The 144,179-nt window shown below is 42.5% G+C and overlaps 1 protein-coding gene across 2 annotated transcripts; it reads left to right on the top strand.

Moving 5' to 3' along the window:
- Positions 1 to 57,954: 57,954 nt before the first annotated feature.
- On the top strand, positions 57,955 to 134,818 carry LOC124034000 (far upstream element-binding protein 3-like). 2 transcript variants are annotated; one of them, XM_046346599.1, is made up of 18 exons: positions 57,975 to 58,123; positions 64,156 to 64,267; positions 73,404 to 73,437; positions 74,880 to 74,929; positions 75,111 to 75,182; positions 81,500 to 81,557; positions 81,913 to 82,075; positions 105,320 to 105,418; positions 105,674 to 105,778; positions 105,895 to 105,997; positions 106,208 to 106,308; positions 107,128 to 107,269; positions 126,531 to 126,691; positions 127,934 to 128,004; positions 128,100 to 128,185; positions 131,752 to 131,820; positions 132,207 to 132,328; positions 133,233 to 134,818. In XM_046346599.1, exons 1-18 carry the CDS (start codon positions 58,031 to 58,033, stop codon positions 133,239 to 133,241), a joined length of 1,650 nt encoding a protein of 549 aa, XP_046202555.1. In that variant the 5' UTR covers positions 57,975 to 58,030; the 3' UTR covers positions 133,242 to 134,818. The 2 variants fall into 2 exon arrangements, 1 of the variants encoding a protein (XP_046202555.1); XR_006838493.1 differs by lacking the exons at positions 132,207 to 132,328; positions 133,233 to 134,818 and having other exon boundaries at positions 57,955 to 58,123; positions 107,125 to 107,269; positions 127,934 to 128,185; positions 131,752 to 131,815.
- The last annotated feature ends 9,361 nt before the right edge of the window (positions 134,819 to 144,179 follow it).

Raw genomic sequence — 144,179 nt, 5'->3', positions numbered from 1 at the left:
CTCCCCCAATCCTGGAAAATAAAATAAAACTGGTAATATGGACTGTGTACTTCCGGCGCCGACTGAGATGGCCGCCTCGCTTCGCGTTCCTAGGAAACTATGCAGTTTTTGTTTTTTTACGTGTTATTTCTTACATTAGTACCCCAGGTCATCTTAGGTTTCATTACATACAGTCGAGAAGAACTACTGAATATAAGATCAGCGTCAACTCACCATCAGTACGACCAAGAATATGTTTTCCGCGACGCGGATCCTGTGTTCTGCCTTACAAACAGGACAACGGAATGGATCGCATGCAGCGACCCAAGGAAACGACTCCGAAAAAGAGGGAAACGCGGCGGTGTTCTGGTCAGACTCCGAAAAAGGGCACATCACGCACCACTTCCCAGTATTCTTCTTGCCAATGTCCAGTCTCTCGACAACAAGGTTGATGAAATCCGAGCAAGGGTGGCATTCCAGAGGGATATCAGAGACTGCAACGTTCTCTGCTTTACGGAGACATGGCTTACTAGGAAAACGCTATCCAGGGCGGTACAGCCAACGGGTTTCTCCACGCATCGCGCCGACAGAAACAAACATCTCTCTGGTAAGAAGAGTGGAGGGGGCGTATGCCTCATGACTAACGGGACATGGTGTGATGAAGGAAACATACAGGAACTCAAATCCTTCTGTTCACCTGATTTAGAATTCCTCACAATCAAATGTAGACCGCATTATCTTCCAAGAGAATTCTCTTCGATTATAATCACAGCCGTATATATCCCCCCCAAGCAGACACATCGATGGCTCTGAACGAACTTTATTTAACTCTTTGCAAACTGGAAAACATTTATCCGGAGGCTGCATTCATTGTAGCTGGGGATTTTAACAAAGCCAATCTGAAAACAAGACTCCCTAAATTTTATCAGCATATCGATTGCGCAACCAGGGGTGGTAAAACCTTGGATCACTGTTACTCTAACTTCCGCGACGCATATAAGGCCCTGCCCCGCCCCCTTTCGGAAAAGCTGACCACGACTCCATTTTGCTGATCCCTGCCTACAGGCAGAAATTAAAACAAGAGGCTCCCACGCTGAGGTCTGTCCAACGCTGGTCAGACCAAGCTGACTCTACACTCCAAGACTGCTTCCATCACGTGGACTGGGACATGTTTCGTATTGCGTCAGATGGGAATATTGACGAATACGCTGATTCGGTGTGCGAGTTCATTAGAACGTGCGTCGAAGATGTCGTTCCCATAGCAACGATAAAAACATTCCCTAACCAGAAACCGTGGATTGATGGCAGCATTCGCGTGAAACTGAAAGCGCGAACCACTGCTTTTAATCAGGGCAAGGTGTCTGGCAACATGACTGAATACAAACAGTGCAGCTATTCCCTCCGTAAGGCTATCAAACAAGCTAAGCGTCAGTACAGAGACAAAGTGGAATCTCAATTCAATGGCTCAGACACAAGAGGCATGTGGCAGGGTCTACAGTCAATCACGGACTACAAGATGAAATCCAGCCCAGTCACGGACCAGGATGTCTTGCTCCCAGGCAGACTAAATAACTTTTTGCCCGCTTTGAGGACAATACAGTGCCACTGACACGGCCTGCAACGGAAACATGCAGTCTCTCCTTCACTGCAGCCGAGGTGATTAAGACATTTAAACGTGTTAACCCTCGCAAGGCTGCAGGCCCAGACGGCATCCCCAGCCGCGCCCTCCGAGCATGCGCAGACCAGCTGGCCGGTGTGTTTACGGACATATTCAATCAATCCCTATACCAGTCTGCTGTTCCCACATGCTTCAAGAGGGCCACCATTGTTCCTGTTCCCAAGAAAGCTAAGGTAACTGAGCTAAACGACTACCGCCCCGTAGCACTCACTTCCGTCATCATGAAGTGCTTTGAGAGACTAGTCAAGGACCATATCACCTCCACCCTACCTGACACCCTAGACCCACTCCAATTTGCTTACCGCCCAAATAGGTCCACAGACGATGCAATCTCAACCACACTGCACACTGCCCTAACCCACCTGGACAAGAGGAATACCTATGTGAGAATGCTGTTCATCGACTACAGCTCGGCATTCAACACCATAGTACCCTCCAAGCTCGTCATCAAGCTCGAGACCCTGGGTCTCGACCCCGCCCTGTGCAACTGGGTACTGGACTTCCTGACGGGCCGCCCCCAGGTGGTGAGGGTAGGCAACAACATCTCCTCCCCGCTGATCCTCAACACGGGGGCCCCACAAGGGTGCGTTCTGAGCCCTCTCCTGTACTCCCTGTTCACCCACGACTGCGTGGCCACGCACGCCTCCAACTCAATCATCAAGTTTGCGGACGACACAACAGTGGTAGGCTTGATTACCAACAACGACGAGACGGCCTACAGGGAGGAGGTGAGGGCCCTTGGAGTGTGGTGTCAGGAAAATAACCTCACACTCAACGTCAACAAAACTAAGGAGATGATTGTGGACTTCAGGAAACAGCAGAGGGAACACCCCCTATCCACATCGATGGAACAGTAGTGGAGAGGGTAGCTAGTTTTAAGTTCCTCGGCATACACATCACAGACAAACTGAATTGGTCCACTCACACTGACAGCGTCGTGAAGAAGGCGCAGCAGCGCCTATTCAACCTCAGGAGGCTGAAGAAATTCGGCTTGTCACCAAAAGCACTCACAAACTTCTACAGATGCACAATCGAGAGCATCCTGGCGGGCTGTATCACCGCCTGGTACGGCAACTGCTCCGCCCTCAACCGTAAGGCTCTCCAGAGGGTAGTGAGGACTGCACAACGCATCACCGGGGGCAAACTACCTGCCCTCCAGGACACCTACACCACCCGTTGTTACAGGAAGGCCATAAAGATCATCAAGGACATCAACCACCCGAACCACTGCCTGTTCACCCCGCTATCATCCAGAAGGCGAGGTCAGTACAGGTGCATCAAAGCTGGGACCGAGAGACTGAAAAACAGCTTCTATCTCAAGGCCATCAGACTGTTAAATAGCCACCACTAACATTGAGTGGCTGCTGCCAACACACTGTCATTGACACTGACCCAACTCCAGCCATTTTAATAATGGGAATTGATGGGAAATGATGTAAATATATCACTAGCCACTTTAAACAATGCTACCTTATATAATGTTACTTACCCTACATTATTCATCTCATATACATATGTATATACTGTACTCTACAACATCGACTGCATCCTTATGTAACACATGTATCACTAGCCACTTTAACTATGCCACTTTGTTTACTTTGTCTACATACTCATCTCATATGTATATACTGTACTCGATACCATCTACTGTATGCTGCTCTGTACCATCACTCATTCATATATCCTTATGTACATGTTCCTTATCCCCTTACACTGTGTATAAGACAGTAGTTTTGGAATTGTTAGTTAGATTACTTGTTGGTTATCACTGCATTGTCGGAACTAGAAGCACAAGCATTTCGCTACACTCGCATTAACATCTGCTAACCATGTGTATGTGACAAATAAAATTTGATTTGATGATTTGATTTGATTTGCTGTTCGAAAATCTCAAAATGATAAATAAATAATAAATGCAGTGAAGGGACTACAGATGTAAATTTGCTAAATCTGGTGCAACACATCATTTCTCAGTGCTCTGAGACTTATGGTTTTGTACATTGTCCCAGTTCAAATAAACTCCAATAAATACATGCATGCAATGCCTGAATACTAAATTGGAATGTAAAAATGATAAATGCATTTGTCATGTTCACATTACAATTTACAAAGATTGGATCTCTAGACCATTAGCATTAATAACCCTCCATAATGCTATGGCATTATGGAGGGTTATTAATGCTAATGGTCTAGAGATCCAATGTGCTGTGATGCATGCACGAATGCACACAAAAAAGCACACAAATTATCCTGACCGTGCGCAAATTAATTGTCTAATAACTGTAATATTTTATCAGCCCTTTATATGATTCATAACTTGCTATGTAGGATTTGTCCAATAACCACCGTAACATCACAACTGATAACCTTGCTCGTTCAATTACGTTTATTTTCCTAGTGTCGAGTAGTTCTATCTCACCTCTCATGTCATCATGCAGAAAATACAACCCAACTCCCTTTTTCTGGACAGTTGTGTATTAGAGTTGGTACAGCTAACATTACGTAAACATGTATAAAAATGGGGTGGAGGGGGATTGGGGGGGTCGTCAGTAGGGTCACTGCTGGTCGATAGGCAATTTCTCAGCAGTGGCGGAAGTGATGAGACTATTTCAGATGAAATGGCTCTTCTCTAGTGGAAGGAAAAGGCTAATGCGGTGCCAAAAGGCCAGTGCCAGCAGGTGTGCTCTGGTCAGACGACCTGTGCGAAAAGCGCCAGGGATAGGCTCAGAGGGGACTGGCTCATACATAGAACCTTTATGGACTCTTCTCCTTCACTGGGAGATCAAACACCATCTCTGTTCTCTGTCCTAATCTTCATTACTGTGGGACTCCCTTCCATATGCAGCACCCAAATAAAAGGTGAGCATGGTGGTGGTGGATTATCTAGCCCAAAATGACCACCACCATGCTCACCTTTTATTTGGGTGCTGCATATGGAAGTGACAGTTGAAGTCGGAAGTTTACACACACTTAGGTTGGAGTCATTAAAACTCGTTTTTCAACCACTCCACAAATTTCTTGTTAACGAACTATAGTAGATGTCTTAACCGACTTGCCAAAACTATCTAATTTCTCCAACAATTGTTTACAGACAGATTATTTCACTTATAATTCATTGTATCACAATTCTAGTGGGTCAGAAGTTCAAAAGAAATCAGCTGACCTCAGAAACAAAATTGTAGACCTCCACAAGTCTGGTTCATCCTTGGGAGCAATTTCAAAACCCCCTGAAGGTACCACATTCATCTGTACAAACAATAGTACGCAAGTATAAACACCATGGGACCACGCTGCCGTCATACCGCTCAGGAAGGAGACGCGTTCTGTCTCCTAGAGTTGAACATACTTTGGTGCGAAAAGTGCAATTCAATCTCAGAACAACAGCAAAGGACCCTGTGAAGATGCTGGAGGAAACGGGTAGTAAAAAGAGTCCTATATCGACATAACCTGAAAGGCCGCTCAGCAAGGAAGAAGCCACTGCTCCAAAACCGCCATAAAAAAAGCCAGACCACGGTTTGCAACTGCACATGGGGACAAAGATCGTACTATTTTGGAGAAATGTCGAAACAGTGCCAAAATCACTTTTGATAGTCGCCGGGTCCACATTGTAACAATTGTATTTTGCATGAAACGTGCAAATAGAACTGTTAGGCCATAATGACCATCGTTATGTTTGGAGGAAAAAGGGGGATGCTTGTAAGCCGATGAACACCATCCCAACCGTGAAGCACGGGGTTGGGGTTCTTTGCTGCAGGAGGGACTGGTGCACTTCACAAAATAGATGGCATAATGAGGTAGGAAAATTAGGTGGATATATTGAAGCAAAATCTCAAGACATCAGTCATTTTCAACATCAGGTTGAAAAGTGTGAGACTTGCAAGCCGAAGAACACCATCCCAACCGTGAAGCACGGTGTGGCAGCATCATGTTGTGAGGGTGCTTTGCTGCAGGAGGGACTGGTGGACATCACAAAATAGATGGCATCATGAGGTAGGACATTTAGGTGGATATATTGAAGCAACATCTCAAGACATCAGTCAGGAAGTTAAAGCTTGGTCACAAATGGGTCTTCTAAATGGACAATGACCCCAACCATACTTCCAAAGTTGTGGAAAAATGGATTAAGGACAACAAAGTCAAGGTATTGGAGGGGCCATCACAAACCCCTGACCTCAATCCTATAGAAAATGTGTGGGCAGAACTGAAAAAGCATGTGCGAGCAAGGAGGCCTACAAACCTGACTCAGTTACACCAGCTCTGTCACAAGGAATGGGACAAAATTCACCCAACTTATTGTGGGAAGCTTGTGGAAGGCTACCCGAAACGCTTGACCCAAGTTAAACAATAATAGGGACAATGCTACAAATTCTAATTGAATGTATGTAAACTGTTATGCAGGTGAATGAGGACCCAAAAGCGACTTAACGAAAATAGAGTCTTTATTCCAGTATTTGACAAAAGTGATAATCCTGGATATATCAAGGTGAAAACAAAACAGGAAAACTGAAATCCACTCGTCAGTAGAGAGGACTGACTGGAGACTCGACCATAGACTGCAGGTTGCTTCGGGAAGGCACCGACCGTAGCAGACCTAGACACCTGCTCACACGCAGCATCTGAAGAAGGTAAAACACGACAGGGCGAGACAAGGACACAGAACAGCGAACATCATACAAGGATCCGACAAGGACAGAAGCGGAAAACAGAGGGAGAAATAGGGGCTCTAATCAGAGGGCAAAATAGGGGACAGGTGTGAAAAGAGTAAATGAGGTAGTTAGGAGAATGAGGAACAGCTGGGAGCAGGAACGGAACGATAGAGAGAGAGAGCGAGAGAGGGAGAGAGGGAGGGGAAGAGAGGGATAGAAAGAGGGAAAGAACCTAATAAGACCAGCAGAGGGAAACGAATAGAAGGGAAGCACAGAGACAAGACATGATAACCAATGACAAAACATGACATAAACTTCTGACCCACTGGGAATGTGATGAAAGAAATAAAAGCTGAAATAAATAATTCTCTATTATAATATAATTCTCCACTATTATTCTGACATTTCACATTCTTAAAATAAAGTGGTGATCCTAACTGACCTAAGACAGGGAATTTTTACTAGGATTAAATGTCAGGAATTGTGCAAAACTGAGTTTAAATGTATTTGGCTAAGGTAAACTTCCGACTTCAACTGTACGTTTTCAAAGACGAGATCATCAGATTGTGGTACATGTTGTCATAATTTGGTTCTAAATCGATAGAGATGGACGGGATTGGGGAGGATGGGTCATGGGGGAACCTCAGAATCCCTGCTGATCGCACTGACAGGGAGAACCGGTCTGCTGCTGCTCTAATATTTCACAGGCATCCTAACCTGTTCAATTATACTGCAATCATGATTCAACCTCTTTGGTAACCCCACAAGCCTCTCCATCTCCATGCTCCATCACGCCAGGCCCACATACATCATCAGATCAAACCTGGGTTCAAATAGTATTTAAATACTTTTCGAGCCAGCCTGTAGGACCAGATGGGCAGGGTTTGAACTTTTGGGCCTATTCCATTGGTTCCCTTGGCAAGACCAATAAAATGCTGTAGCACAACAAAGCAACAAAGTGTTTAGCTACAACTCAGTGAGGCTAAAGAGAATGCCAGATTGCCATGGCAACAGTTCAAATGAGGTAGTTCCAGTCCAGATGAATCACAGTGCAGCCAAAAGTGCCATGGTCTGAATATTACCTTTGTGTACTACTGCTTGTTTGGAATAACAGAAGTGTAGCTCATGGCCATAGGAGGGGATGATGTCAGAGGAAAGGGCAGAGACAGAGTGGTTAAGGGGAATTGCTCGGCCCCAGTGAACACCTGGCTATTGTTATAATGCTGGACTCATGTTGCTCATTTCTCTATTGCCAGCAGTCAAAAAAGGAGGAGAGGTGGGGAGGTGGGATTCCTATCAGGGGTAAAGCAGTTTTGTAAGCAGAGGTAATGATGCTTGACCTACATCAATTATAGCTGATTAACAAACACATGGGCCACAGGGTCCTCCAAACAGTATCTCATGAGAATCCTCTTAGCCCAAAGATGATAAAACCACCCTGATATTGTTACTAAGAAAACATCCTAATTGATTCACTTTCTATTCCTTGGAGAACACTTCCCTCCTCACTCTCTCAAAAGGGCCTTCTTGTGTCACCCGGTCTTTACTCTCTCGTAGGTTCGGGTCTCCCTGCTTGGGCAACACATTTGAAAATGTATGCCTGCACTTCTATAAGTTGCTTTGGATAAAAGCTGATGGTTATACCTACTGTTATACCTACTGTAAACTGATGGTTATACCTACTGTAGATTGGACATTATTTGTATTTTCAGAATCATAGTTATTGAGTAAGTGGTTTGTAAAATGTCTGTGGGTGTAATGTGTTTAAAATTCAATATACAATACGCAGTGTTTAGTAACATTCTGACATTATGTAGGAGCCATATAAAAATACAATTTGACAAAAATATACATCCAATGGAAAGGTATAATATTCAACTTGTGAAACAAACATCATGTAATACTATAAAATCCTATAATAGGGTATGAAATGGATTGAAAGTGTCTGAAAGTGCAACACGTAAAAAATGTATAACTGTTCACCATGAAGATGGCCACTTATCACCAAATGTTTCTGAAGGTGTTCTAAAGTTTGTATTTCAACAACAAATCTATTGTTTATAACTCCTTTGGGTATATAAATGTAAGTACGAACCCCGAGGGCAAGCTAGAGGGGAGCAGATGACATAGAATAAAATAAGTAGATTCCCCAACAGAAGGAGCAGTCTTCCAGTGGTCATTCAAACCTGCCTGACATTCATGTGTCAGGGTCCTGATTCGCTGACCTCACCGCTGTCTGCTGGATTCCACAAAAGCCATTCGACAATGACAGCAGACTGTCCGCTACCAATTAAGGATCCTCAGCGCTTGCAACCTGTAACCTTAAAGCCCAGGCTGGTGCTTGCATGTGGGTGCACAGGGAAAGCTGGTCCTATAACACCCAGCTGAATCTACGGCAGAGACCCGCAGAGGCGGTGCCCAATTAGACAACAACAAAGACAGCTCACGTGGGGGAAAGCATGCTCACGCGAGAGAGGGAATGCCCACTTACACAGACCTTGATATTGATTTTCTTTTTTATGGTAAATAATTTGAGTCTTTCATCTTAATTTGATCCACCATCTTATGCTATGGCTATGAGCAGAGATGGAATGGCAATAGGGCAGTTCTTAGAAACATTCTTAGAAAAAAACAGTTCCAAAGGGGTTCTTCAGCTGTCCCCAAACAATAACTATTTTTGGTTCCAGGTATAACTCTTCTGGGTGCCATGTAGAACCCTCTGTGTAATGGATTCTACATGGAATTGAAAAGGGTTCTACCTGGAATCAAAAAGGTTTCTTCAAAGGGTTCTCTTATGGGGACAGCCGAAGAACTCTTTAAGGTTCTAGATTGCACCTTTTTTTCTAGTGCAGTGGGCATGTCTAAATTGTGTTTCTTGCAAAGAGTTATCATTATTTAAATAATTATAGGTAACTGGAGGAAAAACATAGGAAGGTGTGAGGGAAATTTCTGGTTCCAGTCCGTACATCTAATCAAATCAAATTGTATTTGTCAAATGCTTCATAAACAACAGGTGTAGACCAACAGTGAAATGCTTACTTACAGTGAAGAAGCGACTCCGGGATGCTGGCATTCTAGCCAGGGTTGCAAAGAAAAAGCCATATCTTGAGACTGGTGTTTTGCGGGTGCTATTTAATGAAGCTGCCAGTTGAGGACTTGTGAGGCGTCTGTTTCTCAAACTAGACACGAATGTACTTGTCCTCTTGCTCAGTTGTGCACCGGTGCCTCCCGCTCCTCTTTCTATTCTGGTTAGAGCCAGTTTGCATTGTTCTGTGAAGGGAGTAGTTCACAGCATTGTACGATATCTTCAGTTTCTTGGCAATTTCTCGCATGGAATAGCCTTCATTTCTCAGAACAAGAGTAGATTGCCGAGTTTCAAAAGAAAGGTCTTTGTTTCTGGGAATTTTGAGCCTGTAATCGAACCCACAAATGCTGATGCTCCAGATAATCAACTAGTCTAAAGAAGGGCAGTTTTATTGTTTCTTTAATCAGAACAGTTTTCAGATGTGCTAACAATTGCAAAAGGGTTTTCTAATGATCAATTAGCCTTTTAAAATGATAAACTTGGATTAGCTAACACAACGTGCTATTGGAACACAGGAGTAATGGTTGCTGATAATGGGCCTCTGTATGTCTATGTAGATATTCCATTTTTTTGTGGTGTACTCCTCAAAGCCATCGTAAGAATCTCAAAACATATTTCAGTCTGTGATAGCAGACAGCTTAGCATCGGCTTCATCTTCATCGAGTCACTGGCGCTTCCTGCTTTAGTTTTTCCAGGAAGATAGAATTATGGTCAGATTTGCCAAATGGAGGGCGAGGGGAGAGCTTTGTACGCGTCTCTGTGTGGAGTAAAGGTGGTCTAGAGTTTTTTTCCTCCTCTGGTTGCAAATTTAACATGCTGGTAGAAATTAGTTAAAAAGGATGAGTTTTCGGGCATTAAAGTTCTCGCCACTAGGAGCGCCGACTCTGGATGAGAGTTTTCCTGTTTGCTTAAGGCCGTATACAGCTCATTGAGTGCAGTCGAAGTGCCAGCATCGGCTTGTGGTGGTATGTACAGTCGTGGCCAAAGGTTTTGAGAATGACACAAATATACATTTTCACTAAGTTTGATGCTTCAGTATCTTCCAATATTTTTGTAAGATGTTACTATGGAATACTGAAATATAATTAAAAGCATTTCATAAGTGTCAAAGGCTTTTATTGACAATTACATGAATTGTCAATAAAGAAAAAATTCAATTTTTTATTTTTATTTTTTATTTTTATTTAACCAGGTAGGCTAGTTGAGAACAAGTTCTCATTTACAACTGCGACCTGGCTAAGATAAAGTATAGCAGTGTGAACAGACAACAACACAGAGTTACACATGGAGTAAACAATAAACAAGTCAATAACACAGTAGAAAAAAAAGAAGAAAAAAAAGTCTATATACATTGTGTGCAAAAGGCATGAGGAGGTAGGCGAATAATTACAATTTAGCAGATTAACACTGGAGTGATAAATAATCAGATGGTCATGTGCAGGTAGAGATACTAGTGTGCAATATAGCAGAAAAGTAAATAAATAAAAACAGTATGGGTATGAGGTAGGTAAATTGGGTGGGTTATTTACCAATGGACTGTGTACAGCTGCAGCGATCGGTTAGCTGCTCAGATGTTTAAAGTTGGTGAGGGAGATAAAAGTCTCCAACTTCAATGATTTTTTTCAATTCATTCCAGTCACAGGCAGCAGAGAACTGGAAGGAAAGGCGGCCAAATGAGGTGTTGGCTTTAGGGATGATCAGTGAGATACACCTGCTGGAGCTCGTGCTACGGGTGGGTGTTGCCATCATGACCAGTGAACTGAGATAAGGCGGAGCTTTGCCTAGCATGGACTTGTAGATGGCCTGGAGCCAGTGGGTCTGGCGACAAATATGTAGTGAGGGCCAACTGACTAGAGCATACAGGTCGCAGTGGTGGGTGGTATAAGGTGCTTTAGTAACAACACGGATGGCACTGTGTTAAACTGCATCCAGTTTGCTGAGTAGAGTATTGGAAGCCATTTTGTAGATGACATCGCCAAAGTCGAGCATCGGTAGGATAGTCAGTTTTACTAGGGTAAGTTTGGCGGCGTGAGTGAAGGAGGCTTTGTTGCGAAATAGAAAGCCGATTCTAGATTTGATTTTAGATTGGAGATGTTTGATATGAGTCTGGAAGGAGAGTTTACAGTCTAGCTAGACACCTAGGTACTTATAGATGTACACATATTCTAGGTCGGAACCATCCAGGGTGGTGATGCTAGTCGGGCGTGCGGGTGCAGGCAGCGAGCGGTTGAAAAGCATGCATTTGGTTTTACTAGCGTTTAAGAGCAGTTGGAGGCCACGGAAGGAGTGTTGTATGGCATTGAAGCTCGTTTGGAGGTTAGATAGCACAGTGTCCAAGGAAGGGCCAGAAGTATACATAATGGTGTCGTCTGCATAGAGGTGGATCAGGGAATTGCCCGCAGCAAGAGCAACATCATTGATATATATAGAGAAAAGAGTTGGCCCGAGAATTGAACCCTGTGGCACCCCCATAGAGACTGCCAGAGGACCGGACAACATGCCCTCCGATTTGACACACTGAACTCTATCTGCAAAGTAGTTGGTGAACCAGGCAAGGCAGTCATTAGAAAAACCGAGGCTACTGAGTCTGCCGATAAGAATATGGTGATTGACAGCGTCGAAAGCCTTGGCCTTGTCGATGAAGACGGCTGCACAGTACTGTCTTTTATCAATGGTCGGTTATGATATTGTTTAGTACCTTGAAGCGTGGCTGAGGTGCACCCGTGACCGGCTCGGAAACCAGATTGCACAGCGGAGAAGGTACAGTGGGATTCGAGATGGTCAGTGATCTGTTTGTTGACTTGGCTTTCGAAGACCTTAGATAGACAGGGCAGGATGGATATAGGTCTGTAACAGTTTGGGTCCAGGGTGTCTCCCCCTTTGAAGAGGGGGATGACTGCGGCAGCTTTCCAGTCCTTGGGGATCTCAGACGATATGAAAGACAGGTTGAACAGGCTGGTAATAGTGGTTGCGACAATGGCGGCGGATAATTTCAGAAATAGAGGGTCCAGATTGTCAAGGCCTGCTGATTTGTACGGGTCCAGGTTTTGCAGGTCTTTCAGAACATCTGCTATCTGGATTTGGGTAAAGGAGAAGCTGGGGAGGCTTGGGCGAGTAGCTGCGGGGGGGGGGGAGAACTGTTGACCGAGGTTGGAGTAGCCAGGAAGAAGGCATGGCCAGCCGTTGAGAAATGCTTGTTGAAGTTTTCGATTATCATGGATTTATCGGTGGTGACCGTGTTACCTAGCCTCAGTGCAGTGGGCAGCTGGGAGGAGGTGCTCTTGTTCTCCATGGACTTTACAGTGTCCCAGAACTTTTTGCAGTTAGAGCAACAGGATGCAAAGTTCTGCTTTGGCCTTTGGCCTTTGCTTTCCTGACTGACTGTGTGTATTGGTTCCTGACTTCCCTGAACAGTTGCATATCGCTATTCGATGCTATTGCAGTCCGCCACAGGATGTTTTTGTGCTGGTCGAGGGCAGTCAGGTCTGGAGTGAACCAGGGGCTATATCTGTTCTTATAGTTCTGCATTTTTTTAACGGCGCATGGAGTGTTGACCCTTCATTTTCAAGACCTCTGCAATCCGCCCTGGCATGCTGTCAATTAACTTATGGGCTAATTCCTGACTGATGGCAGCCCATTCCTGCATAATCAATGCTTGGAGATTGTCAGAATTTGTGGGGTTTTGTTTGTCCACCTGCCTCGAGGATTGACTACAAGTTCTCAATGCAATTAAGGTCTGGGGAGTTTCCCGGCCATGGGCCCAAAATATCGATGTTTTGTTCTCCGAGCCGCTTAGTTATCACTTTTGCCTTATGGCAAGGTGCTCCATCATGCTGGAAAAGGCATTGTTCGTCACCAAACTGTTCCTGGATGGTTGGGAGAAGTTGCTCTCAAAGGATGTGTTGGTACCATTCTTTATTCATGGCTGTGTTCTTAGGCAAAATTGTGAGTGTGCCCACTCCCTTGGCTGAGAAACAACCCCACACATGAATGGTCTTAGGATGCTTTACTGTTGGCATGACACAGGACTGATGGTAGCACTCACCTTGTCTTCTCCGGACAAGCTTTTTTCCGGATGTCCCAAACAATCAGAAAGGGGATTCATCAGAGAAAATGCAAAAAAAATGCACTCACACCTGCCTGCTGCCAGTCCGGAGCAAGCTCTGTACTGGTGGTGCCTCAATCCCGCAGCTGAATGAACTTTAGGAGACGGTCCTGGAGCTTGCTGGTGTTATGCAGGTGAATGAGGACCCAAAAGCGACTTAGCGAAAATAGAGTCTTTATTCCAGTAAAACTCAAGACGAAAACAAAACATGAAAAAACTTAATTCCACTCGTAGTGACGAGGACAGACTGGAGACTCGAGCATTGACTGCAGGTTGCCTAGGGAAGGCACCGACCGTAGCAGACTAAGGCACCTGCTACACGCAGCATCTGAAGGAGACAAGACACGACAGGGCGAGACAATGACACAGCACAGTGAACATCTTACAAGGATCCGACAGGACAGAAACGGAAAACAAGGGGAGAAATAGGGACTCTAATCAGAGGACAAGATAGGGAACAGGTGTGAAAAGACTAAATGAGTGAGTAGGAGAATGAGGAACAGCTGGGAGCAGGAACGGAACGATAGAGAGAGGAGAGAGAGGGAGGGGGAGAGAGAGGGATAGAAAAAGGGAACGAACCTAATAAGACCAGCAGGGGGAAACGAACAGAAGGGAAAGCATAATGACAAGACAATATAAGACAAAACATGACAGCTGGACTTTCTTGGGCGCCCTGAAGCCTTCTTCACAACAATTGAACCGCTCTCCTTGAAGTTCTTGATGATCCGATAAATGGTTGATTTAGGTGCAATCTTACTGTCAGCATTATCCTTGCCTGTGAAGCCCTTTTTGTGCAAAGCAATAATGACCGCACGTGTTTCCTTGCAGGTAACCACGATTGACAGAGGGAAAACAATGATTCCAAGCACCACCCTCCTTTTGAAGCATTCCAGTCTGTTATTCGAAATCAATCAGCATGACAGAGTGATCTCCCACCTTGCCCTCGTCAACACTCACACCTGTGATAGCGAGAGAATCACTGCCATGATGTCATCTGGTCCTTTTGTGGCAGGGCTGAAATGCAGTGGAAATGTTTTGTTGGGGATTCAGTTCATTTGCATGGCAAAGAGGGACTTTGCAATTAATTACAATTCATCTGATCACTCTTCATAATATTCTGGAGTATATGCAAATTGCCATCATACTGAGGCAGCAGAATTTGTGAAAATTAATATTTGTGTCATTCTCAAAACCGTTGGCCACAACTGATGACAGCTACGAAAAATACAGATGACAACTCTCTTGGTAATTAGTGTGGTCTACAGCTTGTCTTGAGATACTCTACCTCAGGCGAGAAAAACCTTGAGACTTCCTTAGATTTCGTGCACCAGCTGTTCTTTACAAATATACATAGACTGCCACCCCTTGTCTTACAAGGGGCCACTGTCCTATCCTGCCAAAAAAGCTTAAAACCCGCCAGCTATATGTTATTCATGTCGTCATTCAGCCATGACGACTCGGTGAAACATAAGAAATTACAGTTTTTCAATGTCCCTTTGGTAGGATATACGTGATCATAGTTTGTCTATTTTATTATCGATTGATTGTACGTACATTGGCTAATAAGATCGATGGTAAAGGGAGATTATCCTCTCGGCCACGGATCCTAACAAGGCACCCGGATCTTCGTCCACGATACCTCCGTCTCTTTCTCCTATGAATTACGAGGATGAGGGTCTTGTCGGGCGTCTGAAGTAAATCCTTCCCATCCAACTCGTTGAAGAAAAAGTATTCATCCAGCATGGGCTGAGTAGTCGCTGTCCTGATATTTAGAAGCTCTTTTTGGTCATAAGACACAGTGGCAGAAACATTATTTACAAAATAAGCAAAGAAAGCATACACAAAAGCACAATTGGTTACGGGATCGATAAATGGCATCTCCTTTGGCGCCATTGTTATTATTCACTACATAGAACCGTTAGTCCCAAAAACATATGAAAAGCAAATTTGTTCTGAAATGTCTTTCCTATATTCAAGAGATTTTTTATTTTATGTATTTAACCCCATATTGTCATTAAAAAGTCTCCATTCATTATATACTGTACTTCCATTATATACTGTACTACTTATGAGGCCTTTTGGCATCCTAGATCAAAACAACCAACATGTACATGTTTGTGAGAGTCTCACCTTTGCACAGATGGGTTATATTAATTTGTAGCCCTAATGGTTCGGACGCTACATACAGAAGTTGGCAGATCGGCTCTACCGACCTCAGACGAGTCCACTGACACTTGGAGGTTGTAGAGCAAAATGTTCGTTTTCTTGAGAGTCTCATAGTTTGTAGGCCAAACCGTTCGGACGCTACAGGTGATTTTGTGAGAAGACCAATTTTCGGGATGTCTCAAGGTCTGACAAACACTGCTCTAGCTCTGTCATCTTTCACCGCAGATGTGGAAGTGCGACATAGGCAGATGCGGTGGACTGAGATACATCCAATGCAAAAAAACATCTCTCGCTTAAATTGGCAGATTTTAATGCAGATTTTTTTATGCTAATTCGATTTTGGTGCGGGCACAGACACGACCTTTGGGGGTTTTAATTTCCACTTGTTAAAACAACAAGATTTTTAGTGCATATGCTGTTTGTAAGTTGCTCGTAAATAAAATAAAAATGTAAAAAGTAACATGATTGCTATTGTGACACATGTATGTTTAGGTAGTACATTTTATGTTTTCAATATGTCACAAACTGTTTATTGATTTGGACACGTCTAAACTGTGCTTTGACATTGGGCTATTTATCAAAACTTATTGTCAACATGAAGCAGCGACAGCATAATTTTCAACTTATGTTTTAGGAATATAAATGGACTTCTCAGTCCAAAAACATTTGATTTACTTATTTTGATGATCTACCAGAAATCATGAAAACGGGTTTGACGTGCCTATAATAAGGCACATCTAATCAAAATCAAATCACATTTTATTGGTCACATACACGGCAGGGTAGCCTAGTGGTTAGAGCGTTGGACTAGTATTCGAAAGGTTGCAAGTTCGAATCCCTGAGCTAACAAGGTACAAATCTGTCGTTCTGCCCCCTGAACAGGCAGTTAACCCACTGTTCCTAGGCTGTCATTGAAAATAATAATTTGTTCTTAACTGACTTACCTAGTAAAATAAAGGTAAAAAATACATATACATATATATATAGCAGATGTTATTGCTGGTGTGGTGAAATGCCTGTGTTCCGAATTCCAACAGTGCAGTAATATCCAACAGCGCAGTAGTTAGTATCTAAAAACAATTCATCATAATACACACAAATCTTAAAGTAAAATAATACAATTAAGAAATATATTAAAATTGAGCAATGTCGTGGTGGCATTGACTAAAAATACAGTAGAATAGAATACAGTATAAACATATGAGATGAGTAAAGCAGTATGTAAGCATTTTTAAAGTGACTAGTGATTCCAAGTCTATGTATATAGGGCAGCAACCTCTAAGGTGCAGGGTTGAGTAAGCGGGTGGGAGCCGGCTAGTGATCGATATTTAACAGTCTGATGGCCTTGAGATAGAAGCTGTTTTTCAGTCTCTCGATCCCAGCTTTGATGCACCTGTACTCTTCTGGATGAAGGCGAGGACAGCGGGGTGAACAAGCCGTGGCAGGCCGTGGCTCACGTGGTTGATGTCCTTGATTATCGTTTTGGCCTTCCTGTGACATCAGGTTCTGTATGTGTCCTGGAGGGCAGGTAGTTTGCCCCTGGTGATGCATTGGACAGACCGCACCACCCTCTAGAGAGCCCTGCGGTTGTGGGTGGTGCAGTTGCCATACCAGGCGGTGATACAGCCGCCAGACAGGATGCTCTCATTGTGCAAATGTAAAAGTTTGTGAGGGATTTAGGGGCCAAGCCAAATCTCTTCAGCCTCCTGAGGTTTAAGAGGCGCTGTTGCGCCTTTTTCACCACACAGTCTGTGTGGGTCAACCATTTCAGAACGTTAGTGGTGTGTACGCCAAGGAACTTGAAGCTTTCCACCTTCTCCACTGCTGTCCCGTCAATGTGGATAGGGGCGTGCTCCCACTGCTGTTTCTTCAAGACCACGATCAGTTCCTTTGTTTTGACCTTGAGTGAGAGGTTATTTTCCTGGCACCACTCTCCTAGTATATTTAACAATAACAAACAAGATAAACATTTCTCATCTGCTATAGTAATACAGTGACTAAAAAACGAGATAGAAATGGCTATAACGTAGCTAGCTAGCTAGCTAGTCAGCTGGACAGGCAAAATGTGGCTAACAGTAACTTAATTTCTTAGCTAGCATCAAAACAAGTACATAAAATGCTGCACAATGACAAAAAGATGACTAAAACAATGACAACTTCGTCAGGAAACACAAGGAAACAAATAATGTACTCACAGTTGTTGTATTCTCGCACAGTGAGGGATGAAACAGTTTGAATAATAATGTTAGAAGACCAGAGATTCTATGCACAGCCACAGGCAGCGAGCTGGACTTGGTAGTTAATTAACATTGCACACCTGCGCTAGCTGTGACATCAGTCACTCTTAAAGGGTCAGGTTTTTCTTAAAGGTTAATAAAACCGAAATTAATAGACCTGTTGTTTCCGATGAATGTAAATGTTGTAATTAATAATGGAACTTATGACAACAAACTATAATTTATTCATTTCATTTAAGACAAAAGTTCTAATAGGATTCTGATCGGGGTGACAAAATCCTACAATACCTATAGGATCCAATCGGATTACATTTGATTTCCAAAAGGGAAAAAAAGTAGTCAAACAGGATTCCAATAGGATTCTGATAGAGGTTATACAACATCCTATAGGATTGCGAGAAACCTCTGGGTCTAATAGGAGTCTGAAAAAGGTGACAATTTCCTATAGGACAACTTTTTATTTCCAATAGGAAAAACGTAGTCCAATATGATTCTGTTAGAGGTGTCACAAAATCTAGGATATAAATATAGGATTGTGATAATCCCATAGAATTCTATTGGAAAAATAATTTATTCTATATGATATTTTGAGGAGGGCAATAGCTAAAGAATCACATTCAAATCAAATCGTATTTGTGGCATGCGCCAAATACAACAAGTGTAGACCTTACCGTAAAATGCTTACTTACAAGCCCCTAACGAACAATGCAGTTTTAAGAAATTTGAGATAAGAAAATATTTATTAAATAAACTAAAGTAAAAAATGATAAATAAAAAAAGTAATAACAAAATAACAATAATGGGGCTGTATACAGGGGTTACCGGTACAGAGTCAATGTGCGGGGGTACAGGTTAGTCGAGGTAATATGTAAATGTAGGTAGGGGTAAAGTGACTATAAATAGATAATAAACAGCAAATAGCAGCAGTGTAAAAATAAAAGGGGGCGGGAGTCAATGTAAATAGTCCTAGTGGCCATTTGGATGTTCAGCAGTCTTGTGGGTATAAGCTGTTAAGGATCCTTTTGGACCTAGACTTGGCGCTCCGGTACCGCTTGCCGTGCGGTAGCAGAGAGGACAGTCTATGACACGGGTGACTGGAGTCTTTGACAATTTTTTGTCAGGTAGCCTTTCACAAGCTTCCCACAATATGTTGGGTGAATTTTGGCCCATGCCTCTTGACAGAGCCGATGCAATGGAGTCAGGTTGTCGGCCTCTTTGCTTGTGCACGCTTTTTCAGTTCTGCCCACACATTTTCTATAGGATAGAGGTCCGGGCTTTGTGATGGCCCCTCCAATACCTTGACTTTGTTGTCTTCAAGCCATTTTGCCACAACTTTGGAAGTATGCTTGGGGTCATTGTCCATTTAGAAGACCCATTTGTGACCAAGCTTTAACTTCCTGACTGATGTCTTGAGATGTTGCTTCAATATATCCACCTAAATGTCCTACCTCATGATGCCATCTATTTTGTGATGTCCACCAGTCCCTCCTGCAGCAAAGCACCCTCACAACATGATGCTGCCACACCGTGCTTCACGGTTGGGATGGTGTTCTTCGGCTTGCAAGTCTCACACTTTTCCTCCAAACATAACGATGGTCATTATGGCCAAACAGTTCCATTTTTGTTTCATCAGACCAGAGGACATTTCTCCAAAAAGTACGATCTTTGTCCCCATGTGCAGTTGCAAACTGTATTCTGGCTTTTTTATGGCGGTTTTGGAGCAGTGGCGTCTTCCATGCTGAGCAGCCTTTCGGGTTATGTCGATATAGGACTTGTTTTACTGTGGATATAGATACTTTTGGACCCGTTTCCTCCAACATCTTCAAAGGGTCCTTTGCTGTTGTCCTGGGATTGAATTGCACTTTTCGCACCAAAGTACGTTCATCTCTAGGAGACAGAACATGTCTCCTTCCTGAGCGGTATGACAGCTGCGTGGTCCCATGGTGTTTATACTTGCATACTATTGTTTGTACAGATGAACATGATACCTTCAGGCATTTGGAAATTGCTCCCACTTGTGGAGGTCTACAATTGTTTTCTGATGTCTTGGCTGATTTCTTTTGATTTTCCCATTATGTCAAGCAAAGAGGCACTGAGTTTGAAGGTAGGCCTTGAAATACATCCACAGGTACACCTCCAATTGACTCAAATGATGTCAATTAGCCTATCAGAAGCTTCTAAATCTATGACATAATTTCGGGAGTTTTTCAAGCTGGTTAAAGGCACAGTCAACTTAGTGTATGTAAACTTCTGACCCACTGGAATTGTGATACATTGAATTATAAGTGAAATAATCTGTCTGTAAACAATTGCTGGAAAATTACTTGTGTAATGCACAAAGTACATGTCCTAACCGGCTTGCAAAAAAAATTGTTTGTTAACAAGAAATTTGTGGAGTGGTTGAAAAACAAGTTTTAATGACTCCAACCTAAGTGTATGTAAACTTCCGACTTCAACTGTAGGTATTACAGACTCGGTCAGGGAGAGTTTGAAAATGTAAGTGAAGACACGTGCCAGTTGGTCCACGATGTTGTAAGTACAAGTCCTGTTAATACGTCTGGCCCTGCGGCCTTGTGAATGTTGACCTGTTTAAAAGGTCTTGCTCACATCGGCTACGGAGAGTGTGATCACAGTCACCCAGAACCGCTGGTGCTCACATGCATGCTTCAGTGTTGCTTTCCTCAAAGCGAGCATAAAAGGCATTTAGCCCATCTGGTAGGCTCACGTCACTAGGCAGGTCACGGCTGGGTTTCCCTTTATAGTCCATAATATTGAATCTTAATCCTGTATTGACACTTTGCCTGTATTGACACTTTGCCTGTTTGATAGTTGGTCTGAGGGCATAGCAGGATTTATATAAGCGTCCGGATTAGTGTCCCGGCAGCTCTACTCTTTAGCTCGTTGCGGATGATGCCTGTAATCCATGGCTTCTGGTTGGGATATTTACGTACAGTAAAGGTGGTCTAGAGTTTTTTATCCTCTGGCTGCATTTGATATGCTGGTAGAAATTAGGTAGCTTCTGGATGAGCATTTTCTTGTTTGCTTATGGCCTTATACAGCTATTTGAGTGTGGTCTTAGTGCCAGCATCGGTTTGTGGTCAATGGATGGCTAAGAAATATATAAAAACTCTTGGTAGATAGTGTGGTCTACAGCATATCATGAGGTACTCTACCTCAGCCGAGCAATACCTCGAGACAACCTTAATATTAGACATTGCGCACCAGCTGTTATTGACAAATAGACATACCCCCACCCCTCGTCAAACGTAGCTGTTCTGTCCTGCCGATGCACAGAAAACCCAGCCAACTGCATATTATCCGTGTTGTCGTTCAGCCACGACTGGGTGAAAACATAAGATAATATACTTTAATGTCCCGTTGGTAGAATATTCTCGAACAGAGCTCATCCAGTTTATTCTACAGTGATTGCACATAAGCCAATAGAACGGATGGTAGAGGCAGGTCACCCACTCGCCGATGAATTCGACAAGGCACCCTGATCTCTGCCCCCTGTATGTCCTTATTTTCTTTATGCGAATGGCAGGGATTTGGGCCTCGTCTGGGAGCAACATTATATCCTTTGCGTCAGGCTCATTAAATAAATAATCTTTGTCTATTTTCGGTCATAAGAGACAGTAGCATCAACATTATGTACAAAATAAGTTACAAACAATGCAAAACCCCCCTCAAAATATCACAATTGGTTAGGAGGCCGTAAAATGGAAGCCATCCCCTCCGGTGTCATTCGTTCAATGAGAAAATGATGTACACCCTTGATTACTGTCCACTGTCAATGGTCCATATTCAGTGCTAACAAAAACAGTGTTTTCCTGATCTACTATTGTTCTCCTTTTCAGAGGTTGCAAAAATAGATCTGCTGCATTTGTTCCACAGGGTGTGAAACCTGGGACCATCTACAAGATGGTTATATCCAAATTGCATGGCAGAAGGAGTTAGGTAAGCTATGAAGTTAGTTTATTTTATTGTTTAAGATCTCATAATTTCTGTCTACATTCATTCTGTGTATCTATGTTGTATTCTACAGAAGCACACTCTGCAAAGGAATGGTTGGACTTTTGCCAGATTTCTCTGTGCTGAAGTTAGAAGAGACCTACATGGATTTCCACTTGACTGTCGACATGCCTCTAGTGTGACTCTGCTTCCGGGTTGGTGTAGAAGGAGAGGGTCCTATATTACCAGCAGCTGAAGCTTACTATTAAGCACATCAAACTCCACCAATATGCTCCACCAAATCCATCCCTACCTGTCATGCAGGTGAATGAGGACCCAAAAGCGACTTGGCGAAAACAGAGTCTTTAATCCAGTAAAGTAATTCTACAATCATAAGACATAATTCCACTCGTAATGACGAGAACAGACTGGAGACTCGATCAAGAACTGCAGGTTGCCTCGGGAAGGCACTTGAACGTAGCAGACTCAGACACCTGCTCACCACGCAGCATCTGAGGGAAACACGACACGACAGGGCGATACACAGACACAGCACGGTGAACAATAGACAAGGATCCGACAGGGCAGAAACGGAAAACAAGGGGAGAAATAGGGACTCTAATCAGGGGGAAAGATAGGGAACAGGTGTGGGAAGACTAAATGATTGATTAGGGGAATAGGAACAGCTGGGAGCAGGAACGGAGCGATAGAGAGAAGAGAGAGAGGGAGAAAGAGAGAAAGAGGGGAACGAACCTAAAAAGACCAGCAGGGGGAAAACGAACAGAGGGAAAAGCAAAATGACAAGACAATCTAAGACAAAACATGACACTACCTCTAGACCCGGAGGTCACAGGGGTGACCAGAGAGAAGGCAGACTCCTATTACTCCAAAGTGTGCATACAGAAGCCACAGCACTAAACCTGTTTCAGCCCTAGTCAAAAGATCCTTTAGGATTCCAATAAAATACAAAAATCATATTAGAATCCAATACGAAATCTGAATCTGTCCTATGATACACTGGGTCAAAAAATCTGATAGTGTTTTTCTATTGGGGCGGCAGGGTAGCCTAGTGGTTAGAGTGTTGGACTAGTATCAAATCATTATTTATATAGCCCTTCGTACATCAGCTGATATCTCAAAGTGCTGTACAGAAACCCAGCCTAAAACCCCAAACAGCAAGCAATGCAGGTGTAGAAGCACGGTGGCTAGGAAAAACTCCCTAGAAAGGCCAAAACCTAGGAAGAAACCTAGAGAGGAACCAGGCTATGTGGGGTGGCCAGTCCTCTTCTGGCTGTGCCGGGTGGAAATTATAACAGAACATGGCCAAGATGTTCAAATGTTCATAAATGACCAGCATGGTCAATAATAATAAGGCAGAACAGTTGAAACTGGAGCAGCAGCACGGCCAGGTGGACTGGGGACAGCAAGGAGTCATCATGTCAGGTAGTCCTGGGGCATGGTCCTTAGGGCTCAGGTCCTCCGAGAGAGAGAAAGAAAGAGAGAAGGAGAGAATTAGAGAACGCACATTTAGATTCACACAGGACACCGAATAGGACAGGAGAAGTACTCCAGAAATAACAAACTGACCCTAGCCCCCCGACACAAACTACTGCGGCATAAATACCGGAGGCTTAGACAGGAGGGGTCAGGAGACACTGTGGCCCCATCCGAGGACACCCCCGGACAGGGCCAAACAGGAAGGATATAACCCCACCCACTTTGCCAAAGCACAGCCCCCACACCACTAGAGGGATATCTTCAACCACTAACTTACCATCCTGAGACAAGGCTGAGTATAGCCCACAAAGATCTCCGCCATGGCAGAGCCCAAGGGGGGGCACCAACCCAGACAGGATGACCACATCAGTGAATCAACCCACTCAGGTGACGCACCCCTTCCAGGGACGGCATGAGAGGGCCCCAGTAAGCCAGTGACTCAGCCCCTGTAATAGGGTTAGAGGCAGAGAATGCCAGTGGAAAGAGGGGAACCGGCCAGGCAGAGACAGTAAGGGCGGTTCGTTGCTCCAGAGCCTTTCCGTTCACCTTTCCACTCCTGGGCCAGACTACACTCAATCATATGACCCACTGAAGAGATGAGTCTTCAGTAAAGAATTAAAGGTTGAGACCGAGTTTGCGTCTCTGACATGGGTAGGCAGACCGTTCCATAAAAATGGAGCTCTATAGGAGAAAGCCCTGCCTCCAGCTGTTTGCTTAGAAATTCTAGGGACAATTAGGAGGCCTGCGTCTTGTGACCGTAGCGTACGTGTAGGTATGTACAGCAGGACCAAATCAGAGAGATAGGTAGGAGCAAGCCCATGTAATGCTTTGTAGGTTAGCAGTAACACCTTGAAATCAGCCCTTGCTTTGACAGGAAGCCAGTGTAGGGAGGCTAGCACTGGAGTAATATGATCAATTTTTTTGGTTCTAGTCAGGATTCTAGCAGCCGTATTTAGCACTAACTGAAGTTTATTTAGTGCTTTATCCGGGTAGCCGGAAAGTAGAGCATTGCAGTAGTCTAACCTAGAAGTGACAAGAAGTAACCCGGAAGGTTGGAAGTTCAAATCCCCGAGCTGACAAGGTACAAATCTGTCGTTCTGCCTCTGAACAGGCAGTTAACCCACTATTCCTAGGCAGTCATTGAAAATAAGAATTTGTTCTTTATTTAACTAGGCAAGTCAGTTAAGGTAAAATAACATTCAAATAAATAAAATTGGATTCTTGTATTGAAATCCTATAGGATCCTATAAGATAAAATCCTATCCACCTCATTTTCTAACATTGCTTTGGGCACAGCCAAACTACTAAAGTGATGGATTTGACTCCCGCTTTACTGACCTACAATAGCGTGTCAGTGGCAAACTTGCTCGAGTAAATTATTTGAAGGAGTTTATTTATAGAGTATAAAAGTCAAGTAAACAAGTGCAAGTATAATTTTCTATGTATTTCAATTTTTAGTTGTGTCATGTAAGCGTTAATGGCCATCCACCAAACCAATAACTATAATGATAAACTATAGGCTACATAACTAGAAAACGTTGGTGAGCATCCACACTAGAGGATAGTTTATCTTTCTACAGTCCTGAACCTGTCAATCAACTGAAAAATGTGGCCTACTGCAAGCTGACAATTAATAAGATGGTAACAAGACCATTCATGAGGTCTCTAACGAGCAGACAATGATTCAGACAATTGTTTTCAGGGTGTGTTCATTATCATAGTATCAACTGCAAATAATACAAATATGTCCATGTATGCCTAATGAAAAATAATATATTAACTTAAATGTAGCAATTCACGTGCCTACAACAGCCACAACACACAGGCGGTGATCCCATACAGTGAAGCCCCACTCAGTGAACTTTACTATGGGCCCTCTTTACCTGGAAGAGAGCTGCGTTCCCACTCTCCTTGACACCGGTGCCAAAGTGTCTTTGCTAAATGCAACAACATACAACTAGTTCTTCCAGTACATACCGCTGCAGGGTGCAAACATTATGGGCCTGGACCTTTTTGTCAGTCTTGGATTCTCTCTACAGGACAACAGTGGGGCCAAGATACTACATGTGTCTTCTCCATGGCATCAACAGTATCCTGAGCTGTTTGTGCAGTGGTTTGGGGGGACTGACTGCATTCACACACAAACTTCTGTTTGACTCCAAGATTCCTCCTGTAATTCAATCGCTGTGTCATATTCCCCTGGCCCTCCACAATGACGTCGTGGAGGATCTCCTCTTGGCTGAGGATCTAGTCGACCCATCAACGCCTCTCCCTGGGTGTCGAACTTGGTGATCTTTCAGAAGAAATCAAGAGGCATCAGAACCTGCATTGACATGCAAGCAGCCAACATGTCAACTGACAAATATCCACAAGAGAGGAGCTCACAACACACTTCCATGGCTCCCGCGTCTTCTCAAATCTTGACCTTCGACAGGACTACATGTATGTTCCTCTTCATCTGGAGAGCAGGAACTTAACGACCTTCATCACTCACACTGGACTGTAATTGCTACAAGCGCATGGCTTTTAGCCTGAGCTCAGCACCAAGTTGCTTTCAGAAAATCATGACCACCATGCTTGCTGGCTGCCCTGGTGCTGTGGTCTACCTAGATGACATGGCGTGGTGTGACATGACTTGGAAAATCCCATCGCTTTCACCACTCACGCTCTCAGTCCAACAGAGCAAATAAAGGTAGAGATGCCACCCTCATCAGTAGGGTAGTGCAAGGCTCTCGCTTCTGGGCTTGGAAGCGGTGGCATCTCTACCTTTATGGTCGCTCCGTCGCCTTCAGAACAGACCATAAAGCCCCGAGAGCCCTGATGTCCACAACTGACAGGGGACACAGGCCCCTACCTCTCCATAGGTGATCAGATTGCCTACAACAGTACAATTTCCAAGTACAGTTCACTCCAGGAAAAGACAATGTTGTAGCAAACTTCCTATCCTGCCCCATCACCACACAGATGGTGGCAGATGGAGAAGAGCAGTTGGTGTATGATGTTTACTATCCTCTACATAACATGGTGTCCCTGCAGAAAGTTGAGGACGTATCGAACCTAAAACCATCATTTAGCACACTCATGGAGTACTTCAGGAACGAATGGCCTTCCCGTGTCCCATCATAACTGGAGTCATTCTCACGTGTGAAAAACAAACTGTCATACCGGGGTGATGCCTGCATCGCATGAGGCCAGTGTGCAGTCATCCCTTCGGCCCTCAGGGGTCATGTAATGGAGATGGCGCTTGAAGGTCATCTCGGGATTGTCAAACTGAAACAGAGGGGTTGTGATATGGTGTGGTGGCCTGGCATAGATCGTGACCTTGAAGAGCTCTTCTCGTCCTACATGTCATGTCTCATCTGTGGGAAGACTGGCTCACCTGCTCCTCTCTCTCTACAGCCCCTGGATTGGCCATCTGGGCCTTGGGAGCAGTCAACGTCTGTGGGGAGCTACACAACGTCCCATACCATCAAATGTTTATCTTTGTGCTGTGTAAAATTCACTCTAAATGGCCCGAAGACACTCCAATGGGCAAAGTCACAGCGGAGACCATTGTCAACTTTCTGGATCAGCTCTTCGCTCGCTGGGGCCATTACCATGGACAATGGTGCCCAGTTCCTGTTGAACCACTTCCTCTCTTACCTCACAGCCAAAGGTTAACCACATCCATACTGCTTTCCATCATATGCAGGTGAACGGGGGAGGTGAAAATATTTAAATCAGTTCCTAAAAAAATGGACTGTGTGAGCGCATGGCCAAATGTTGCTCTCTGTGGACTGCACTCTCCTAGACCCTTCTTTACTACCGTGCAGCTTGTTACTTCACTACGGGATTCTTCCCCGCCTAACTCATGTTGGGGCATGGGTCTTCGTGGGTCTTCAGTGAGGGAGCATCAGCATGATATGAAGCAGAGAGCTCAGCCGCCAACCATCGAGGTGTCTGACTGGGTCGGAGTCCGTTGACCTCATCGGGCTAAAAAAACTGAGCACGTTCAGGTCAGTCGTCAACTGGGTCAGTGACATTTTAACTGGTAGATGGATCTCGGTGGCATGCCAGCTGTCTATACAGGGTCCCTGATCCCGCGAACACACTGAATATGGTCAGGCAGGACAGTCCTGTTGCCATGCCCCTTGCTCAGCCTCCTGAACAACAGCCAGCTCTGGCTGCCCTTGAGCCCAGACTTGTCAGAACTTTGATACTACCTTCCATACATAGACTTTGGGAGGGGGGAGGAATTGTTAGGTTCGTTATTTAGCTCCTGCGAGTTTGTTGCAACAGAACAAAGACAGACAGGCTCGAGCTGTAGCCTATAGGCTACGGTCAGTGTAAGTGTTTGGATATTAGACCATAATTCATAAGCTCAATGTTATGCTTAATACGGCAGAGAATACAACCAGTCAATTTACACAGCAAAATATTTTGTATTATTATCAGATAACGACATCATATGTGCGCGCCAAAGGTTGAGTAACTCCCTCCCAGGCATGCATCTGGAAAAGCTACCATATGCTTAGGTTTTTTTTAGGGACAAGAAATGTATCCTACCTAGGCTACAACAATACAATGTAATGAATAATGTTATTGTTTTCAAGAGATTACAAAACTAGTCTAGGCTGTAAACTGCAGTGAATAACCTGTCATTTGAATAACCGCCCCAAAGCCTGGCGTTTTGAATGCATCCTGGTATTAATTAAGAAGTACTTGCATCAAACCTATCTGATTGACCCAAATGGTTGCCCAGTGATGGGATTTTTCTCTGCAGTTTATTCTACAAGGTCCAGGCACATTAACAGGCCACTAATATTATGTTGTATTTTGTCAGGATGTTTGTCTAACAGAAACATGCTAATGCAGGGATTTCTAGTGGTGCACTTTTGAATTATGATAATTCACAAGCGAGGTGGAAGTTGAACTACAATTTATTAGGTTAGGTTTATTGGGATTCTGATTGTTACTTGAAGGATTTTGTCACTCCAAAGTATAGGATCAATTCAGATGACATTTGATTTCCAATAGGATTATGATAGAAGTGACACAAAATCCTATAGGATTCTATTGGGGAAAAAAAATCACTAATCCTATAGAATATTTTGACTAGGGTAGCCGAGCCGCAGCCCCACAATGTGTGAAGACCTTAAATTGAATTTAACTCATTTCTTGTTGATGATTGATTTGATTACAAGGTGATTCTAGTCTAGATGTAAGGGCCACATTTATATTTGTATGAATTATATTTAGAATTATAAAATGACATTGTACAACAGTAATCGGGTACAGTCAGAGGCCTAATGGGAATGATTGGCTAGAGTCGTGCTGTCAGTACATCCGCTATTGTTAGATTTCTATAAACTCAAGAATACCTAAATTATAGTTCAATGTGCTGTTGAACAGTAGTGTATAAAATATAATATTTTAATAAAAATAAAATATATTTATTGTAACAGTATCTATGTGTGTGTTTGGAATAGAAATGTCACTTCAATGTACAATTACTAAAATACTCTTGCCTTAAACTATGTGTAACTAGTCCAAGATACTCTTAATCAGGATAGGTTTGCTCTAGTAGGATTAATGAGACTGGAAGCAAACTTAAAATAAACCTAAGCCGGCATATTTAATCGGTAATTTAACATTTTAAAATTTAAATGGGAATCAACTGATAATCAAGGTTCAAAATAGCATGTCAATATCACTAATAATTAAAGTATAAAAACGGCATGTCGATATCAAATATCACATAAATTCATCAGCATCAATATAAACGATGAGTAGTCAGATTTTGCACCTTTTCTCTCAAAGCTGATGCAAACAACTGATTGCACAACAGTGTCATCACACCAACCGCACGAGTTTGCATCTCATACCTCCTTGTTCTTACAACTTCTTCTTTCACCCTCCGAATCACCCAAGGTCATCGATGAGGATGGAGCCTGCGTACAGTGTGGACACAAACGTGATCAGTCCATGAGGAGCTATTCCCAATAATGCCCTCATTGTGCAGTGGGATTTGTAGTTGGAGAACATCTCACTCTGCAGCAGAAGAAAGGACGATGTCAAACAAATCAAATGTTATTTGTCACATACACGTATGTACAGTGGGGCAAAAAAGTATTTAGTCAGCCACCAATTGTGCAAGTTCTCCCACTTAAAAAGATGAGAGGCCTGTCATTTTCATCATAGGTACACTTCAACTATGACAGAAAAATTAGAGAAAAAAATCCAGAAAATCATGTTGTAGGATTTATGAATTTATTTGCAAATTATGGTGGAAAATAAGTTTTGACCTCATACTGCTTGAGTGACCTGCACAAGCTTGGCAGTTGCTGGTTCAATCAGTCTCCAAAAAGCCACAAGATGGTCATAAATGGGAAATCTGTTGGAAGAATGAAACAAAAGCGGACCGACTCAGCAAAAGCACAACTTTAATCATTACCTACCTATTGATAACATACAATACAAGTTGTGTTGGTTGAGAGTCATCAATCTACCTAGTGTAGAATCATATGTCCTTATCTGATCCCACAAACTGCTGCAGACCAATACAACATCTGACAGTCACCTCTTCCAAGTCTCTCCTAAGCCTAGCTATCAACTGCTGTTGGATCAGGTACTGCACGGTAGTCGTGGTCCTGGGCACAGTTCATCTCATCATCAATTTAATCTCCACCATCCTCTGCATGGTCGGTGCTCGGTCTCTCTCCTCTCCCAAACAATAGGCCTTGAGGGAAGAACATTTCCATTGGAAAAGAAGTGGTACTGCCCCCATCCTCAGACAACACAGCCCTCCTGGAGTTGGTTCAACTACATCTTCAGCCACAGACTTTACAGCTATTCCCGATGTTGAAGTTGTTTCACCAGATGTTATCACCCGCTTCTTTCGTAGCTCTTCATTGGCAGCTCTTCATTGAATTTTGCATATGAGCTGCACAGCAAAGTTCAGAACAGCTAACCTCTCTCCTTTATGGTACACATCTTGATCCTCTTTATGGTGATATCGATAGGTTCTGACAGCTAGATGCAGCAACTTGAATTAGAAAATACTACATTTGAAGAAACAAACCATACATATAAAAAAAACACTTAAGTTGTGTCTGTGTGTATACATACACATACACATATACACAGACATACATATGTATATACAACTTATATACAGTGCATTTGGAAAGTATTCAGACCCCTTGACCCCTTGACTTTTTCCACATTTTGTTACATTACAGCCTTATTCTAAAATTGATTAAATAGTTTTTCCCCTCATCAATCTACAAAAAATACCCCATAATCAGAAAACAAAAACAGGTTTAAGGAAACGTTTGCTAATTTATTCAACAACAAAAAACTGAAATATCACATTTATATAAGGAATCAGACCCTTTACTCAGTTATTTGTTGAAACACCTTGGCAGCGATTACAGCCCTGAGTCTTCTTGGGTATGGTGCTACAAACTCGGCACACCTGTACTTGGGGAGTTCCTCCAATTCTCTGCAGATCCTCTCAAGCGCTGTCAGGTTGGATGGGGAGCGTTGCTGCACAGCTATTTTCAGGTATCTCCAGAGATGTTCGATCGGGTTCAAGTCCGGGTTCAAGGCTGGGCCACTCAAGGACATTTAGATACTTGTCCCGAAGCCACTCCTGTATTTTCTTGGCTGTGTGCTTGGGGTCGTTCTCCGGTTGAAATGTGAACCTTTGCCCCAGTCTAAGATCCTGAGCGCTCTGAAGTAGGTTTTCATCAAGCATCTCTCTGTACTTTGCTATGTTCATCTTTGCCTCGACTAGTCTCCCAGTTCCTGCTGCTGAAAAACATCCCCACAGCCTGATGGTGCCAGGTTTCCTCCAGACTTGACGCTTTGCATTGAGGCCAAAGAGTTCAATCTTGGTTTCATCAGACCAGAGAATCTTGTTTCTCATGGTGACTGCAGAGATGGTTGTCCATCTGGTTCTCCCATCTCCACAAGTTCCTCCAATCTCCACAAGGAACTCTAGAGCTCTGTCAAAGTGACCATAGGGTCTTGGTCACCTCCCTGACTAAGGCCCTTCTCCCTCGATTGCTCAGTTTGGCCAGAGATCTAAGAATAGTCTTGGTGGTTCTGAGAAGAATACCCTCCCCAGATCTGTGCCTTGACACAGATGTGTCTTGGAGGTCTACAGACAATTCCTTCGACCTCATGGATTTTGCTCTGACATGCACTGTTAACTGTGGGACCTTATATAGACAGGTGTATGCCTATCCAAATCATGTCCAATCAATTGAATTTACCACAGGTGGACTCCAATCAAGTTGTAGAAACATCTCAAGGATGATCAATGGAAACAGGATGCACCGGAGCTGAATTTCGAGTCTCATTGCAAAGGCTCTGATTACTTATGTAAATCTGTATTACAGTGCCTACTTTCCGAAGGCACCGTATATACACACACAATACAAATAGAAGGAACTGAGAGAAATTGAGAGCTAATACTAATATGAGCGACCAATGGCAAAAAACAGGAAATAGTTCGTCGAAAGCAGATCGCCATGACATTTATTGGGATTCCGAGTAGCGCAGCAATCTAAGGCACTGCATCCCAGTGCTTGATGCGTCCCTACAGACACCCTGGTTCGAATCCAGGCTGTATCACAACCGGCTGTGATTGGGAGTCCCATAGGGCAGCGCACTATTGGCCCAGCGTCGCCCGGGTTTGGCTGGTGTAGGCAGTCATTGTAAATAAGAATTTGTTCTTAACTGACTTGCCTAGTTAAATAAAGGTTCAATTAAAAACACAACCTTTCCCCGCCTCCACGTCAAAAGGGTATCAAGACTCAGTGGAAAGAAAAGATGACTTGAAGGAGCGAAAAAATAAAAAATGTCCTCAAGGACAAGAACCAAGATTAAAAACCTGTCATGCTGGTGAATGAGGACCCAAAAGCGACTTGGCGAAAACAGAGTATTTAATCCAGAATAAACATTACAAAACAAAAAGCATAATACTACACGTAAAGACGAGAACAGACTGGAGACTTGATCGAGAACTGCAGGTTGCCTCGGGAAGGCACTTGAACCTAGCAGACTCAGACACCTGCTCACCACGCAGCATCTGAGGGAAACACGACACGACAGGGCAAAACATAGACACAGCACGGTGAATTATAAATGAGGATCCGACAGGGCAGGTACGGGAAACAAGGAGAGAAATAGGGACTCTAATCAGGGAAAAGGATCGGGAACAGGTGTGGGAAGACTAAATGATGATTAGGGGAATAGGAACAGCTGGGAGCAGGAACGGAACGATAGAGAGAAGAGAGAGCGAGAGAGTGAGAGAGAGAGAGGGATAGAAAGAGGGAAAGAACCTAATAAGACCAGCAGAGGGAAACGAATAGAATGGGAAGCACAGGGACAAGACATGATAATAAATGACAAAACATGACAAAACCAGAGAAAGTTCCAGATTGGATGCAAATACAAACTTAATTTGAATTCTACGTTTTCATACAATTCTATATATTTTTTAAATTCAGTTTCTATGTGCATTACTTCACATTTGCATACAATAAAAAAAATATACAGGGCTTGCAAACTATCACAGGTTACAAAGATAAACCTAGCCACAAGCTGCCCAGTGAAGCAAGCATTCCATGCTCGCTTCGAGGCAAGCAACACTGAACCAGCTGTTCCAGAATCTGCTGTGTGATCTCTCTCTGTGGCCAACATGTTTCAAGCAGACCACCATAGTCCCTGTGCCCAAGAAAGCATATCACCCCTTGGCACTCACGTATGTAGCCATGAAATGCTTTGAAAAGCTGGTCCTGGCTCACATCAACACCATCATCCCAAACACCCTGGACTCACTCCGATTCGCATACCGCCCCAACAGATCATGCAATCTCTATTGCATTTCACACTTCCCTCTCCCACCTGGACAAGAGGAACACCTAGACGAGAATGCTGTTCATTGACTATAGCTGTGTTCAACACCATACTGCCCTCCAAGCTCATCACTAAGCTCAGGTCACTGGGACTGAGCACCATCTGCAGGTGGATCCTGGACTTCCTGACGGGCTGCCCTAGGTGGTAAGACTAGGCAATGCTTCTTCCTCCTCAGGAGGTTGAAAATATTTGGCATGGGCATCTCAAATCTTCAAAACGTTCTACAGCTGCACTATTGAGAGCATCTTGACTGGCTGCATCACCGCTTGGTGTGGCAACTGCTTGGGATCTGACCGCAAGGCGCTACAGAAGGTACATCACTAGCCCAGTACATCACTGGGGCCAAGTTCCCTGCCATCCAGGACCTCTATACCAGGCGGTGTCAGAGGAAGGTCCTAAAAATTGCCAGACTCCAGCCACAGAAGACATAGAATGTTCTCTCTGCTACCGCATGGCAAGTGGTACCGATGTAGAAAGTCTGGAACAAACAGGACCCTGAACAGCTTCTACCCTCAAAGCCATAAGACGGCTATATAGTTAGTTAAATAGTTAACCAGTAGCTACCCGGACCATCTGCATTGACCGTGTTGACAAGCTGAAGGTACCGAGCTGTCTGTTTAAAATAGCAGCACACAGCTCGGACACCCATGCATACCCCACAAGACTTGCCACCAGAGGTCCCTTCACAGTACCCAAGTCCAGAACAGAGTATGGGAGGCGCACAGTACTACATAGAGCCACGACTACATGGAAGCAGTGATGCAAGCAGTAGAATCAGATTTAAAAAGCAGGTAAAAATACACCTTATGGAACAGCAGGGACTGTGAAGTAACACAAACATAGGCACAGACACATGCCTACACACACAATAACATACGCACTATACACACACGTACACATGGATTTTGTGTTGTAGATATGTGGTAGTGGAGTATGGACCTGTAATGAATGTATTGTAATGTTTTTAAAATTGTATAACTGCCTTAATTCTGCCAGACCCCAGGAAGAGTAGCTGTTCCCTTGACAGCAGCTAATGAGGATCAATAATAACAATACAAATACACTATATGGACAAAAGTGTGTGGACATCCCTTCAAATGAGTGGATTCGGTTACTTCAGCCACACCCGTTGCTGACAGGTGTATAAAATCGAGCACACAGCCATACAATCTCCGTGTGACTTTCAAAGTGGCACTGTCTGTGACTTTCAACGGCGCTGCAAAGTGGTAGGCCACACAAGCTCACAGAACGGGAGCGACGAGTGCTGAAGTGGGTAGCTCGTAAAAATTGTCTGTCCTTGGTTGCAACAATCACTACTGAGTTCCAAACTACCTCTGGAAGCAACGTCAGCACAAGAACTGTTTATCGGGAGCTTCATGAAACAGGTTTCCATGGACAAGCAGCCACACACAAGCCTAAGATCATCATGTGCAATGCCAAGCTTTGGCTGGAGTGGTGTGAAGCTCGCCGCCATTGGAGTCTGGAGCAGTGGAAACGCGTTCTCTGGAGTGATGAATCGAACTTCACCATCTGACAGTCCGACAGATGAATCTGAGTTTGGCAGATGCCAGTAGAATGCTACCTGCCCGAATACATTGTGCCAACGGTAAAGATTGGTGGAGGAGGAATAATGGTCTGGGGCTGTTTTCATGATTCATGGCCCCTTAGTCCCAGTCACAGGAGGCTGCTGAGGAGAGGATGGCTCATAACAATGGCTGGAATGGAATCAAACACATGATTTCCATGTGTCCAATACCATTCCATTTATTCCATTCAAGCAATTATTATGAGCCCGTCCTCCCCAATTAAGGTGCCAACAGCCTCCGATTGTTCCAGTAAAGGGAAATCTTAACGCTACAGCATACAATGACATTCTGGACAATTCTGTGCTTCCAACTTTGTGGCAACAGTTTGGGAAAGCCCTTTCCTGTTTCAGCATGACAATGGCCCTGTGCACAATGTGAGGTCCATACAGAAATGGTTTGTCGAGGTCAGTGTGAAAGAACTTGACTGGCCCACACAGAGCCCTGAGCTCAACCACATCGAACACCTTTGGGAGGAATTGTAATGCCGACTGTGAGCTAGGCCTAATCGCCCAATATCAGTGCCCGACCGCACTAATGCTCTTGTGGCTGAATGGAAGCAATTCCCCACATCAATGTTCCAACATCTATTGGAAAGCCTTCCCAGAAAAGTGGAGCTTGTTGTACAAACAAAGGGGGGACCAACTCCATATTAATGCTCATGATTTTGGAATGAGATGTTCGATGAGTACTTTTGGCCATGTAGTGCATCTACCTTAATTACCTCACACCCTTGCACATTGACTCAGTACTGGTACCTCGTGTATAGCCAAGATACCATTACTCATTGTGTATTTATTCCTTGTGTTAATATATTTCTGTTATTTATCTTTATTTCTCTCTGCATTGTCGGGAAGGGCCTTAAGTAAACATTTCACTGTAAATCTACACCTGCTGTTTTCAAAGCATGTGACAAATCAAATGTGATGTGATTTGATTTGAGATAAGAACCACTCATGGTGATGAATATGTTGGATTGTTAGTTTTTACATTTCTGGTGAAATGATTGAAATAGAGTATCTTATGAGCTCATTGCAGCATATGTGGTGGGTATCTGTGCCTGACTGTGTATTCAGCAGTACTTTTCCATACTGTATGGCTTCTGTATCCAAAACAAATTCTCAAGAGATTCTGTTCCATTTTCACAGAGCGAGTCAGAGCTACATCTGTTCTGCCATTTTAAACTCCTTGTAGCATCCTCTTCACATTCTTCTCTTTCACTCAACCAACTCCAATATGGAGTGGACAAGAAGGTCATCTGGAGTCAATTATTGACCAGTTCCAAAATAGAGATGACAAAACTACAGAGGAGAACAGGGGGTGGGAGAGGTCCCTAAACCTTTGCCACAAGCTGGCTTATGTTTAGTCCCTCTTTCCATTTCAACACAGAACCACACACCTTCAGCCTCCTACATCAACCTAAGGGTAACAATAATTCAGTGCTGGCTCATGCCAATCAATACAATCCTTTCACTCTCAATGATGTCTCATTTAATCTCTGGAGTCCTGTAGTTTGTTTGCAAGCCTTCTTATTATGACTTTCGATTTGTTTCTGTAATGCATTGTGGATGGCTAGATCAGCTTTCACGTTCAGGGTATGTCTATGGCAACAACAACCCATCTGCTTGAGCACAAGGAGAGCATGTTTTGATTTTGACAATGTCACAAGGTAAGTCAACTTCATATAATGCTCCTTTAAAACCTCTTGAACAATAGGGAAACATGTAGATTTCTGCCTAAAAAGACATACCCAAACAACATTATTTTTCACGAGATGGCCATAAATAATAACTGGTAATGCTGTATAGTTGTAGAAAGGTATGCTTGCATTAGCGCATATGAATCGGGGCTATGGAGCCAGATACCTGCCGAAAGGTTGAACGTACATATTGTTAGGATCGTAAGAAAATCCATATGTAAATGGCTAGGATTGTAAGAAAAGCCATGCGTGAAACATGAAAGTGACATTTAATCTGTGAACATACACACACCATGTTACGATTATGGACTAGCACTACTAGGCTTGAACAAATTCTGACGTACACAGTAGCGGTTCGTGGGTAAAATCACTGGGGAAGTTAAGCACCCCCCACCCCAAAAAAAGCCATACAACAATCGATGTGTGATAATTGCGTTGTTTGCTCTATAACATGTTAATTCAGACATAGTGGCAGAATAAATTCAACCACACCTTTTTTTAAATCACAAAACTGGATACCAACCTTGGCCAGTGAAGTCCACAAAGCATATCGCGTGTACAGCAACAGACAGTTACATGACCTACAGCATGGTCAAGCGAGTCAATGTTTCCGTCATTTTCGGACTACTAAACAACTATTGATTTAGAACCACAGAGAGTTACAGCAAGTCAAAGAAAACAGAAGCTGCCACCACTATTCCAGCACCATTTCACTTCAATATTTCAACATACTCAAATCACCTCTGCTTAGTCTAATACAGTGAAAACTAAAAAGATACCAAAAACTATTTAGTCCAATCAACGTAATCTAAATATGATGTGGCTGTCCATGGTTCTGATTTCTGTGTGTGCGTATGTGTGTGTGCATTCGTGCAAGTAGAAAACATGACTCACCCTACTTGTAGAGAAACGCCAGTGCCATCCTTCTTTCTTTAATGTTGATGAAACGGTCCATCACTCTGGCATACAGTTCACGCTTTTCTTTTTTGTTGTCCTAGGCTACCTGCTAGAATGCTTGCTCGCTACCCTAACTTCCATTAGCATTCTACTTCAAGCTACACATTGAACTTCCATCCTCAGGCCAGGGGCACTAAATGTATGAATGAATGGTTAGTTCAGAATCGCCATTATAATCATTGGCCGATAAGGAGAATTAAGTAAAACCATAAGTCCAAATCACTATCTCCATCCATAGCTAATTTAGGAAAGGGCCAATTTTAGCTAGCTGACTAGCTAGCTACTGGAGGACAACAGCGCAACAAGATGCAACAATTTGATTTTTCAGTCAGTGCTGGCGTATGCCAATGACGTATGCTCTCAATGGGATTGGCTAGGAGTGACGCCAAATCCAAGCTGGCTTCCTTTGACAATTTTTTTGTGCACAAGGACCATTCACAGTTGAGCTCGCTCAGTTTAGGTCAATGCTGATTGGCACATTAAAAAATATATAAATAATAATTGGTCAAGGGAGGCCAGACGCTCGCTGACTTCCCTTACCTTCAATGATACGGGCGGCAACAATGTCATACTCGTTCTTCTGTGAGATACATTATTTTCCTTCACTCTGTGGTCGGACTCATCCCAAACCATCTCAATTTGGTTTAGGGTGGGGGATTGTGGAGGCCAGGTCATCTGCAGAACTCCATCACTCTCCTTCTTGGTCAAATAGCCCTTACACAGCCTGGAGGTGTGTTGGGTCATTGTCCTGTGGAAAAACAAATGATAGTTCCACTAAACACAAACCAGATGGGATGACGAATCGCTGCAGAATGCTGTGGTAGCCATGATGGTTAAGTGTGCCTTGAATTCTAAATAAATCAGACAGTGTCACCAGCAAAGCACCCCCACACCATAACACCTCCTTCTGCATGCTTTACGGTGGGAAAAACACATGCGGAGATCATCCGTTCACCGACACCGCATTTCCTAAAGACACAGCGATTGGAACCAAAAATGTCAAATTTGGACTCCAGACCATTTTTTACAGAGTGGAATTCACTAATACAACAGTCAGAATGCCTAACAAAAGGCCTACAGTACGTGCTCCAAAATACTGGAAAAAGTGTGAATCACCACAATAGTGGTACGCGGCTATAAAAATAAATTATGCAATTATATGACCATTAAATAACACACAAAAGCATGGCTTACTTAGATAGCGGAATAGGTATAGCCTAAATCATATTTACATTGTATTTTGCAGCTCAGGCGGTTATTAAAATATGTTCTCACATTTTCTGAAGGCCTAAGCCTACACTACGCCATCTACTGGTATAACGTCATCGTTGAACGCAGTTCTAAAACAAACTGTAGACTTGTATTTTGGAAATTAAACCAAAGCAACTCTAACGTCTGGGCTAGAGTTGCTTGATTGACGAGCTAAATTCGACTAGCTACATTCGGTTTATGTCCATTGCAGATGCCAAACTACTGACACAAGTTTGTACGCATAAAAAGATCTGTAACTGAGTAAAGGGAGACAAAGTAAGAATTTAGCGTATAAATGTTAATTCAGTCGTAACATAGGGTTTGTTTGTTTACAGATCTATTTAAACATTTACGTTTCATGTATGGCTTTTCTTACGATATACGTACGTTCAACTTTTTGCAGGCATCTGGCTCCATACGGGACAACCAGTGCTTTTATTAAGGAGTGTAAAGCAGTTGATGTTGTGCTCTTCACAGAGCGTGCTTTACACAGAAATATCGGTCGGAACCAATCCAGAACCTCAACGTCCCCTAAATAGGGGACTTAACGTCTAAGAGATTTTTAATAAACCTTGTTTATTCATATTAGTACAGACAATAGGCTACATTGTTTATTTCTTCAAACCAAGCTGCTTACCTATTGCTGATTCAGTCTTTCCAGCCTGGTGCAGGCCTTTGACAGCTCTTTGGTCTTGGCCATAGTGGAGTTTGGAGTGTGACTGTTTGAGGTTGTAGACAGGTGTCTTTTATACTGATAACAAGTTCAAACAGGTGCCATTAATACAGGTAACGAGTGGAGGACAGAGAAGCCTCTTAAAGAAGAAGTTACAGGTCTGTGAGGGCCAGAGATCTTGCTTGTTTGTAGGTGACCATATACTTATTTTCCACCATAATTTGCAAATAAATTAATGAAAAATCCTACAATGTGATTTTATGGATTTGTTTCCCCTCATTTTGTCTGTCATAGTTGAAGTGTAGCTATGATAAATTACATACAGGCCTCTCTCATCTTTCTAAGTGGGAGAACTTGCACAATTGGTGGCTGACTAAATACTTTTTTGCCACACTGCATACAACTTAGGTTGGAGTCATTAAAACTCGTTTTTCAACCACTCCAACAAATATCTTGTAAACAAACTATAGTTTTGGCAAGTCGGTTAGGACATCTACTGTGTGCATGACAAGTAATTTTTCCAACAATTGTTTACAGACAGATTATTTCACTGTATCACAATTCCAGTGGGTCAGAAGTTTACATACACTAAGTTGACTGTGACTTTAAACAGCTTGGAAAATTCCAGAAAATGATGTCATGCTTTAGAAGCTTCTGATTGACTCAAAGGATGTCAATTAGCCTATGTATTTCAAGGCCTACCTTCAAACTCAGTGCCTCTTTGCTTGACGTCATGGGAAAGTGAAAAGAAATCAGCCAAGACCTCAGAAAAATATTGTAGACCTCCACAAGTCTGATTTATCCTTGGGAGCAATTTCCAAACACCTGAATCTACCATGTTCATCTGTACAAACAATAGTACGTGTCACGTTCTGTCCATCGTTCGTATGTGTTTTCCTTGTTTCAGTGTTGGTCATGACGTGAGCTGGGTGGGCATTCTATGTTGTGTGTCTGGTTTGTCTATTTCTATGTTTGGCCTGATATGGTTCTCAATCAGAGGCAGGTGTTAGTCATTGTCTCTGATTGGGAACCATATTTAGGTAGCCTGTTTTGTGTTGGGTTTTGTGGGTGATTGTTCCTGTCTCTGTGTTTTGCACCAGATAGGGCTGGTTTTGGTTTTCCACGGTCATTGTTTTGTAGTGTTCATGTTTATCCATTTTTGATTAAACATGAGTCAATATAACCACGCTGCGTTTTGGTCCTCTTCTACTTCACCACAGGAAAACCCTGACAGAATCACCCACCAACCAAGGACCAAGCGGCGTGGGAACAGGCAACGGCAAAAGCAGAGGCAGCAGCAACAGGAGCAGCAGCAGCAGCAGTGGAAGATGCTGCACTATTTGGATAAATGGACTTGGGAGGAGATCCTTGATGGAGAAGGACCCTGGGCATAGCCATGGATGGAATTGGAGCTGTCGGTGAAGCAGAGTGCTGAGTCTGAGAGTGTGGAGGATGTATTGGACAGAGTACAAAGAAAGCTGTTGGTTTGGCATAGTATGCACGGCATACCAGTGCCAGCACCACGCGTCAGGCCTACAGTGCGTCCCGCCTGTCCAGCGCTGCCGGATCCTTCCTCCTCTCCAGCGCAGCCAGAGTCTCCCGCCTGTCCGGCGCTGTCAGAGCTACCGCCCATCATGCCAGAGGCGCCAGAGCCCCTCATTCCAGAGGCACCAGTGCTCCTCAGTCCAGCGCTACCAGAGCCTTTTTCTCCTGTCTGCCCAGCGCAGTCTGAGCTACCAGTCTGCCCAGCTCCGCCAGTGCCGCCAGTCTGCCCAGCTCCGCCAGTCTGCCCAGCTCCGCCAGTGCCGCCAGTCTGCCCAGCGCCGCCAGTGCCGCCAGTCTGCCCAGCGCCGTCTGAGCTACCCGTCTGCCCAGCGCCGTCTGAGCTACCAGTCTGTCCAGCGCCTCCAGTGCCGCCAGTCTGCCCAGCGCCGCCAGTCTGCCCAGCGCCGCCAGTGCCGTCAGTCTGCCCAGCGCCGTCTGAGCTACCCGTCTACCCAGCGCCGTCTGAGCTACCCGTCTACCCAGCGCCGTCTGAGCTACCCGTCTGCCCAGCGCCGTCTGAGCTACCCGTCTGCCCAGCGCCGTCTGAGCTACCCGTCTGCCCAGCGCCGTCTGAGCTACCCGTCTGCCCAGCGCCGTCTGAGCTACCCGTCTGCCCAGCGCCGTCTGAGCTACCCGTCTGCCCAGCGCCGTCTGAGCTACCCGTCTGCCCAGCGCCGTCTGAGCTACCCGTCTGCCCAGCGCCGTCTGCCCAGCGCCGTACCCCGTCTGCCCAGCGCCGTCTGAGCTACCCGTCTGCCCAGCGCCGTCTGAGCTACCCGTCTGCCCAGCGCCGTCTGAGCTACCCGTCTGCCCAGCGCCGTCTGAGCTACCCGTCTGCCCAGCGCCGTCTGAGCTACCCGTCTGCCCAGCGCCGTCTGAGCTACCCGTCTGCCCAGCGCCGTCTGAGCTACCCGTCTGCCCAGCGCCGTCTGAGCTACCCGTCTGCCCAGCGCCGTCTGAGCTACCCGTCTGCCCAGCGCCGTCTGAGCTACCCGTCTGCCCAGCGCCGTCTGAGCTACCCGTCTGCCCAGCGCCGTCTGAGCTACCCGTCTGCCCAGCGCCGTCTGAGCTACCCGTCTGCCCAGCGCCGTCTGAGCTACCCGTCTGCCCAGCGCCGTCTGAGCTACCCGTCTGCCCAGCGCCGTCTGAGCTACCCGTCTGCCCAGCGCCGTCTGCGCCGTCTGAGCTACCAGCTGCCCAGCCCGTCTGCCCAGCGCCGTCTGAGCTACCAGTCTGCCCAGCGCCCAGTCTGCCCAGCGCCGCCAGTCTGCCCAGCGCCGCCAGTCTGCCCAGCGCCGCCAGTCTGCCCAGCGCCGCCAGTCTGCCCAGCGCCGCCAGTCTGCCCAGCGCCGCCAGTCTGCCCAGCGCCGCCAGTCTGCCCAGCGCCGCCAGTGCCGCCAGTCTGCCCAGCGCCGCCAGTGCCGGCAGTCTGCCCAGCGCCGCCAGTGCCGCCAGTCTGCCCAGCGCCGCCAGTGCCGCCAGTCTGCCCAGCGCCGCCAGTGCCGGCAGTCTGCCCAGCGCCGCCAGTCTGCCAGGATCCGCCAGTCGGCCAGGATCCGCCAGTCGGCCAGTCGGCCAGGATCCGCCAGCCGGCCAGGATCCGCCAGTCGGCCAGGATCCGCCAGTCGGCCAGGATCCGCCAGTCGGCCAGGATCCGCCAGTCGGCCAGGATCCGCCAGTCGGCCAGGATCCGCCAGAAGTGCCAGTCAGCCAGGATCTGCCGGAACCACCAGCCAGCCAGCCAGGATCTGGTAGATCCATCAACCTGCCTTAGCTTCCCCTCGGTCCCGAGCTTCCCCTCGGTCCCGAGCTTCCCCTCGGTCCCGAGCTTCCCCTCGGTCCCAAGCTACCTCAGTCCAGTGGGGCCCATTGTTAGGTTTCCTAGGCCAAGGTTAGCGGCGAGGGTCGCCACTCAAGGGACACTAAGGAGGTGGACTAAGACAATTATGGAGTGGGGTCCACGCCCAGCGTCAGAGCCGCCACCGCGGAGAGATTCCAACCCAGACCCTCCCCTATAGGTTTAGGTTGTGCGTTCGGAGTCCGCACCTTGGGGGGGTTCTGTCACGTTCTGTCCATCGTTCGTATGTGTTTTCCTTGTTTTAGTGTTGGTCAGGACGTGAGCTGGGTGGGCATTCTATGTTGTGTGTCTGGTTTGTCTATTTCTATGTTTGGCCTGATATGGTTCTCAATCAGAGGCAGGTGTTAGTCATTGTCTCTGATTGGGAACCATATTTAGGTAGCCTGTTTTGCGTTGGGCTTTGTGGGTGATTGTTCCTGTCTCTGTGTTTTGCACCAGATAGGGCTGGTTTTGGTTTTCCACGTTCATTGTTTTGTAGTGTTCATGTTTATCCGTTTTTGATTAAACATGAGTCAATATAACCACGCTGCGTTTTGGTCCTCTACTTCACCACAGGAAAACCCTGACAGTACGCAAGTATAAACACCATGGGACCACGCAGTCGTCAACCGCTCAGGAAGGAGACGCGTTCTGTCTCCTAGAGATGAACGTACTTTGGTGCGAAAAGTGCAAATCAAACCCAGAACAACAGCAAAGGACATTGTGAAGACACTGGAGGAAACAGGTACAAAAGTATCTATATCCACAGTTAAACAAGTCCTATAATCGACATAACCTGAAAGACCACTCAGCAAGGAAGAAGGGGGGGGGCAGCATCATGTTGTGGGGGTTCTTTGCTGCAGGAGGGACTGGTGCACTTCACAAAATAGATGGCATCATGAGGTAGGAAAATTAGGTGGATATATTGAAGCAACATCTCAAGACATCAGTCAGGAAGTTAAAGATTGTCCATCTGGAAGACCCATTTGCGACCAATGACCCCAAGCATACTTCCAAAGTTGTGGCAAAATGTCTTAAGGACAACAAAGTCAAGGTATTGGAATGGCCATCACAAAGCCCTGACCTCTATCCTACAGAAGATTTGTGGGCAGAACTTAAAAAGGGTGTGCGAGCAAGGAGCCTACAAACCTGACTCAGTTACACCAGCTCTGTCAGGAGGAATGGGACAAAATTCACCCAACTTATTGTGGGAAGCTTGTGAAAGGCTACTCGAAACGTTTGCCCCAAGTTAAACATTTAAAGATACACTCATTAGTATTTGGTAGTGTTATGTAAACTTCTGACCCACTGGGAATGTGATGAAAGGAATAAAAGCTGAAATAAATCATTCTCTCTAATATTATTCTGACATTTCACATTCTTAAAATAAAGTGGTGATCCTAACTGAACTAAGACAGGGAATTTTTACTAGGATTAAATGTCAGGAATTGTCAGGAACTGAGTTCAAATGTATTTGGCTAAGATGTATGTAAACTTCTGACTTCAACTGTATCATTATTTGTTTATGCTTAATTATGAACGTTTGTGCGCGTGTCAACATTGTGAGTGTGTGTGTGCATGTGGGTGTGTGTCTGCATGTGCATGTGTGCGTCCATGCACGTATGGTTGCGTCCATCCACACGCACGTATGTTTGCATGCACACGTACAACAGAGTAAATAAGACTGTTCCATCAACACAGCTCTTCACCACATGGCAGGGCTGTGCTGGTCTGTTTAGAGGTCTGTCAAGTGGAAAATAATGGTTTCTGAAGAGCTCTTTGAACAACAACAGGAAGCATACAGCCAAAAGCCAAGAGTGCATTAGGATGGTGAGAGGCACATCTGACCTCCCCACCATTAATTTCTCCTCCACTTAACCTTCTTCTTGTTTTCTCATACTAGAATATTGGAATAATGCGATATAGAATAGGCTAGCGTACCCAAGCATTAAGATACTCAGATATATTTCTGCAGATGGGACTCCTTGGATCAATCCATCCAATGCATTGGCTGTAGTACTATATATGTTTTCTAATATCTGCAAACAGGCACCAGAGGCATTACAGCAACTTAGAGAATGAAAGAGTGAGTGAGTGAGTGAGTGGAGTGAGTGAGTGAGTGAGTGAGTGAGTGAGTGAGTGAGTGAGTGAGTGAGTGAGTGAGTAGACAGAGGGAGAGAGATGGGGGGGCAGACAATTGAGCCAATTAGAGCAATACTAACAACCAAAGCATTGATGCAATAAAAAAGGAGTGATCATTTCACTAAAAGGTCTCTCCATTGAATGGGTTTTACTTCTTCAGATCAGCCCTGATTAAAGGACAATACATATTTCTCGTTAAGAAAACAGGTGGAACATCTAAAGAAGTTAACGGTCAGAGAATAACTTAATGTTCGAGATCCATGAGCAAAGTGCACTCACTAAAATTGAAATGGATTCATATAACAACTACAAGAAGCATTGTAAATGTTTATCCAGTTACAGTTAAGTGAGTTTACAATTGGGAGGCAACCTTCAGACTGATGCCTAAATGTGTGGTGATGGCAACATTTTTAGACTTATTGGCAACTCCATTTGAATGACTTGATACTCACTTGTGAACTGAACATTGGAATACCTGATGTATTTAAATACGTATCAGGATCACGTAAATATGCTGAGGAATCTTTAGTATGAGTTCACGTAATTTCAGCTGTTTAAAATAATGTACCTGATTTGATACTAAATGTTTCTGTCCCACTGTGGGTATATTTATCAAAACTGCACCAAAGTCAAATCAAAGTGTATTTGTCATATGCACAGGGTACAGCAAAGTCTACACAGTACATTGAAATGCTTTGCCTACTTGCAAACTATCCTCTCAATTATGTTATCTAATAAAAGTATACAAATATAGAATTCAAATTGAGATCAAATACCATATTTACACTGGAAATTAGTCATTGGAGACAGCTGTTTTGCATATACTTTTTCAGAGATGATTGCAGAGGAATTACAACCCAACGGCAGAGCATGTTAGCCGTGATGGTAAAAGTATCTCTCTAACAACTTAATTCACCTTTCATTCTCCCTCTGCATTCAGACAGACCTCAATGTGTAAATGTCTGGGAGAGATTGGCGAAATGGGGAATAGCATAGTGAGAAGAGTGATGATAGGCAAGGTAGAGAAATAGAAAAAGGCCGGGGGGGTGGGATCCTCTATCCTCTTGTCCCAGCAGAGAAAGGTATGGGGAAACATCTGTAATTTTCACCACAGGATGCAGTGTAATTGAGTCGCTAAAAACACAGATACACAGATACAGAGATGAATAAAAGCAAAGGGGTGTAAATAATGCAGGGGACTACCCTAAAGAGATTAGATTGTGCATCTCCTACTACCAAGTGTTTTCCTTCTTTTCATTCTACAGAGCTTTTGGTGTGTTCATCTCAGGAATAAATTTATATTTGCCATATTTTTCCCACTGTGCTGTTATGTTTGACAAAAGTTCTGAACCTTTCTATTCTCATAGTTCCTACAGATTGTGAATTAAAGATAAGATTGTATTATACTATTGATCGATTGACTATGACTTTCAAATCACCCAGTTGCGCTATCTGCAGATTTAGCTCCAGGTAAATGTTGCAATTCTTCAGCCATTCCTGGATTTGCGACCAAAGACAAGCTACATATGGACAGTACCAAAGCAAATTATCGAATGATTCTGTCTCTTCGCAGCAAAATCTGCAGAGCTAGGATGTTGTATTCCCCATATACAGTGCGGAGAACAAGTATTTGATACACTGCCAATTTTGCAGGTTTTCCTACTTACAAAGCATGTAGAAGTTTGTAAGTTTTTATCATAGGTACACTTCAACTGTGAGAGACGGAATCTAAAATAAATATCCAGAAAATCACATTGTATGATTTTTAAGTAATTAATTTCCATTTTATTGCATGACATAAGTATTTGATAGTTCAGAAAAGCAGAACTTAATATTTGGTACAGAAATTTTGTTTGTTTGCTATTACAGAGATCATACGTTTCCTGTAGTTCTGGACCAGGTTTGCACACACTGCAGCAGGGATTTTGGCCCACTCCTCCATACAGACCTTCTCCAGATCCTTCAGGTTTCAGGGCTGTCGCTGGGCAATACTGACTTTCAGCTCCCTCCAAAGATTTTCTATTGGGTTCAGGTCTGGAGACTGGCTAGGCCACTCCAGGACCTTGAGATGTTTATTACGGAGCCACTCCTTAGTTGCCCTGGCTGTGTGTTTTGGGGCTTTGTCATGCTGGAAGACCCAGCCACGACCCATCTTCAATGCTCTTACTGAGGGAAGGAGGTTGTTGGCCAAGATCTCGTGATAGATGGCCCCATCCATCCTCCTCTCAATACGGTGCAGTCGTCCTGTCCCCTTTGCAGAAAAGCATCCCCAAAGAATGATGTTTCCACCTCCATGCTTCACAGTTGGGATGGTGTTCTTGGGGTTGTACTCATTCTTCTTCTTCCTCCAAACACGAGTGGAGTTTAGACCAAAAAAGCTCTATTGTTTGTCTCATCAGACCACATGAGCTTCTCCCATTCCTCCTCTGGATCATCCAGATGGTCATTGGCAAACTTCAGACGGGCCTGGACATGCGCTGGCTTGAGCAGGGGGACCTTGCGTGCGCTGCAGGATTTTAATCCATGACGGCGTAGTGTGTTACTAATGGTTTTCTTTGAGACTGTAGTCCCAGCTCTCTTCAGGTCATTGACCAGGTCCTGCCGTGTAGTTCTGGGCTGATCCCTCACCTTCTTCATGATCATTGATGCCCCACGAGGTGAGATCTTGCATGGAGCCCCAGAACGAGGGTGATTGACCGTCCTCTTTAACCTCTTGCATTTTCTAATAATTGCGCCAACAGTTGTTGCCTTCTCACCAAGCTGCTTGTCTATTGTCCTGTAGACCATCCCAGCCTTGTGCAGGTCTACAATTTGATCCCTGATGTCCTTACACAGCTCTCTGGTCTTGGCCATTTTGGAGAGGTTGGAGTCTGTTTGATTGACAGTACACATATACACACATATACATATATATATATATATATACATATATATATATACATATATATATATATACATATATATATATACATATATATATATATATTGTGGCAAACCTCTTCAAGGTTAGGAGCGTTTGTCACAAACTAAGTGGTAAACTGTCACCAAATCACCCAAGAATGAGAGTTCTTTCGAACAGGACAGTACCTGTGTGTTTGTTTCTCCGTCCTGGTCCACCCAGGCCTTAGGCGAGGTCAAGGATAGCAGGGTTCGGTACACGAATCGGGTTCTCGGTAGGTCCAGGTCCAAACGCCAACAGGTAAGTCCAAACAATCCAGCTCATACACGGTAAATCCAGCCAATCTCTATAGTCTCTTTCTCTATTGTTCATAGCTCCTTCCAGCCCTCTCTCTTCCTCTTCCTGGTTTCTCTTGACCCTTTATCTGTGAGTCGGCTCCACCTTCTGAGGGTTCCCCTTGCTTCTGGGACTTGTAGTTTTGGCGGTCGGCCATTTTGTGATCTGTAGTTCTGACAGGGGTGGCCATTTTAGTGATCGGGCAGAGCCCGTTTACTAGCTCTGCTCTCACATATCTGCCACTTATCACTCGACCCCTTCTTTGCCACATATCTCTCCCCTAGATCCGACCCCCTAGGTCGGGCTACCGCAGCAAAATATGCGTGCATGCGGGATAACCCATCCACGTTTCCCATTTCCTTCCCTGCTCTGTGTTTCAAGTCAAAATGAAACGGTTGGAGACTCAAAAACCACCGCATCACCCGAGCGTTCTTCTCTTTAGCCCTATGCATCCAGGTGAGTGGGGCATGGTCACTGATGAGGGTGAAGTGGCGCCCCAGCAGGTAGTACTTCAGGCTTTCTAGAGCCCACTTTACTGCCAGCGCCTCTTTCTCAACGACTGAGTAGTTGGTTTCCCGTGGTTCCAGCTTCCTGCTTAAAAACAGGATGGGGTGTTCCACCCCTTCTACCTCTTGGGATAGCACTGCTCCCAAGCCGACCTCTGAGGCATCTGTCTGAACCACAAACTCTCTCTCAAAGTCTGGTACCACCAGCACTGGGTTACAACAGAGAGCCTCCTGTAATGTCCTAAATGCTTTGGTGGCCCTTTCATCCCATTTGACCATGTTTGGCCCTCTGGCTCTAGTCATGTCGGTAAGTGGGGCGGCCACTGTGGCATAACTTGGGATGAACTTCCGGTAGTAACCGGTCAGCCCTAGGAAGGCTCGGACCTGCTTCTTATTTACTGGTTTCGGCCATTCTCTAATTGCCTTCACCTTCTTATGTTGGGGTTTGATTAACCCTCTTCCCACAGTGTATCCCAGATACTCTGTTTCCTCTAACCCCACATAACACTTGGCAGGGTTTGCCGTGAGCCCTGCCTTTCTAAGGGCATCTAACACTGCCTGTACCCGGGGTAAGTGGGATTCCCAATCTGGGCTGTAGATCCCCACGTCATCTAAATAAGCTGCGGCGTATGCCTTGTGCGGTTTTAGGACTTTGTCCATGAGCCGTTGAAAGGTTGCTGGGGCCCCGTGTAAGCCGAATGGCATGACAGTGTATTGAAACAAACCGTCAGGTGTTGCAAAGGCTGTCTTTTCTTTGGCCCTGGGGGTCAGAGGAATTTGCCAGTACCCTTTTGTCAGATCAAGGGTCGTAATGTACCGAGCATGACCAATTTTCTCCAGTAGTTCATCTACTCGGGGCATGGGGTAGGCATCAAACTTCGAGATTTCATTTACCTTCCGAAAGTCGTTACAGAACCGCAACGACCCATCGGGCTTGGAGACCATCACAATTGGGCTAGACCACTCACTATGTGACTCTTCAACCACTCCAGCTGTCAACATTTTCTCAGTCTCTGCTCTAATCGCGACCCGTCGAGCCTCGGGTACCCGATATGGCCTCATACACACTTTTCTCCCTGGTAGGGAAACGATATCATGAGCCGTAACCTCAGTTCGGCCAGGTACCTCTGAAAACACATCTCTGTTTTTCTGGATCAGGGTCTTTACTTCCTGTACTTGCGCTGGGGACAGAGTGGGTGAAATATTTACTTCGGCTGTCTCCTGAATGTGTGTGGGGTATGTGACCATTAATGTTTCTCTCTCTCTCCATGCTTTTAACAGGTTTATGTGATAAATCTGTTCCTGGGGCCGTCGACCTGGCTGTCGGATCCGATAATTGACTTCTCCTATTCTCTCCAGTACTTCATATGGCCCTTTCCATGTGGCTAGTAGTTTACACTCTACTGTGGGGATCAGCACTAACACCTTATCTCCCGGTTGAAATTCCCTCAGGGTAGCCTGCCGGTTATAAGTGTGCCGCTGGTGTTCTTGTGTTTGTCTCATGTGCTCTCTGACGATGGGCATGACTGTGGCTATCCTGTCTTGCATTGCCGTGACGTGCTCTATGACACTAGTATACGGGGTGGATTGGTGCTCCCAGGTTTCCCGGGCGATGTCTAAGATTCCCCGGGGATGCCTCCCATATACCAGCTCAAAGGGAGAAAACCCCAGCGAGGCTTGAGGAACCTCTCTAATGGCAAACATCAGATACGGCAACATGCAATCCCAGTTTTTCCCATCCTTATCGATTACCTTCCTGAGCATTGACTTCAGGGTTCGGTTGAATCTCTCAACCAGCCCGTCCGTCTGAGGATGGTAAACCGATGTCCTCAACTGTTTCACCTGCAACAGTTTACAAAGGTCCGCCATAAGGCGGGACATAAAGGGGTCCCCTGGTCGGTAAGGATCTCCTTTGGAACCCCTACCCTGGTGAACAAGAGCACTAATTCCTTTGCGATATTTTTGGAAGTCATCGTCCGAAGGGGAATGGCTTCTGGGTAGCGAGTGGCATAATCTAGAATGACCAGAATGTATTGGTGCCCTCTGGCGGATTTGGGTAGTGGGCCCACTAAATCCATCGCTATCCTCTCAAATGGCGTTTCGATTATGGGGAGTGGCACTAACGGGCTTCTAAAAGCTGGTCGGGAGCTGTTAACTGGCACTCCGGGCACTCTCCACAATGCCGAGCCACTTCAGCTTGAATTCCTGGCCAGTAAAACCTCCTTATAATCCGGTCTCGGGTTTTATCGATACCAAGGTGTCCACCCAGAATGTGCCCATGAGCTAGATCCAGTACTGTCCTCCGGTACCGAGTGGGAACCAACAACTGTTCCACCACATCAACCCCTATTTTCGAGACTCTGTACACCAAACCCTTTTTCATGATGAAGTGGGGAAAACTATTAGGCATCATCCCACCATTTATGGGAGTACCATCTACGACCTGCACATCTGCTCTGGCTTGTTGCAGGGTTGGATCCTGGTTTTGGGCCGTCCCAAAATTAGTCAAGGACTCTGCCAGGTCTGCTGGTTCTATATCGTCGTCCTCTGGAGTCAGATCAACCCCAGCCCCACTAGTAGCGGGCTGTTCGTCATCAGCGAGGTTTGTCACTTCATCCTCTTCCTCCCCTACTAGCACCTGTGATGTTGTCCCCTGGGAGACCTCTTTTCTTGGCTTTGGTTGAAGGCCCCATGCTTCTTCCTGCTTGGTCAGGGTTGTTGGATTCTCAAATATGCCATTCTTGTGGCCTAACTTCGCAAAGTTAGGAAAGTCTCTACCCAATATTACATCATATGGCATCTTTGGGACCACGCCGACCTCATAATCCAGCAGACCGTCCTCTGTTTGTATGCTCACTAAGGCCGTGGGGTACAGACGGGTATCCCCATGAATGCATGTAACACTGATATCCTGTCTTGTATCCAGTTTATGATTCGGCACTAGGCCTGCAACGACCAGGGTTAGCATACTGCCGGAATCCAGCAGTGCTTCAACCTCTTTCCCTTCAATCTTCACCCTGCACATATGTTTGTTTCTTGATCTTTCAAGTACAGTGTTTACAACAGGACATGCATACCGTATATCATCTTCATTTTCACCGAGGTTACATTGCATTGGCTCTTCTTTAATAGGGCAATAGGCTGCAATATGTCCTGGTTGATTACAATTGTAACAGATAATAGGGGTTCAAATTGGGCATTCACCCCATCCAGATACCCAGTCCCGGTTTCCGTTTTTTCCCTTAGTGTCTTGGCCTGAATCTGATTCTTTCCTCATGGCCACACGCTGCTCTCTTCCCCTCTATATGTTGGGACAGCCTTACCCTGTCCGCTGGTTTGCCCATGCCTGGGGAACGGAATCTTTCCTCCTGTGCATGCTCAGCTGTTCTTGCCGTACAATACCGTTCAACCAGGCCCACGAGATGGTCGGCGGAAAATACCTCGTTCTGGCCAACCCATCGTCTCACTTCTTGGGGTAGACCTCGCTGAAACTGGTTGAGTAATCGATGGTCTCGACAATCTCGGCGGATGACCGGGTCTCTGGTCGCAACCATTTCCGTGCCAGGTGAATCAAGTCGAACATCTGTGTTCGTGGGGTTGTCCCGTGATCGGTAGGACCACTGGTGGAAGAGGTGTGCCCTCACGGTATCTGTCACTCCCAGTCTAGTCAGGATCTCCCCTTTAGTTTATCGTAATCCTGTGCTTCTTTCAACTCCAGGTCGAAAGTGACGGTTTTGTGTCGTCTGCAGCGAGAATGAGCGTCCCCTGCCAGGTATGGTGCCAGAAGCCCTGCCCATTCTTCTTCGGCCACTTCTCCCTCTCTGCCGTCCTTTCGAAGGTGGTAAGATATGCTTCCACATCATCCTGCGCTGTCATTTTTTGAAGAAAATGATTGGCCCTCCTCTGGGTATTTGCAGCTGGTAATTGAGCCCCAATTTGGTCCGCTAGCCCCTTTAGGCCTTCTCTTAACTCCCGGGTGTTTCTCTCTTGCTCTTCTATGAGCAGCTGGTTGGTGCGATGCTGGATCTGTAATGTGTCCTGATACATTCGCATTGCATCCTGATGAACTATTTGTTGAGCTCTAGTTGCCTCTTGTTGGGCTGCCGCGGTCAGGTAACAGGGCCTGTATGGCTCCCTCCATACTCATTTTCCTGAAAAACTGTCCTAATCAAACAAAGCCAAAACAAAAAGAAACCTGGTCAGAGCATTGGAGTGCTAACTGAACATTTATTTATTTTTTCCTTCTATCTAACCAGTGGTATGTTAGTCCATGCCAGGCATCCTCCACCACGTGTGGCAAACCTCTTCAAGGTTAGGAGCGTTTGTCACAAACTAAGTGGTAAACTGTCACCAAATCACCCAAGAATGAGAGTTCTTTCCAACAGGACAGTACCTGTGTGTTTGTTTCTCCGTCCTGGTCCACCCAGGCCTTAGGCGAGGTCAAGGATAGCAGGGTTCGGTTGACACGAATCGGGTTCTCGGTAGGTCCAGGTCCAAACGCCAAAGGTAAGTCCAAACAATCCAGCTCATACACGGTAAATCCAGCCAATCTCTATAGTCTCTTTCTCTATTGTTCATAGCTCCTTCCAGCCCTCTCTCTTCCTCTTCCTGGTTTCTCTTGACCCTTTATCTGTGAGTCGGCTCCACCTTCTGAGGGTTCCCCTTGCTTCTGGGACTTGTAGTTTTGGCGGTCGGCCATTTTGTGATCTGTAGTTCTGACAGGGGTGGCCATTTTAGTGATCGGGCAGAGCCCGTTTACTAGCTCTGCTCTCACATATCTGCCACTTATCACTCGACCCCCTTCTTTGCCACAATATATATATATATATATATACATATATATATATATATATATATATATATATATATATATATATATATATACATATATATATATATATACATATATATATATATATATATAAACATTATATTGGTTGCAACAATTTTGTATAATAAATAATAATAAATAAAGTTTTGAATCCGGCGTCCTTTTGCATATCAGTTCATAAACCATGTGTCATGGAATCGGTAAATCAAAATTTTTGCAATCTATATGGCACAGTTGTCAATATTGTTGTTCCTTAAAAAAATTTGAATTAAACTGGTATATTGTTTTATTATAACAATTTTCCTTAAGCAATTTTGGTCTTTAATGCAGGACCTACAGACCTTTACCCCCCCCCCCCTTCCACAATCAGGTCGCTAGGTGTAGGCAAGACCATAAGCAAATAGGCAAACTGGGATATGACTAAATAGTTTATCAGGGTGATTTTCCACAAATAGACAGGTTTTTTCCTTTCCATGGTAGCAAGATATTATCTTTTTTTGATAACTTTCTATTAAAATGTATTGAGAATTGATCTATTTTGGGATATATATACAGAGTATGTCAACATGTTTTTGATGCAATCTCTATTGCATTCCACACTGCCCTTTCCCACCTGGACTAAAGGAATATCTATCTGAGAATGCTATTCATTGAATACAGCTCAGCATTCAACACCATAGTCCCCATAGGACCCTGGGACTAAACATTTTCCTCTGCAAATGGATCATGGACTTTCTGACAGACCGCCCCGAGGTGGTAAGGGTAGGTAACAACACATCTGTCACGCTGATCCTCAACACGAGGGCCCCTCAGGGGTAAAGCGCTCAGTCCTGTCCTCTACTCCCTGTTCACTCACGACAGCATGGCCAGGCACGACTCCAACACCATCATGAAGTTTGCCGATGACACAATAGTGGTAGGCCTGATCACCGACGACGATGAGACAGCCTATTGGGAGGAGGTCAGAGACCTGGCCGTGTGGTGCCAGGATACTTATTTTCCACCATAATTTGCAATTAAATTCAATAAAAATCATACAATGTGATTTTCGGGATTTTTTTCTCATTTTGTCTGTCATAGTTGAAGTGTACCTATGATGAAAATTACAGGCCTCTCTCATCTTTTTAAGTGGGAGAACGTGCACAAATTGGTGGCTGACTAAATACTTTTTTGCCCCACTGTATGTAGGCCATGCTTTTTCAGTTCTGCCCACAAATTCTCTTTAGGATTGAGGTCAGGGCTTTGTGATGACCACTATAATACCTTGACTTTTCTGTCCTTAAGCCATTTTGCCACAACTTTGGAAGTATGCTTGGGGTCATTGTCCATTTGGAAGACCCTTTTGCGACCAAGCTTTAACTTCCTGACTGATGTCTTGAGATGTTGCTTCAATATATCCACCTAATTTTCCTACCTCATGATGCCATCTATTTTGTGAAGTGCACCAGTCCCTCCTGCAGCAAAGCATCCCCACAACATGACGCTGCCACCCCCGTGCTTCACGGTTGGGATGGTGTTCTTCAGTTTACCAGCCTCCCCAATTTCCCTCCAAACATAACAATGATCATTATGGCCAAATAGTTCTATTTTTGTTTCATCAGACCAGAGGACATTTCTCCAAAAAGTACGATCTTTTTCCCCATGTACAGTTGCAAACCGTAAGTCTGGCTTTTTTTATGGCGGTTGTGGAGAAATGGCTTCTTCCGTGCTGAGCGGCCTTTCAGGTTATTTCGATATAGGACTTGTTTTACTGTGGATATAGATACTTTTGTACCCGTTTCCTCCAGCATCTTCACAAGGTCCTTTGCTGTTGCTCTGGGATTGATTTGCACTTTTCACACCAAAGTACGTTCATCTCTAGGACAGAACGCGTCTCCTTCCTGAGCGGTATGACGGCTGCGTGGACCCATGGTGTTTATACTTGCGTACTATTGTTTGTACAGATAAACTTGGTACCTTCAGGCTCTTGGAAATTTCTCCCAATGATGATGCAGAGCGTGGAGGTCTCCAATATTTTTTATGAGGGCTTGGCTGATTTCTTTTGATTTTCCCATGATGTCAAGCAAAGAGGCACAGAGTTTGAAATACATCCAATTGATTCAAATGACATCAATTAGCCTATCAGAAGCTTGAAAAGCCATGACATCGTTTTCTGGAATTTTCCAAGCTGTTTAAAGGCACAGTCAACTTAGTGTATGTAAACTTCTGACCCACTGGAATTGTGATACAGTGAATTATACGTGAAATAATCTGTCTGTAAACAATTGTTGGCAAAATTACTTGCGTCATGCACAAAGTAGATGTCTTAACCAACTTGCCAAAACTATAGTTTGTTAACAAGAAATTTGTGGAGTGGTTGAAAAACAAGTTTTATTGACTCCAACCTAAGTGTAACTTCCGACTTCAACTGTATCATAATAACAATATGTAACAATTAATAGATTTTAAAACAGATTTCAAAATACATTAAGTATGTCCCTTCAGGCCACTACAACACACAATCCAAGTGCACACAGTGTGTATGTTATGTGTGTTTGTATCTCTGTGTGTGACTCTTCACAGTCCTCGCTGTTCCATAAGGTGTATTTTATTTAAAAAAATATTCTATGTATCTGATTTGACTGCTTGCGTGAGTTACTTTATGCGGAATAGAGTTCCATGTAGCCATGGCTCTATGTAGTACTGTGTGCCTCCCATAGTCTGTTCTGGACTTGGGTACTGTGAAGAGAACTTTGGTGGCATGTCTTGTGGGGTATCAAATCAAATGCTATTTGTCACATGCGCCGAATAGAGCAGTGAAATGCTTACGTACAATATATTTTCGTATAAAGGCCTTTCTACCTCCATTTCTCGCATAAATAATGTTTCAGACACAAAAAGATCCTACCATGTCGAACAAATTGTCTGTCAGCATTTATAAAATTGTACCAGCATATTGTGTTTCCATCAGCCTGGTCATTACTTTTTTCATGAGTCAGGTAATTAAATCTGCATGAAATGGCTGTATGGAAACCAGGTTAAGTATGTTTTTTCCAAGCAAGGCTTGTCATTGCCATTGTGAATAAAAGTATATCTTTATAATGTAGCCTACAAATAAACATGTCTCCAACTCATATAACACACACTCGCAAACTGAAAACGTGCACTTTGTACAATAAATTATCACATTAATTTGCACATATCCAACTGTAGGCCTATTTTACGAACTGCGGCAAGTAGTTCCTTTTTCAGTCACGCCTTGGTCATGTCCGCGTGCGTCAAACAAAATCGCCCACATGATTGGTTGACAATAGAGCCTCCCACAAGGCAAGCGATGGCTGCAGGGTGAATATTACGAGCAACTGCAAAAAACTTGTGCCATGTTCAAAACAACTGGGAACACTTCCGAGATTTCAACACAACTGGGAACTCTTCCGAGATTTCAACACAACCAGGAACTCGTTTTAAAAAATTCGTTTTAAACGGTCATCCAACTCGGAATTCCCACTCGGGAACTCGGGCCTCTTTCTAGAGCTCCGACATGAATTTCACTAACGTCATGATCTGACCTCGTATTTTTCACCGTTTCCAGTTGTCTTGAACGCACCATTACAGTCGGCTGCTGTCAAAACGGCATAACCTCTTATCACATGATTTATGTGAAGTTCATGCAGTAGGTGGGAATCGGTCAATTTCCAGACCAGCCTTGGCCGGAAATTCGTCACTCGTTCATCCCGTGATTGTGTTTTCAGCCACTGGTAGCTGGGTGCTTTATGATCTACTACAGTCAATTATGAGTGCATGTATACTTATATTATATATATAATTATTAATATAAGCCTACACATTAATTAGCTAACTAACGTTAGCCTGCCTAGCTGGAACTTCTTGAAGAAGGAAAATGTTTTTCTACAATTTCCAAAAGATTACCAAACAAAAACATATGTACTTTTTAACGAGACGTTTGTGCCGTCATGTGCATCAGTATCACAGTTTCTAATTGATTTGCATTCGTTTTTATTTACACTTGTATGTTGACTTCTCCAGTGATGTTGTTTTTAAATTAGGGATTTTTATTAGCGGATTATGGGGCGGTTCTGGCCCCTGAGTTAACATAATTGTTCACTCGCAAAACCGACTAAGAACTAGGGCTTAGGTTGCAAATGTCCCTTGCTTGGCTAATCATTTGAACCACCGTCCAAGACGGCGACGGGGATTCTCCCAAGGGTATAAGGTTAGGGTAAGTGGACGAGGGTGTGTCTTAAGTGTTTGTACTGCAGCCCTGACAAAAGTGATTTACTCGAACGCGTCCAACAATTGAGCAGTCTGGCCGTCACTGGTTATCACAGCTACAAAGTACGAAATTATAGCTAATCCCCACCTGTTTCCACAATGTGATTATAAACCTAACATTAACCAAATTGATAACCCTGTGCCTAACCTTAAATTAAGACAAAAGTGTTTTTTTCTTTTTAAACAATAGCCAATTCTGACTTTGTGGCTGTGGTAACTATTTACAACCGAGAAGTCCGGGTGGAGATGATGGCGGAGTTGGTGCAGGGACAGGCTTCCGTTGCTCAGTCCGGAATGAAAGCTGACGGCTTCGCCCACGCTTTACATCGGGCCCGACAGGTAATAGGAGTAGAGGAATTCGCGAAGGAATCAACTGAGGTTGAGCTAGGCCTTTTAAACGACTATAAATAACTTTTATTTTAACTCGCCAATCTCTGCAGCTTGTGCTATGTGTTCATGAAAAACACTAGCCAGCGACCTAGCCAGCTAGCTAACATTCTAAGCTAGTTGACAACCACAATAGTTTCGAGTTTGTAATGAGTACTCGCGTGTGTTCATTTTGGCTGCAACAGGTCACGACTGGAAACGATGTTTTTATGTAGTTTACCGTGTTGTTACCACGAAGTCTTGCAAGTTAATTCGTGTTAAGATCGCTACAGTAGCTAGCTACGTTTTACACACGTGTCCAAATGCAACTTGTTGTTCAGTCACTGAAGTTCTGGGGTTGAACTTGAACTGTGTGACCGTGCTCTCAAACCCATAACAATCCGTGACAAGTAGGCAAAGATTCCAAACACACCCACACGTTTTTAAACAGATCGTTATCCATATTGTTTCCCAGTTGTAAACATCATTGACTCAATTGCCCCCCGTGCAAATAGGCTCCATTATGTAACTGGCAAGCACCATATTATGCACTGTGCTGGTGTGACTACCCGATTAAAGAGCAGGTAAGGGTAGATTGTCACTAGTATTAGGGTGTTAGACTCCTGACCCAAATTGAACCAGGTCTCAGTATTGAACTCAATCTGTAAAACTATTTTTGATGCTATATTTATAGTAAATGTAGCAATTATATGACAAAGGAACAACATTTCCACCTCTTCCACTGTCAGCAATGACTTATGTTGATATTCTTGAGGAATGTTAATGAACTCATTGGTTTGAGACCAAAATCAACCAAAAATAGCTATATATTGAAAATACTGTGATTGAAGAAAAATTGTTAAGAGATTAAATGAATTATAATTTCTACACTTCAATATGGTCTAAATAGTTCAGACTGGAGCAGAGATTAAACACATATATTTTTTTACTCAAGACACCAATGGCCCATTAAAAACACTGTTTTAGAGGACAAAATTAAACCGTGGTTTTTGTGTTATCCTTTGTATTCCATGTTGTATACTTTGTATTCCATGTTATAGAGAAGCTTCCCAGGAACACAGAACATTTTATATCATGAGGATAGGATTTACCAATTCTGAGAGATCTTATTTAAAATAGATCGTAAAAGGACAGGCCAATGTTGATCCCTTGTCAATAAAGCACCAAATAACCTGTCTGGATTGTTAAATTCAACACCTTTTGTCCAAAAACACAAGATCGGGTAGTCAGAATTGCTGTAGAACACAGAGATGATCCCCCTCCCCCAAAAAAGATTAAAATGCTATATTATGCTAAAGATGTACTTCAGATGGGGTGGCTACTAATTAGGCATTACGGAATACGTCATTTCAGTCATTTAAGCCCAATAATTTGAAGTAGGGTGGTCATATTAACAAATCTTCATGGTTGATGAAAAAACGAGTGGGTAACAATTTATGAAATTAGAATACAACTTTATATACTGCTTTATGCAAATTAGATACATATTTTTCTAATTCGTTTGTATGGAATGAAATTAAGTATTGCTGTTTTCTGCGGAACTGGGAGTTTATACTGAGTAAGGTGCAGCCCGCGCACGCACCTGGGATGGTAATGGAGGACATATAATTGAGATTACATAATCATGAACAAAAAGCAGGGATACTATTTACCAATTAGTAACTGTTAGGCTGTATATATCACAGTAATGTTCTATTCAGTAGGCCAACTGATTAGGCCCAGTGCAAAATAATACGCCCAACCCTGTGCCTGTGCCACCTACACACACACAGTCTAACACAGACACACACTTCTCAGCATCCCCACACACACTAGTGATGAACTGATATGACATTTTTGACCGATATCTGATAGTTTCCTTGCCAAAAGAACTGATACCGATAACCGATATTAAATATTTTAGTGGCCTTTTAAGCATTCTAGTACAGTTAAATAGTTAACACACACATGGATGAAGCGGTCTAAGGCACTGCATCTCAGTGCAACAGGTGTCACTACAGTCCCTTGTTCGAATCCAGGCTGTATCATGTCCGGCCGTGATTGGGAGTCCCATAGGCTGGGGTAGGCCGTCATTGTAAATAAGAATTTGTTCTTAACTGACTTGCCTAGTTAAATAAAGGTTGCACAAACACCACACAGACCAAAAAGGTATTTTGTTGGCATTTACTTACCAGTAAAAAATAATCAAAACATTTATTTCACTTACTTGCTGTGTTGACTTGACTTTGACTTGTCAAATAAGTTTGTTGACCAATCAGGAACTGAATATGACTGCACGTCACATAATAATTTAATGCGTTCATACATATTTTTGAAAGTCGTTATTACACATTGATTACACTCACTTGTATTTCATGTCACAACGATTAATCGATATGTGTGCTATGATGGTGGTAAAGTTGTCTCGCACACCTACAGTGCTGGCTATAAAAAAAGCTAGCTAGCTCATGGATGCAAACAATGTTCTTCCCTAAAAACATAGAAAAAAATACAATCTGTTTTAGTAGCTATAGTTAGTTGTAGCTATTTATTTTCATGAACTGAAGTTCAATTTCAATAGGTGAACAACAAGTTACAACCTAGCTAATACTTACTCACAAGGATTCCTAAATCATTGCTAAGAGTAATGAAAAGGACTGCAGTTTCTTCTGGTCATTGTTTTCAGGCTGGTTGTATTGGTGCTAGCTAGGTACCAAGCTAAAGCTAGCTACCCCAGAAGTTGTGGTCGAACAAATTATGCTTTATTACCAACTCTGTATTGCAAACACATCGTTCGTGGCTGGTGTTTGCTGACTTTTTTGTTGTACAGCTTCGACAGTGCTACTGTATCTTTTTTGACATGCAAAGACTTTAATGGATTTCGCCTTTGAGATGTCTCTGAAATGGTCTTACTCTTTCAAATGACTGCTTGACTTGTTGACTGCTTGATCCACACAGCAGACATTGTGGACTAGTTTAGGGATGCTATGTTGCACGTATAGAGCAAAATTGTACGTGGCGTCGTTACGTCATGTACCTTCGTTATACAGGTATGCACGTCAGATTTTATAATCGGTTTTGCAAATCGGGCGTTGAACTAGACATCAGCCGATACCGATGTTGGCATTTTGAGCTTTTATAGTCCGATTCCGATATGTTCACTGATATATCATGCATCTCTAACACACATCACACATAGGTTGGGTATGTCTCTGTTAGGCTAGCACAGACACACACTTCTCACTAAGTCTAAACTGTAACACAGTTTAAGGTAGGTCTACACCTGAGTTGGGTTACATTGTAATGTATTTTTTGGTGTTGATGCGTTACATTGATGATGGGAGGATAAACTCCACCATTTCCAGTAAGAGACAGTTGGTGAGCTCTCTGCGAGCCAGCTGCACAGAAAGATAGTTAGGACACATTTTCAATTCACTGATATTTAGCTATGTTTTTATTGATTGTAGGGCTGTAGCCACTGTTATTGTAGTTTTTATTTGAAAGAATAAAACCATCAGTCACAAAAATTGCTTTTGGTACAATACAGCTGCAATGGCACGTTACAACGGTATCAGGCTCTCCCACACAGCTAGCAAGCTAGCACAGGTCATGGAAATGGGGGTGGCGAATGGTGAATTTGGACCACTCCCTGACAACCCATAATCAAAACGTATCTACGAAGTTCTACTTTGTAAACTGCTATGTTTTTTCAGTGTCTCTGAGAACATTTAACCTTATATTTCAGTCCAAAGTATGTTTGATGACCATAGAACACACTCAGGACTTTCCAACACTTGTTGGCAATACAATGTCACATCAATCTTACTCTGGTATAGTGAAGAATACCATTCGCAAAGAGCAAATATGAACACACCGATTTCACAGGATTCAGAAAAAGGGCTGTCCCACAGATTTGAACGTTTTAAGCATGACGCTTGATTTAATTTTGGGCTCATATTGCGTAAATATCATGACGTACAGTACTGGGATTTTTAGACAACTCCCACATTAATGTTTTCAAATGATTTATGTATTTTGACGACAACATTATTGACATTTAGTGAAAATTGATTTGATTACTGCAGTTATATTTGTAGAATTCTCGCATAGCGTCCATTGTTTTTCGCGTCACCTAACACCTTAGTACTATATTATGTTTTTTCACTAGATACCATAGATAATATGCCTATTTGTGCTACATAAAGGTTTGGGTAAACGTAGATATTACAATGCTCCCTCTCATGCAAAATATATGTGATTTGTTTGATTGAACCCTCTATCATATTGTTTGACAGAATGCTTACTAACTAGCTCTTTGGCCCCAAAACTCATGGATAGAGGTGATAACAATTCGGCCTCTGAAAGATTCAAAATCATCTCAAGTGTCGACAATACGTTTTTTGGAAGGGGAATGGTTGAACTGCATGGCTCCATTGGCTACTCAAAGCTCAGATGATACATTTATTAAATCCTTTACACTCTACACAATGTCCGCATGTCTTTTAAAGCACGTGACGGTGAATAAGAGCAACAGAAAATGATTCTATACACAACAAGGTTGACTCATCGGCAACTGAAATGCACATGTTTTTTTTTTCCTTGGTTGTCATTTGATTTCTCAAGGTTAGGCTATTTGGTTTAGGCATTTCAGTTGCCGATGAGTCAACCTTGTTGTGTTGTTCAGCAGATAATAGCTCTAGCACTCATGGTTACAAGTGCTTTTGACGCAATTGCCTGACGTGGTCATATAGCCCAATAATGAACTAAATGGCTTAACATTACTCCTTATAGTCCAAGGACCTTACATGTTCTGTTTAGAGGCGAATTGGCTCTGGCAGTCAAAACAGACAAATACTCCACCTAAACGTAGTTGCAGCCAACAGTATTTTTCAGCGACAAGACGTTTGTGGCGCCAGTCTTCCCTTTACACACAGGTCTTCTTGAGTCGCCGATGGCTAATTAGGGCATGCACGCTTGTGTTTTCCATAAACAAGCACTGTAACATGGACAGTGTAGCCTTTGGGCTGGGCTGTTACATGACACACTGCATTTCAGACAAGCCCACTCTGATTCTCCAGTTGTTTTCGGCCTGTTGTAATTATTATCTCTGGTCTGTAAATGATGAAGGAATAGCTAGACTTGGTGCCGTCCCACCCTTGGTCCCCTGGCCCATTGGGTTCTGGCTAGGGGGGAGGCCTGTCTAATATGCTATTAACTCAGCCTGCTCCTTACTGGCTGAGAGTGGGTTAGTTTAGCCAGCACACTCAGCTTTATACCTGCCATAGGCTCATCCCTTAGACACATAAACGGACATATGCCCATCCAGCTGTGTGTCTGATATAGAAACTTTTGACGGATCAATCTCATTCCATTTTCACCCCATCTGCCAGTCGCTTAAAACCTGCTATCAAATCAAATGTTATTTGTCACATGCTTTGTAAACAAAAGATGTAGACTAACAGTGAAATGCATACCTACGGGCCCTTCCCAACGATGCAGAGAGAGAGAGAATTGAGAAATAATAACTCATAATAATAAATACAAAATGAGTGACAACTTGGCTATATACACAAGGTACCAGTACCAAGTTGATGTGCAGAGGTCTTCTGTCTGCTTTCCATAAACAAGCACTGTAACATGGACATATGGCTGTGTGGGAACCCTAACCCTATAAAGGTGTGTAGTAATTTGTTTAAAAAAAAAAAATTCCTGCTGATATGAACAATATGTTCCTTATGTTTCCAAAACCGTACTGCAAGCAATGCATTTTAATGTTCAGAACAAGCGTCGGAACTCTAAAAAAAAACTTCCCCGGCCAGAAGATACTATCGTCACTAAAGGTAGCATATGAATGGGCTTTAGTGGTCATAGGACTGGCAATTTTGATAAATGTAATAAGCAATTTTTTGGTGAAATGTTTCTCAGATTGTAACAACAATGAATATAATGGATGAACTGTTGTATAGAAAATCTGTGAAGTAATCATTATTTTCCTCAAATTTCAGATGGCAGGAAAAATGAGGAATGAGCAGATTTCTCACCTAAACAGTTCCCCACCTATTGTAGACCCCTCCATGTATGGCTACGTGGACCAGAAGCGATCGGTGGAAGACGGAGGTAAGCTATTAGCTATTAGCCATTTCATTCTTCTCTTGCCTGCGATATTTAAAGGGATAGTTTCCTGAGGTTTTCACAATGTCTTAACTTTTTTACCTTGAAACGAGTCCATGAACGATGAGTCACCAATCAGACATGCTTTATCTACTCATTTGCTGGATGCAGAGTTCATCAGAGTTCAAGTGAAGGTCAAGAAAATCATAGAGAAAGCAGATTGTATTGCAATCATCTCTGATGAGTAGTTGAATGTTCGTGGGCAAGGAATAACTAACTACATCATCTCCACCCCTCAACCAGTATTCTACAAGAGCACAGACACAAGGGACAACAGACACACTGTTCTCTACATTGCAGATGAGCTAAATGCAGTCATCAATGACCTTGGACCACAGAAGGTATCTGCACTTGTGACAGACAATGCTGCGAACATGAAGGCTGCTTGGTCTAAAGTGAAGGAGTCCTACCCTCACATCATACCCATTAGCTGTGCTGCTCATGCATTGAATCTGCTCCTCAAGGAAATCATGGCACTGAAAACGATGGATACACTCTACAAGAGGGCCAAGGAAATGGTTAGGTATTTGAAGGGTCTTTAAGTTATAGCAGCAATCTACCTCACAAAGCAAAGTGAGAAGAATAAGAGCACCACATTGAAGCTTCCCAGCAACACCTGTTGGGGTGGTGTTGTCATCATGTTTGACAGTCTCCTGGAGGGGAAGGAGTCTCTATGAAATGGCCATATCACAGTCTGCCGATATGGACAGCCCCATCAAGAGGATCCTCCTGGATTATGTATTTTACTCCTGAAACCTATAGCAGTAGCCATTGCACAGATGGAGGGAGACAATCCCATCCTGTCTGATGTTCAGACTCTGCTTGCAGATGAAAGAGAAGAAATCCGTACTGCCCTGCCCACTTCACTGTTGCTCCAAGCAGAGGAAACTGCACTTCTGAAATATATCAAAAAGCGTGAAGACTTCTGCCTGAAGCCTATACACGCCACGGCGTACATGTTGGGCCCCAAGTATGCTGGCAAGAGCATCCTGTCTGGTGCAGAGATCAACAAGGCCTATAGTGCCATCACTACCATGTCTCACCACCTTAGCATGGATGAGGTCAAGTTTCTTGGCAGTCTGGCGAAGTACACTTCCAAGCAAGGGCTTTGGGATGGAGATGCAATATGGCAGTTGTGCCAACATATCCATCAGCCAGCTGGTGGAAGGGACTTTGTGGATCTGAGGTTCTTTCCCCTTTTGCCTCCATCATCCTCCAAATCCCACCAACATCAGCCGCATCAGTGCGCAACTGGTCCTTGTTTGGGAACACACACACCAAAGCATGCAACAGGCTGACCAATACAAGGGTTTGGTGGCAATCTGGGCAAATTTGAGTCTTTTTCGAGCCTGACAGCGTACCATCCTCAACAAGATTGGACAGTGAAGATGAGGCCTCAGAGTCTGATATTCAAGAGGTGGACATTGAGGTCCAGAAGAAGACAACCAAAGCTTTAGTTTCAAGACTATCATTTTACAGATGTATGTTGAAAACGTTTTTGGGAGATGCGATGGATCATTGGGGATCATTCAATATTTCCTTTTGTTGTTTAGTGAAATCATCCCATGTGGAGAGTTAACTAATTTAATTAAAGTTCAATTCCACCTCGGAATATTCCCCAAAATGTGCAACCCTTTTATGTACATAAAACATAGATTTGAATATTATTACAATGTAGAAAGGTAGCAATTTTCTACCTTTGGACCCTGGTAATCTGTCAGGATCCAAAGGTATTTATTCAATATTACAGTTTTTATTCTCTTCATCACAAATCCATTCATCCACAACCCAATCTAAGATAGGTACGAAGATGATAAGGGGCAACAGTTTAGAGACATCTTCATCAATTTAATCTTAATACAAATGACATTGAGTCTGAAAACATATGGGCGTTGTTGAATGGACCATAGGAAAGGGGTAGAGATTTGTATTTGAGATCCCAAACAATCAGCATTTTGACACTACTGAGCTGAGCCAAGTTGTACTGCGCTGGCCTCGTTACGCATGCACCGTCGTTGCTGTAACCAGGACAATGTGAAAAGAAAATATCAGAGCCAGCATGACAGTGTGAAAAGGGTATAAGAGTTGGCCAGTTCTCCTGCACTGGACCCCCTATCCTGCGGCGATGGAAAAGCGTACAGTCTTAAAAAGCCAAGCTAAGGAAAATTAGATTTGAGTGACAAATGCCATTGTTTGCTATGATGGCACTATCCCGCTGCTCCTCTAAGTCACTTAGTTTTTATTTGTCCATTTTGGGGGCCTGCCAGGCTGATCGTGGGAAGATCCATACTGAGTTGGAAGATTAAATACTGTTTAAATGTGGTCCTACTGGAGCTGACTGTAGCCAATGACACCTGACTGGATTACTGTCTGTGTATTGTCTGTCGGAGAGAGAAAAAAAATGTAAAATTTGAAATCCATGACTGCTGGTTTGCTACAATGGAAATCCTCCATAAATCTCTTAGGCCTAAGCCACCTTTCTTGTGAGGCACCTACTGTAAAAGTTCCCATCAGCTAGGGATAGTCTTCTAATTGTGTCACACTATGCAAAAACACATTTTCTGACCATTTAGAATATATTTAGCCAATTAAAAGATATCGTCAATGCACTGTGTGCGGGGGGGGGGTGTGTTGTAATCTCAGATCATTTAGATATTCAGTTTGGAATTTTAAGACTTCTTTAGGTATATATATATAGATATATATATAGATATATATATCTAAAAAAATAAAAAATAAAACTTCTATGTTATTAGCCCATAGGAACACTTTGAATGACCAATGGTCCAAAAAGATGGTCCAAAAAGGAAGTTTGTCCTTTATATGAGAGATGTAAAACTCCAGGGAAAAAAAGAAATGTCCTCTCACTGTCAACTGTGTTTATTTTTCATCAATCTTAACATGTGTAAATATTTGTATGAACATAACAAGATTCAACAACTGAGAAAGACATGTGACTAAAATAAATGTAATGTGTCCCTGAACAAAGGCTGGGGTCAAACGTAACAGTCAGTATTTGGTGTGGCCACCAGCTGCATGAAGTACTGCAGTGCATCTCCTCATGGACTGCACCAGATTTGCCATTTCTTGCTGTGAGATGTTACCCCACTCTTCCACCAAGGCACTTGCAAGTTCCCAGACATTTCTGGGGGGAATGGCCTTAGCCCTCACCCTCCGATCCAACAGGTACCAAACGTGCTCAATGGGATTGAGATCCGGGCTCTTCACTGGCCATGGCAGAACACTGACATTTCTGTCTTGCAGGAAATCCCGCACAGAACGAGCAGTATGGCTGGTGGCATTGTTATGCTGGAGGGTCATGTCAAGATGAGCCTGCTGGAAGGGTACCACATGAGGGAGGAGGATGTCTTCCCTGTAACACACAGCGTTGAGATTGCCTGCAATGACAACAAGCTCAGTCCGATGATGATGTGACACACCGCCCCAGACCATGACAGACCCTCCACCTTTAAATCGGTCCCGCTCCAGAGTACAGGCCTCAGTGTACCGCTCATTCCCTCGACCATCACCCCTGGTGAGAAAAAACCACGACTCGTCAGTGAAGAGCACTTTTTGCCAGTCCTGTCTGGTCCAACGAGGGTGGCTTTGTCGCCGGTGATGTCTGGTGAGGACCTGCTTTAAAACAGGCCTACAAGCCCTCAGTCCAGCCTATTGCGGACAGTGTGAGCACTGATGAAGGGATTGTGCATTCCTAGTGTATCTCGGCCAATTGTTGTTGCCATCCTGTATCTGTCCCGCAGGTGTGGTGTTCGGGTGTACCGATCCTGTGCAGGTGTTGTTACACGTGGTCTGCCACAGCTGTCCGTCCTGTCTTCCTGTAGCGCTGTCTTAGGCGTCTCACAGTACGGACATTGCAATTTATTGCCCTTGCCACATCTGCAGTCCTCATGCCTCCTTGCAGCATGCCTAAGGCACATTCACGCAGATGAGCAGGGACCCTGGGCATCTTTCTTTTGGTGTTTTTCAGAGTCAGTAGAAAGGCCTCTTTAGTGTCCTAGGTTTTCATAACTTTGACCTTAATTGCCTACCGTCTGTAAGCTGTTTGTCTTAATTGGATCTACCCATCCCGGATCCGGGAACGTTGTCATCAACCACAGTAATTAGCAAACGGACAAAAAATATTTTCTAGAAAATATTCATATTCATGAAATATAGTGAAACACAGCTTAGCCTTTTGTTAATCACCCTGTCATCTCAAATTTTGACATTATGCTTTACAGTCAAAGCAAGACAAGCATTTGTGTAAGTTTATCGATAGCAACCTGGTCACGAAAAGCAATCAAATGAAATAGTTTACGTTTGATGAGCTTCTGATGTTTTCACTCACAAATCTCCCAGTTAGATAGCAAATGTTCCTTTTTTCCAAAAATATTATTTTTGTAGCTGAAATAACTATGTTAGTTCTTCACGTTTGGTTGAGAATTCGACCGGAAATTGCGGTCACGACAACGCTGAAAAATATTCCAAATTAGCTCCATAATATCGACAGAAACATGGCAAATGTTGTTTATAATCAATCCTCAAATATCTATTCGATAATATATCAACCGGGACAGCTGTATTTTCAGTAAGACCGGGAGGAAAAATAGCTACCTCTGTCTATTACGCAAGAATTACTCTGAGAGCCCTCAGCCGGACACTTAAGCAATGTAGTTGCTTTACGCTCATTCTTCAACATCAAGGCATGAAACTACGTCAAAATGCTGTAGACACCTTGGAGAATACGTAGATAAAGGAATCTGGTTGATAGCCCATTCACTGCTCAATAGGGACGCAGAGCTTTCAAAATAAGAGTCACTTCCTGATTGGATTTTTCTCAGGCTTTCGCCTGCAATATCAGTTCTGTTATATTCACAGACAATATTTTTACAGTTTTGGAAACTTTAGTGTTTTCTACCCTAAGCTGTCAATTATATGCATATTCTAGCATCTTGTCCTGACAAAATAGCCAGTTTACTTTGGGAACGTTATTTTTCCAAAAATGAAAATAGTGCCCCCTATTTTCAACAGGTTAATGACCATTCCACAGGTGCATGTTCATTAATTGTTTATGGTTCATTGAACAAGCATGGGAAACAGTGTTTAAACCCTTTACAATGAAGATCTGTGAAGTTATTTGGATTTTTACAAATTATCTTTGAAAGACAGCGTCCCGAAAAAGGTTATATAAAAAATACATTAATATGGAGTTGACATGTACCTGTTCGTGAGAGACTCACCTCTTTCGATAGAGAGGCCATAATGGGTTGTGGGCCAAACTGTTCGGACGCTACAGACGTTTTCGTGATAAGACCGATTTTCGGGACATCATGGTCTGACACACACCACTGGAGTTCAGCCACCATACATCGCAGATGCGAAAGGATATCTCTAGCTTAAACAGACAGAAATAGACTTGAGGGTTAATGAAGCCGGTGATTTATGTGGTGGTAAACTCCTCAAAGCCATTTGATGAATCCCAGAACATATTCCAGTCTCTGCTAGCGAAACAGACCTTGAAGCTTAGCTTAAAATAGAGTTATGGTCAGATTTGCTAAATGGAGGGCGAGGGAGAGCTTGTATGTGTTTCTGAGTGTGGAGTAAAGGTGATCTAGAGTTTTTTTGTCTTCTCTAGTTGCACAGGTGACATGCTGGTAGAAATGAGGTAAAATGGATTTTTAGTTTCCCTCCATTAAAATCATTAGCCACTGGATGAGCATTTTCTTGTTTACTAATTGCCCGATACAGCTTGTTGAGTGTGGTCTGGTTGCCAACATCAGTTTGTGGTGGTAGGAAAAATATAGATACATTTTCTTGGTAAATAGTATCTTATCATGGGGTATTCTAACTTTGACTTTGAGACTTCCTTAATATTAGAGATTGCGTACCAGCTGTTCTTAAAAAAAATTGCTTAGGGATAGGAGTCCCGCTAGTTAGACAACTTCCGGTGAAACTGGAGGGCGTGCAATTCAGATAAATGATCATAAATATTATGGATTTTAAACATTTATGTACATATAAGTGTCTTATATCAGCTGAAAGCTTAAATTCATGTTAATCTAACTGAACTGTCTGATAGCTATTACAGCAAAAACATGCCAAGCGATTGTTTGAGGACGGCACCCCACATCAAAATATTTTTCCACCGGCACAGGTTTCATACATTCACAAATAACAATTTAAATAAATATTGACTGACTTTTTGAAATCCTCCTCTGATTTGTCATCCAAAGGGTCCCAGCTAAAACATGTAGTGTCATTTTGTCATATAAAATTCTTCTTTATTTCCCAAAAAGGCAGTTTAGTTGGCGTCATCGATTTGAAGTATCCACTCGTTCAACAGGCAGAGAAATTAATCAGAAAATCTACCCTGTTGTTTCAACAAGTCAAAATAAGTTTCTATTTACTCCTCAGATACCCTAAAATGTAATCGAACTATAATATTCATTTCGGAAAGAAGTATGTTCAATAGGAAACCGTTTTTAGCAGGTGCGTAATGTCTTCATGGCGCGCGCAAACATGATATTTCTTATTTGTTTTTAAAGTTACAGGCCTGAAACCTTGATCATTGTCTGCTGACACCCTGTGTAAGCCATAGGACTTGCATCCAGGGAGCTAATTTTCAATACCTTTCTCTTGCAATTCTAAGAGGATGGTCTCTCAAAACATTTCTACAAACTTCAAAGTGTTTTCTTTCCAATGGTTCCAATTATATGCATATCCTGGCTTCAGGGCCTGAGCTACAGGCAGTTTACTTTGGGCACGTCATTCAGACAGGAAGTGGAGAAAAAAGGGGCCTAGCCCTAAGAAGTTTTAACAAAGACACACCCCCCCTAACCTTACCCGATGCTGCAATACGGTCTTGACGATGCATAGAAAAACCAGCTAGATGTCTCCCCGAAACATAGGATATTACAGTTCTTCAGTTTGCCAATAGAACATAGGGTAGAGGCAGATTATTTATTTGCCAATGTAGTTTTGGTGAGCAGTATGTCTTGCACCGCCGACTCATTGAAGTAGAAACCATCTAAATCGAGGTTAGGGATTTGATCGTTGTTCTGATGTCCAGAAGCTTTTTTCGGTCATAGGAATCATTATGTACAAAAAAAAGCTACAATATTCAACTTTTTGAGTGGCCCGTCCAAATTCGCATAGAAATGTGAGTGAAAGATGATCTGTATGTCGACACCTGCTCGTCAAACATCTCATTCCAAAATCATGGACATTGATATAGAGTTGGTCCCCCCTTTGCTGCTATAACAGACTCCACTCATATGGGTTGGAACGTTGCTGAGGGGACTTGCTTTCATTCAGCCATGAGCATTAGTGAAGTCGGTGGCTAATGTTGAGCGATTAGGCCTGGCTTGCAGTCGGCTTTCCAATGCATCCCAAAGTTGTTCAATGGGGTTGAGGTCTGGGCTCTGTGCAGGCTGGTCAGGTTCTTCCACATTGATCACGACAAACCATTTCTGTATGGACCTCGCTTTGTGCACTGGGGCATTGTCATTCTGAAATGGAAAAGGGCCTTCCCCAAACTGTTGCCACAAAGTTGGAATCACATAATCGTCTAGAATGTCATTGTATGCTGTAACATTAAGATTTCCCTTCACTGGAACTAAGGGGCCTAGTCCGAACCATGAAAAACAGCCCCAGATCATTATTCCTTAACCACCAAACTGTACACATGGCACTATACATTGGGGCAGGTAGCATTCGCCTGGCATCCACCAAACTCAGGTTTGTCTGTTGAACTGCCAGATGGTGATGCATGATTCATCACTCCAGAAAACATGTTTCCACTGGTCCAGAGTCCAATGATGGTGAGCTGTACACCACTCCAGCTTGGCATTGCGCTTGGTGACTTTAGGCTAATGTGTGGCTGCTCGGCAATGGAAACCCATTTAATGACACTCCTTATTCTATTTTATTTATTTATTTGACCTTTATTTAACTGGGCAAGCCAGTTAAGAACAAATTCTTATTTTCAATGACTGCCTAGGAACAGTGGGTTAACTGCCTGTTCAGGGGCAGAACGACAGATTTGTACCTTGTCAGCTTGGGGGTTTGATGCTCTAACCACTAGGCTACCCTGCCTCCCCAATGAACAGTTATTGTGCTGATGTTGCTTCCAGAGTCAGTTTGGAACTCTGTAGTGAGTGTTGCAACCGAGGATAGACTATTTTTACATGCTCCAGCACTCATTGGGCCCGTTCTGTGAGCTTGTGTGGTCTACCACTTTGCGGATGAGACGTTGTTGCTCCTAGACCTTTCCACTGTACAATAACAGCTCTTACAGTTTACAGGGGCAGCTCGAGCAGGGCAGACATTTGATGAAATTACTTGTTGGAAAGGTGGCATCCTATGAAGGTGCCACGTTGAACGTCACTGAGCTCTTCAGTAAGGCCATTCTACTGCCAATGTTTGTCTATAGAGATTGCATGGCTGTGTGTTGGATTGTATACACCTGTCAGCAACTGGTGTGGCTGAAATAGCGGAATCCACTAATTCGAAGGGGTGTCCACATAGTTTTGTATTTAGATTTAATGTCTTCGTTGAAAGTAAATCAAAGAAGCAGTTGATCTGTTCTATGTGTGCTATTTCTATGCTTTCCATTCTTAAGTTTAGTTTTTGTCTTTTACTTTTGGTTTTGTACACCAGGTTTGAACAGCTGAAAATAGTGTTTTTAGTTATGGAAAATATATTTCACAGCAGTATAGACGGTACATTGATTCCCTAAGGAATGACTGATTGTTTTGTCACAAACAGAAATTAGGCAAACTATTAGAATTTTTGCAACCAGTAAATGGCGGAGCAATTTCTGGATATTGCACCTTTTTTATTATCAGCTCCAAAAAAACATACAAAATAGTAGAATTGGAACCTGTAAAAGGGCATCCATTACAGCGCATTTCAGGCTCTTTGGCATGGGTGCAGCCAATCATTTTTTCTTAATATATTTCGTATTAAAATATTTTTGAAGAAAAAACAAAGTTACCTTCACTAATATATTTTTCTCTCTCCTCTGCATCTCCCTCTGGCCCTGGTCTCCTTTCCGGCTGGCTCTTGCCGCCTCCCCTCATAGTAGGTAACCAGCTGGGAGCCATGGTACATCAAAGGTAAGCCTGTAGCCAGCACCGCTGTATTCCACCGCTGTATTGACAGACAGTAAATACATATTGATTGAGCAATCTATGGGATTACTCCCTCTCCTCCACTTCATTTTAGCTCACTATCCAACCCAAATACACAACACTGGATCCCCAGCGGGATAGCGCTGAAGTACTTAAACCAGATAATGATTTGTGGACAGCTTCACCGTCTTCTGCTTTGCAAATATAGCGAAGTCTAAAGTATTATGTGTGTAGGTAACTGCCAAAATAAAGGAAACACCAACATAAAGTGTCTTAATAGGGCTTTGAGCCACCTTGAGCCAGAACAGTTTCAATGCCCTTTGACATAAATTCTACAAGTGTGGAAATCTATTGGAGGGATGCGACACCATTCCTCCAAGAAATTCCATGATTTTGTGTTTTGTTGATGGTGGTGGAAAACGCTGTCCCAGGTGACGCTACAGAATCTCCCATAAGTGGTCAATTGGGTTGAGATCTGGTGACTGAGATGGCCATGGCGTATATCGTTTTCATGCTCATCAAACCATTCAGTGACCATTCATGCTCCATTCGTGCCCTGTGGATGGGGTCATTGTCAGCTTACGGGAGCATAGCATCTTATGGGATGTTAATTGTTTAATTCACTCAGGAACCTCACCTCTGTTGAAGCACCTGCTTTCTAAAATATACTTGGCATCCCTCATTTACTCAAGCGTTTACATTATCTGTAGTTCATATGTTCTATCACAGTGATGGAACAGCAGATAAGTGTTAGCCATAGCCCTGTAGTGTAGGTGTGCAACATAATCATTTATTGACTCATCTGCTGGCCTTTCTACACTGTATCCGTCTACTGCTACTGTCCACAAAAATATTAAATTGTCATTTTTTTTACACATACAAAACATTAAGAACAGCTTACTAATATTGAGCTGCGCACCCCCTGCCCTCAGAACAGCCTCAATTCATCTGGGCATGGACTCTACAAGGTGTCAAAATCATTCCACAAGGATGCTGACCCATGTTGACTACAATGCTTCCCACAATTGTGTCAAGTTGGCTGGATGTCCTTTGGCTGGTGAACCATTCTTGATACACCTGGGAAACTGCTGTGTGAAAAACCCAGGAGCATTGCAGCACTTGTCAAAACCGGTGCACCTACTACCATACCCCATTCAAAGGCACTTAAATATATTGTTGCCCATTCACCCTGTAAATGGCAGACATTCACAATCCACGTCTCAATTATCTCAAGGCTTAAAAATCTTAATTGAACCAGTCTCCTCCCTTTCATCTGCACTGATTTGAAGTGGATTTAACAAGTGACATCAATAAGGGATCATAGCTTTTACCTGGTCAGTCTATGTCATGAAAGAGCAGGTGTTCTTAATGTTTTGTACACTCAGTATATATCTTGTCTCTTTTCACCCCACCCTCTTGTAATTTAGGGCTGTTTTGACAGAAGACTTCAAGGTGCCTGATAGAATGGTTGGATTCAGTAAGTACATGTTATGGGAGGGAGGTACGTTATGTGGTTTGGGATGTTTTCGTCCTTGGATGCTTGATTTTGAGTTACGTTAAAGGATGTATTTATTTTATCAAACTGACACATTACCTGAACTATTTTCTCCACTCCCATCCCACTTTTTTTTCTCCCCTCCTTCTCCCGCTTATTTTAGTCATAGGCAGAGGAGGTGAACAAATTACGAGAATCCAGCTGGAGTCCGGGTGCAAAATTCAAATTGCCTCTGGTAAACAGTTCTAAATATACAAATCAAATTTTATTGGTCACATACACATATGTAGCAGATGTTAATGCTTGTGTTCCTAGCTCCAACAGTACAGTAGTATTTAACAATTCACAACAATACACACGAATCTAAAGTAAAATAATGGAATTAAGAAATATATAAGTGTTAGGACGAGCAATGTCGGAGTGGCATTGACTAAAATACAGTAGAATAGAATGCAGTATATACATATGAAATGAGTAAAGCAATATGTAAACATTATTAAAGTGGCCAGTGATTCCGTGTCTATGTACAGTGTAGGGATTCATGATATGTTGGAATTCATTGCCCTTAACCAATCAACCGTTCTCTGTCATGGGTGATGTTGGCTTTCGCCGACTGGTCGAACACCGGTACACACTACCAAGTGGGCTATTTTTCTGATGTTGCCTGCTATTAGCTTCACGACATAGATACTATGGAACACCGTTTGGGTCTTTGCGTGTCAAAAAATATACAGTAGCACTGTTAAAGAGCAATAGTGGAATTTTCGGTTCGCCTTCAGAATAAAAGTATGTAATTGACAGTGATGCAAATAATTACAAATAGTAGCATTATGCCATACTTTTATTTTGAAGGCTAACCGCAAAGTCTACTTTTATTTTGAAGGCTAACCGCTATTGTGACTAGCTTCACATAGATGGTCTGACCACCATTAATCAAATAAGAACTGTCTTATAAATTAGGGTTAATTTAGATGACATCTAGCTATATAGTTAGCTATCTAGCTATAGCTACTGAAACAGATTGTCGTTTTGCTATGTTTTTGGGGAAGAACTACATTGTTTGCATCAATGAACTAGCTAGCTTTTTTTTAATGATCAACTTTACCAGTGTCATAGAATACATATCGATGAATCGTTGTGACATATGGAATACGAGTGATGGTGTAGTCCATGTGTAATAACTACGTAAAAAAGGATTGTGACGTTCAGTCATATTCAGGTCCTGATTGATCAACAAACTTATTTGACATGTCAAATTGTGTTATTTGATGTGTTAAATAGTATATTTTTTGACACGCAAAGACCCAAACAGTGTTTCATAGGAATCCTGGTTGAGAATGAAACGACTGAACAAACGAACAACGAAACAGCACAGCAAGTAAGTGACAGAAATAGGTTTTGATTATGTTTTACTGGTAATGGGGACATAAGTAAATGCCAACAAATAACTTTTTGGTCTGTGTGTGTGTGTAACCTTTATTTAACTAGGCAAGTCAGTTAACTTCTTTGGGATAGGGGGCAGTATTTTCACGTCTGGATGAAAAGCGTGTCCAAAGTAAACGGCCTGCTACTCTGGCTCAGAAGCCAGGATATGCATATTATTAGTAGATTTGGATAGAAAACACTCTGAAGTTTCTAAAACTGTTTGAATGATGTCTGTGAGTATAACATTATTACTTATTTGTCAGGCAAAACCCAGAGGACAAACAATCCAGGATTTTTTTGGGGGTCACTCTCTTTTCAATTCTAAGTCAGGGGCTTGCAGTTCCCATCGCTTCCACTGGATGTCAACAGTCTTTAGAAATTGGTTGAGTTTTTCCCTTTGTGTAATGAAGAAGTACGGCCATCCAGAATGAGGGTAACTTGAAGTGTACTGTTAGATAGAGGCGCGTGACCCGAAATCCTGTATTGAACGCTGTTTATCCCGTCTTCAATTTTATTGATTATTTACGTAAAAAAATAGCTAAAGTTGTATTACAAAAGTAGATTGAATTGTTTGGACAATGCTTACAGGTAACTTTTGAGATATTTTGTAGTCATGTTGCGCAAGTTGGAACCAGTGTTTTTCTGGATCAAACGCGCCAAATAAATGGACATTTTGGATATATATCGATGGAATTAATCGAACAAAAGGAACATTTGTGATGTTCATGGGACATATTGGAATTCCAACAGAAGAAGCTCATCAAAGGTAAGGCATGAATTATATCTTTATTTCTGCGTTTTGGGTCGCACCTGCAGGGTTGAAATATGCTTTTCTCTCTTTGTTTTTTTACTATGGTGCTATCCTCAGATAATAACATTGTTTGCTTTCGCCGTAAAGCATTTCTGAAATCTGACACATTGGCTGGATTCACAGCAAGTGTAGCTTTAATTTGGTATATTGAATGTGAGATTTCATCAAAGTACATTTATAGTAATTTATTTGAATTTGGCGCTCTGCATATTCACTCTTAAGAACAAATTCTTATTTACAATGACGGCCGGACGATGCTGGGCCAATTGTGCGCCGCACAATGGGGCTCCCAATCATGGTCGGATGTGATACAGCCTGGATTCGAACCAGGGACTGTAGTGACGCCTCTTGCACTGAGATGCAGTGCCTTAGACCGCTGCGTCCATGTGTGTTTGTGTGTGTGTTAACTATTTAACTGTACTGGAATGCTTAAAAGGCAGCTACAATTTTAAATATTGGTTATTGGTATTAGCCAAAAATTTAATATCGGTGCATCACGAGTACAGTGCCTTCGGAAACTATTCAGACCCCTTGACTTTTTCCACATTTTTTTCCCTCTTCACACAATACACAATAATGACAAAGCAAAAATAGGTTTTTAGAAATGTTTACTAATTTAGAATAATAAAAAAAACAGATATGATGTTTACATAAGTATTCTGACCCTTTACTCAGTACTTTGTTGAAGCACCTTTGGCAGCGAATACAGCCTTGAGTCTTCTTGGGTATGACACTAAAAGCTTGGCACCTGTATTTGGGGAGTTTCTCCCATTCTCTGCAGATCCTCTCAAGCTATCTCAGGTTGGATGGGGAGCGTTGCTGCACAGCTATTTTCAGGTCTCTACAGAGATGTTAGATCGGGTTCAAGTCCGGGCTCTGGCTGTGCCACTCGAGGACATTCAGAGACTTGTCCTGAAGCCACTCCTGCGTTGTCTTGGCTGTGTGATTCGTTTTGTTGATGTTGAGGGAGAGGTTAATTTCCTGGCACCACTCCGCCAGGGTCTTCACTTCCTCCCTGTAAACTGAGGTCAGCGAAGTGGCAGTGTTGTTTTCTACCTTCACCACCTGGGGGCATCCAATCAGGATGCACAGGGCGGGGTTCAGTCCCAGGGCTCCAAGCTTAATGATGAGCTCTGAGAGTACTATGGTGTTGAAGGCTGAGCTATAGTCAATATGTGGATATGTGGTTTCCAGCTTGCACACAGTCCAGTGTAGCTCCTTGAGGGCCGCCGTTGTATCCGCTTGATGCGGAATATACACGGCTGTGACTATAACCGAAGATAATTTTCTTGGGAGGTAATTCGTCGGCATTTGATTGTGAGATATACTAGGTTGGGTGAACAAAAGGACTTGAGTTTCTGTGTGTTATCATGAAACATACACTACCGCCTTTCTTCTTCCAGGAGAGTTCTTTATTCTTGTCTGCGGGAGGTACTGAGAACCCAGCTGGCTTTATGGATGGAGACAGTATTTCGGGAGAGAGCCATGATTCTGTCATACAGTGTATGTTACAGTCCCTGATGTCTCTCTGGAGGGAGATCCTCACCCTGAGCTTGTCTACTTTATTGTCCATAGACTGAACATTAGCTAGTAATATACTCGGAAGCGGTGGATGGTGTGCACGCCTCCTGAGTCGGACTAGAAGGAAAATAACCTCACACTCAACGTCAACAAAACTAAGGAGATGATTGTGGACAGCAGAGGGAACACCTCCCCTATCTACATCGAAGGAACAGTAGTGGAGAGGGTAGCAAGTTTTAAGTTCCTCGGCATACACATCACAGACAAACTGAATTGGTCCACCCACACAGACAGCATCGTGAAGAAGGCGCAGCAGCGCCTCTTCAACCTCAGTAGGCTGAAGAAATTCGGCTTGTCACCAAAAGCACTCACAAACTTCTACAGATGCACAATCGAGAGCATCCTGGCGGGCTGTATCACCGCCTGGTACGGCAACTGCTCCGCCCACAACCGTAAGGCTCTCCAGAGGGTAGTGAGGTCTGCACAACGCATCACCGGAGGCAAACTACCTGCCCTAAAGGACACCTACACCACCCGATGTTACAGGAAGGCCATAAAGATCATCAAGGACAACAACCACCCGAGCCACTGCCTGTTCACCCCGCTATCATCCAGAAGGCGAGGTCAGTACAGGTGCATCAAAGCTGGAACCGAGAGACTGAAAAACAGCTTCAAGGCCATCAGACTGTTAAACAGCCACCACTAACATTGAGTGGCTGCTGCCAACACACTGACTCAACTCCAGCCACTTTAATAATGGGAATTGATGGGAAATTATGTAAAATATATCACTAGCCACTTTATTCAATGCTACCTAATATAATGTTTACATACCCTACATTATTCATCTCATATGTATACGTATATATTGTACTCTATATCATCTACTGCATCTTTATGTAATACATGTATCACTAGCCACTAACTATGCCACTTTGTTTACATATTCATCTCATATGTATATACTGTACTCGATACCATCTACTGTATCTTGCCTATGCCGCTCTGTACCATCACTCACTCATATATCTTTATGTACATATTCTTTATCCCCTTACACTTGTGTGTATAAGACAGTAGTTTTGGAATTGTTAGTTAGATTACTTGTTGGTTATTACTGCATTGTCGGAACTAGAAGCACAAGCATTTCGCTACGCTCGCATTAACATCTGCTAACCATGTGTATGTGACAAATAACATTTGATTTGATTTGAATACGTCTTCTCCTCCGGTCACATCTTGGAGCAGCCTCTGGGGTAAGTTCAATTGCCCTGGGGGGTAAGAACAAAGAATCCAATTCGGCAAAGACGTATTCCTGGTCGCAATGCTGGTTAGTTACCGCCGCTCTGATATCCCAAAGTTATTTCTGGCTGTATGTAATAACGCAAAAAAAAACATTCTGGGCTAAATCAAATCAAATTTTATTTATATAGCCCTTCGTACATCAGCTGATATCTCAAAGTGCTGTACAGAAACCCAGCCTAAAACCCCAAACAGCAAGCAATGCAGGTGTAGAAGCACGGTGGCTAGGAAAAACTCCCTAGAAAGGCCAAAACCTAGGAAGAAACCTAGAGAGGAACCAGGCTATGTGGGGTGGCCAGTCCTCTTCTGGCTGTGCCGGGTGGAGATTATAACTGAACATGGCCAAGATGTTCAAATGTTCATAAATGACCAGCATGGTCGAATAATAATAAGGCAGAACAGTTGAAACTGGAGCAGCAGCACAGTCAGGTGGACTGGGGACAGCAAGGAGTCATCATGTCAGGTAGTCCTGGGGCACGGTCCTAGGGCTCAGGTCCTCCGAGAGAGAGAAAGAAAGAGAGAATTAGAGAGAGCATATGTGGGGTGGCCAGTCCTCTTCTGGCTGTGCTGGGTGGAGATTATAACAGAACATGGCCAAGATGTTCAAATGTTCATAAATGACCAGCATGGTCGAATAATAGTAAGGCAGAGCAGTTGAAACTGGAGCAGCAGCATGGCCAGGTGGACTGGGGACAGCAAGGAGTCATCATGTCAGGTAGTCCTGGGGCATGGTCCTAGGGCTCAGGTCAGTTGAAACTGGAGCAGCAGCATGGCCAGGTGGACTGGGGACAGCAAGGAGTCATCATGTCAGGTAGTCCTGGGGCATGGTCCTAGGGCTCAGGTCCTCCGAGAGAGAGAAAGAAAGAAGGAGAGAATTAGAGAACGCACACTTAGATTCACACAGGACACCGAATAGGACAGGGGAAGTACTCCAGATATAACAAACTGACCCTAGCCCCCCGACACACTACTGCAGCATAAATACTGGAGGCTGAGACAGGAGGGGTTAGGAGACACTGTGGCCCCATCCGAGGACACCCCCGGACAGGGCCAAACGGGAAGGATATAACCCCACCCACTTTGCCAAAGCACAGCCCCCACACCACTAGAGGGATATCTTCAATGAGGGATATCTTCTACTAATGTAAGAATTAACACACCAACAAAACAAAATACTGCAAAGTTGCTTAGGAGCAAGAAGCAGAGCTGCGATGTTTGTCGGCCCCATCGTACAGTATGTCCCTTAATGTCTGTGACTACACACACTTCCCAACACTTCCTGTCCTTATGTTAGATAATAACCAATATCAGATTGCTTTTAATTGTATATCTCATTATTAACATACAGTAGCACACAAGCTAATCAAGGCTGTCAGCAATGAGGTGATGATGCAAAATGCATTATCATGACCGTTTATGTTCTGTACTGAAAGGGTTCTATCTCAAAAACTTGACTCCTTTAACTGTATGCCAGTGGTTCTTTCTCATTGTAGAGAGTGGCGGTAGGATGGACAGAGCCTGCTCCCTCAATGGAACCCCAGAGAGCATTGAGTGAGTTTCTATATTGAGACGTTGAACGTGACAGAAATTCTATAAACTCAGTAGCAGTATCATCAACAATCCTTTGTCATTTTGAAAAGAACAATATATCCCATTATTGATGGTCTATAGATGCTCACACACTGTATTAACTGCAAAACTACACATTTATTTAACTGTTACTACATAATATTACAGTAATTGACCATACATAATACAGTTTTAAAAACCACATTGTGGACTAATCATAAAATGTTGACACTGTAGGCAGTCATATTAGGCAATCATGGTACAGTATGTAATTGGTATTACCTAAAATACATCACATCTATATATCATTGATATGCAACTGTTTGCTCTCCACCAGGCAGGCCAAAATAATGCTTGGGCAGATAGTGGACCGCTGTCGAAACAGCCCTGGGTTCCACAGCGAGGCTGAGGACAACAGCTCAGTCCACGAGATGCTCATCCCAGCCAGCAAAGTGGGCCTAGTCATCGGGAGGGGAGGGGACACCATCAAGCAACTGCAGGTATGCCTTCTAAGATATTTGTTTTATTTAAATCAGTTCTCTTGGGATATAGTACTTCCTCTAGACTACTATACTAATCCTCTATGATCTACAACTAGCCTTATTACTACCATTATAACTGCAGTCACTACTGGTACTAGGCCTACAAAGCTTTTTTTAACCCAACTACAACTTATTTCGCAATCAGAAAGACTTGCACACATTTTCATTTGGAAATGTTCATTTTCTAGTCTCTGCAGTCTTTTCTCAACTGTATCTACCTGTAAAGCTCATTTGTGATTTGAACATCAATTACTGCCAGTAACTGCCAAAACAAAGGAATCACTTGAGTAAATGATGGTTCTGGCAGCTCTGTTATGGTGTGGGTCAGGGGTTAAAGTTCTCCCTTCCTCTCTCCCTTCCTCTCAGACACCCATCCATCCATCGACTTACCATTCCCACACAACATATAGCCTATGCATCCACACACCCGTTCTCCCACCCTCCTAGACATATTCATATTCACTATCCCTTACTCTTCCCTCATACTCCCGTTCGTATACACAAACACACCCACGCACATCCATAGAGCAGCTATAAGATAAGACTTTATTTTAAATACATTTTTTTTTAAATATATAACCTTTTTTTTAACAAGGTAAGTCAGTTAAGAACATTCTTGTTTACAATGACGGCCGAACCCGGACGACGCTGGGCCAATTGTGCGCCGCCCTATGGGACTCATTCACAGCCGGCTGTGATACAACGTTTATTAGTCCATACAGGGTTGAAATATGCCTTCCACTTTTTATCCAATCTAACAGATATACACACACATCCACACAAACACACTCTAGGTTGGATAGGCACTAAAATGAATAAACGTTCTGGGTAGATTAGGAGAGGCTGTCTAGTCATTATTATTCCTTGTTTGCCATTTATAGCTAATATTCAATGGTTGTTATTGGTGAGAGTGGAGATGGGATTGGGATGGTGTGGCTGGGAGGGAATCAGACACTCCTGAATTAGGTGTGATGCCTTCGGTCTCTTTGTGGACCCACTCTCTCGAAGTAGAGCCCCACCAGCCACTATATTTTAATTTGTTAGGAGAGGAGTTGGAGTTTAAAATCCCTAAAAAGGCACAGTGCATCAAAGTACAAAGAAGTACTTCATATTTTTTGTGTTCTCTCTGTTAAATGTCTGTTCTTTCTACATGGTCACACGTTATATAATATGTGTAATGTACAGTCGTGGCCAAAAGTTTTGAGAATGACACAAATATTAATTTACACAAAGTTTTCTTCTTCAGATGTTACTATGAAATACTGAAGTATAATTACAAGCATTTCATAAGTGTCAAAGGCTTTTATTGACAATTACATAAAGTTGATGCAAAGAGTCAATATTTGCACTATTCTTCTTTTTCAAGATCTCTGCAATCCGCCCTGGCATGCTGTCAATTAACTTCTGGGCTAATTCCTGACTGACGGCAATCCATTCTTGCAAAATCAATGCTTGGAGTTTGTCAGAAATTGTGGGGTTTTGTTTGTCCACCCGCCTCTTGAGGATTGACTACAAGTTCTCAATGCAATTAAGGTCTGGGGAGTTTCCTGGCTTTGCCATGGACCCAAAATATCAATGTTTTGTTCCCAGAGCCACTTAGTTATCACTTTTGCCTTATGGCAAGGTGCTCCATCATGCTGGAAAAGGCATTGTTCGTCACCAAACTGTTCCTGGATGGTTGGGAGAAGTTGCTCTCGAAGGATGTGTTGGTACCATTCTTTATTTATGGCTGTGTTCTTAGGCAAAATTGCTAGTGAGCCCACTCCCTTGGCTGAGAAGCAACCCCACACATGAATGGTCTCAGGATGCTTTACTGTTGGCATGACACAGGACTGATGGTAGCGCTGCGCTCACCTTGTCTTCTCCGGACAAGCTTTTTTCCAGATGCCCCAAACAATCGGAAAGGGGATTCATCAGAGAAAATGACTTTACCCCAGTCCTCAGCAGTCCAATCACTGTACTTTTTGCAGAATATCAGTCTGTCCCTGATGTTTTTCCTGGAGAGAAGTGGCTTCTTTGCTGCCCTTCTTGACACCAGGCAATATCCTTGCCTGTGAAGCCCTTTTTGTTCAAAGCAATGATGACGGCACGTGTTTCCTTGCAGGTAACCATGATTGACAGAGGAAGAACAATGATTCCAAGCACCCCCCTCATTTTGAAGCTTCTAGTCTTTTATTTGATCAGCATGACAGAGTGATCTCCAACCTTGTCCTCATCAACACTCACCTGTGTTAACGAGAGAATCACTGACATGTCAGCTGGTCCTTTTGTGGCAGGGCTGAAATGCAGTGGAAATATTTTTGGGGGATCCAATTCATTTGCATGGCAACTTTTGGCCGACTATATAATAATTATGTATTCATACTATGACTCTCATCTTATTATTACATGGAATTGTCAGCAGATGTGGTTTTCCTGCAAGAGTTGCATAAAAAAAAACATTTACAGAGGAGCTGCATTGGAGAAGCCTATGCTGCTACCTACTATAGTAACAGCAGAGGTGTAGGCATCCTGATAAATAATACACATTTTCTTCCCTTATATCCCAGCCCCCAGACCGAGAGGGTTGCTTTTTAATTTTGTAATGTACCTTACATGGGGTGAAATACACATTATTTCATTGCATATCCCCCTAGGGGCAAATCTGTTTTCTTTAGATATACACTACCTTTCAAAAGTTTGGGGTCACTAAGACATTTCCTTGTTTTTGAACGAAAAGCACAACATGAACTATTTTTTTTAGCAGGTGACTTAAATCACATATTTGACAAGATAGACAGACATAGCAATTCAAAAGGCACATTTTAAGGAGCCTCCAAAGAGGTGGAAAAATGTCATATCTACATACAAATAATTTACAGGACACCTGGATATTACTTTTCCCAACTACAAATGACAGTTAGTGACAGAATATGGAGAATGAACAGGCACATTTTCAAGACCCTGAAATTTATGAAATACGTAAGTGATTTGAAATAAACCTTTACCGTTGCAAATGTAGACAGAGAAGACAAACCTTTTTTTAGAAAGAACCCATAAGAAATATTTATAAGGAAAAGAAGAAAATACAATTCCTGAACTTAAGCAGGAATAATATGTTTTACTTTTGAAGAGAGCCAACAACTACAGGTTAAACTCCAGTAAAGCATACGATTTAATAGAAAATAAAGCTGGTAAACATCTCACAAAACGAACACTCGCCAAACCAGTTAAACTCAGCAAAAAAAGAAACGTCCTATCACTGTCAACTGCGTTTATTTTCAGTATACTTAACGTGTAAATATTTCTATGAACATAAGATTCAAGACCTGAGACATAAACTGAACAAGTTCCACAGACATGTGACTAACAGAAATGGAATAATGTGTCCCTGAACAAAGGGGGGTCCGATAAGCTCAGTCCGATGGTGCTGTGACACACCGCCCCAGCCCATGACAGAACCTTCACTTCCAAATCGATCCCGCTCCGGAGTACAGGCCTCGGTGTAACGTTCATTATTTCAACGATCAACGCAAATCCGACCATCACCCCTGGTGAGACAAAACTGCGACTCGTCAGTGAAGAGAACTTGCCAGTCCTGTCTGGTCCAGCGACGGTGGTTTGTGCCCATAGGTGACGTTGTTTCCGGTGATGTCTGGTGAGGACCTGCCTTACAACAGGCCTACAAGCCCTCAGTCCAGCCACTCTCAGCCTTTTTGCGGACAGTGTGAGCACTGATGGAGGGATTGTGCATTCCTGGTGTAACTCTGGCAGTTGTTGCCAGCCTGTACCTGTCCCGCAGGTGTGACGTTCAGATGTACCGATCCTGTGCAGGTGTTGTTACAGGTGGTCTGCCACTGCGAGGACGATCAGCTGTCCGTCCTGTCTCCCTGTAGCGCTGTCTTAGGCGTCTCACAGTACGGACATTGCGATTTATTGCCCTTGCTACATCTGCAGTCCTCATGCCTCCTTGCGACATGCCTAAGGCACGTTCACGCAGATGGCAGGGACCCTGGGCATCTTTCTTCTAGTGTTTTTCAGAGTCAGTAGAATGGTCTCTTAGTGTCCCAAGTTTTCATAACTGTGACCTTAATTGCCTACCGTCTGTAACCTCTCAGTGTCTTAACGACCGTTCCACAGGTGCATGTTCAATAAATGTTTATGGTTCATTGAACAAGCATGGGAAAGAGTGTTTAAACACTTTACAATGAAGATCTGTGAAGTTTTTGTATTTTTACAAATTATCTTTGAAAGACAGTTTCGTTCAGGTTATAATTTTTAAAGATAAGGATACAAATGCTTTAATTAGGAGCAACAACGCTATTAATGACAAGATTGTGTTTATTGATACACCCGTGCGTCAATCTAAGTAACATAATCAAAAAAATCCCTGTCAAACCCGTCAGTTTAAGCTAGACACATGCTTGTGAATATTTCCTGAAATCTTTCCCGGACTAGCTGTCTTGGTTTTCTGATTACCTCTTCTAATTTCTTTTATTTTTTCGGTCATAATTCTGCTACCTATTTTCAACAAACAAAAAAAATCAGTTTTAAGTCAGTTGGCTGAGGCAGAGAGGAGATATGTTGCATTAGGAAATCCAGTGGGCACACTGTCTCCCGTTCACTAGACTCTATTTAAACCCCACTTCTTTGTCACCTCAGTCAGCAGCCTCTCCATCAGGGTCTCATCTTCTCCCTCAAATGGAAGGAATCCCACAAAATCCTCCCGTAAGCAGGACAATAGAATAATATCTACATTTTTTGTTCCAATACTCATTTACAGTATATACAACCATTTGGCAGCGAGAAGTGTATGTACTATACTGCATATTATCATTGTGTTTACTTGATAGCTACCTACACAAATAGCTAGCTAGAACAAAATGTTAATAAGATAAATTCATTTAAAAAGATTAAAAGCAATACCAATACACAAATTTGAGAGAAATAAGCTGTTTGTGCATATGACAAATTTCTGGGATCTTTTATTTCAGGTCAGGAAACATGGGACCAACACTTAATAACACATTGTGTTTATTTTTGTTCGGTGTAATATATGACCCCATTGTGGAATGGGGAGACTCTCATCTCTAAGTCTCCCATTAGTGTCACGGGACTCGTCTTGTGCTAACAAAAATAAGGGGTAAAATATGTTTTCAAAAAACAAAAATATTCTCCTAGATAGTGTGAAGGACATACACTTCAAAACCTTATTGCTTATGATTTATTTTTTGATTGTATTTTTCTCTTCCATTTACGAATGTGTTATTCAATGTGTTTCTATGGGCTATAGCTAGAGCACTCCTGATATCTCCTCCAGGAGTGATAAGTATCATTTTTATCTTCTTTGGTCTAGTACTGTATTTTTGCTAGCTTGGGCCATCTACTTTAAGTGATGCCTGTTTTCCCATTGGCCTACTTGGTGTGGGAACTGCTGACTGCTCACAATTGGCAGATAGGTTTTTACACATCAACCAGGATCAAGGGACAGTGCAATTTGTGACTTGTTTTGGTATTCAGTGGCTGTATTGGAGTGGGAGCGGTTTCACGTCTCCCAGACAATCCGCAGTTAGTACAGGGCGGTGTGCTCTCTACCTCTCCCAGGGAATTAGCAATTAGTTAGTTCTTCAGTCTCTCCTTGGTTCTCAGCGGGAGCTGTATAAGTGGCGGTCATGGCGTTGTGGTCATTGTCGCTGAAACAAAGACTGTTCTGCCGAGGTGTTCGTGGAAGGGAACAGAGGAATGCTCCACACCAGTCCCTCACTTGAGTATCTTACATAGTTAATTACGGATTATTTCATTTTGCTCTTTTGTAGCTTAGTCAACCATGTGTGTGTTTTCTATACCTGTTTACACCTCTCCCTGTAGACTTTACAGACGCTCTCCACCCCTTGGTTGCAAACCTTCTAATTTAGTGTATCCTGCGTGTGCAACCCATTTGGAATTCCGGGTCTCTGGCAGCGTTTGGAACTGCCGATCTGCGGTCAAGAACGCGGAGTTCATCTCAGCCTATACTGCCATTTAGGCCCTTGACTTTTTGCCCTGACGGAGACATGGATCACCCCAGAGAACACTGCTACTCCAGCTGCTCTTTCTTCATCTGACCATGTTTTCTCTCGTAGTCTGAGAGCATCTGGTCGTCGGGGCACAGGTCTACTCATTTCTCCGAAGCGAAGATTTTCTCTTTTCTCCCTCTCACCTGTCCATCTCCTCATATGAATTCCATACGGTTACTTGTCCATTCAAGCTTAACATTATTGCGATTTATCGCCCACCAAGTGCCCTTGGAGAGTTCCTCAATGAGCTTTACACCTTGATAACCTAATTTCCTGACGTTGGCTCACCGCTCCTCGTACCTGGCGATATCAACCTCCTGACGTCTGCCTTTGATTAATTTCTTTCCAACTCTCTTTCCCGTCCTTGCCTCTCTTGACCTCATCTTTGCTAGAGACTGCTTTCCTACTAATCTTGTGGCAACCCCCCCCAGCTCTCTGATCACTACTTTGTTTCCTTTTCTGTCTCTCTTTTATCCAACACAAACCACTCACCCCCTACCCAGATGGTCATGCGCCGTTGCAATCTTCACTCTTTCTCTCCCACCAGTCTCTCCTCTTCTATCCTATCATCTCTCCTTTCTGCCAAATCCTTCTCCCTCCTGTTTCCTGATTCTGCCTCTTCGACCCTACTCTCCTCCTCCGCATCCTATGACTCGCACTGTCCCCTTTCTTCCCGGCCTGGCTTGGCCCTTCCGTCCTGCTCCGTGGCTGAGTGACTTATTGCGAGCTTACAGAACAGGGCTGCTGGCCACTGAGCGAAAGTGAATGAAAACTAAACTTCCGGAGGACCTATCATCCTTTCACTCCCCCTCTTTACATTCTCTTCCTCTGTATCTGCTACGAAAGCCCCTTTCCACCACTCTAAATGTCAAGCTTCTGCCTCAAACCCTAGGAAAGGATTTTACACCTTCTCCTCCCTCCTTAATCCGCCCCCCCCTCTTTGTGGACGACTTTGTCAACCACTTTGGAAAAAAGCTTGACAAATTCACTCACACAGATCAAAAATACACCTTCACCTCTTTCTCCAGATGACATTCCGAGGTGTAGCCGCCTGACAACTTACCCACTTGACCACATCCCCTCCTCCCTTTTCTCAAGACCATCTCTGGAGACCTTCTCACTTCCCTCATCAACTCATCCCTGACCACTGGCTCTGTCCCCTCTTGACTTCAAAATGTCCAAAGTTCCTCCCCTCCTCAAGAAACCAACACCAACTTTCTCATTATCTCTCTCAGAACGATCTTCTTGACCCTCACCTGAGACTGCTCTCCTCTGTGTCCCAGAGGCTCTCTGCACTGCCAAAGCTGACTCTCTCTCTGTTCTCATCCTTCTAGATCTATCCGCTGCCTTCGACACCGTGAACCATCAAATCCTCCTCTCCACCCTCTCAGGGCTGGGCATCTCAGGCTCTGAACACTCTTGAATTGCAACCTACCTGGCAGGTAGGTTGCAGGTGACGTGTCTCTGCACCACGTACTCTCGCCCCCAGTGCTCGGTTCTCCTCTATTCTCCAAGTCACTCGGCTCTGTCATATACTCACATGGTCTTTCATTGCTATGCAGATGACACTCAACTACTACCCCCCCCCTTCTGACAACCAGGTGGCGACACAATCTCTGCATGCCTGGCAGATATCTCAGCTTGGATGTCGGCCCACCACCTCAACCTCAAGCTTGACAAGACGGAACTGCTCTTCCTCCCGGGGAAGGCCTGCACGCTCAAAGACTATTTCCATCACAATTGTGTCATTCTCCCAGAGTAAAAAATAACCTTGGTGTGACCCTGGACAAACACCCTATCGTTTTCTACAAACATCAAAGCAGTGACCCACTCCTGCAGGTTCATGCTCTTCAACATCCGTAGAGTACGACCCTACATCATACAGGAAGCGTTGCAGGTCCTAATCCAGGCACTTGTCCTCACCTGGCTAGATTACTCCAACTCGCTGTTGACTGGGCTCCCCGCTTGTGCCATCAAACCCCTGCAACTTATCCAGAACACTGCAGCCCGCCTAATTTTCAACCTTGCCAAGTTCTCTCATGTCACCCCTCTCCTCCGCACACTCCACTGGCTTCCAGTCGAAGCTTGCATCCGCTACAAGACCACGGTGCTTACCTAAAGAACAGCAAGAGGAACTGCCCGTCCCTATCTTCAGGCTATGCTCAAACCCTATTCCCCAACCCGGGCACTCCGTTCTGCCACCTCAGGTCTCTTGGCCATCCAACCCTTATGGGAGGGCAGCTCCTGCTCAGCACAGTCTAAGCTTTTCTCTCTCCTGGCACCCCAATGGTGGAACTAGCTTCCCCTTGATGCTAGGACAGCAGAGTATCCTCCCTATCCTAAACATCTAAAACCCTACCTCTGCAAACAGTATCTTAAATTATGCTCCCCTTCACCAGCACTTGCACTTGACACCCCCCCTCCCCCCACACTTATAGCTCTGACTGTACTGATAGCTACGTCATTGAGGAAAAATGTACTTTCTCTTCCTGTGATATGCAGTTGTCCCACCTAGCTATCTTAATATAAGTGTACTAACTGTAAGTTGCTCTGGACAAGAGCATCTGCTAAATGACAAAAAAGGAACTGGAAAGGCCAAATTAAATATTTTATCCCAAAGGGGGTAGATCAGCTTTAACATTACACATACAGTTCCTACACCTTGGACACACCTACTCATTTAAGGGTTTTTCTTTCTTTATACTATTTTCTACATTGTAGAATAATTGTGAAAACATCAAACCTATGAAATAACCCACATGGAATCATGTCCTAACCAAAAAAGTGTTAAACAAATCAATGTATTTTAGATTTTTAAATCATTCAAAGTAGCCACACTTTGCTTTGATGGTAGCTTTGCACACTCTTGGCATTCTCTCAACCAGCTTCACCTGGAATGCTTTTCCAATAGTCTTGAAAGAGTTCCCACATATGGTGAGCACTTGTTGGCTGCTTTTCCTTCACTCTGCAGTCCAATTCATCCCAAACCATCTGGGTTTGAGGTTGGGTGATTGTGGAGGCCAGGTCATCTGATGCAGCACTCCATCACTCTCCTCCTTGGTCAAATAGCCCTTACACAGCTTGGAGATGTGTTGGGTCATTGTCCTGTTGAAAAACAAATGATAGTCTCACTAAGCGCCAACCAGATGGGATGGCATATCACTGTGGTAGCCATGCTCGTTAAGTATGCCTTAAATTTGTCACTGACACCAGCAAAGCACCCCAACATCAATTTTCACGGTGGGAACCACACATGCGGAGATCATCCTTTCACCTATATTGCGTCTCACAAAGACACGGTGGTTGTAACCAAAAATGTCAAATTTGGACTCATCAGACCAAAGAACAGATTTCCACTGGTCTAATGTCCATTGCTTGTGTTTCATGGCCCAAGCACGTCTCTTCTTATGACTGGTGTCCTTCAGTAGTGGTTTCTTTGCAGCAGTTCGACCCATGAAGGCCTGATTCACGCAGTCTCCTCTGAACAGGTGCTGTTGAGATGTGTCTGTTTCTTGAACTCTGTGAAATTTCTGAGGTTGGTAAACTCTAATGAACTTATCCTCTGCAGCAGAGTTAACTCTTCCTCTTCTTTTCCTGTGGCGGTCCTCATGAGAGCCAGTTTCATCATAGCGCTTGATGCTTTTGCACCTGCATTTCAAGAAACTTTAAATGTTCTCGAAATTTTCAGAAAGTAATGTTGAACTGTCGTTTCAAGTTGCTTATTTGCGCTGTACTTTAAAATAAAATGTTATTGGTAACATTCACGTGTTTAGCATATGTTTTTACAGGTGTAGCAAAATGCTTGTGTTTATAGCTTCGACAGTGCAGTAATATCAAACAATTTCACAACATTTACCCAATGCACACAAATCTAAGGAATGGTGTCAGAGCGACATAGACGAAGATACAATATATACAGTTGAATTCGGAAGTTTACATACACCTTAGCCATATACATTTAAACTCAGTTTTGTACAATTACTCACATTTAATCCATGAAAAATTCCCTGTCTGAGGTCAGTTAGGTTTACCACATTATTTTAAGAATGTGAAATGTCAGAATAATAGTAGAGGGGTTTATGTCAGCTTTTATTTCTTTCATCATATTCCCAGTGGGTCAGAAGTTTTACATACACTCAATTAGTATTTGGTAGCATTGCCTTTAAATTGTTTAACTTGGGTCAAACATGTCGGGTAGCGTTCCTCAAGTTTCCCACAATAAGTTGGGTGAATTCTGGCCCATTCCTCGTGACTCCTCCCTCGCACACATATTTTCTATTGGATTGAGGTTATAGGGCTTTGTGATGGCCACTCCAATACCTTGACTTTGTTGTTCTTAAGCCATTTTGCCACAACTTTGGAAGTATGCTTGGGGTCATTGTCCATTTGGAAGACCCATTTGCGACTTAAGCTTTAACTTCCTGACTCATATCTTGAGATGTTGCTTCAATATATTCACATAATTTTCTTACCTCATGATGCCATCTATTTTGTGAAGTGCACCAGTCCCTCCTGCAGCAAAGTTTCCCCACAACATGATGCTGCCACCCCTGTGCTTCACGGTTGGGATGGTGTTCTTCAGCTTGCAGGCCTCCCCCTTTTTCCTCCAAACCTAACGATGGTCATTATGGCCAAACAGTTCTATTTTTGTTTCATCAGACCAGATGACATTTCTCCAAAAAGTATGATCTTTGTCCCCGTGTGCAGTTGCAAACCGTAGTATGGCTTTCTTATGGCGGTTTTGGAGCAGTGGCTTCTTCCTTGCTGAGCGGCCTTTCAGGTTATGTCGATATTGGACTCGTTTTACTGTGGATATAGATACTTTTGTACCTGTTTTCTCCAGCATCTTTACAAGGTCCTTTGCTGTTGTTCTGGGATTGATTTGCACATTTCGCACCAAAGTACTTTCATCTCTATTAGACCGAACACATCTCCTTCCTGAGCGGTATGACGGCTGCATGGTCCCATGGTGTTTATACTTGTGTTCTATTTTTTTGTACAGATGGAAGTGGTATCTTCAGGCGTTTGGAAATTGCTCCCAAGGATGAACCAGACTTGTGGTCTACTATTTTTTTCCACTCTGTGGAATGTTGTCCCACTCCTGTTCAATGGCTGTGCGAAGTTGCTGGATATTGGCGGGAACTGGAACACGCTGTCATACTTGTCATTTCAGAGCATCCCAAACATGCTCAATGGGTGACATGTCTCGTGAGTATGCAGACCATGTAAGAACTGGGACATTTTCAGCATTGAGGATTTGTGTACAGATCCTTGCGACATGGGGCTGTGCATTATCATGCTGAAACATGAGATGATGGCGGCGGATGAATGGCATGAAAATGGGCCTCAGTATCTTGTCATTGTCTCTCTGTGCATTCAAATGGACATCAATAAAATGCTAATTTGTTTGTTGTCTGTAGCTTATGCCTGTCCATAACGTAATCCCAATGCCACCACGGGGCACTCTGTTCACATTGTTGACATCAGCAATCCGGTCGCTCACACGACGCAAGCTGTTGTGAGGCCAGTTGGACATACTGCCACATTTTCTAAGACGACGTTAGAGGCAGCTTATGGTAGAGAAATTGACATTCAATTGTCTGGCAACTGCTCTTGCCGGCATTCCTGGAGAAATACTCACTAGTAGGGATGTAAACAAATGTGTGCACAACATTTGAGAGAAATAAGCTTTTTGTGCTTATGGAACATTTCTGGCATGTTTTTTTCAGCTCATATAACATGGGACAAACATTTACATGTTGAGTTTGTATTTTTGTTCAGTGTAGATATGAAGACTTAAGATATTAATGTTTCAAGAAAGGAGTGTATATTTGGCCTGGCAAAGTGTCTTTTTTCTCTGACTGAATGGAAATTGATAATTTAGTTTTTTACTGATCTCGGCTGGTCTCGAAGAAAATAGAGTCGACCGAGTACAAATGTATCTGACACCGAGACGAGACCGAGACACTCTGTCGTCTCAAGAACAGACTCGTAACACTGCTTTCAACCATCTTGAATGGCCTTTTTTCTATTCAAAACTTTGGAAACCTTCAACTTTTCAGCTGAAACAATATGTTTCATAAAAATATTATATAAATATCCAGAAGCAAAAATATAAACCAAAAGTACATTTATCTGATGAATTTGGTTTAGAAAGGTGCACAAGACAGGGATGTCTTCTCTCCCCCCTCATGTTTGCTTTGGCAATTGAACTGAGACAGAACCCAAACATAACAGGTATTAACAGTATTTATTGGTAAACATGAATATAAACTACATTTATTTGCCGACGATCTCCTGATATACCTGACTAATTTTGAAAACGGTCCTTCTGTAGCTCAGTTGGTAGAGCATGGCGCTTGTAACGCCAGGGTAGTGGGTTCGATCCCCGGGACCACCCATACGTAGAATGTATGCACACATGACTGTAAGTCGCTTTGGATAAAAGCGTCTGCTAAATGACATTTATTATTATTATTATTATTAAAACTTTCAGAACTCTAAAATCTCAGGATATAAAATTTACATGGGGAAAAAATGAAATAATGGCATTAGGAAAAATAATATCTCATGGACCACAAAAAATATCTAACACTTATGATGACAAACAATACATACAGTGCCTTGCGAAAGTATTCGGCCCCCTTGAACTTTGCGACCTTTTGCCACATTTCAGGCTTCAAACATAAAGATATAAAACTGTATATTTTTGTAAAGAATCAACAACAAGTGGGACACAATCATGAAGTGGAATGACATTTATTGGATATTTCAAACTTTTTTAACAAATCAAAAACTGAAAAATTGGGCGTGCAAAATTATTCAGCCCCTTTACTTTCAGTGCAGCAAACTCTCTCCAGATGTTCAGTGAGGATCTCTGAATGATACAATGTTGACCTAAATGACTAATGATGATAAATACAATCCACCTGTGTGTAATCAAGTCTCCGTATAAATGCACCTGTACTGTGATAGTCTCAGAGGTCCGTTAAAAGCGCAGAGAGCATCCTGAAGAACAAGGAACACACCAGGCAGGTCCGAGATACTGTTGTGAAGAAGTTTAAAGCCGGATTTGGATACAAAAAGATTTCCCAAGCTTTAAACATCCCAAGGAGCACTGTGCAAGTGATAATATTGAAATGGAAGGAGTATCAGACCACTGCAAATCTACCAAGACCTGGCCGTCCCTCTAAACTTTCAGCTCATACAAGGAGAAGACTGATCAGAGATGCAGCCAAGAGGCCTATGATCACTCTGGATGAACTGCAGAGATCTACAGCTGAGGTGGGAGACTCTGTCCATAGGACAACAATCAGTCGTATATTGCACAAATCTGGCCTTTATGGAAGAGTGGCAAGAAGAAAGCCATTTCTTAAAGATATCCATAAAAAGTGTTGTTTAAAGTTTGCCACAAGCCCCCTGGGAGACACACCAAACATGTGGAAGAAGGTGCTCTGGTCAGATGAAACCAAAATTGAACTTTTTGGCAACAATGCAAAACGTTATGTTTTGCGTAAAAGCAACACCCTGAACACACCATCCCCACTGTCAAACATGGTGGTGGCAGCATCATGGTTTGGGCCTGCTTTTCTTCAGCAGGGACAGGGAAGATGGTTAAAATTGATGGGAAGATGGATGGAGCCAAATACAGGACCATTCTGGAAGAAAACCTGGAGTCTGCAAAAGACCTGAGACTGGGACGGAGATTTGTCTTCCAACAAGACAATGATCCAAAACATAAAGCAAAATCTACAATGGAATGGTTCAAAAATAAACATATCCAGGTGTTAGAATGGCCAAGTCAAAAGTCCAGACCTGAATCCAATCGAGAATCTGTGGAAAGAACTGAAAACTGCTGTTCACAAATGCTCTCCATCCAACCTCACTGAGCTCGAGCTGTTTTGCAAGGAGGAATGGGAAAAAATGTCAGTCTCTCGATGTGCAAAACTGATAGAGACATACCCCAAGCGACTTACAGCTGTAATCGCAGCAAAAGGTGGCGCTACAAAGTATTAACTTAAGGGGGCTGAATAATTTTGCTAGTGATGGCTTTTTAACATTCTGATGGCCTTGAGACAGAAGCTGTTTTTCAGTCCCTCTGTCCCAGCTTTGATGCACCTGTAATGACATCGCCTGCTGGATGATAGTGGGGTGAACAGGCAGTGGCTCAGGTGGTTGTTATCCTTGATGATCTTTGTGGCCTTCCTGTGACATCCATCGGGTGTTGTAGGTGTCCTGGAGGTCAAGCAGTGTGCCCACAATGATGCATTGGGCAGACCGCACCACCCTCTGGAGAGCTCTGCGGTTGCGGGCGATGCAGTTGCCATGCGGTGATACAGCCCGATAGGATGCGCTCAATTGTGCATCTGTAAAAGTTTGTGATGGTCTTAGGGGCCAAGCCAAATTTCTTCAGCCTCCCGTCTGTGTGGGTGGACCGTTTCAGATTGTCAGTGATGTGTACACCAAGGAACTTTAAGCTTTCCACCTTCTCCACTGCAGTCCGATGTGGATAGGGGCGTGCTCCCTCTGCTGTTTCCTGAAGTCCACGATCATCTCCTTTGTTTTGTTGACGTTGAAGGAGGCATGCGTGGCCACGGTGTCATTGGTGAACAGGAAGTACAGGAGGGGGATGAGCACGCACCCTGGTGGGCCCCCTGTGTTGAGGATCAGCGAACTGGAGGTGTTGTTTCCTACCTTCACCACCTGGGAGTGGCACATCAGGAAGTCACAAGTGAGTGCTACGGGGTGATAGTCATTTTATTTTTATTTCAACTTTATTTAACTAGGCAAGTAAGTTAAGAACAAATTCTCATTTATAATGACATCCTACCAAAAGGCCTCCAGTGGGGATGGGGGCTGGGGTAAAAATAATAATATAGGACAAAACAGACATCACGATGAGAAACAACACTACATAAAGAGAGACCTAAGACAACAACATAGCAAGCCAGCAACACATGACAACACAGCGTGGTAGCAGCATGGTAGCAACACATGACAACAACATGGTACACACATTAGTCAACACAGATAACAGCACAAAGGGCAAGAAGGTAGAAAACAACAATACATGACGCAACATAGCCAGAACTGTCAGTGTGTCCATGATTGAGTCTTTGAATTAAGAGATTGAGATAAAGCTGTCCAGTTTGAGTGTTTTGTTGCAGCTCGTTCCAGTCGCTAGCTGCAGCGAACTGAAAAGACGTGCGACCCAGGGATGTGTGTGCTTTGGGGACCTTTAACAGAACGTGTTTGGCAGAACGGGTGTTGGATGAGGGCTGTTGTAGATATCTCAGAAAGGGGGAGTGAGGCCTAAGAGGGTTTTATAAATAAGCATCAACCAGTGGGTCTTGCGACCGGTGTACAGAGATGACCAGTTTACAGAGGAGTATAGAGTGCAGTGATGTGTTCTATAAGGAGCATTGGTGGCAAATCTGATGTCCGAATGGTATAGAACATCTAGCCGCTTAGAGCAACCTTACCTGCCGATCTATAAATTACATCTCCATAATCTAGCATGAGTAGGATGGTCATCTGAATCAGGGTTAGTTTGGCAGCTGGGGTGAAAGAGGAGCGATTACAATAGAGGAAACCAAGTCTAGATTTAGCTTTAGCCTGCAGCTTTGATATGTGCTGAGAGAAGGACAGTGTACCATCTAGCCATACTCCCAAGTACTTGTATGAGGTGACTACCTCAAGCTCTAAACCACATGACCTTTATTTTTGAGGGGTTCAGAACAAGGTTAAGGGCAGAGAAAAGCTTGTTGGACACTAAGAACGCTTTGTTGTAGAGTGTTTAGCACAAAATCCGGGGAGGGGCCAGCTGAGTGTACGACTGTGTCATCTGCATATAAATGGGTGAGAGAGCATTCTACTGCCTGAGCTATGTTGTTGATGTAAATTGAGAATAGCGTGGGGCCTAGGATCGAAACTTTCGTGACAGCAGATGTTCTGACTTTATACACTGCATTCTTTGAGAGGTGTAGTTAGCAAACCAGGCCAAAGACCCCTTAGAGACACCAATACTCCTTAGCCGGCCCACAAGAATGGAATACTCTACCGTATCAAAAGCGGTAGAAAAGTACTTTAGTTCAGTTGCCTTTGCTTTCTTGGGTACAGGAACAATGTTGGACATCATGAAGCAAGTGAGGACAACAGACCGGGACAGGGAGAGATTGAATATGTCCATAAACACTCCAGCCAGCTGGTCTGCTCATGCTCTGAGGATGCGGCTAGGGATGCAGTCTGTGCCGGCAGACTTGCGAGGGTTAACGCGCGTAAATGTCTTACTCACACGTCGGCCACGTCGGTTGTACTGTGCTATCCTCAAAGTGGGCGAAGGTGTTTAGCTTGTCCAGTAGTAAGACGTCAGTGTCCGTGACTGGTTTTCCCTTATTAATCCGTGATTGTCTGTAGACCATACAGTGTCTGAGCCGTTGAATTGCAACTCCACTTTCTTTGCTGGCATTTTTCCTGTTTGAATGCCTTACGGAGGGAACAACTACACTATTTTGTACTTCACCATATTCCCAGTCACCTTGCCATGGTTAAATGTGGTGGTTCACCCTTTCAGTTTTGTGTGAATGCTGTCATATTTCCACGGTTTCTGGTTTGGGTAGGTTTTAATAGTCACAGTGGGAACGCCAATGTTATTCTCATAGGCTACCCGGAACATATCCCAGTCCGCATGATCAAAACAATCTTAAAGCATGGATTGAACCAGCGTTGAAAAGACTTTAGCACGGTACTTCCTGTTTGAGTTTTTGCCTATAGGAGGGAAGGAGCAAAATGGAGTCGCAATTTTTACTACTGTCAATGTGTTGACAGAACGTCAGTAGTGTTTTAATCAAATTTGCTTTGTTAAATCTCCAGCTACAATAAATGCAGCCTCAGGATATGTGGTTTCCAGTTTGCAAAAAGTCCAGTGTAGTTCCTTGAGGGCCGTCGTAGTATCGGTTTGGGCGAGAATATACACGGCTGTGACTAACCGAAGATAATTTTCTTGGGAGGTAATACGGTCGGCATTTGATTGAGGTATTCTAGATTGGGTGAACAGAAGAACTTGAGTTTCTGTATGTTATCAGCCTTTCTTCTTCCTGGAGATTTCTTTTTTCCTGTCTGCACGATGTACTGAGAACCCACCTGGCTGTATGGAGGCGACTGTATATCCCAAGTGAGCCATGATTCTATGAAACACAGTATGTTACAGTCCCTGATGTCTCTCTGGACGGAGATCCTCGCCCTGAGCTCGTCTACTTTATTGTCCAGAGACGGAAAATTAGCAAGTAATATACTCTGAAGCGGTGGATGGTGTGCACACCTCCTGAGTCAGACTAGAAGTCCACTCCGAATACCTCTTCTCCGCCAGCAGCATCTTGGAGCAGCCTCTGGGATAAGTTTGATTGCCCTGGGGGGTAAGAACAAAGGATCCAATTTGGGAAAGTGGTAATGCTGGTGAGTTACCAGCACACACAGAACATTAACAACTTCATAGTTAATAACGCTATAACGTTATGGAAGAAAATTAAACGTATTCTACAAGAACCAATATTATTCCCTAGAAACACAACCCTATGAAACAATCCTTGTTTCATAAAAACCCTAAATAACTTAGTAATAGGAAATTAAATTATTTCCATCACAGATTTCAAAAGCAATTTTTGACTGACCAAGGTAGACATTTTCCAATACATGCAACTTAAAAGTTATATATATATATAAACATTTCCACCTGAAATCTTTTGGACATCAGAGCAATGTTGATGGAACCCTATTTGATACATATATGATAGGCAATATATACAAACCTTGCAGAAATCCTATCCAACTGACAATCTCTAGAAAAACGTTTAACTATTGGAAACAAGACTTAAAATATACTGATATAGGCACAAGATGGAGTGTTGGAACATAACGAACAAAATTAGAGTTAACGAAAATGTATGCTGAACCCAGTATAAACTAATGTATACAAGAAACAAAATTCACAAATTCTACAGCACAATGGCAGTGTCATATCCTAAGTGTAAAACTAGCACGGTCTCAATAATTCATGCCTTCTGGGAGTGCTATAAAGTCCAAAAGTCATGGGCAGACATAGAAAGTTGGCTGTCAGAAGTTTTACAAAGACCGATTACAATTAAACTTTACAATCAGCATATTTTAAGACTTGGCATATGGGGGTGTGGTGAGATACCCAATGGGGTGGACCATACTTTTCTGTACTCAAAGCTGGAAATCAAATTATCCTCCATCACTATGCCAGTGGATGAATCAGATTTATCTCCGTAGCACACATATACATTTAACAGTTCGGTTTAAGGCCATATGGCATAGTGCTACAAACAATGGAATGTTCCAGGGGATGAAGGATGAGTGTGGTTGTGAGACATACCTCAACTAACCTGTACCCCTGCACATTGACTGAGTACCGGTACCTCCTGTATATAGCCTCTTTGTTATTTTATTGTTTAGTTAATATTTTCTTAACTTCATTGTTGGTTATGGGCTTGTAAGTAACAACACCTGTTGTATTCGGCGCATGTGAGAAATACGATTTTATTTGTATGGTTGCGGTGGGAACGTGGGTCTGAGCAGGTGTGATGTTAGAAATATGTGTTTGTCTAATTATTGTGTTTATGTATGATTATTGTTTGAAAAATAATATAAATAAATAAGACACCAGGACTGAGCTTCTCAGTCCTTCAACATAAAAATTATCCCTGGGAGGACCCCCAAGCAAGGGACCTGGAATTGGTCAAACTCACAGGTTTAATACATGTACAAAATTATCCTCTTTCCCTAAAAGCATGGTAGTCATGATTTTCTTACATGAAAAGGAGGTTAACCTCTTAGGCCGACCCACACCGCATGCGGTCGCGTAATCATAGCCTCAAGCTCATTACCATAACGCAACGTTAGCGATTTCTAAAAATTGCAAATGAAATGAAATAAATATGCCTGCTCTCAAGCTTATCCTTTTCTTAACAATCCTGTCGTCGCAGATTTTCAAAATATGCTTTAGAACCAGAGAAAATCAATAATTTGTGTAAGAGTGGTGATAGCTAGCTTAGCATTTAGCGTTAGCATTTAGCACGCAACATATTCACAAAAACCAGCAAAGGGATCAAATAAAATAATTTACCTTTGAAGAACTTCAGATGTTTCAATGAGGAGACTCTCAGTTACATAACAGATGTCCAGTTTTTCCTGAAAGATGCTTGTGTAGGACACAACGTTCCGTTTTGTTACTATGCATTTGGCTACCGAAACTAACCGAAAATTCAGTCACCTACACGTCGAACTTTTTTCCGAATTAACTCCATAATATCGACTGAAACATGGAAAACGTTGTTTGAATCAATCCTCAAGGTGTTTTGTCATATATCTCTTCATTGAAATGCCGTTCCTGGAAGCCTGCATTGTTCTCAGATTCGGATGGAAAAATACTGGTAGGTGACTTTTGCGCACCAATTTGTCGCATTCACAGCCATATAAGGCGATTATGGAAAACGTGCCGTCAGAAATCATGTTGATTTCCTGGTTGCTCAAACATCTTGGTTTTGCCTGTAGCTTTTGTTCTATGGCACTCACAGTGAAAATCTTTGCAGTTCTGGAAACGTCAGTGTCTTCTTTCCAAAACTATCAATTCCAAGCATAGTCGAGCATCTTTTCGTGACAAAATATTGCGCTAAAAACGGGCACGTCTTTTTATCCAAAAATGAAATACTGCCCCTATAGGACTAACAGGTTAACTTGGCCCCAGACAATCGATCTGAGATGGATTTAAATTTCAGTCATGGGATTTTTGTTGTTGTTGCTTTAACCCCTGCGTGTGTCGTGTCTTCACTATCATTAACTGAAGACTTATAGTTTTTATCAAAGATGCTTTGTAATTAGCATTTCGTGTTGAACTAATCAGGCAAATGTAATTAACTAGGAATTCGGGGCACCAAGGAAAATATTCAGATTACAAAGTTATAATTTTCCTAATATAACTTTTCAGATATTTTAATATCTGATCAATTAGTCTTCTAATTAATTACTTATTCTTTATTTTTACCTCACGTTAGTCTCATTTGAATGAATGCTTATGAGTGTGCTGCTGCCTACCACCGCTCAGTCAGACTGCTATATCAAATCATAGACTTAATTATAATATAATAACACACAGAAATACGAGCCTTTGGTCATTAATATGGTCGAATCCGGAAACGATCATTTCGAAAATAAAACGTTTATTCTTTCAGTGAAATACGGAACCGTTCGGTATTTTATCTAACGGGTGGCATCCCTAAGTCTAAATATTGCTGTTACATTGTACAACCTTGAATGTTATGTAAAATTCTGGCAAATTAGTTCGCAATGAGCCAGGCTGCCCAAACTGTTGTATATACCTTGACTCTGCGTGCAATGAACGCTAGAGAAGAGACACAATTTCACCTGGTTAATATTGCCTGCTAACCTGGATTTCTTTTAGCTAAATATGCAGGTTTAGAAATATATACTTCTGTGTATTGAATTTAAGAAAGGCATTGGTGTTTAAATAAAGGTGTCCAAAATTTGTGTCCAAAAATACCGATTTCCGAGTGTTATGCCATTCCGATTAATCGGTCGACCTCTAATATTTACGCTCAGTGTGTCGTCGGGATCTCTGTTGAAAAGTTTGTTTCTGTTGAAGAGTTTGTCCGCCCTCTCTCTGTCGCGGTTAAAATGGATAGCTCAGAGTGACATTTATTCATGTCATTATAGATAGATGTTTCGGCGGTTGTCGGTCTTTGTGTTCAATGATACCGAATTCCTAGCTGCAGACTAGTAATTAATATCAAAGACTTATTCTTATTCTGTCGGTATCGATAGTCTTAAGAGTTTAATCACGTGGGATGGTTAAAAGATTCAGCAGTCTGGTCTCAAACCTTGGCCCTCTCGTTATCAAGGTAAGCTAGTCTGCAACCTTTTGTCCTCTCGTAATTTAGAGAATCATGGTCTGCTGAGAAATTCTCAAGGTGGGGGTTTTATTCGGGAGAGCAGAAAAAGGCTGTCTCATGACGCCAGGTCATAACTGTGTTCATGGGGGCTTGACAGTGACTTAAGTGAAACTTTTAACAGAAATACGATTCTCTCACATTACATCATTACATAGCATCCCATAATTTCACAAATAGTTTAATCATTCCTCATTCATCCTGTACAGCAATTAGATGCAAGCCTCATAACTGAGGCTATTATATAAACAGTGTTATGGTCATTTGGCCGTATTGTCTCCCATGAGTTTCACAAAATTGTACCAAACGGACCAGTTCGTAGCTGGATTCTTCACCGATCTGTGATACCTTCTCCAGAACATAAATGTTGTTCGGACCTCAAGTTTTGTGAGGTGGAAGAAATTCCTCTTTTCTCTCTGTGAAAACACTCTATACTGTGGCCATGAGGAGATGATCTGCTCCAGGAATTTATGACCTGAGGTCGCAGCAGCCTGAGTGTATGAGACAGAGAGCGGGGGATGGGGCTTGCTGTACCCAAAGAGGGCAACATCATGACAGGTGCATTTTCCTGGCATGGTTTAGGTCCACTCAACTCCTTAGAGGGAAAGGTAATCGCCAATAAATACATAGCCATTCTGAGTGATCACCTGCAACCTATGGTGAATCATTTATATTCTGATGTGAGTGGTCTCTTCCAACATAATGCCCCCATCCACAGAGTGGTCACTGAATGGTTTGATGAGCATGAAAACGATGTCAACCATATGCCACGGCCGTCTCTGTCACCAGATCTCAACCCAGTTGAACACTTATGGGAGATTCTGGAGTGACACCTGAGAGTGTTTTCCTTTACCAACAAAACTATGGAATTTCTCATGGAAAAATGGTGTCGCATCCCTCCAATAGAGTTCCAGACACTTATAGAATCTATGCCAAGGCGCATTGAAGCTGTTCTGGCGGTTTATGGTGGCCCAACACCCTATTAAGACACTTGTTGCTGTTTCCTTTATTTTGGCAGTTCCTTGTACCATGTTCACCATTTTCGTTATCTCCCTCGTATGGATTACCACAAAGCTCACGAGGCTTGTTAGCACAGGATTTGTTTCTCCATACTCTCCCTACTTAGTGTCTCTCTGCGTCAGTGGTAGTCACTAATATTTCTAAGGCAACCACTTTTGTGAAACTACCTCACTGGGTGCGAGTCGCCATACCCATCGGAGAAGGTGAGTTGGGGAGGTTACAAAAGCAAGTTGATTCATACATGATATCACATTCTCCTTTAAAAACTAACCATGTTAGTTATACACTTAATTGTGGACAGTAGGCCTAATTCATTGAAAGTGGATATTTCATGGAAACATGTTTTTTGAGATGACAATTGGGCTATCAAAGCAATATTTCTCAGGTTCATATTGGCTTCCCTAAGAATAAGAGGTTTGATTCATTCAGTCAGGCAGATCTAAAAGCAGGAACCTATAGTCCGGGATCCAGGCTAACCTTTTTCAACTTGCAAAGCTTATTGTTATAATTGAAAATGTTGTACCTACAAGAGATGCCATTTGAACTATATTTTAAAAAGTGTTTTCTGTAAGATATTTACTGCCCTGTAAAACATGTAGATTTGTTTTAAGATTGTATTAACATGGACCATCAAGCTCTTCAATTATCTATCTTTTTTTTTAAAGCTGGCCTTTTCGCCATTATCTCAATAAAAGTGATAAAATAACACAAAGCTATATCAAATCAGGTAATGCCAAATTTCTGTCTGAAGGAAGTATGCTTTGAAATTATAAAAATGCGTCAGAAGGTTATTGGAAAGTTTTAGGAAAACATCAGGGATCAAGCAATCTTTGTGTATGATGTCATGTTCTTTAAAAAATCAATTGATTTTCCCCAGTCATTCTGTGTGGATTTGTGACACTCCCTTCTAACAAGCCCTGCACTGCTTGCAAGTGTCATAGATGGAAACGGAAGACATGGACTGGCATTGGGGTCATAATAGATAATAGCTCCAAATGATCAAAGCTAGATACAATGGCAAGATTCTACACTGAAACTGCTCTGTTTGTCCCAGGATGGTTACGCGTATAACCACAGTTCTATGAACTAAGCGATGTGTTCAGCTGACTGAGAGGGAAACAACTTGCACAACACATTCATTCACTGTGTGTAATCTTTCTTAGGAGAGACTAGGAGTGAAGATGATGATGATCCAGGACGGCCCCATGCCCACCGGGGTGGACAAACCCCTGAGAATCACTGGGGATCCCTACAAGGTCCATGTGAGTGAAGAGTGGGTGGGGTGCGGCTTCAGTCGACAGCCACGGTGCACGCATAATTATTTGCAGAAATCCTCACTTTTCAATCCAATACAGACCCTCCTCTACATTCCAGTGAGGCTTTCTGTTGACAATTATTTAGACTTTTTCTGATTTGTGATACAGGTCATTTTGCATCTTTGAAGATCCCGTTATTCCATCTCAGTCACCTCTGGGATGTACCGTCACGTGAATCCCATTTTCTTCTCCCCTTTACAGCAAGCGCGGGAATTGGTGATAGAGATCATCCGCAACAAATACCAGGAAGACTTGCACAGTGGCCGAAACGACTTTGCGTCAAGATTGGGTGGAAGTACTTTGGATGTAAGAATGCAATGTACAGGACGTCCAGTGAATGTCACAACCAATGACTATGGTGCCGTTTTGAACACACCCTTGATGTTTGAGCTCACATGCTTCAGGCCAATCCCTCCCTTCAGGTGGCTGTACCCAGGTTTGCAGTGGGGATTGTCATCGGCAGGAGTGGTGAGATGATCAAGAAGATCCAGGGAGATTCCGGAGTGAGGATCCAATTCAAACCAGGTGTGTGCGTGTATTTCTTTTAACATATGTCAGATGTGTCATATGAACAAAGGTAGAGTTGGAATTATATTGGGGTATGCCATGTCTCTTATCGTACCATGACCAATTATATATGTGGAAAGGCGACTTTCTGTGTGTTGGTGTGTGGCTGTATCTGCTGTCAGTCACCACTGTTAGCTTAGTGTTGACCCTACTCCCTCCCACCAACAGATGATGGCATCAGCCCAGAGCGCATCGCCCAAGTGATGGGACAACCAGACAGGTGTCAGCACGCTGTCCAACTCATCAACGAGCTCACCCAAACAGCACAGGTACACACACAAAGAAAGAACGAATTAATAGCTTGCAAGTAAACACTCAGAGCAAGGAACACATTGCACAGAACACACACATTATGGACAAGTAGAGTGCACACAAAAACACATAACATCAAGCAAACACACATACACACTCGGCACAGAACACAAAACTCATGTGCCAAGCAAGCACACATACCACTTATGATTCTTATTTCCCAGTCAATTTATTTCCAACCAAGCTGCCTCTTGACCCATGCCTGCGTCCCAATGGCATCCTATTTCCTGCATACTGCTCTGGTCAAAAATAGTGCACTACGTATGGAATAGGATGTCATTTGGGACTTGGCCTATGTTGCTGGAGTCTCCTGGCGTGTATTGCTCAGGTGGCCATTACAAGAGAATTACCATTTAGATATGCAGATATGATCTGCAACTCCTAGTCAAATACAGTTTACAGATATGTCATACCTTTGGTTGACTTTGCAGTGCAGGCACAGACGATATCAGGGTTGATAAGATATTGCATGGCATGTATTTTAATATATTGTTTGAAATGTCTTATCAGAAGGACATTGTCAATAAATGTCACTCCATGCTTGGGTTAAGCACCCAGGGTATATCTGTACTAGCTGGTGAGTGTCTCGTTGCTGTATGTAAAAAGTTTTAATTTAATGTTGGATCGTTATGCATCGCTGCACTCTATTCTCATTGTATTTATTGTCTGTAATTGTCTTGATTTGTCTATGCTTGATGATTTGTTTTAATGTATGCCACAAACAAAATTTCCCCATGGGAATAATAACGTCATTATCTTACATGTGATTGGAGCAGGAACGTGATGGCTTTGGAAGCTCTGGAGGACCAAGAGGAAGGGGACGAGGCCGCGGGGACTGGGTCATGGGCTCACCAGGGGGACTGCAGGAGGTCACCTACACGATACTTGCAGACAAGTGTGGTCTGGTGATCGGCAAAGGTAAGGCAACTCAGTCCCTCAGTGCGCAAAGCAGTGTAGAACCTCAGAGCTACAAACACAAGTGTACAGTGCATTCGGAAAGTATTCAGACCCCTTGACTTTTTCCACATTTTGTTAAATTACAGCCTTACTCTAAAATTGATTAAATTGTTTTTTTTCTTCATCAATCTACACACAATATCCCATAATGACAATGCAAAAACAGATTTTTTCAAACTAAAATATGACATTTACATAATTATTCAGACCCTTTACTCAGTACTTTGTTGAAGCACCTTTAGCAGAGATTACTGCCTCGAGTCTTCTTGGGTATGACGTTACAAGTTGACACGTGTATTTGGGGAGTTTCTCCCATTCTCTGCCGATCCAAGCTCTGTCAGATTGGATAAGGAGCGTCGCTGCACAGCTATTTTCAGGTCTCCAGAGATTTTGGATTGGGTTCAAGTCTGGGCTTTGGCTGGGCCACTCAGACATTGAGACCTGTCCCGAAGCCACTCCTGCGTTGTCTTGGCTGTGTGCTTAGGGTCGTTGTTCTGTTGGAAGGGGAACCTTAGCCCCAGTCTGAGGTCCTGAGCGCTCTGGAGCAGGTTTTCATCAAGGATCTCTCTGTACTTTTCTCCGTTCACCTTTCCCTCTATCCTGACTAGTCTCCCAGTCCCTGCCGCTGAAAAACATGCCCACAGCATACTGTAATTCTCTCACCACCATTGTTTCACCCTAGGGATGGTGCCAAGTTTCTTCCTGACGTGACGTTTGGCATTCAGGCCAAGAAGTTCAATATTCGTTTCATCAGACCAGAGAATCTTGTTTCTCATGGTCTGATAGTCTTTAGGTGCCTTTTGGTAAACTCCAAGCGGGCTGTCATGTGCTTTTTACTGAGGAGTCGTTTCTGTCCGGCCACACCATAAAGGCCTGATTAGTGGAGTGCTGCAGAGATGGTTGTCCTTCTGGAAGGTTCTCCCGTCTCCACAGAGGAACTCTAGAGCTCTGTCAGAGTGAACATCGGGGCCAGCTCTCTGACCAAGGCCCTTCTCCCCTGATTGCTCAGTTTGGCTGGGCAGCCAGGTCTAAGGAGTAATCTTTGTGGTTCCAAACTTCTTCCATTTAAGAATGATGGAGGCCACTGTGTTCTTGGGGACCTTGAATGCTGCAGAAATGTTTTGGTACCATTTCCCCAGATCTGTGCCTCGCCACAATCCTGTCCCGGAGCTCTACGGACAATTCCTTTGACCACTCAAGCCGATTGTTTCTCTGACATGCACTGTCAACTGTGGGACCTTATATAGACAGGTGCCTTTCCAAATCATGTCATGTCCAATCAATTTAATTTACCACAGGTGGACTCCAAGTTGTAGAAACATCTCTAGGATGATCAGTGGAAACAGGATGCACCTGACATCAATTTCAGGTCTCATAGCAAAGGGTCTGAATATTTATGTAAATGAGGTGTTTGTTTAAATAAAAAAAATCTACAATCTTGTTTTTGCTTTGTCATTATGGGGTATTGTGTGTAGATTGATGAGGAAAATGTTTTATTTAATTAATGTTATATTAAGTCAAGGGGTCTGAATACTTTCCGAATGCACTATATGTCGTTCAGAACACTGAAATGTCCGAAATTCACTTAATTGTATTGAACCATTGTAGAAATATATGGATTGCCTTTACCACGTGTTTTCTACTCATTTAGCCTGATGTTGTAAATGTTGGAAGTGTTTTTGTACCTGTTGGCCTCTTGCTTTTTCACTTTTTATTTACGAACCACATGCCACTTACTTTGAGTAAAGCCAGTGTCTATGTATGCGGATGACTCAACACTATACACGTCAGCTACTACAGCGACTGAAATTACTGCAACACTCAACAAAGAGCTACAGTTAGTTTCAGAGTGGGTGACAAGGAATAAGTTAGCCCTAAATATTTCTAAAACTATAAGCATTGTATGTATTTGGAACAAAACACTCACTAAACCCTAAACCTCAACTGAATCTTGTAATAAATCATGTGTAAATTTAGCAAATTGCGATGACTAAACTGCTCCGTGTAACCCTAGATTGTAAACAGTCATGGTCAAAACATATTGATGCAGTAGTAGCTAAGATGGGGAGAAGTCTGTCTATAATAAAGCTATGCTCTGTCTTCTTATCAACACTATCCAAGGGCCACCAGGCAAGGTCCTACCGGCCACCAGGCAAGGTCCTACAGGCCACCAGGCAGGGGCCACCAAGGCCCTGCTGCACTTTCTTCTGTGTTGTGCTCGTCTCTCCCAGTGTCCCTAGGCAAAAGGTGTGTCAACCCAATTGTAAAGCAGTCTCTTAAAATTTGGAATCAGTTCCGTTTAGCCTTTAGCCTCCGAGGCTTTTCTCTATCAGGCCCAATCAATCAGAACATTTTATTTCCTCCATCTTTGAATGATGGGGCTTTTGGCATCTGGCACTAACTAGGCCTCTCCTGACTAGCCCAATTATTCTTTGATGATACATTTGCCTCTTGCTCAGCTAAAGGAAAAGTTCAACTTGCTCCAATCCCACTTTTTCCGCTATCTCCAGACTAGGAACTTTGTCAGAGCTAACACACCTGAATTTCCCCATAGGCCTGCGAATACAGCTATAGAGAGCATCTTGGAGCTGAACAAGCTTCCTAGGGGCGCAATTTCAGATGTATATGCAATCATTCATGACTTACAGAATCCTTCTTTGGTGCCTTCAAAGACTCGATGGGAAAAGGATTTGGGGAGGAACTTGGTGAAGACACCTGTGAATCTGTGCTGCACAGGGTGCATTCGTCGTCTTTTAGCACTAGACACAGCCTCATTCAATTCAGGGTGGTTCACCGTATCCACTGGTCTGGGGCCAAACTTGGAAGAATATTCCCTGATTTTGATCCTACCTGTGTCAGATGTAAAATGGAACCAGCCACACTGTTGCATATGTTTTGGGGCTATCATAAACTGTCAGGTTTCTGGGAATTCATATTTAAATGAGTCTCTGATATATGTATATGACACTGTTATAGAGTCGTCTCCCCTTACAGCCCTTTTTGGAGTACTGCCCATAGGTACCCCCCTGTCAAGAATCCAGTCAAGACACTGTTGCTTATACAACTCTTTTAGCTAGCCGGCTAATACTACAGAACTGGAAGATGGCAGCTCCCCCATCTTATAAATATTGGGTGAGAGATGTGTTGTGCTCTCTGAAACAAGAAAAAAATCAATTCATGTGGGAACCCCAAACTGTTTAATGAGGCTTGGGCTCCATTCCGGTCTTACTTTAAACAGTCCATCCTCTGATGGCATTCCTATTAAAACCAAAATAAGTCTGTATGTGAGATGGGGGGGGGGGGCATTAAGGTTGATGTGCTTATTGATTGTGACCTGCGGATGGATGCCTTGTTCACCTTGCCAAGTCAGGGACTAAGATGTGAGCTTGTTTTTCCCAGTTATTTTTTATTTTTGACATTTTGTTCACGCCTATATAAACTGATTCTTCTTTTTTTTAAGCAATGTAAACTTTTTATTTTTGGTCAAATGGATGGTCGGTCTGTGGCCATGACTGTCTGTGAGTGGTTGCATTTCTCCACCCCTATCCCTTGACTGTTTATAGGAAAAATGGTGAGGTGTTTGCTCTGTCCCTGTACTATAGATTGCCCTTTAACCTTTGTAGCCTTCTGCCTGGTGTGTTTAACTTGTCTGAAGTATGGTATCTTTAACCTGTAGTGATACCCCATCCCGTGAACGGGACCGTTGTCATCATCTGACACTAATTAGCATAACGCAACGGACATAAATCTTCCTAGAAAATCTTCCTATTCATGAAAATCACAAGTGAAATATATTGGAACACATTTACATTTAAGTCATTTAGCAGACGCTCTTATCCAGAGCGACTTACAAATTGAACACAGCTTAGCCTTTTGTTAATCACCCTGTCATCTCAGATTTTGAAATTATGCTTTACAGCCAATGCAAGACAAGCGTTTGTGTAAGTTTATCGATAGCCTAGCATAGCATTATGTCCAGCTAGCAGCAGGAAGCTTGGTCACGAAAATCAGAAAAGCAATCAAATGAACCATTTACCTTTGATGATCTTCGGATGTTTTCACTGACGAGACTCCCAGTTAGACAGCAAATGTTCCTTTTGTTCCATAAAGATTATTTTTATACCCAAAATACCTCCTTTTGTTGGTCACTTTGTGTTGAGAAATCCACCGTCGTTTACGCTCATTCTTCAACGTAAAGGCGTGAAACTACGTCAAAATGCTGTAGACACCTTAGGGAATACATAGAAAAAAGAATCTGGTTGATATCCCTTTTAATGGCCAATCGGGAAGCATAGGAACACAACGGTTTCAAAATAAGAGTCACTTCCTGATTGGATTTTTCTCAGGCTTTCGCCTGCAATATCAGTTCTGTTTTACTCGCAGACAATATTTTTACAGTTTTGGAAACTTTAGTGTTTTCTATCCTAAGCTGTCAATTATATGCATATTCTAGCATCTGGTCCTGAGAAATAGCCCGTTTGCTTTGGGAGAGTTATTTTTCCAAAAATGAAAATAGTGCCCCCTAGCACTATTTTCATTTTTGGAAATATAACGTTTAACCGTTTTCACTAGTGTCCAAAACGTCTTTCAAGCTGTCAGACATTCCCTTGGCAGCAAGAGCCTCTCGGTGAATGCTGCAGTGTACCCAAGTGGCGTCGGGAGCAACTCCCTCTGTCCTCATGCTCAGAAATATACTCAGGAATAGAGAATAGGTCAGGGAAATCATTCATATTCCAAATCATAAGTAACAACCCGACTATTTATCCAACCAATATTTAGAATAGCATTCCTCAGTGATTCAAATTTGTCTTATCACTCAAAGTAAAAACCTCAATTTAACACACATCAATATTAGCAGATTTACTTACATTCAGTATAATTATCCCATAATTATACTATTAACTTTGTTAATCATGATTATAATACAGATCAGTATCTCAATGCATTCTTAATCTAAATTACTACAATTTACATGGTGTAGACCTCTTCAATCAACCTGATACCACAAAAGTATAAACAATTTAATGGCACAGTTGACCAACCTCCCCCTCTCAGGCACAGCATCTTCTGGCGTCTCTTTCGTTTTTCTTCAGATAGCTTTACAGTTCAGAGTGGATGGCCCATGATAATGTCCCAATTTCAATGTCTCATCTTTACCACTCATGTCTTGTCCATTCGTCAACCAATATACCAGCATCATAAGAAAATGTTAGAACAGATCTTTCTCCATGATCACTCCAAGTGGACTCATGAAAGAAAAGCAATTGATAGCTTAGATCTGATACTGTACACCAATTTCTGGCCTGGTTCTTTTCTCTCGGTAGAAGTGCTTCGGAAAGCCTTTTTCAACGCCTTTGTCACCCTTCTTTAGCCAGTTAGAGGGGGTTTGAGGTACACACACTATTCGGTCCAATTATCTCTTCCATGCATTAAGAATACCGTCTGATGTCACGTTTCATGATAACCCCAAAAGAACAGATCAGAACAACAGTTTAGTTCAGTTCATTAACTACATGATAAATTATTACTTTTACCAATTATTCTTAATACACATATCTAAACATATTTCACAGAGAATATCAAAACATTCTATTGAAACTATTCTTTCAAATTGGTTTATACTCCCCATCTCACTGTCAACTCCATCGTAGAGCCAAGGATCAAGAAGTTAGACCTATAATAAAACAAACACAACAATACACTCATTACATTTTACATTTAAGTCGTTTAGCAAACGCTCTTATCCAGAGCGACTTACAAATTGGTGCATTCAAATCAAATCAAATCAAATTTATTTATATAGCCCTTCGTACATCAGCTGATATCTCAAAGTGCTGTACAGAAACCCAGCCTAAAACCCCAAACAGCAAACAATGCAGGTGTAAAAGCACGGTGGCTAGGAAAAACTCCCTAGAAAGGCCAAAACCTAGGAAGAAACCTAGAGAGGAACCGGGCTATGTGGGGTGGCCAGTCCTCTTCTGGCTGTGCCAGGTAGAGATTATAACAGACATCCAGTAGAACAGTCACTTTACAATAGTGCATCTAAATCTTAAAGGGGGGGGGTGAGAAGGATTACTTATCCTATCCTAGGTATTCCTTAAAGAGGTGGGGTTTCAGGTGTCTCCGGAAGGTGGTGATTGACTCCGCTGTCCTGGCGTCGTGAGGGAGTTTGTTCCACCATTGGGGGGCCAGAGCAGCGAACAGTTTTGACTGGGCTGAGCGGGAACTGTACTTCCTCAGTGGTAGGGAGGCGAGCAGGCCAGAGGTGGATGAACGCAGTGCCCTTGTTTGGGTGTAGGGCCTGATCAGAGCCTGGAGGTACTGAGGTGCCGTTCCCCTCACAGCTCCGTAGGCAAGCACCATGGTCTTGTAGCGGATGCGAGCTTCAACTGGAAGCCAGTGGAGAGAGCGGAGGAGCGGGGTGACGTGAGAGAACTTGGGAAGGTTGAACACCAGACGGGCTGCGGCGTTCTGGATGAGTTGTAGGGGTTTAATGGCACAGGCAGGGAGCGGCACAGGCGAGTTGCAGTAATCCAGACGGGAGATGACAAGTGCCTGGATTAGGACCTGCGCCGCTTCCTGTGTGAGGCAGGGTCGTACTCTGCGGATGTTGTAGAGCATGAACCTAACCTAACACTCAATACAATACACTCCTTCACATATGACTTAAGGTGTATAACTTCAATTCAAACCCTCAAAAAACTTAATCATCCCCCATGTTTTACACATATCTCTCCGTATAAGAGTAATGTAAAACAAAAACTGAAAAAATATAAAACAAAATTTCAACTAACCTAATCAAATTAAAATCGCTAAACTGATCAAGCCACAACGGAAGGTCATATCAGAAGATCATACGAAACCCTTCAAAGCAGTGTTTCACTATATTAAACAAATTGCAAACAATAGTCAAATAATTCCTACATGTTGTATTTCCATGTTCCCAGAACATTCCTTTATCAAAAGAATTAGCGTGTGTAATGAAAACTCAGAAAATAAAAACTCATTAAAATCCCATGTGGTGAGTGCCCCTTTAAAATACCTTTGCACTAAAACAAAAACTTCCAGGCTCTTTTTAATGTGGTAGTTTATGGCCTCAATCAAACTCACTCTACCCAAGAGTATAGTCCCTGGAAACATTCCAAAGAGAGACAATGAAATACCCATTTTCCCGGAGAAAACACAAAACCCTTAGTTAGTATTCATTACACTACATCAATTCAGAAACTCAAACCTGAACTATAAACCAAACCTAATGATAATTCCACTGTACCACAAATCATTAATCATAAGTTTTAATCAACATCAATGTATATGTATGATACAATGTTTAATTAAGTTAAAACAACTCCTAAAACAAACCATAAGCAAATTAAAAAGGAACTCAAATAACCAAATTCAACCTAGCTAATTTCTCAAAACATATGAAATTGTTTTGACTATTGCGGTAACACTATAATTCAAATCTATGATACTCCCCCACTTAACATACTAGTTTACTAGTTTGGCCCAAGCTTGCTTTTCAACATTCATACCCATTCAGTCTTCTGCCAACAGGCTCTCAAACTACTCAACCAGCAATCACCTTTAATGACCTGACATTGTTCCACATAATGGAAAACATACTATAATGTTAGACTACATGAACTTTCCTGCTCAAATTAACTGGTGTTACTTAAACAATCAAACCAAGAATCAATAACCATCAGAATCCATTCTCACAATGTTTTACAATTTAAACTTTCAGATCTCCCTTTCTTACAGCCAAATAAAGCCCAATCAAAATTTTACTGCCAGAAATACAGAAAAAAGTGTACCTGAACAACGGTCAAAACAATTAGAGTAAGGTTATTGTATATTCAAAGTAATAACGCAAATGTACATTATTCTACAACAATCTACCTGCCTCCAGCAACTTACCCTGACAATTAGTAGCCAACATAGCAACTAACTCTCTTCCATACTTTCAGCTCAACTTATCCTATTCCTTTTTTCCCATTGGGGAAAAATATATAACCCCTCTCATTTCAACGTTTTTCCTTACCTCTATGTAAGATTTAAAATCCAACTTTATAACTTCATCTTCGCTCCTCACACTTATGAAATGTATCATATTTCTTTAAAAATAACACACGCAGTTCCAAAATTATAACATGCGTCAGTTAATCTATAAGAATGAAAATAATTTTGGTAATCACTTTCTCCGCTATTATTCAGAATTGCTTTAACTTAGGTAACTGTCTTCTATTGGTCCTTCTGTAGCTCAGTTGGTAGAGCATGGCGCTTGTAACGCCAGGGTAGTGGGTTCGATCCCCGGGACCACCCATACGTAGAATGTATGCACACATGACTGTAAGTCGCTTTGGATAAAAGCGTCTGCTAAATGGCATATATTATATTATTCAATACGACTCAATTCTCAATAGATTATTCCAGCAGATAATTTAGTGAACAGGCATCGTCTTGCATCAAAATTTGCTTTGTTATTATTTTAAATTGAATTAGTCTATCAATTTAACCTAAACAATCTATTTATTTAAATTTCAATTTATCCGTTCTATCAATTTGAACCAAACAAGCTATTAAAACGTTCAGTTTATATCTCATACAAACACTAGCAACCATAACTTTCCAGGCAAAACATACAAGTAGATTATTTACAATCAAAAACTCAGAATTCAGTTAGCGCATTGACTGGGAAAGGAACCCCTGCCTCCCGCGTGGCAGGTGAGAATTCTACCATTGAACCACCATTGCTATGCAAAAAACTGAGATTCTCAGCAAATAAACCCACTTTACAAGTCAAATCAAGACACGTCACTATCGGCAATTCCCAGAAAAATAACAGCCCAAATTTAATAGTACAAACGTTACTCCAGCTATGATTCTCAAATGCCAAATGAATAGATTAGCAATCAAAGAATAAAATCGACAGATAATGACTAGGAAACAGATACACTCTAATCAGTTTCTAGAGCTCAATTTCCCAACTTTTGTAGACTATTTTAATAGTGCTTAAAACCTCATCTTTATCAAATTATCCATTTAAGATACCAACTCAAAACCTACGTACGTCTACGAATGGGTGGTTTAAATTGTATCTAATCATTCTCAGCATTACTTAATCAAATCTCTAGTAATTGATTATACACACATACAATTTATCATATTTTCTAATTATTCACAGAATCCATATAAAACTTAAAAAATCTTAGGTACTCACACAGAACTTTAAGGATCACCCACACAGGATTGGTCAGATGTTCACACAGAACTGGTCAGACGTCCACACAGAACATCAGAACATAAAAAGGTTGCCCACACAGATTCAACCTACCCCGCTCACACAGAACGGTCCGACAACTATTACCTAGTGATCCCATAACAAAATACTTACACTGAGTAACCCAGGGCATACCTGGCTAGCACATTTAAAATAATTGGAATTCACCACCTCTGAGGGTCACTTAGACAATCACACAGACGCACAGAATGAGGTCCTTCTTCCAATAGGGCTTCACCAAGTGCCGTGTTTCACCTAGAATACACATTCCCCTGGCCCTCACCCCACAGACCGCACCAATCTCCACTGTGATCAATTCAGTGTCAGGACGGCTCTTGGTCACTCGCAACCGGACAGTGGCAGACTATCTTTTGAGTCCACAAACCCTCAGATTACTCTACCCTGACTCGACCCTGCTTACGCCGCCAAGGTGCCTTCCTTACAAAGGAATTCACGCTCAGAGTATACGTAACAGGCATATTTTTTAAACTTGACTTCAAATCTGTGTGTGGTTCGCTCACCATTTTATTTTTTTTTAAACTCAGTTCGAGATGTGTTATCCACTCTGCTCGCTTCCTCTCAGATCAAAGGTTGGTCCATCTGCTTCGTTCCCGAAGTGTGGTTTCCCTAAGATCCCAAGTTTGGGGGATCCCTCGTGCACAATTTATTTACCTAGATCGCCAGGAACGGTCACCGAGTGAAGATTCACATCCCCTCCTCGTCGCCAAATGTAGTGGACATTTCCTGTATTTACCAAATCATGAGAGCAAACCACACACAAGTCAGAGTTATCATAAAGTCCATCTTTAATTATATGAGCTCCATCACAACCCTGTGACTCTCAGATCAATTCAGTGTCTATAAATGAATTCTCTGAGAGTCCTTACACATTGCAACTGAGATCTGAGATAGCCAGACATTGCAACTGAGATAGCAAAGACACACATAGCCAGACAGCATTGGATATACATTATCATTCCGCTTTGTCTCCTAAACTATGTTCTCATCTCGCTCTCAGGACCATAAAACAAATCCTCATGAACAGGCATATATCAAATACATCCCTCCTGGACAAGATCAGAGACACAGTGACTGGCACACAGACATTGTGGAGCAAAGAGATAATTGATTTAAAAGATATGTTTACATATGAAGACAAGCTTGACCCCTCCCCTCTCTGCGGCCCAAGTAACTTACCCCATGACAGATAACCGATAACTGCAACCAGCCAACAGTATTATACAAAAATAGACATTCTGATGAGAAGTAACTCACAAGCATATAATGAAAATAAAACATCTTATCTATGTTACCCAAGTAATTCTGATTATTCCCCAACAAGCGTAACGGTTCATGTGATTGGATGCTAATTATTTGACTAGGCTACATGTATTTGACGTTGTTATTTCTCTAAACACTATATTATTGAAGTTTATTTTCGGCAGTGAAACAAGGCTGCTCAGGCGAGGTGGAAAACAATTACTCACCCAAATGTATAGCCCTATTGGAAAATATAAATGTACTGTTTGAAAATGTGAATCACATTTCTATTTGTCGTACCCCCGACAGCATTGCGTGTACCCCAGTTTGGGAATACCTGCCATTGAGGTAGGAAACCGCTCAGGGATTTCACCATGAGTCCAATAGTGACTTTAAAACAGCTACAGAGTTTAATGGCTGTGATAGGAGAAATCTGGGGATGGATCAACAACATTGTAGTTATTCCACAATATTAACCTAAGTTACAGATTTGAAAAGGAGGCCTGTACAGAATAAAAAATATTCCAAAACATGCATCATGTTTGCGATAAGGCACTAAAGTAAAAATGTAGCAAAAAATTAACTTTATGTCCTGAATACAAATGCTATATTTGGGGCAAATTCAACACATCACTGAGTACCACTCTTCATATTTCGCAGCATGGTGGTGGCTGCATCTTGTTATGGGTAATCTTGTCATCGGCAAGGACTGGGAGTTGTTTTGGGATAGAAAATAAATGGAATAAAGTTAAGCAAAGGCAAAATTCTAGAGGAAACCTGGTTGTCTGCTTTCCACCAGACACTGGGAGATGAATTCACCTTTCAGCAGGACAATAACCTAAAACACAAGGCCAAATATACACTGGCATTAGTTAACAAGGTGACATTGAATGTTCCTGAGTGACCTAGTTAAACGTTTGACTTAAATCTGCTCAAATCTGTGCAAGACATGAAATTGGCTGTCTAGCATTGATCAACAACCAATTGACAGCATGAAGAATAAAAATAAATGTGCAAATATTGCACAATCCAGGTGCTCTTAGAGACCCAGAAAGACTGGAATCATAAAGAAGTTATACAGGTCTGTGAGAGCCAGAAATCTTGCTTGTTTGTAGGTGACCAAATACTTATTTTCCACCATAATTTGCAAATTAATTCATTAAAAATCCTACAATGTGATTTCCCTGATTTTTCTTTTTCTCATTTAGTCTGTCATAGTTGAAGTGTACCTATGATGAAAATTACAGGCCTCTCATCTTTTTCAGTGGGAGAACTTGCACAATTGGTGGCTGAATAAATACTTTTTTGCCCCACTATATATATATATATTTATTATTATTTTTCACTGTTTAAGTGATCAACTCCAAACCAACGTTGAGATGTTCAGACGATCCCAACTTTGATTGCTTTTCAAGATATGTTTTTATAGTATGTATACTTTGTTGACTATAACGATTTTAGATTTGCATGAATTCACTTGGGTTTAAATGAGAACCTTAGGAATACAGGGTTAGCTATTAAAAATAGACTTGTTATTTGGCCAATTAAGCTACAAGACTGACTTTAAAACATTCAGGCTATCCCAACTTAACATTCTTTAAAATCTTGAACTGCACATTTGCATGAAATAACTCAACAACAGTAACCATTGAGACAACAAAACAACTTTCACATGTTTGGGCTATCCTAACTTCTGATTCTTAAAAACTTCTATCAGCAATAACTATATATATTTGCATAAATAAGCGTGAATTAACTCACTAACAGTAACTCTTGAACCGTTCAAGCTAGCGACACCAAATCATATATTCAGGCTATCCTAACTTTGATCAACTTTCACTATATTAAAAACAAAAAACTACAATTTAAATGAGAATAGGCGTTAGTGTGAAGCCTAAAAGAGAAAGGAAATTCACATGAGCACCACAGTGCCAATTCCACCCATGCTCTACCAAGTTTTTCCCAGCACACAGCTTTGAGCTACTACAGTAACTATGCTCGTATTCTACTTCAAACTATGTGTGGGCAGGTTGCGTAGGATTTAAACCTTCTCTAACAGCTTAATTCATACTCTTAGAGGAGGTGCTTCCACAATAATGTGATTTGTACCACATGCAAGGTAATTGATTGGATTCTTCACACACCACAGTAACACATTATCCCATTACTCTACCTTGTCATGCTTCTTTTGTTATATATATACTGAAATAAAAGATTCCAGAAATGTTCCATACTCACAAAAAGCTTATTTCTCTAAAATGTTGTGCACAAATTAGTTTACATTTCATGTTAGTGATTTTTGTTGTGTCGGGGACAGCCCTAATTCAGAGACATCAGTATCAAGCCCGTCTGTCAATTTGGACTTCATCACATCATCTTGCAAGTATATATGCCATTTAGCAGACGCTTTTATCCAAAGCGACTTACAGTCATGTGTGCATACATTCTACGTATGGGTGGTCCCGGGGATCGAACCCACTACCCTGGCGTTACAAGCGCCATGCTCTACCAACTGAGCTACAGAAGGACCACAAGTCTTTGTGTGCTGGCTCCATACATGTTTTTGTGAACACATACACAATTACGGTTCTATTACCAATAGCAGTTAGGGATAGGTGATATCTGACACAAACATATACTATGTTGAAGTTTGAACAGGTCAGACTAAACATACCAAATTATTTTCTCCCCATCAGCGACTATTGGAGAGCAGGCAAGAGGTGAGGCTGGAGGTGAGGTCTTTTCCAGAGCCCCATTGATGGGCATAGCAGTGTAGATCAGCTCCTGGCCCCTCATCAAAAATACTGGTCGGTCACACACACACACACACTGATGAGGGCCCCCATGCTGGTCTTCTCTATGCTGCATGTCCGGCTACAAGCTGGACATCTCTCAAACAGCTGCAGCAGGCAATCTTATGAGGTGGTGTTGACTGGGAGGGCCTGTGACAGGGTGATATAATAGACAGCAAAGTGGTATTTTGTTCTAAAGAAGGACAAAGCGTTTTTCTAATGTACTTCACAACCAAAATGGCTCTACTAGTTGTATCTGCTTGCCTGTGAAATTAGCCTACTTGTTTATAAAGCTGTGTGTGTTTTTAATACAACTTTTCAGATATACTGTACATAACCACATACATGACCAGCAGTCTATGGTCTAGTTACCTGTATACTCACCACCATTGCGAACTCCAACCACGTATTCTGCATGATAGGGTCCTTCGGCAGGGCATGCAAACCATAGTTGGTCAGTACGTATAGGGTTTTTGTCTCAAACGGCCATGATAGTTTGAATACGTTGGGGGCGATGAAACAACAGGGGAAGCTGAGCGGAGCTAAGACGCTGATATTTATGTAAACTCTACACAGTTGTGTTCTGTGAGTGTCACGAAGTAGGCTGATACCCCATTTCTTGGGTGCACAAATTCATAAGTTAGGCTGTACTTTAAGTATTTTACATCCACAGTGCGATTTCAACTGATTTTTGTCTTTTGTTGAATTTATATAACATACCAACCTGGTTTAGCATTATCTAGTACAAATATGGCATGATTCCACTATTTGTATCAGTTTGAATCATTTTCACTGAGGGACATTTATTTTAAAGGAAAACCACAAATTACACTATGAAATTTCACATATGAAATTGTGTCATTCCGAACTTTATCCGCAACGTTATAATCCATCTTGCGTGACTCGGACATTTCTTCTACCTGCTGTGCTGTGCGGGCTGTGTCCGTGTACTATAGGGACACACTCGGGCCAACACAGCTCTGTGGGGGAAACGGCGCAACTCAACCAAAACGGATTATAACGTTGTAGAGTCCCCTCTCTCCCTTTCTGTCTCTCACTTTCTCCCCCTGCACTCGTGTGTGTGTGTGTGTGTGTGTGTGTGTGTGTGTGTGTGTGTGTGTGTGTGTGTGTGTGTGTGTGTGTTATATATATATATATATAACACACACATATATATATATATATGGCTTTTAAAAGTGCTATTCTCACCTACGTAAAGTGCTTAATGAGGGGAATAATACATATGAAGAAATGTGATATTAATTGTTTGAGTTTCATTATAACAGCCCTCAATCATCTGGAAGATTGCCCCAGTCCTTCTAATGAGATCCGTTTTCCGGGCAATGGGCTCAAATGAGTGAATGACGGTTTCAAATTAGCTTATTTGCTATTCATGCTCACTCTATTGCCTGCTATGTAAAAGTCATTGACCATTTAGCGATTGGCGAGCCGCGAGTGTGCAAGCCGCGGCGGGGGTATTTGTGTTTAGGGTGGGTCGGTTGAAGGGGGGGGTGGCTTCACCTATAATAAAGAACTGAGCAATAGAAATGTCAAGTGCCTTCTGTGCAGAGGTGAATGGGACAAATAAACCTGGTTGCAGAGGGCCCCATCTTGGCATTACCATAAGAAACGGCCAATATGGATGGAAGGCAGCCGTTCTGTGCCCTGTCACGACGCCCTTTTCGGCACAGTGATTGATGTCTTTATGATGCCCCATGCAGCCAGTGCCTCTGCTCACCCCTCTGTCAGACCTACATCCCCCACAAACCCCTGAATTCCACCACAACCATAGTGAGAAGAAGGGGACAACCAAAGCGACGAGCCATGTTCCTTCCTAGCCCCATTGTATAATATATGGCCATAGCAATAGAACAATCCCCTATGGAATATATATATATAGTCATTTACAACATTAACAAAGTCTCCACTGTATTTGTGATCAATTTGATATTATTTTAATGGACAAATGTGCTTTTCCTTCAAAAACAAGGACATTTCTAAGTGACCCCAAACTTTTGAACGATTGTGTGTGTATATATACTGTTGAAGTTGGAAGTTTACGTACGTTTTTCAATCACTCCACAAATTTCTTGTTAACAAACTATAGTTTTGGCAAGTCGGTTAGGACATCTACTTTATGGATGACAAAAGTAATTTTTCCAACAATTATTTACAGACAGATTATTTCACTTATAATTTACTATCACAATTCCAGTGGGTCAGAAGTTTACATACACTAAGTTGACTGTGCCTTTAAACAGCTTGGGAAATTACAGAATATTACGTCATGGTTTTAGAAGCTTCTGATAGGCTAATTGACACAATTTGAGTCATTTGGAGGTATACCTGTGGATGTATTTCAAGGCATACCTTCAAACTCATTGCCTCTTTGTTTGACATCATGGGAAAATCAAAATATATCAGCCAAGACCTCAGAAAAATAATTGTAGACCTCCACAAGTCTGGTTCATCCTTGGGAGCAATTTCCAAACGCCTGAAGGTACCACGTTCATCTGTACAAACAATAGTACACAAGTATAAACACCATGGGACCACGCAGCCGTCATACCGTTCAGGAAGGAGATGCGTTCTGTCTCCTGGAGATGAACGTACTTTGGTGCGAAAAGTGCAAATCAATCCCAGAAGAACAACAAAGGACCTTGTGAAGATGCTGGAGGAAACGTGTACAAATGTATCTATATCCACAGTAAAAACGACTCCTATATCGACATAACCTGAAAGGCCACGCAGCAAGGAAGCCACTGCTCAAAAACCGCCATAAAAAAGTCAGATAGCGGTTTGCAACTTCACGTGGGGACAAAGATCGTACTTTTTGGAGAAATGTTCTCTGGTCTGATGAAGCAAAAATAGAACCATTTGGCCATAATGACCGTCATTATGTTTGGAGGGAAAAGGGGGAGGCCTGCAAGCCAAAGACACCATCCCAACCGTGAAGCATTGGGGTGGCAGCATCATGTTGTGGGGGTGCTTTGCTGCAGGAGAGACTGGTGCAATTCACAAAATAGATGGCATCATGAAGGAGGAAAATTGTGGATATATTGAAGCAACATCTCAAGACATCACTCGGGAAATTAAAACTTGGTTGCAAATGGGTCTTCCAAATGGACAATGACCCCAAGCATACTTCCAAAGGACAACAGAGTCAAGGTATTGGAGTGGCCATCACAAAGCCATGACCATGGTGCTTGCCTACGGAGCTGTGAGGGGAACGGCACCTCAGTACCTCCAGGCTCTGATCAGGCCCTACACCCAAATAAGGGCACTGCGTTCATCCACCTCTGGCCTGCTCGCCTCCCTACCACTGAGGAAGTACAGTTCCCGCTCAGCTCAGTCAAAACTGTTCGCTGCTCTGGCTCCCCAATGGTGGAACAAACTCCCTCACGACGCCAGGACAGCGGAGTCAATCACCACCTTCCGGAGACACCTGAAACCCCACCTCTTTAAGGAATACCTAGGATAGGATAAAGTAATCCTTCTCACCCCCTCCCCCCTTAAAATATTTAGATGCACTATTGTAAAGTGGTTGTTCCACTGGATGTCATAAGGTGAATGCACCAATTTGTAAGTCGCTCTGGATAAGAGCGTCTGCTAAATGACTTAAATGTAAATGTAAAGCCCTGACCTCAATCCTATAGAGAATTTGTGGTTAGAACTGAAAAACATTTTGCAAGCAAGGAGGCCTACAAAGCTGACTCAGTTAAACCAGCTCTGTCAGGAGGAATGGGCCAAAATTCACCCAATTTATTGTGGGAAGCTTGTGGAAGGCTACCTGACATCTTTGACCCAAGTTAAACAATTTAAAGGCAATGCTACCATATACTAATTGAGTGCACGTAAACTTTTGATCCACTTTGAATGTGATGAAAGACATAAAAGCTGAAATAAATAATTCTCTACTATTATTCTGACATTTCACATTATTAAAATAAAGTGGTGATCCTAACACATTTTTTACAAGGATTAAATGTCAGGAATTGTGAAAAACTGAGTTTAAATGTATTTGGCTACGGTGTATATAAACGTCCGACTTCAACTGTGTATGTATATATATATATATATATATATATATATATATATTCAATTGCCACCTTGTAATTACTTCCCACCTTGTAATTACTTCCTAAGTCAATAATAAGATAATATTATTGACTTGGGAAGTACTTACAATGTGGCAATTTAATTCACTTGTTAAGTCATAACAGAGTTCTGCCTTCCGCTACTTGTGCTACTGAATGCTAGCAGCAGGTATCTGAACTGGTAGGAAATGGATTCAAGTGTTTTGTACAACAATATTGATAGGAGACAAACATGATTAGGACCTACCTACACTGTTTGATTGACTTGATTGACTTTCAAAATGCATTTGTACAACACTGGCTCTAAACCATTCAGAAATTCATTTCCAACCTATATGGATATGTGAAATTCCTCTGCACAGATTAAAGCTAAATTTTAATACACCCGCGTCGGAACAACAGGTGTGGTTAACACCCGTGGCACATGCAATCATACAGGTCAGACGAAAAGATTGTGGGTTTGACTGCTACAAACTCTTATTCACATATAAGAGAGAGTACTTAGTGGTCCTGCGTCTCCCTCATTTAAATTAATCTTAAATCCAAATCCCCCCTCTCTGTCTCTGGCAACCTGAACCAGCAGCTTCATTGATAGGGCCTTATTATCTCCACTAACCATGGCCCACTCCTTGGCACTGAATAGTCAGTGCCTTTATTCCTCTCTCCTTCTGACTGGAGACCTCATAATGGCTTCATTAATGCAGAAGTTTCATTTGGTTGACAATGGGTTAATGGCCCGGGGTAGTCTATTGGCAGCGGGAGGAGGACTCTTTTCTCTGGCTTTTTCAGCCCAGGTTCAAGCGGGGTTGACAACGTGTCACCAAAATGTGAACAAACATGTAATTGATGTTCGGACATCAGCGGCCCCTACTTGAGAAGCCAGCCTGCTCTTTTGAGTCGAGGTGGAAGAACGGGTGGCCATCCGGGGGTCTTTGAGAGGACTTGGCACAGGGGGGAACCAATTTCTGAATGCCTGCCCTGCTCGCTTCAAAAGAGCCACAGACTGCAAAATTCAACAACAAAAAAAGGGATACGGTTTAATAAAATTTAAAAATCCTTCCCCAGCAGTAATGATTCTGTTTGGCCTGACGTGTAATTGCTCCCCACATACAGAAGTCGAGTTGCAGACAGTACATAGACTGGTGTCACTCATCAGGTGGCACTCACCCTTAATGTCAGGTCGGTGGGAAGTGCAATCTATTTTTGTTGCAAATTTTCACGGATGTAAAGGAAAATTGAGATGTGGAGAGGTGTATACTTTTTTGCTTCCTTTTTTTAGTTAATTAGCGTACAACATTCCCTTACACTTCGAATACGAACTCCAGACCTCTCGGCCATTGAGTCATAATATTAGAAATGCACCTTTTTATATGCAGTGTGTATGAATGCAGGTGAAGTACTAGTTGATCATATTATCATCAAAAGATTTAAAGGGATATCCGATATCGTTTTGCGCCGCTAATGACTAAATAATTCCAGATTGCTATTTGTGTACTTATTTGTGATGATAATATAGTTGCTCATTGAAAATACTGTTATGGTGAAAAACATAATTCGTCGTTTAAAAATTATTTTGTGAAACTGCATGGTTTTGATTTCAAATGGAGAATAATTATTGCGCATCACGATATCTTAACCATATATCATCGAGGTCAAATATTGCCAATTCCCAACATTATCATATAGCGGCCCAACACTATTGCATCCAAAACATCAAGGGCGTTGACAAAGTATGTGTTATTCCCATCCGTCAGTGGCCTCATGTGGTGTGATGTGGGTTGTTTGTCTAGGCGGAGATACCATCAAGAGCATCAACCAGCAGTCTGGAGCCCACGTGGAGCTGCAGAGGAACCCCCCTCCCAACACCGACCCCAATGTTCGCGTCTTCTCCATCAGAGGCACCCCGCAACAGATGGAGGTAGCATGCCAGCTCATTGACGACAAGATCGGAGTAAGTTCCCCCAAGTTAAGTGCCTTTAAGTCCAAAGACTAAGTCTCGATAAGTCAACATGACTACCTATTTATTGTCTGACGACTTAAACTGAATTCTTCCGCTGCTCTGTGTTCGCTACATACTTCAGTCTGAGATGGCCGTCTTTGAAGTCGTTTGTGGAGACATCAAAATGAGGGGTGTTGTACAAAACAAAGTCACCAGCGATTGGATAATCTCTAACAATTCCGATTATCAAAGCCAATGGTGAATTTTCACAATGCCGCTTTACCCACGTATGTTCTTACTCTGGCCCAACCCATCGGTTTCTTGGAGCAATCATTGTGGAAGTACTTAGATCCAGACTCATTGCAGAGAAGAAACTAACGTTCATGGGCGTGGCGTAGCGTTTGGATGGAGCAACGAGTTTAGGTAGCTGAAATTTGATTTTTATTTTCGTAATGAGGCTTGCTTCCCACTTATGGCTAGAAAGAAGCTTGTTCAGGCCACTTTTCTCTCTGTAATTGATTATGGTGACTTGTTGTATATGCATGCAACCACCTCCTTCCTACAGAGACTGGACTCTGTTTATCATGCATCCTTGCGCTTTATTACAAATGCCAAGACACTCACCCACCCATTGCACATTGTACCAAATGGTAAGGTTGGACCTCCCTTTATATGCGCAGAAAGATACATTTGTATGTGTTCATCTACAAAGCCCTTTTGGGTAAATTCCCTCTTTACCTCTGTAGTCTGGTCTCCTTCACCACCAGCAGTTACCATACCCGGTCTGCTAGGTGGTTGCTACTTAAAGTCCCCAGGACCTTCACAGTATTAAGCATGACTGCCTTCTCTTCTTGTGCACAAGATGCATGGAATAGTCTACAATCCATGCTTCATCTAGATTTGTTAGTGCCACTGAATTAATTTCAAATATTGATGGAGACTCTGTTACAGAGGAGTGTAAATGCTGTTTTTAGGCTGGATCATGCTGTTTGTTTTAATTATGTAATGTATTGATTGTTGCTGCCTTCTTGACCAGGTCTCCCATGAAAAAGAGTCTCAATGGTATTTTCCTGGTTAAATAAAGGTTAAATAAAAAATAAAAGCTAGGCAAGGCTACCTAGGCAAATTGCTTGCAATTTATATGTTTCATTATTAGCTGTTAGTCGACTAAATAAATACCACCATGATTTAAATTAATTAAACTGTTGTTATTTACTCTAGTTAACCATGTTGAATGTCTCATGTTTTTCCCAGGGCTCAGGAATAGTGAGCAATGGTAGTTTTGGGTTGAGCCCTTACACTCAAAGCCCTGCAACTCATCAAAAGTAAGTCAGTTTCTGTTCATCCCTGTCATTTTTTTGTCTACTATATGCATTTTCTTTGTGTTGCTGTCGTTCTGCCTGCTTTCTGTCTTGATCAGTTGTGGCAGTGGAGCCCAGACTTTAATGACAGGGGGATGGGGGACGGCTTATCAAACATGGCAGCCTCAAGGCCAGCAAGACCACAGTAAGTCACCGTAGCGCTACAACTTGTCTTAAAGCACATCTCGTAAACATTTGGCAACGTTGTCTTGTATTTTACAATTAATATCAACTCCGCTAACATGGTGGAACCAGGCTGATCTCTATGTTCACCACTGAAACAAAATGGTCAGCGCAACGATCAAGCTGGTTGCACTTGGCTAAAACGCTGCAGACCCCTTCCCTTTTTCCACATTTTGTTACAGTACAGCCTTATTCTAAAATAGGTTAACATGTCTAGGACTGGGGTTCCGCTGAACCCCTCGCCAACAGCCAATGAAATTGACAAATCATCAGAAATCTCATAAATCATATTTCTCAAACATACAAGTATTAGGCACCATTTTAAAGATAAAGTTCTCGTTAATCCAGCCACAGTGTCTGATTTCAAAAATGCTTTACAGCGAAAGCTCCACAAACGATTGTTAGGTCACCACCAAGTCACAGAAAAACCCTGCAATTTTTCCAGCCTAAGAGAGGAGTTACAAAAAGCACAAATAGAGATAAGATAAATTACTAAACTTTGATGATCTTCATCAGATGACACTCATAGGACTTCATGTTACACAATACATGTATGTTTTGTTCGATAAAGTGCATATTTATATCCAGAAATTGAATTTTACATTGCCGTGTTATGTTCAGTAGTTCCAAAACATGCAGTGATTTTGCAGAGATCCACATCAATTCACAGAAATACTCATTATAAATGTTGATGATAATTCAAGTGTTATGCATGGGAATTTAGATAAACCTCTCCTTAATGCAATCGCTGTGTCAGATTTAATAAAAACTATACGGAAAAAGCATGCCATGCAATAATCTGAGTACGGAGCTCGGAGCCCAAACTAGCCAAAAGAAATATCCGCCATGTTGCGCAGTCAACGTTAGTCAGAAATAGCATTATAAATATTACCTTACCTTTGATCTTCATCAGAATGCACTCCCAGGAATCCCAGTTCCACAATAAATGTTTGATTTGTTTGATAAAGGTCATCATTTATGTCCATATACCTCCTTTTTTTAGGGCGTTTGGTAAACAAATCGAAACGGGCATGCAACTTCCAGCGGAAAGGTCGGACGAAACAGTTATATTCCAAACAGTTATATTACTGGTTGTAGAAACATATCAAACGATGTATAGAATCAATCTTTAGGATGTTTTTATCATAAATGTTCAATAATGTTCCAACCGGAGAATTCCATTGTCTGAAGAAAAGCAATGGTACGAGAGCGAACTCTCTCATGACAGCGCATGGTCAGCTCGTGGGACTCAGGCAGACCTCTGACTCATTCCCCTCTCATTCAGCCCCCCTTCATAGTAGAAGCATCAAATAACGTTCTAAAGACTGTTGACATCTAGTGGAAGCCTTGGGAAGTGCAACATAACCAATATCCCACTGTATCTTCAGTAGGAGCTGAGTTGAAAAACGACAAACCTCTGATTTTTTTTCTCCGGTTTTAGCCTGCCATATGAGTTATGTTATACTCACAGACATCATTCAAACCGTTTTAGAAACTTCAGAGTGTTTTCTATCCAATACTAATATGCATATAATAATATGCATATATTAGCATTTGGGACTGAGTAGGAGGCAGTTTACTCTGGGCACGCTTTTCATCCAAAAGTGAAAATGCTGCCCCCTATCCCATTGAAGTTAAATAAAAACGGTCCTCATCAATCTACACACAATACACCATAATGACACAGCGAAACAAGCGAAACATCAAAATACCTTATTTACATAGTTGAAGTCGGAAGTTTACATACACTTATGTTGGAGTCATTAAAACTCGTTTTTCAACCAATCCAGACAGGTTATTTCACTTATTATTCACTATCACAATTCCAGTGGGTCAGAAGTTTACATGCACTAAATTGACTGTGCCTTTAAACAGCTTGGAAAATTCCAGAAAATTGTCATGGCTTTAGAAGCTTCTAATTGGCTAATTGACATTATTTGAGTCAATTGGAGGTGTACTTGGTCCTTCTGTAGCTCAGTTGGTAGAGCATGGCGCTTGTAACGCCAGGGTAGTGGGTTCGATTCCCGGGACCACCCATACGTAGAATGTATGCACACATGACTGTAAGTCGCTTTGGATAAAAGCGTCTGCTAAATGGCATATATTTTTTATATTATACTTCAAGGCCTACCTTCAAGCTCAGTGCCTCTTTGTTTGACATCATTGGAAAATCAAAAGATATCAGCCAAGACATCAGAAAAGAAATTGTAGACCTCCACAAGTCTGGTTCGTCCTTGGGAGAAGTTTTCAACCACCTGAAGGTACCAAGATCATCTGTATAAACAATAGTACGCAAGTATAAACACCATGGGACCACACAGCCTTCATACCGCTCCGGAAGGAGACATGTTCTGTCTCCTAGAGATGAATGTACTTTGGTGCGAAAAGTGAAAATCAATCCCAGAACAGCAGCAAAGGATCTGGTGAAGAAGCTGGAGGAAACTGGTACAAAAGTATCTATCCACAGTAGAACGAGTCCTATATCGACATAACATGAAAGGCCACTCAGCAAGGAAGATGCCACTGCTCCAAAACGGCCATAAAAAAAGCCAGACAACGGTTTGCAGCTGCACATGGGGACAAAGATTGTACGTTTTGGAGAAATGTCCTCTGGTCTGATGAAACAAAAATGCAACTGTTTGGCCATAATGACCATCGTTGTGTTTGGCGGAAAAAGGGGGACGCTTGCAAGCCGAAGAACACCATCCCAACCATGAAGCACGGGAGTGGCAGCATAATGTTGTGGGGTGCTTTGCTGCAGGAGGGACTGGTGCACTTCACAAAATAGATGGTATTATGAGGCAGGAAAATAATGTGGATATATTGAACCAACATCTCAAGACATCAGTCAAGAAGTTAAAGCTTGGTTGTAAATGGGTCTTCCAAATGGACAATGACACCCAGCATACTTCAAAAGGTGTGGCAAAATGGCTTAAGGACAACAAAGTCAAGTTATTGGAGTGGCCATCACAAAGCCCTAACCAAAATCCTATAAAAAATTTGTGGGCAGAACTGAAAAAGCGTGTGTGAGCAAGGAGGCCTCCAAACCCGAATCAGTTACACCAGCTCTGTCAGGAGGAAAGGGTCAAAATTCACCCAACTTATTGTCCTAAGTAACAAAGAGTAAACTATAAAAACAGACTTTGCACGCGGCTGAGTGGCATTTGATCATTTCTCCGCCTCTTGCGATATGTATATTGCATGTGTCAATCTCGCAATTTCGATGTAAATAGGATTAATTGTGCAGCCCTACAATGAACCAGGTGTAGAAGGTACACATTCACTTTCATCCACTCATCTATTTTACTTCTAAGCCAATTGGAAGGGGAGTCTACCATGGCTTTTTTATTATTATTATTATTTGTTTTACCTTTATTTAACTAGGCAAGTCAGTTAAGAACAAATTCTTATTTTCAATGACGGCCTAGGAACAGTGGGTTAACTGCCTGTTCAGGGGCAGAATGACAGATTTGAAATAAACTGGTTTTTGTTCTATATTTAATGCAATGTTATTTTATTTGGGTACAGGTCACAATGGATCCCAGGCAGGCCAGATGGACTACTCTACAGCTTGGGAGCAGTATTATAAAAAGCTAGGCAAGTGCTCTGACAGTGAAAACGCTGTCATACCCACATGACTTTTCGAACAATTGCATTATTTTTGCCATACATTTAGTGCAACTGCAGCAAAGCTTGCGGTTCGGCTTCTGGCGCAGTATATCTCCAGTGGTATATATTGCAGATAACGTAATGATTATGATTCTCCATTTCCACCATTGTGTAATGGCCCATTCTGTGTTTGCAGGCCAAAAGACCCAAGCTCAGATTATTGTCCATGACTACAGCAAAGCATGGGAGGCTTATTATAAGAATTCATTAATTTTGTCAGTTGTCTTTAGACATAGTCAAGATTGCAATTTCTATTATGATAGCTTTATTTAATGCTGTTTTCTCGGAATGTCTGTACGCTTGTGTCCCAAAAGGTCAGACATCTCAGCAGCAGAGCTCACTCCCAGAATACAGTGCAGCTATGGCAGAATATTACAGGCAGCAGGGAGCGTACCTCTGGCCGGGTGCACAGGCAACCCAGGGCCCAGGTCTTCAGGTAATGTACAACACTGCCAAACTTATACTAACACTGGTTCTAAACAGCTCTCTAAAAAATGGTTTCTTCCACTAATTAGGCCTCCCTCTTTATGACTCTAAACAGCTCTCTGTCTTTAAACAAGCTCTGTCTCTAAACAGCTCTGTCTCTGTCTCTAAACAACTCTGCCTCTAATCTTATGTCTCTAATCAGCTCTGTCTCTGCTTTTAAACAGCTCTCTCTGAACAGCTCTGTCTCTGCCTTCAAACAGCTCTCTCTGCCTCCTAAAAGTGCCTACTCTGCCTATGAACAGCTCTGCCGCTAAACAGCACTCTCTGTTTATATACACTGAGTGTACAAAACATTAAGAACACCTTCCTAACATTGAGCTGCATGCCCTTAGAACAGCCTCAATTCGTCAGGGCATGGACTCTACAAGGTGCTGAAAGCTTTCCACAGGGATGCTGGCCCATGTTGACTACAATGCTTCCCACAGTTGTATCAAGTTGGCTTGATGTCCTTCGGGTGGTGGACCGTTATTGATACACACGGGAAACTGTTAAGCGTGAAAATCCCAGCAACATTGTAGTTCTTGACACATACTACCATACCCCATTCAAAGGCACTTAAATCTTTTGTCTTGCACATTCACCCTCTAAATGGCACACATACACAATTAATGTCTCATTGTATCAAGGCTTTCAAATCCTTATTTAATCTTTCGCTCCCCTTCTACACTGATTGATGTGGATTTAACAAGTGACGTCGATAAGGGATCACAGCTGTTCTTAATGTTTTGTACACTCAGTGTATGTCAACTATTACTGGCAAGTCTTGAAAAGTTTACATGCATGTGTGTATTGGGATGTGCTGTTGTGTACATGGTTAAACTACATAACATTTTCCTTTTTAAAATATCTTCCAGGAGCATTAGAGTGGACACCCATCTAATTAAGACTTTGGAATCATTGAGACGAAAAGAGATCTATTAACAGTACTATTGAGGTTTCTAAAGTATATTTTCAACACTTTGCGGCGTACCGTTCCTGTTTGTAATGCATTCGCTGTAGAATAACTAAACCTAAAAACTGATATTTTACTTGGCAATTTTGGGATACACTCGTCTTAAGTATACTTTTTTTTTATGTATCGCCTTATCTTTGACCAAGATGTAGTATAATCTATTTTGTCTAGTTTTTGCAATAAAATGGTATTGGCTTAGCAGCCTTGAGGATTGTGTATAATGACAGGTGTGTTTTTGTGAACAATAATGTTTTAAGCATGCGTTTGCTTTTTGTTTTTACGTAGAACATTTTTAATTTTGAGAGATTGAAATGTAATGTGTTATTGTTGGAAAAAAGTTTTAATTTCTAACTATATTCCTGGTATGGTATCACATTTCTTATTCAATCATGTTATTCTTCTGTGTCATTGTTTTGTTTCCTGTTCAGGAAGGTGCGGCTATCTAATTTAGGTTTTGAGACACATGCTGATAAATGAGTTATTATTCCTACATTAGACATCCTAGTTTTAAGCCTAAGTGTAATAAATGCTTATCAAAATGATATTTTAAAGAGCTGGGATATTATTAGTTTGATTTAATCTTATGTATGTATCCTTATGTACATGGGTATTTAAGTATATTTGTTGAATAAGGATTGTTAGTGTAATATTCACAAGGATGCTCTCGCAATTTTATGTATTCACTGCTAATATGGTAAATGTTGTTTTGAAATTTGATGTTGCATCGCTCACCAAGTGCATATATAAACCCAGCATGTCTTCTGTGCTCAGGACTGCTAAGCCGCTTTCATTCTACCTGTTCAAAATATTTGTTTTTGTATGGCAAATGTAAGTGTGATTTATTTATATTTTTGAACCGCCTAGCTTCTACAGTATCCCAACCAGTACACTTTGTTTCTCGCTAACATAATTGTTTTTGTTTAAGCAAGAATGTATGCTATGATTCATTAAATGATTACTCCCTACAATTTTTTCTGATGACAAGACATACATTAACCTATGAATTTTGTGTACATTTTTCTCATATGCACAGATAACCTTGTATTTAAAAGTCAAGTAATTTGTTTGTTTCTAGGGCAGTTGATATCATTTGGGCTATTGTAATGCACATTCCTGTTTTTAGATGTTTGCTAACCTTTTCAATGGCAAATTAGTTTAACGGCGGAGTTACCCAAAGAGCCATATCACTGGACTAACAAGTTCATCTTTCTGTAGCATACAGTTTGATTTAGATACCTTAAGTATAAAGTGTTATATGCCATAAACATGAATAGAGACTATATATTCTCACTTGTTTATTTCTATGCTTTCTTAGTTGTTTGACTCAGTAATTTGCCACAATTGCTTTTGTGGTGAAAATATATAATCTTTATTTTTGTACTGTTAAAAAGTTTATCTGTATAATGATTTGTCAATCTCCCTAACAGTTTTCTTTGTTGCTGTATACCGTGCTTCAATTAAATCTACTCTCTCAAGATTAAGTATGAATTTAATCTGATCATATTTGATTTTTTCCAGATATAGAAGGACAAATGATGATTGCATGTGGACAGCAAATGTAATAACTAGTTTTCTGCCAGAAAAAAATACCGTAAGTGTAATGTCTTTTCTGGTCTGTCATTCTTAATTTAGTCCATTAGTGAAATACATGCCCCCATCCCCTCACTTATGCAGTAAAACACATTAGCAAACAAAGTTGTAGAAGTCTGTCAACTTGCGGTTTAATCCTTTATGACTGTTGCCATCAAGCCCTAGCCCCAGATGGTCATGTGTTTCGAAAAGAGAACGTATGTGTCCCAAATGGCATCTTATTCCTTACATAGTGCACAACTTTTTCATCAAAAGTAGTGCACTATATAGGAAATAGGGTGCCATTTGGGATGTAGACGATGATGTCACCCCCTTAAAGTCTTCCAGTAATTACACATCAGATGACCTCTGCTTTAAATTGATGATCAGAATGGGAGTGCTAAATGGGCATTTTAAAAGTTGGAGACAGGAAGCCAAGCGGATCCAGTACATGGGATGTCGGCATGGGAATTACTCGCACGGCTCTACTGCACTTGCACTGCACTAATAGACGGTGGTTCCCATGCCAAAAGCACATTTGTCATCAATAACAAATGAGTAATTATTCCATAATGACCTCAAGGTGTCCCCTAATTGAGTAGTGTGTGTAGGCAAGGGTTGCCAGAAGTAATAAAAGCTGCTGTATTGGCAAAGGAAACATATTCTTAAGTGGAATTGTAAATAAAGATGAGCATGCATTTATTTTGTGTGCCCCTGAGGTAGCTGACCCTAGATTAAAGATTTAACTGTTGCTGGAGGAGAGCCATTTCGTCTTTAGTGTTTTTGTCATAGTGTTCAGAGTGGGACTCGACCTAAAGAATATAAAATACACTTGATGTCAGAAGTTTACATACACTTTTGCCAAATGCATTTCAACTCAGTTTTTCACAATTCCTGACATTTAATTCAATTGAAGATTTTATGTTTTAGGTCAGTTATGATCACCACTTTATTTTAAGAATGTGAAATGTCAGAATAATAGTAGAGAGAATGATTGATTTATTTCAGATTTTATGTCTTTCATCACATTCCTAGTGGGTCAGAAGTTTACATACACTCAATTAGTATTTGGTAGCATTGCCTTCAAATAGTTTAACTTGGGTCAAACGTTTCGGGTAGCCTTCCACATGCATCACACAATAAGTTGAGTGAATTTTGGCCCATTCCTCCTGACAGAGCTGGTGTAACTGAGTCAGGTTTGTCAGCCTCCTTGCTCCCACACTCTTTTTCAGTTCTGCCCACACATTTTCTACATTTTCTATTCCTCCAAACAGAACAATATTCATTATGGCCAAGCGGTTCTATAATTGTTTCATCAGACCAGAGAACATTTCTCCAAAACGTACGATCTTTGTCCCCATGTGCAGTTGCAAAACGTAGTCTGGCTTTTTTATGGCGTTTTTTGAGCAGTGGCTCCTTCCTTGCTGCGTGGCCTTTCAGGTTATGTCGATATAGAACTCATTTTACTGTGTGGATAGATACTTTTGTACCTGTTTCCTCCAGCATCTTCAGAAGGTCCTTTGCTATTCTGGGATTGATTTGCACTTTTTGCACCAAAGTACGTTAATCTCTAGGAGACAGAACATATCTCCTTCCTGAGCTGTATGAAGGCTCCATAGTCCCATGGTGTTTATACTTCCGTACTATTGTTGGTACAGATGAACGTGGTACCTTCAGGCGTTTGGAAACGCCTGATGAACCAGACTTTTTTTTCTGATGTCTTGGCTGATTTCTTTAGATTTTCCCATGATGTCAAGCAAAGAGGCACTGAGTTTGAAGGTAGGCCTTGCAATACATCCACAGGTACACCTCCAGTGACTACAGAACTTGAGTCCCTCAGTGCAGATGAAAGTTGCACTCTTTGAACTAAGACAAATTATGTGTTCTGTTATTGTCATAGAATCCGTTGATGCTGAAATCCATTTGGAACAGTACAAGAGCTAACGTTTCCAGTATGGAGGGGATAGTTGTGCCATCATAGTCTCGCCCACCAGTCTGTCGAGACGTCTGGTTTCACACCGCCTCAGAACGGGACTTGGCAGGAGCGGCGAAAACAGCCACCAGTTTTAATTGGCTGATCTCGCAGTCCACCATCTAGTGCGACCCTTAGAACCCCTCCCTCACTTTCAGTGCGGACTTCAAAGCGCGAGCAGCGCAACTGATTTTTACAAAGAAGTGAGTTTTGAAAATCGCATAATACGCGTCTTAGAAAGAGTTGTCTCATATAAACTATATGCCCAAACTCAGAATCAATTGGGCTTCCCAAAAATAATATATACATTTTAACGACACCCCTTTCATGTCTCTGTAGCACATTGTTACCAGGCTCTAGGTGCCAGTTATTTATACCTCGGGACGAGGTCAGTACCATCAGAAGTAGAATCTGATGAAAACCAACAGCAATGTGTATTTTTTTCACAGCCTTCTCATGACTGTCAGTCATCCTTTCCCAGTTGTCTCTACATTCCTTCAATGCAACCTGCTTTACAGGTGAGTGGGCCCAGTATAGATAGATCTGTGTCTGAGGAGTTTGATGACAGCACTAGTTTGAACGTCTTGTGTAGCATTTCTGTATTGACCACAGTGCAATTGTTCCTCTTGGAATCAGTTGATATGTTCAAACTGTTTGGCTGCTGAGGCTGGCTGCAAACCAGACATTTAGACCAAAGGTGTTCAACTCTAGTTTTTAAGGATTGTGTTTTCTTCTACTGATTTTCTTCTCTCTCTTTAAAACCAGGGAACCTAGCTTAGTTTAGGTCACTTTCTGGCCCTTAATTAGGAGCCTGGAGTTGAATGCATAAACTAGCCTTATGAACTATGAATCGATAGGTACCAATACTAATACTGCCAGGTTTTGACTTTAGCCATCACCTCTCTTGTTTCTTAGAATAATACATGTCAAGCAGTATTTAAATGATTATAGGTTCTTTACTTGTATTCTATTTTTTTGCCTTTTAAATTTTAATATGTTGGAGAACCCCCACCACACCTGTTTAGGTGTAATATTTTATTCATTACACGTTGGCTATCCTCAGTTCTTCGCTCCATGACTACATGGCCATGTTAGATTTATCCTGGTCTGTGGCCAGTCTGTGAGATTGCAGGGAATCTGGAATGTCACCATGACTTTAAAAGCACCAGGGAGCCTTACTATTGAATGCCGTTTAAAGGGTAAGAAGTGTAAACGTAACATATGGATTTGCATTATATACGCATCAAGAGTCACAATGCAAAGTTATGCCTCACTTTTCTACTTTTCAAATGATTACTTAAAACTGATCAGATTGCAGAAGTCATGTCGGAAAATGTTTTTCCGGCGTGTGATATAATATGGAGGACCCGGCAAGCCAGCCTATTCCCTATAATGTAAAATCCAATATAAATAACTTCAAATGTATAACTTCAAATTAAACCAAATCATTTGCACTCACACTGGTTTCAATTACATTTTCAGCCAACTTACAAGCAAATACTGAATTTGTTGTTACAAATCAACTTTGCTAGCCAATAAGGTTGCTAGCCAACTAGCCTGTTACATGCTGACCAGACCGGACACGTCACGTGCGCAAGCGTCGCAAAATAAATTTAGAAATCCATGTTATTCAATTATTGCACCCACACTTCTCGCACGTGCCAACAAGCGTCTGTGATGCCAAGGGCTAAAATAGAAGTCATTCCTATTTCTGATGCAGATCGCACTGCAAGTCCTGCCTCTCCCATCTCTTCATGGGTTTATAGAAGCAGGTACCCACGTGCCATCTCCTCATTGGCTATACCCGCGTGGGTGATTGAAAGACTAAATGTTTAGCCAGTCGTTGTGGTAATACTATGAAAGTGTAGATGCCTATCACCATATAAGTTTCAAAGATGACAAAGCCTGGAAGGAGGAGAGAGGACTAGAAACGATTCAGTTGGCCGTTTTATATGTGGATTAATTTCCGAAGTAGAGGACCTTGTGCATTATAGGTAAAATAACAACTCAATGTTTGTATCCCAGGACAAATGAGCTAGCAACAACAAGCTAGCTAAATAGGACAAATTAGCTAGAAAGTGACAGCTAACTAGCTAAATTGCCATACATGTTTAATGCTTTTCGACCTGTCCCCAAATGAATGTCATTGGTTCAGAGTTTGTTTTGATATTTTAACCTGCGTGTTGTGATCGTGTTTAGTGTACGGGACAAAATAAATGTATGCACGATAGCGCACGCGTGCAGCCGGTTTGGGTTCCGTGTTAGTGTTAGCCCTACTAACCTGCTAACGTTAGCCCTACCAGCCTGCTATAGTTACATTAGCACTGAATGAGTCACCCAGTTGCTATCAACACCTAGCCTATATGAAACTTAACCAAAGCTTTGGAAGTACATAACACCAGCTAACCAGTTATCAAATGTTAGATAAAGTGCATTCGGGAAGTATTCAGACCCTTTGAGTTTTTCCACATTTTGTTTGATTTTTTTAATACATTTGAAAAACTTTCTAAAACCCCGTTTTCGCTTTGTTATTGTGTGTAGATTGATGAGGTGGAAAAATTATTTAATACATTTTAGAATAAGGCTGTAAAGTAACAAAATGTGGAAAAGGGAATAGGTCTGAATACTTTCTGAATGCACTATCCATACGTATTCAGACCTTTTAATCGGTACTTTGTTGAAGCACCTTTGGCAGCGATGACAGCTTTGAGTCATCTTGGGTATGACGCTACAAGCTTGGCACACCTGTATTTGGGGAGTTTCTCCCATTCTCTGCAGATCTGTCAGGTTGGATGGGGAGCGTCACTATTTTCAGGTCTCTCCAGGGATGTTCAATCGGGTTCAAGTCGGGCTCTGGCTGGACCACTCAAGGAGTTCAGAGACTTTCCCCAAAGCCACTCCTGCATTGTCCTGTTGGAAGGTGAACCTTTGCCCCAGTCTGAGGTCCTGAGCGCTCTGGAGCAGGTTTTCATCAAGAATCTCTTTGTAGTTCGCTCCGTTCATCTTTGCCTCGATCCCGACTAGTCTCTCCTTTGCCTGTCGCTAAAAAAACAACCCCACAGCATGATGCTGCCACCACCGTGCTTCACCATAGAGATGTGGTGCCTGGTTTCCTCCAGACGTGACGTTTGGCTTTCAGGCCAAAGAGTTCGATTTTGGTTTCGTCAGACCAGAGAATTTAGTTTAGTTAGTTTAGTTTTAGTCTTTGGCCCCCATTGCCTTTTGGCAAACTCCAAGCGGGCTGTCAAGTGCCTTTTATTGAGGAGTGGCTTCCGTCTTGCCACTCTACCATAAAGGCCTGATTGGTGGAGTGCTGCAGAGATGGTTGTCCTTCTGGAAGGTTTTCCCATCTCCACAGAGGAACTCTGGAGCTCTGTCAGAGTGACCATCTGGTTATTGGTCACCTCCCTGACCAAGGCCTTTCTCCCCTGATTGCTCAGTTTGGCCAGGCAGCCAGGTCTAGGAAAAGTCTTGGTGGTTCCAAACTTCTTCCATTTAAGAATGATGGAGGCCACTGTTCTTGGGCACCTTCAGTGCTGCAGAAAGTTTTCGGTACCCTTCCCCAGATCTGTGCCTCGACACAGTCCTGTCTCAGAGCTCTACGGACAATTACTTCTACCTCATGGCTTGATTTTTGCTCTGACCTGCACTGTCAACTGTGGGACCTTATATAGACAGGTGTGTGCCTTTCCAAATCATGTCCATTCAATTTAATTTATCACAGGTGGACTCCAAGTTGTCGAAACATGTCAAGGATGATCAATGGAAAAGCACCTAAGCTCAATTTCGAGTCTCCTTGCAAACATTTTTAAAAACCTGTCTTCGCTTTGTCATTATGGGTGTATTTTGTGTAGATTGATGAGAGGGAAAAAAAGATTTAATCCATTTATGAATAAGGCTGTAACGGAAAGGGGAAGGGGTCTGAATACTTTCCAAATGCATTGTATATGCAGTTATCTTAGCCGGCCAGCTAGCGTTAGCTCTTTAGCCAACTAGCTATTAGTCTACTGCCACAACTAAATCATAACTGCATTTCAAAAGCAAATAGAGAGCAGAGACTTACAGATTGTTGGCTGGGGCCCATTTGATGGTAAAACTTGTAAGAGTGCAGGCTCAATTAGCTACCAAAGCAAGTGGGGGAGAAGAGAAATCCAATAGCTATATAGCGAGAAAATTCAAAAATAGATCGTTTCCAGCTAGCGTGCTAACACTAAGCCATGGTGGAAAAAGTTACAACACTCCCGTAGCCTACTTCACAGAGAACATACCGAAGAGTTGGCAAAACAAAAAGGAGAACAGACGAGGTAATACACAAATAGAGCAAGCAAATATGATTTTCTTTCATTTTGAGACCATGGCAACCAGCACCTACTAGATAACAGCCACAAAGGCTGAAGATCATGAGTATGCCGCATCTGTTCATTGTTTACATCACACTTCCTTGTGATTGGTGGATTGTAGATTACCACCGCCATGTGTTATTAGAAGGGGTGAGCTATCTAATGGACGAGGTGCAATGCTGGCCTGGTCCCTGTAGTGCTCGTCTTTGGCCCCCATTGACAATATCTACAGCTGTTTTCAAATCCACCACTCGTTTTTTTGATCACCCCCTTCTTTTTACGTGTGCCCTACCTGTTGAGCTGCTGGAGATATAGGTTTAAGTTCACTTTGAGGGAACAGACACATTTGACTCTAATCTCTCAAGGACCTCAGCCACCCAAACCACAGCCTGTGAGATAGAATCTGTCTTTCAGTCTCTCGGTCCCAGCTTTGATGCATCTGTACTGACCTATCTTTCAGGATGGTTGCAGAGCGAACATCCTGTGGCTCCGGGTAGCTGAGGTCCTTGAGAGCACTGGCCATTTGACTCTAAAAGAGTCCAAATGTGACATTAGCTAGCTTACCCCTTTTAATAACCCTTGTAATACTGACACTTGTGGCTGCTTCCCGTGATGTATTGTCTCTGCCTTCTTGCCCTTTGTGCTGTTGTCTGTGCCCAATCATGTTTACCATGTTTTGTGCTGCTACCATGTTGTGCTTCTACCGTGTGGTTGTCATATTGTGTTGCTACCATGCTGTGTTGTCATGTTTTGCTGCCATGCTATGTTGTTGTCTTCGGTCTCTCTTTGGGCAGTGTTGTGGTGTCTCTTGTCGTCATGTGTGTTTTTTCCTACATTTGTATTTTTAGTCCCAGCTCCGTCCCCGCAGGAGGCCTTTTGCCTTTTGTTACTAGTAGATTTGGATAGAAAACACTATAAAGTTTCCAAAACTGTTAAAATAATGTCTGTGAGCATAACAGAACTGATATGGTAGGCGAAACCCAGAGGAAAGTCCAACCAGGAAGTACTATTATTTTGAAAGGCTGTTTTTCCATTGAAAGCCTATCCACCATACAAAGACTTAGGACCCAGTTCACGAGCTCTGTGGCTTCCTCCACATTTGGCCAGTCTTTAGGCATTGTTTCAGGATTTTACTCTGAAAAATGAGGGAGATGCACCGCTTTCAATGAGAGGACAGTGGAAATTTCCATCCATGAACCAAGCACGGGATAGGAGCGCGCATTTCTTGTTTACCTTTTCCATTGACGAAGATTTTGTCCAGTTGAAATATTATTGATTATTTATGACAAAAACAACCTGGGGGTTGATTTTAAACATCGTTTGACATGTTTCTACTATCTTTCATTGTACTTTTTTTACTTTTCGCCTTGGTTTTGAGAGCGCGTTGTGCCTTTGGATTTCTGAACAAAACTCACCAACAAAACTGAGGTATTTGGACATAAAGATGAACTGTATTGAACAAAACAAACATTTGTTGTCTAACATGGAGACCTGGTAGTGCCACCAGATGAAGATCAAAGGTAAGTGATTCATTTTAATGCTAAACTTTTTGTGACATACCTTGGTTGGAAAATGGCTATATGGGTTTCTGTGGCTAGGAGCGGACCTAACATAATCGCAAAGTGTGCTTTCGCTGTAAAGCCTTTTTGAAATCTGACACAGCGGTTGCATTAAGGAGAAGTTTATCTGTATTCGTATGTTTAACACTTGTATCTTTTATCAATGTTTATGATGAGTATTTCTGTTATTTGATGTGGCTCTCTGCACTTTCACCGGATGTTTGTTTGAGACAATGCATTTCTGAACATAAAACCCTAATTTCAAATGAGGTTTTTGGACATAAAGATTAACTTTATCAAACAAAACACATTAATTGTTTAACATGAAATCTTGTGAGTGCCATCTGATGAAGATCATCAAAGGGTAGAGATGTATTTAATCGCTATTTCTGACTTTGTGTGCCCACTCCTTGGCTGGAAAATGGCTGTATGGTTTTCTGTGACTAGGTGCTGACCTAACATAATCGTTTGGTGTGCTTTTGCCGTAAAGCCTATTTGAAATCAGACACTGTGGCTGGATTTACAAGAAGTTTTTCTTTAAAATGGTGTAAAATACTTGTATGTTTTGAATTTGGCGGCCTGCAATTTCACTGGCTGTTGTCGAGGTTATTATAAAATAATAGCACAACAATAGACTTAGTCAAAGACTTAGTCACCTAGTTGTCACAATCTGATAGTACATAGTAGTCATGGAACACTGGTCACTTTAAAAATCTCTTCTGGATAGGACTCTTCATCTAAAATGACATACCCAAATCTAACTGCCTGTAGTTCAGGACCTGAGGCAGGGATATGCATATTCTTGATACTATTTGAAAGGAAACACTTTGAAGTTGGTGAAGATGTGAAATTAAAGTAGGATAATATAACACAATAGATATGTTAAGATAAAATGTAAAAAAATATATGAATTGTCAAATGTGATTTTTTTTTTGCATTATCAAAGGCTGTTCATTGAGATAGGAAGCTGGGGATCATTTAGATGTTGTCCACAACAGGTCAACATTGTGTGTGCAAAAGTTTTCAAGAATGAGAGAGTTACTTAATATTTAGTATGAAGTCTCCCAGGTGTCCCTCACGAATTTGCCCAAGTGGCCAAATTGATACATTTTCAAGTACATAACTATAGAGAACATGCAAAAATGATATGGTAATAAAACATTTAAATTTACACACTCCCAGGAATGTCATACATGATGGATCATTACCTTCTTACATAAAATGTATTAACAGGAGACGTGACAAGAACGCTGATCCATTGCCTCCCAACACAGGAGTGAACTATTTAAGATAAGGGCCGAGTTAGCAGCCAACACTGATCTAATGTCATACGTGCGCACACCACATACAAAGTGAAAAAACAAGTATTTATACACGATTTACAATAAGAGTAAAATATGTTTTACGTT

Source organism: Oncorhynchus gorbuscha, linkage group LG04 (genome assembly GCF_021184085.1).
Source record: "Oncorhynchus gorbuscha isolate QuinsamMale2020 ecotype Even-year linkage group LG04, OgorEven_v1.0, whole genome shotgun sequence".
Lineage (NCBI taxonomy): Eukaryota > Metazoa > Chordata > Actinopteri > Salmoniformes > Salmonidae > Oncorhynchus > Oncorhynchus gorbuscha.
The sequence above is the reverse complement of the archived record's forward strand: the minus strand, read 5'-3'. Positions and strand labels throughout refer to the sequence as shown.

What these genes read in the sequence shown, in the direction of transcription:
- LOC124034000 (XM_046346599.1), top strand. Translation starts at nt 58,031, where the DNA reads ATGATGGCGGAGTTGGTGCAGGGACAGGCTTCCGTTGCTCAGTCCGGA. An exon ending in GAGGATCCAATTCAAACCAG is followed by an intron (nt 105,998 to 106,207) that starts GTGTGTGCGTGT and finishes TCCCACCAACAG; the next exon opens with ATGATGGCATCAGCCCAGAG. An exon ending in GCAGTATTATAAAAAGCTAG is followed by an intron (nt 131,821 to 132,206) that starts GCAAGTGCTCTG and finishes GTGTCCCAAAAG; the next exon opens with GTCAGACATCTCAGCAGCAG.